The sequence below is a fragment of the Ambystoma mexicanum genome, chromosome 8, assembly GCF_040938575.1.
Source record: "Ambystoma mexicanum isolate Mex_15411 chromosome 8, UKY_AmexF1_1, whole genome shotgun sequence".
Lineage (NCBI taxonomy): Eukaryota > Metazoa > Chordata > Amphibia > Caudata > Ambystomatidae > Ambystoma > Ambystoma mexicanum.
Window position 1 is genome coordinate 1,552,015,210 of NC_090929.1, and position 144,179 is coordinate 1,552,159,388.

The window sequence follows — 144,179 nt, forward strand, 5'->3', positions numbered from 1 at the left end:
TAAAGGTTGTCCCCTGAGGAGGTCTAGTAGAGGTTCACTCTCCTACTCCTCCTGAGCAGAGGCTAGAAGCAAAGCTCCCAGTTCAGGTCTAGAGACATAGACCTTTAAGAAGTTGGTGTGAATGATCCTGGGGGGCTCCTTAGGATTGCCTAAGTCCACCAAAAAATTGACCTCACCAAGTTTTCCCACAACCTTGAAGGTTCCAAATCATTTGGCCTGTAAGGCCATCTGCCTTGTAGGTACCATAACTAGAACTAGCTGGTCTTGCGTAAACTCAACCATGTTGGCCTTCTGGTCATGCCAATGCTTCACCAGAGCCTGACCTGCTGTCAAGTTATCTGAAGCTTCTGTCATCATGTGTGTCATTCTCCTTCAGAGACCTAACACATAGTCAGTACCTTTCACTGGCTTGTGGGAAGGAGCACTCGCCAACCCCTCCATGATTAGCTTAAATGGACCTCTAACCGGATGACCATAGAGAAGTTCAAAGGGGCTGACGCCAACCCCTGCTTGAGGGACTTCTCTATAAGCAAAGAGAAGGGATGGCAGTAGAAGGTCCCACTTTCTTATAAGGGTTTCTTCTAAAGCACCTGTCATGCTTTTCATAGTTCTGGTAACCTTTCCACCAACCCATTGGTTTGGGGATGGCAGGCAGTTGAGGACTTGTAGGACACTCCACAGTTTTTCCATATGGCTTGCATGTAGTGGGACATAAAGTTGGATCCCCTGTCAAAGATAACCTCCTTAGGAAAACCTACTCTAGTAAACATACCAAGTAGGGCCTTAGCCACTGCATGAGCAGTAACAGTCCTCATAGATATGGCTTCAGAATACCTGGTAGCATGGTCTACCACAACCAATATAAATTGGTTGCATGGAGATAATGGATGGTCTAAGAGACCAACAATGTTGATTCCTACTCTTTCAACAGGGACACCCACCACTTGGTGAGGGACCAAAGGTGCCACATTCTTGGCTCCACTCTTGCCAGGAGCCTGACAAGTGTGACAGCTTTTACAGAATCAGACACCATCTTAGGCCAGTATAAATAAAGAGAAATCCGTTCCTTGGTCTTCTTAAAGCTTAAGTGACCAGCCAAAGGAATCACATGGGCTAACTGTAGAAACTGAGGTCTCACCTCCTGGGGCACTACAAGTCTTCTTTAATCTCCTGTGGTAGACTCAATAGGTTCACTGTAGAGGAGGCCATCCTCCCAGTACAAGCTGTGCGTCCCTGGCTCTTGCCCTTCCAGTTGCAATGCTGCCTGTTGGTGAAGTCCTTCAAGAGTAGGACAATCTCGTTGACCTCTGCTGAAGTCTGCCCTACAGGGGCCACCTTCTGCAAGCAAAGTCTGCAGCTCAGGATGGTCTTTAGGATCCAGATCTCCAACAGGTATTCTTCAAGCTCTGTGTCAACAGTAGCTGATTCACCATCTTCTGGTTCAACCTCACACTCAGCCTCAGCTGGTGGAGGAGTCACAGGTGTGACTTTGGACTGTGCCTTCGGGGATTTTTCCTGGTTTGATGCACAGGAGTGCTATATTTCTTGTTTCCTGGGACCTTGGGTTTCCCCTGTGTCTCTTACTTCCCGGAAATAGAAGGTTTTTCTTCCTGTGGACTGGGTTTTATAGGTTCTTCTGTAACAACCCATTGAGAGTCATTTAAAGTGAGCTCTATGGCCTTCCTAGTCTGCTCCTGCTTCCTTTTACTGGGAGGCCTGAGAGTGCTTGATACAACTCCAAGAGTTCTTAAATCAGTCCCCAGCAGGACTCTACTACGCACCGCACTTTGTACACTGACAGATATTCTTACAGTCATTTAGTTGCACTGGATGAGAGCTGGTCGTATTGGAACCATCTGGATAGGGCCTCCAGGAGGCTTAGTGGAGCCTATGGGTGCCTTAGCAACATCCTCAGGTTTGAAAAAGGTTTCTTCCACCACTGTAATGCTGGCCCCAGTGTCTCCAATGGCAGGGGTCTCCTGACCATTCACAAGTACTACTGTCCTTGTAGTATTTCTTTGTGTTATCTGGTATAAAGTTCTACTCATCTACATTCTGCTGTTCCCACAGACCCAGGGACACTAAAGTAACACTGGCAGAGACTCCAATGCGGTCTTCAGCCAATAGTTGAACATTTCCACTTGCAATATGTATATCTCCCTCAGGGATGAAGGCTAAGGAGGCAGTGTGGAACCCTGAAGGTTTACCTTTTCATCTGGTATCCCCTTTCACATGGTCAGTTGACCTTGTAGGATATTTTGTGTAAATTTGGGGTCTGGCGGTATTTTCTTACAGCCAAAAGAAGAGTGGTAGTTTAGAAATACGTATCCTCACGTTTAGATTGGGTTTGGCCTCACATCATCCTAGAGACCTTAACTTGTTATATTATATTGGTGAATCCAGTAATATGTATTGTTTGCCGTATTTGGTGGTAGTAAATTACTTGGTGGTGAGCATAATTTTCCTTCCCTACATTATAGCCACGTCATACACAAAACCTTCCTTATGCACATAATACTCTTAGTGATCTATAGAGAGCCTTGGACCTATATTCAGGGACACCAAACACTTTTACATAGAGTGCCACCTACAACCTGTGGCCGGTATCACTGATTTATTTACACCAGTGAACTATGTGCCCGTAGGCATCATTACTGGTTCATAGACCCCCAGCATCTATATGTTATGTTAGAATTCCCCAAACACCATGCAAGGGGACACACATGCATACACCTATTTATCACTGCTTAGTCTGTCTGTTATTCTATCTGCATGAGCAAATTGGAAAATGTATTACCAAAGAACACAAATCTTCCCCAACTGCTCATATGCAATTCCCACAACAATAAAACTCTGAACCATCTGTTTTTTTTAAATAAATTAGTTATATTGCAGACAATTACAATTCATGATACAACTCTTACCATGTACATTTCAGCATTACCTGTAATATAATAAGAAGAGAGAAAGAAAAAAAATACAGTGCAAATAAACTTCTTTTTTTTTAAATAGGCAACAAGACGAATGAAAATGCAGGAGATTTTCTTTTTCCTTGCTACTCTGACTGCCTGGTATTTTTAGAACAGACTCTCATCAAACCACAGGACACGATAACCTCACTTCAACTTTGGATGCTTACCAAAGATTTGTAGTTCTCTCTCCCAGATAACCTTCTTTCACTCACCTCAGAAAAGCAGGCCCAGTCAGCATGGATTGCCTCTGTAATCTTGGATGTTTGAAGTGTGCAGCGAGAACAGAAGGTTCTCTTAGTCAGCGCTGAGTGAGACCATGCACGTCTGTCTCAGAGCTCAGTCCACCCAAACTAACTCTCCCTCTGCCAGTTTTCCCCCAGCAGAGCTCGGCACCTTCCCATTTTGCCTACGTAGTATAACTGCAGATACTTTGCACCAATCAAGTTGAAATGCAGCATCACCATTCCTTCAGTACAATAGACCAGTTACACAGTGAACAACCGTATCTAATCTCATTCCCTGGTATGCAGGCGCTCTGCTTGCTGCAAACATAGGAATAGAATGAAGAAAAAAAAACTCCAGTGCACGTTTGAAAAACAAATCATTTTCACCTCATTTTTTACACAGAGATTACATTATAATGTTAAAGAGTTAGCTTTAGTAATTAGTAATTGATAATTAAGTCAGTTAGTTATATGAATAATGTAGTCTCCTATACATGAGGTATTCCAAAGAAGAGAAAATAAAAATCTGGTGCACTTTTAAACTTGCAGCTTCACATTGCTTTTTGCTGTATTATAAATCCTGTACCTTGCATGTCTCCAGCCACATACTCACATGTTATGCTGGCAACACAGACTGGCTATGTGTATGCCACATTATTGCTGGCAACAAAATGCCATCACATTCAGTGAGGTGATACACACTCCAAGGGGCTATATATTACTACAACCCACAAGCATAACATTTTCTGCTGACCTCCATCTGGTTTGGCACCAGAGATTTCACTAGATTGACCTGGTTCCCCATGGTATTTACCCCTCTTATGTTTGTGGCCCTCTTTTGGATGTGAGGTTTTCGAATTATCTTTGTCATCTTTCTTGTGCTGTTTCCCCTCATCCTTTTTGTGAGTGGCCCCAGAATCCTTGTGAGTATCCCTGTTGGCAACCCATAAGTCAGCAGCTTTTGCTATCTTATTGGGATCAATCTCCTTTGAGTCAGACAAGTGCTGTCTCAGCTCAGGGGAGCAGGCATCAAAAATTGATTCCAACAAAAATAGATGTCTCATTCCTTCAAAGGAGTTCACTCTGTACCCTTAACCCAACCATCTAAGTTTTTCAAACATTCACACCCCCAGGTAGCCCAAGGGGTACCAGCAGTCTTTTTGAGGGTCCTAAACCTCTTAAAGTACTGGGAAGGATTTTTCCCAAATCTAGCTATCAAAGCTATCATACTCCAATCTTTCAAGTTCCCCCACTTCCATTACAGCATCAGTTGCAACCCAGGGGAGCATAGACAAAAGCCAATGAATCATCTGATTTCCTGTGAAACCATCAATCCCATAGTTATTTTCAGAATCACCCAACCAATCCAAAATATCAAGTTTCATACATACTCAATGCTTCTTTAGGCATGCAACGTCTCTTTGGACTGGAAGTCCTAGAAGACTGCGATAGGAACATTTTCAAGAGACAATTTCTTCATTTCAAGAGCATGTTGCATTTCCATTTCCCTTAGTTTGATGTCCTGATGTTTGGTTTCAGCTTGGATTTGTAAACTTTTGAACTCTAACTCAAGTCTCATTTTCTCAAGTGACACAATTTCTGGACTCAGTGATGGACCTTGTGGATAGAGGTTGAGGCATAAGGGCCTGTTGAGGTAAAGAGGGACTCTCTTCCTAAAACTCATCTGACCCTTCTGACTATTGAACAATATTAGAATTAGACTCTGGATTATCATCCTAATGATCATTTTCCACATTTCCCGGGTTAGTAGGTGTGACAGGCCTACTACCCAGACTTTGATTATTCAACAATCTTGCAATTAGTACATTTGTCTTTCCTTTAGCAGGGAGATTCCTGATTTTACACATTTCTTTCAATTGCTCTATTGTAAAAAATGATCAGGGCTTCCTGCCTGAAGTTATCTATATATAGCATGTTACAATTGATTTTCTAGTGGAGCTCAGCCTTGTGAACGTTTTTAGTTGAATAAAATCAAAGTAAATTCCTAGTGTAACAATTCTACAATATATCCTCACCGCCTGCCACCAGTATTAGGCAAGATTGTATGCAGTACCCTTTGGGTGCACTCCATCAACCCTGACCTCCTGGCAATAGGAACCCAACCTTTTGTATAAGTCTGTACTACACAGGTTGGTATGTGTTGAGCAGCCAGGCCTATCTCAAGAGGGATCAATGTGAGCTGTAGGGGAGTTACAAAGAGATTCACAGTGACAAGTATTCAAAAACACTTACACACAAGCAGGCCGATTCATGGAATAATTAGCGCGGCGCAAGTGGCCAAAAACGTGCGATTCGCAGTGGAATAGCGAAAATCGCAGTGGAATAGCGAAAATCGCACGAAAAGCAGCGCACATCGATTCATGGAAGGCCGTGCGCGAGAAAACCATCGGACGTGCGATAAGAAAGTGCGCGGCGCACGTTGGCGCACAGGCCATCTAACGGCATGCGCCAGGTCACAGCGAAAATCGCACAGTCCACAGCGAAAATCGCACATAGCGCGGCGCACGCAACAAAAGTAGGCGGAACACGGGGCGTAACACTCGGAATGGGGAACAACTTGCCAAAATGTGGGCGTCACGGGGGAAGCACAGGGTAAAAGTGCGCAGAACGCCCACACGCTCGCCTACAACACGTATTCATGGAATAGAATAGGTCAAAAAAAGCGCACGCTCAAACCAGCGCACAGGCACAAACACGACCGCCACAAGAAAGCAGGCGGTAGCGTCTCAGCGGCTGTAAGAAATGTGCGCCAAAAGGTGCGCCAACAAATAGCACCCATATACTGCCTTTATGAATGTCCTATACTGTGGCCCTCCAGGACAAATGACGTGCAAAGGGGTACCCACAAACACGGACACGCTGACAAAAAATACGTGTGCGCGGGAAGTCTCACACGCGATTTGGCCGGGTACGTGGGTTTCAGGGGTGCGCGGGAAGGTCCACACGCGAATAGGCTGGGCGCGTGTATTTCAGGGGTGCGCGGGAAGTTCCACACGCGAATAGCCTGGGCGCGTGTATTTCAGGGGTGCGCGGGAATTTCCACACGCGAATAGGCTGGGCGCGTGTATTACAGGGGTGCGCGGGAAGTCCCACACGCGATTACAGCAGGGTACGTGTATTTCAGGGGTGCGCGGGAATTTCCACACGCGAATAGCCTGGGCGCGTGTATTTCAGGGGTGCGCGGGAAGTCCCACACGCGATTACAGCAGGGTACGTGTATTTCAGGGGTGCGCGGGAAGTTCCACACGCGAATAGCCTGGGCGCGTGAATTTCAGGGGTGCGCGGGAAGTTCCACACGCGAATAGGCTGGGCGCGTGTATTTCAGGGGTGCGCGGGAAGTTCCACACGCGAATAGCCTGGGCGCGTGTATTTCAGGGGTGCGCGGGAATTTCCACACGCGAATAGGCTGGGCGCGTGTATTACAGGGGTGCGCGGGAAGTCCCACACGCGATTACAGCAGGGTACGTGTATTTCAGGGGTGCGCGGGAATTTCAATACGTGAATAGCCTGGGCGCGTGTATTTCAGGGGTGCGCGGGAATTATCACACGCGATTTGGCTTGGTACGTGTATTACAGGGGTGCGTGCGAAGTTACACACGCGATTAGGCTGGGTGGGTCCTGTCACCCTCGACGGCCCCTGCAGGCAGCCCACAAAACAGGGGACTACCCTGCACACCTGCTCATGTCTCCCACCACCCCCACCCCCCCAGTCACCAGGGGCACCCTCCACCAGGCCCCCACTCATGTCTCCCACCACCCCCACCCCCCAGCAGTGCAGGGGCAGGCTCCACCAGGCCCCCACCCATGCCTCCCACCACCCCCACCCCCCTGCCACCAGGGGCACCCTCCACCAGGCCCCCACTCATGTCTCCCACCACCCCCACCCCCCAGCAGTGCAGGGCCAGCCTCCACCAGGCCCACACTCATGTCTCCCACCACCCCCACCCCCCCGCCACCAGGGGCACCCTCCACCAGGCCCCCACTCATGTCACCCACCACCCCCACCCCCCCAGTCACCAGGGGCACCCTCCACCAGGCCCCCACTCATGTCACCCACCACCCCCACCCCCCAGCAGTGCAGGGGCAGCCTCCACCAGGCCCACACTCATGTCTCCCACCACCCCCACCCCCCCCGCCACCAGGGGCACCCTCCACCAGGCCCCCACTCATGTCACCCACCACCCCCACCCCCCCAGTCACCAGGGGCACCCTCCACCAGGCCCCCAACCATGTCTCCCACCACCCCCACCCCCCAGCAGTGCAGGGGCAGCCTCCACCAGGCCCACACTCATGTCTCCCACCACCCCCACCCCCCCAGTCACCAGGGGCACCCTCCAGCAGGCCCCCAACCATGTCTCCCACCACCCCCACCCCCCACCATCCAGGGGCACCCTCCACCAGGCCCCCACTCATGTCACCCACCACCCCCACCCCCCCAGTCACCAGGGGCACCCTCCACCAGGCCCCCACTCATGTCACCCACTACCCCCACCCCCCCAGTCACCAGGGGCACCCTCCACCAGGCCCCCAACCATGTCTCCCACCACCCCCACCCCCCCAGTCACCAGGGGCACCCTCCACCAGGCCCCCAACCATGTCTCCCACCACCCCCACCCCCCACAATCCAGGGGCACCCTCCACCAGGCCCCCACTCATGTCTCCCACCACCCCCACCCCCCAGCAGTGCAGGGGCAGGCTCCACCAGGCCCCCACCCATGCCTCCCACCACCCCCACCCCCCCGCCACCAGGGGCACCCTCCACCAGGCCCCCACTCATGTCTTCCACCACCCCCACCCCCCAGCAGTGCAGGGCCAGCCTCCACCAGGCCCACACTCATGTCTCCCACCACCCCCACCCCCCCGCCACCAGGGGCACCCTCCACCAGGCCCCCACTCATGTCACCCACCACCCCCACCCCCCCAGTCACCAGGGGCACCCTCCACCAGGCCCCCACTCATGTCACCCACCACCCCCACCCCCCAGCAGTGCAGGGGCAGCCTCCACCAGGCCCACACTCATGTCTCCCACCACCCCCACCCCCCCGCCACCAGGGGCACCCTCCACCAGGCCCCCACTCATGTCACCCACCACCCCCACCCCCCCGCCACCAGGGGCACCCTCCACCAGGCCCCCACTCATGTCACCCACCACCCCCACCCCCCCAGTCACCAGGGGCACCCTCCACCAGGCCCCCAACCATGTCTCCCACCACCCCCACCCCCCAGCAGTGCAGGGGCAGCCTCCACCAGGCCCACACTCATGTCTCCCACCACCCCCACCACCCCAGTCACCAGGGGCACCCTCCACCAGGCCCCCAACCATGTCTCCCACCACCCCCACCCCCCACCATCCAGGGGCACCCTCCACCAGGCCCCCACTCATGTCTCCCACCACCCCCACCCCCCAGCAGTGCAGGGGCAGGCTCCACCAGGCCCCCACCCATGCCTCCCACCACCCCCACCCCCCCCCACCAGGGGCACCCTCCACCAGGCCCCCACTCATGTCTCCCACCACCCCCACCCCCCAGTAGTGCAGGGCCAGCCTCCACCAGGCCCACACTCATGTCTCCCACCACCCCCACCCCCCCGCAACCAGGGGCACCCTCCACCAGGCCCCCACTCATGTCACCCACCACCCCCACCCCCCCAGTCACCAGGGGCACCCTCCACCAGGCCCCCACTCATGTCACCCACCACCCCCACCCCCCAGCAGTGCAGGGGCAGCCTCCACCAGGCCCACACTCATGTCTCCCACCACCCCCACCCCCCCGCCACCAGGGGCAGCCTCCACCAGGCCCACACTCATGTCTCCCACCACCCCCACCCCCCAGCACTGTGGGGAACCTGCCAGCAGGCCCCCACACATGTCCCCCTGGCCCCAGGTCCTGACGATACACAATCATGGCAGTAATGGCCAGTATACCCAGCACAAACACCCAGGCAAGGATTGCATCCACCCACATAGTGAATGCAATCACATGACACAACCCCAATGCCAAGTATGCAAAAGAACACATGTCCGTCACACACACATACACAATGGGTGCAAGTGAATGTCAAAACCCATATCATGACATGTAACAAACCAATGAGAAAATAACACAAGTGTAAGAAAATATAAAAAATGTATTAAATACCAAAAATAAGTGAAATTTTCAAACATACAACGATGTGGCTAAGTAAATAAATGGTCCATGTCCGAGAACAAAAGTGATAAACAAAAAAACAAAGGAAAAAAAAATTAAAATGAATTTGTCCAAAGCAATATCATGTAATAGGAAATTAATGAAAAACCATTACGTCATGGTGAAAACAATAAGAAATTAAAAAAATGTATCTCCCAAAAAAACAAACTATATACAGGAATGTTCCAGGGTCCATGAGCCCAACACCAAAAATGAAACCTACCACTAACTAATGAAAAATATATGTACAAAAAAGTGGCCATTGTCCGAGCGGTCCAAAATAATAAAAATAAATAAAGGAAACCTAGCACTAACTAACTAAATAACTATATACAAAGGCAGCGGGCAAGTCCTGCGGCTCACTTGGTGATGTTGCTGGCCAGGGCATCATCGAACTCCATGTCGATGTCCTGGAGGCGGGACTCTGTCCTGGCCCTGAGGTCTCGCAGGGACAACCCCATGTCCACCTCAAACTCCCTGCGAGCTTCCTCGAGGCACTCAGCCCGCCTCAATGCCCGACGCATGGAGAACTCCGCCCTGACCATGGCGAGCCGCTCCTCTTCCGCCCGCTGCCGCTCCGCACCTATCCGCTGGCCAAACTCCTCCCACACGGAACACACCACCATCCCAGGGTTGCCCTGCCCTCCGGCCGATGCCTGCCCCTCTGATCTTGATGGCCCCGAGCCATGATGCCTCCCACGTCGAGCCCGCTGCTGCCTCCGACGCCACTGCCTCTGCCAGCACGACGGCATCCAGGCTGATGGAAACCACCAACGCCGTCGTGCACGTGCCCTGCCCGATGATGCCGTCACATCTTCCATCTGCTGGGGTCCACTTGCTGTGTTGTCCACCCCTGCTGGACCTCCGACTCCCAACTGTGGCAGGGATGGGATCCCCACCGAGCTGGCTGCATTGGTCGGGGCAGGTCCACAGGGGGCCCTGGTGGCATCTGGGCCGGAAGACGGCAAGGAGAACGACCGGTGGATAGCCTGCACAGAGGAGGAGAGGGCCGTCAGATTGGCCAACACATGCAGGAAACCCCCGGACATGGCCGATCCCATTTGGGCCACGTCGGCACGGTGCACTTCGTGATGACGTGCGTGCTCCTCCCGGGAAGCACGCACGTCATCACGAATCACAGCCGTGCGCATCGCGACCCCAATCAGGACCTTCTCCACGCGGCCAGGGGTTACCACGTCCGCAGGTGGAGGGGAGTCAGGTGACATGGACATCCCCTCTACCTGCGGACGGGCCTGGGACGGGGCATCCCTGCTGGTGCATGGTGGTGCACTCACAGGGTCAGGGACAGTGACCCTGGACTGCACCACTTGCACCAGCAGGGATGCTCCCACCAGGCCCCATGTGTGCACCAGTGTCGGCCTCCTCCTCCTCTGTGCAAACCACCAACCTGGATGGCTCCTCACCGTCTCCCGCCGTAGCAGGCCCCTGTGGGGGCTCACCCACCCCTTCCGCTGCAGCCGTGGGGGCATCCCCGCCGCCTTGCTCCACAGCGCCGTCTCCGCCCTCTTCTTCACTAGCCGCTGCGTAGAGGGAGACAAAGGACACAAGCATCAGGCTACTGTACAATGGTCCCCTAGACAGGAAGCAATAGCAGATGAGCACCACTGTCAAAGTACACTTCCATCATGTCCCTCCACAACACATGGGTCAGTCCAGGCAAAACACACACAGTAACAGGCATGGTGCATGCCATGGACATTTCCATGCATGTCCAATGGACTCTAGAAACATTCAATGATATGTAACTCACATGCATCATGGCTCATGCATATCACATGCACACACTTCACCTCAGTCACATCCATCTGGCCCCAAACACACCGAACACAGGCGAAACAAGGGTAAGTTGGGTGCGTCACTGAATCTGTGCATTGTCACACACATGTGTCATGCATCCATGGCATGCACAAGTCACAGACACGCAGGTCAGGCACACAGACATGGCTACCATATATGTACCTGGCATCAGCACCCATCCTTCACCCCCATCCATGTCCAGGTACAGAGACTGGCATGCTCTCATGTCCAAAATCGGCATAGGGCTCCCCATGCCGCATTTCAACACATGCAACAACCATGTGGGTCACACATCACTGGTCGCACATGCATTACCATGATGTCCCTGCACACATACATGCATACATGGCCCATGGCACACATACAGGCAAGTATCATAGAACCAGCACACCGCAACATGCCCTGTCTCACACAGTAATGCTTGGACACATACCGCTCAACTCCAGACGGGCCTCCCTCTCAAGGACCTGGGCGTGGAGCGCTGGGCGTACGCGTTCCAGGACCCTCTTCTGGATGGAACTCATGCGGCCCCGGCCCCCCTCCACGAGGCGCCGGGCCTTCACAAGGGTCCTGGACCTCAAGTCCTCCCAGCGCTTCTTGATCTTCTGGACGTTGCGGGTTGCCACCCCCTCCGCGTTGATGGCAACCACACAGTCGGCCCAGATCCTCTCCCGTCCTTCCTTGCTGGCGCGGGACGATCCAAAGAGGGCATCATACTGCCCCAGGACATGCTCCACCAGGACACCAACTTCGGTGGCAGTGAAGCTGGTGCCCCTCTGCCCCTCTGGCCTGGGGTTGCCACTGGTGCCAGATGTGGAAGTGCCCGACATGGTAACCCCAGAGGCAGGTGTGGGTGGGCAACTGGGTCCTGGGGCTGGGCTGTGGAGCGATGTAATCCCAGTTGGGAGTCTTCAGTTCCAGCAGGGGGGGACACAGCAACTGGACCCCTGCAGATGGCTGATGTGCAGGCACCAAATGGCAGGGCACGGTGGCAGCAGGCAGGCAGGCAGGCAGGCAGCAGCAGATAGCACGTGGGAGGCTGCTCGGGGCACTGGGGGGCAGTAACTCGGCCTTCTGGGCAGGAGCGTGGTGTTCCGTGTGTTTTCGGGTGGCCAGCTTGATACGGAGTGATTTGGCACGTGAAAATCCTGCACGTCAGCGTGAAATCCGAGGAAAGGCCCTTAGCGCGTAAGCGCGTCAGCACGCATACGCGATTCTATTGGACCAGAGTCCCTCAGCGCGTAAGCGCGTCTGACGTGACCCGCACGGGCGTTCCCCACTCAGCACGTGATGACGGAACACACGTGGAAATACTGCACGTCAGAGTGTCATCGCGTGATTGGCCTATGTACGTGTATTTCATTGCGTGTAATTGGACAAAAGTGCGCGTACACGCGATTGGCCTATGTACGTGTATTCAATGGGTGCGCGGCCACTTACACACGCAAGTACGTCAGCGAACCTGTATCCCGTGGTGCGTGTGAATTTCCACACGCTATTGGACTGGGAACTGGATTCCAGGGGTGCGCGGGTCACACGCTGTATCCCGTGGTGCGTGTGAATTTCCACACGCTATTGGACTGGGAACTGGATTCCAGGGGTGCGCGGGTCACACGCTGTATCCCGTGGTGCGTGTGAATTTCCACACGCTATTGGACTGGGAACTGGATTCCAGGGGTGCGCGGGTCACACGCTCGCCTAGAACACGCGCAAAGCATAAAATTGCGGACTTTAACAATAACAAGCTCAGACGCCAGGATGAACATACCGTTCCTAGCAGCAGTGGCAGTGGGCTACCAAAGGAGGAGGAGGAGGATAGTCAGGGCCAGAATATTCACACCCAGAACCAGCCTTTTCGGGATGCCTGATGACCAGGTGTATGGGAGGTACAGGTTTCCACCACACATCATACTGGACCTGGTGACTGAGTGGGAGGATGACCTCACATCACCCACCCTGTGCTCCCAAGCACTCAGCCCCCTGGAAAAGGTCCTCAATGTACTGCACTTCTTAGCCACTGGATCATTTCAGCGGACAAGTGCCATAGTGGGTGGGGTGTCACAGGCCACCCAGTCACGCTGCCTACACCAGGTCTTGAACATCATGACTGCACGCCCATCAGTCCGCAGGCACATATACCTGCCCAGAACACCTGCAGAAAGGCATGCTGCCGCCCTGGATTTTTACGGAGTGGCATGATTCCCCAAAGTGCTAGGTGCCATCGACTGCACCCATGTGGCTCTACGTCCCCCCAGGGCATCAGAGCACATCTATAGGAACCGCAAGCACTGGCATTCCATCAACGTGCAGGTAGTATGTAATGCCAAGGGAATCATCACCTCAGTATATGCCAACTATCCCGGGTCCACCCACGACAGCTTCATTTACCGAATGTCCACCCTATGCCGGGACATAGATACTGGGCGGCATGGCGATACATGGCTGCTTGGTGAGCATGTATGCCACTGCACATGCATGCATGTTGGATACTGAGCAAGGTCACAACCCCACCAATGATACCAATCACCACCTCCACAGGGGACAGTGCCTACCCTCTCAGCCCCCACATGATGACGCCAATTCGGAACCCCACCACGCCACCCCAGGTAAGATATAACACAGCCCACATTACAACCAGGGGCATAGTGGAGCGCACATTCGGAGTGCTAAAGTCACGCTTTCGCTCCCTTGACCGTTCTGGCGGGCAGCTGTTATACGCTCCCCCAGTAGTGTGCAGGATCATAGTGGCAGCATGTGTCCTGCACAACGTTGCAACACGCCGGGGCCTGGCCATGGACATGGTGGTGGCCCCACATCCCCAACCACATGCACAGCCGCTGCGCATGGGAGGGGAAAGGGCACGGGGGAGGCAGCCCGTACACAGCTAGTGGCTAATTACTTCACATAGAAATCACACCCCTGTGGAGTGCACACTGCCCTGGCACATTCCATCTGACAATCAATGATGACTCAACCTGACACTGATCCTGAATGTCTGGAGAATGAACCGGGAATACCATGTCAGCCTGAGATTGTTCACCTGGAAGTGTCACAATGTGTGCATCCCTACCCACACAGACACCACCAATGCAGTTTTGTGAAGTTACACATTGAAGCAGCTAAAATGAATACCCACTTGCAAAATGCAACAAGAGGACAGTGGCATGTCAGCCAACCCAACCCCAGCACCGCCACACGACACACCGTGCCATGTCATGCTAATTGCAGGTAAACAAAGTAATCCCCACAACATGACATCAGTCTCACTATGTACAGTGGCACTATTAGAAACCTGCAACACCTGAAATGCTCACAGCAATGCCGGACCAACAACATACTTGAGCACGTAGTACCATTAGCATGACATCACAAATGTTACATATTGGTAGTCTCACCACCTGGAAATGCCTGCACTCCCACCACTACCAACTGTGCAGTGTTGTCGCCATGTAGAGTTGTAGGTGCACTGCTGGCAACATGGTCCCCATCTCCAGACTAGAGGTCCTTGTGTGGACATGAGGAAGGGACCTGCAAATTGGGAGGTAGACACAGAAGAAGAGTTACACATCAATGCAACATGCAGTGTACAACACAACAGCAATATGCACTATGAATGTATACACAGTATTGACTACAGACTGGCCACACAGCTCATGGGAGTCCAACGTCACTGTGTAATTCACTGTCACTTGGGCACACCCTTTGCAAGCCCATGGAAACGGGAAGCAGGAGGGGTGTGTGTGACTCAAACCCAAGCATCTGAACCAAATACATTACAAGCCTGCATGTGCCCAGCCACAATGCAGCGTATGCCCACAGGAACCACGGAAGCCAACAGATCGAAGCCAACAGATCGAAGCCAACACATCGAAGCCAACAGATCGAAGCCAACAGATCGAAGCCAACAGATCGTCCCAAAAAAAATGGGAATAAAAGAAATCAAAATAAAAATAAAAATAAGAAACAATCAAAAATGGCCATTGATGGGCCCGGGGGGGTTGGGGAGGCCACCCAGGAGGTCCGAGGACAGGATGCACACCAGAACCCACCTGCGTGGATCCTGGGAAGATAAAACACCTCCATGGGCTCATGGCCCACACGGCTACCCTATTGTGGGAGTATCACTGCTGTCGCTATTATCACCCTGTGCAGCTGCATCCGGAGGTGGTTGCACTATGGGAGGCAGCCCACGCAAGGCCCTAGTCTGCTCCTCCATGGCTGCAAGCATGCGGGTGTGGTAGGTCTGGTTCTGGAGGATGAGTGTGCGGAGGTCCCCATGCAACAACTCACGGGATGCCCGGACCTCCGCCCTCGTTGCCTGCATCTCAGCTGAGAGCGTACGGGTGAGACGCTCCAGCTGCTGTTCTGTCCTTTGGTGTGTTGAAGCCTCAAGCTCAACAAGAGTCGTCCTGAGGTGAAGGAGCTCCTGCCTCAGGGCTTCCCTGTGGCCCTGGGACTCAATGGAGATGGCCTCCTGCAGAGTCGCCAGTGCCGCCCGCCTGTCCCTGTTGGACCCCAACATGTCCTCCCTGTGTGACTGGCAGATAGAGTCGGTTGCCTGCTCTAGTCGCTCCATCAGCCTTTCTGGGGGGACAATGGAAGTGGCCACCCTATCAATGGCCTGAGCCATCATCTCGGATGATGCAGCCTGTTGGGTAGCCATACCGTAAATGGATTGCTCCCATGCGGTATTGCCGGGTGGCGTACGGCCACCACGTCGGCGGGCACCACACCTGTCTGGGGCAAGGCGAACTGCGCCTTGCTGTGCCGGCACTGCCTGAGGCTGCAGGACTGCATTCCCCCTCTGATCTGCTGGCCCAGGAACAGGATCAGATGTCGCGGAGTGTGACCCTGCATCCGTAACCACCGAAGGCGTAGCTGCCAACACTGACATCCCCATGGAGGGTACTGACCCTGGTGCAGGTGGGTGAGACAGAACAGAATCCCTCCCTGGAACACTCACCTGCGACGGCACGTAGGTCTCATCCGAATCAACACCTGAGTACAGCTCGGGGGAGGTGCAGCCAGAGACACCCCTTGAGAGCACGACCTGCAGCACTTGTGGGTTCTCCCCCACCACCACACCACGTCCCTCACTGGTGGTTGGTCGGCCCTGGGACACCTCCTGGGTCTGCACCATCTCCACAACCCCAGCAGTATCAGGTGCGTCTTCCCCTGCAAAGACATGAAAACAAAGAAATGGAAACAGGCATTAGCACCATGGCACACATTGAGGGCTGAGAAGCAAGAGAACCAGTACTTGATTGACACATGTCCCACATGACTAAAACCCTCCCATGCATGCACCCTCACTGCGTATGAAGTGCAGGCAAATGGCACACACTGATGACACCAAGATGGAAGATGAACAAATTTTCTGCATGCTGCCTGGCAGTGGCATCACACATTGGCCTGTGATTGGCAGGTGAAACACACATGCCATCACACAGATGGCATGTACCATTGCTATTGAGTGAAGATGGAGAGGAGGGCAGCACCTATTCATTCAGTCCAGTTCCCGCATGTAATAGCTTTTCTAATTCTAACAGGTCAGATTTTTCACCTGGAGCTGCCAGTCTGAAATGGTCAAATTGCACAAGGACATGTGTGTACAAATGATATCCAGGTAACAAAGTCACTCCACTTTACCATACCCATGTCAGACATGTGACTAGTGGACAGCGACATGCCTAGTGAAAGTGGTGGAATGCAAACAAACTGACTGAATGAACTGTGAAAAAGAAGCAAATATGTTGTGTCAAGGTGACACTTCAAGGGCAACTGGCGTGCAGTTGTGCTAGATGTCTACTGTTGGCAGAAGGGATACTGCTATGGCCAAATGCAGCTGCGCAGGAAGGATTGCATGAAGCACATGGCTGACCCATACGACTCAGGCGCACACACTCTCACCTGGCACCCGAACAGAAGCCCTCACACACACACCATGCACATGGATGACACACACATGCATGTGCACTCACCGGACAATGCCTCGTAATCAGCCAGATCTCCCACGCCTTGGATCTGTTCCTCCGTGACGTAGGTCCCAGCGACTGACTCATGTGGAGTGAGTTCCATGTCTACTACTGGAGACCCACCTCCAGTCACTAGAGTTGCGGCATGACTTGAGGCCAGCTTACTCTTTGCCCTGCGCTTTAGGTCATTCCAGCGCTTATAGCAATCATTGGCTGTGCGCCTCACGATTCCAAGGGCACTTACGATGTCCGCAACGGTCTGCCAGTGTGCCTGGCGTTGTGCAGGTGTGGTCTTGGATCCTGCAACAATGACCATCTCGTTGTCATGTCCGGACACATACTCGACAAGTGCATTCAGTTCGTCATCCGTGAAGCTGGGCTTCCTGGACGGGCCGGACTGTGTAGCCGTGTCTGGGGCATCAGCCTGTGCCGGACGAGCACTCTTCCTCTTCCGCTTGGAAGGTGGTGGTGATCCTGAGTGTCCTGTGCCGCTCTGGACACTAGGGGCAGGAGCCCTGGTGGACTCTGTATCAGGAGTGTGGGATTGCACACTCAGCATGGGAGTTGGTGCAGGCATTGGCTCTAGTGTGATGGTGTCAGGGGGAATGTCAGCAGCATGGACTAGGACCGACACTGTCCTGGCTGGGTGTGTGAGGGCTGGGGTGGATGGAGCCGCAGCTGCCCATGCAGCCTCTCCGCCCTGCCTCCTTGGTGCAGCAGATGACCTTGCTGCCCCAGATCCACGTGGCATGATGGCATCAACGTGCACCAGCGCACGTGTCGTAGCCCTGCTGACCTGGAAGTCAGCCATGGAGTCAGCCAGGTCTGGTGCCACAATGGGCTGGTCCAACAAGGGCTGAGCATGGATGGTGTCAGCCACTTCAGCCTCAACGGGAGGGGGGAGGGGGGGAGGGGGGATGATGGGTGCCCTTGACTGGTCCTCCACACATGGGGGGACAGGCTCACCCTGCAAGTTACGACCACGTCCCCTACCGGATCCACCACGGCCACCACTTGTGGCTCTTCCACCTTTGCCACCCTTACGGAATCCTCGCCTCCCAGCCATGGCACTGATATTAATGTGCGTATGGGAGTGGCTGTAGACAATTGTCCTGGGCAATTGGGGGTCAAAGGGGTTGGGTACCAGATGGTAATTGTACCCTAGTGCTCTAGCACGGCTGATTGTAACCCCTGGGAAAAGATGACGGGTCACGCAACGCACAGGAGGCCCAAAAAAGGGAGATGACGTGCACGCAACCCCTCCTAGACCACGTGTGCAGAAAGAAAAACCTGCACTACGCTGTGGCACCCAGTAACACAAGAATGAACGTATGCGTGTCACATGCAGCCTAGAATGACCTCTGAAGGGGTAGGCTACACACGGGGCAAGCACAGAAGTTGGATACGTGCGTGACTCACCGTCTGCCAGGTAAAAGAGCGTGAAAAATGAGCGCGTTTGGCTGGCTAAACCCCCGCCAAAAGAAGATGTGTACGCTGTCTGAGAAGACAGGACAACAGTAGAAGGGGACACTGTTTGAGGGAACAGGCCCAGGTAAACCAGTAAAAGAGAAAAAAGAGAAAAAGCTGTCAGAGGTAACAGGGAATACGAACTGGAAACGCTGTGAAGTAAATCGCGTGTGAAACGACAAGAAGTACAGAATTCACCCACTCGCTCTCCACGAAAAGCACGTACAAGGAAATGGTGTTCTACATGTACCTTATATACAGGCCCACACGTACAGCGTCACTTACGCGGCGTGTACGTTCACCAATCACACGCTTTGTCACTCCTGCGTGTAGATCCATTTTCACCAATCACACGCTTTGTCACTTCTGCGTGTAGATCCATTTTCACCAATCACACGCTTTGTCACTTCTGCGTGTAGATCCATTTTCACCAATCACACGCTTTGTCACTTCTACGTGTAGATCCATTTTCGCCAATCACACGCTTTGACACTGGGACGTGTCACGCAACAATTTCCTGCACGTGCAGGTGACTATAGGCGCGCATATGCTGTTGACGGGTTTACGCGCTAAGGGCCTTTGCTGACGTGTGGGATTTCACTCCCTATCAGGCTGTCCACGCGTTCACACACGAGAGACCACGCTCCTGGCCAGGAGGCCAAATTACTGCCCCCCAGAGCCCTGAGCACGCTCCCACCTGCCATCTGCTGCTGCCTGACTGCCTGCTGGCCACGTGCCCCACAGTGCTGGTGGGTGGGGGTGTTGGGAGACATGGGTGGGGGCCTGGTGGAGGGTGCCCCTGCACTGGTGGGGGTGGTGGGAGACATGGGTGGGGGCCTGGTGGAGAGTGCCCCTGGTGGCGGGGGGTGGGGGTGGTGGGAGACATGGGTGGGGGCCTGGTGGAGGCTGCCCCTGCACTGCTGGGGGTTGGGGGTAGTGGGAGGCATGGGTGGGGGCCTGGTGGAGGCTGCCCCTGCACTGCTGGGGGTTGGGGGTGGTGGGAGGCATGGGTGGGGGCCTGGTGGAGGCTGCCCCTGGTGGCGGGGGGGTGGGGGTGGTGGGAGACATGGGTGGGGGCCTGGTGGAGGCTGCCCCTGCACTGCTGGGGGTTGGGGGTGGTGGGAGGCATGGGTGGGGGCCTGGTGGAGGCTGCCCCTGCACTGCTGGGGGTTGGGGGTGGTGGGAGGCATGGGTGGGGGCCTGGTGGAGGCTGCCCCTGGTGGCGGGAGGGTGGGAGTGGTGGGAGACATGGGTGGGGGCCTGGTGGAGGCTGCCCCTGGTGGCGGGGGGTGGGGGTGGTGGGAGACATGGGTGGGGGCCTGGTGGAGGCTGCCCGTGCACTGCTGGGGGTTGGGGGTGGTGGGAGACATGGGTGGGGGCCTGGTGGAGGGTGCCCCTGGTGGCGGGGGGGTGGGGGTGGTGGGAGACATGGGTGGGGGCCTGGTGGAGGCTGCCCCTGCACTGCTGGGGGTTGGGGGTGGTGGGAGGCATGGGTGGGGGCCTGGTGGAGGCTGCCCCTGCACTGCTGGGGGTTGGGGGTGGTGGGAGGCATGGGTGGGGGCCTGGTGGAGGCTGCCCCTGGTGGCGGGGGGGTGGGGGTGGTGGGAGACATGGGTGGGGGCCTGGTGGAGGCTGCCCCTGCACTGCTGGGGGTTGGGGGTGGTGGGAGGCATGGGTGGGGGCCTGGTGGAGGCTGCCCCTGCACTGCTGGGGGTTGGGGGTGGTGGGAGGCATGGGTGGGGGCCTGGTGGAGGCTGCCCCTGGTGGCGGGAGGGTGGGGGTGGTGGGAGACATGGGTGGGGGCCTGGTGGAGGCTGCCCCTGGTGGCGGGAGGGTGGGGGTGGTGGGAGACATGAGTGGGGGCCTGGTGGAGGCTGCCCCTGCACTGCTGGGGGGTGGGGGTGCAGGGGGACATGAGCAGGTGTGCAGGGTAGTCCCCTGTTTTGTAGGCTGCCTGCAGGGGCCGTGGAGGGTGTACAGGGAACACCTGTGAGGACCCACCCAGCCTAATCGCGTGTGACTTCCCACGCACCCCTGTAATACACGTACCCAGCCAAATCGCGTGTGATGATTCCCACGCACCCCTGTAATACACGTACCCAGCCAAATCGCGTGTGATAATTCCTGCGCACCCCTGTAATACACGTACCTGGCCAAATCGCATCCCTGTAATACACGTACCCAGCCGAATCGCGTGTAAAACTTCCCGTGTACCCCTGTAATACACGTACCCTGGCCAATCGCGTGTTAAACTTCCCGCGTACCCCTGTAATACACGTACCCTGGCCAATCGCGTGTTAAACTTCCCGCGTACCCCTGTAATACACGTACCCTGGCTAATCGCGTGTTAAACTTCCCGCGTACCCCTGTAATACACCTACCCTGGCTAATCGCGTGTTAAACTTCCCGCGTACCCCTGTAATACACGTACCCTGGCCAATCGCGTGTTAAACTTCCCGCGTACCCCTGTAATACACGTACCCTGGCTAATCGCGTGTTAAACTTCCCGCGTACCCCTGTAATACACGTACCCTGGCCAATCGCGTGTTAAACTTCCCGCGTACCCCTGTAATACACGTACCCTGGCTAATCGCGTGTTAAACTTCCCGCGTACCCCTGTAATACACGTACCCTGGCCAATCGCGTGTTAAACTTCCCGCGTACCCCTGTAATACACGTACCCTGGCTAATCGCGTGTATAACTTCACGCGTACCCCTGATATGCACGTTACCCGCTTTGCGTTCCTTGTTTGGCAGCCCTGTAAACTGGTCCAGGGTTAGCGCAGCCCTTTGCGATGATTTAGCGATTTTGATGGCTTTTCCTTGCGCGAGGGCGTTCTTGGGGGCGTTACTGGCGCTGCTGCAGGGTCGCTGCGATACTCTGCGCCACGGCTGGTTTGGGAGCCTAAAATCCATGAATACGCTGTGCGCGGAAATCGGTTTTAGCGCACGTGCCTGGCGCAGTCAATCGCACGCGGACACTCTGCGCCAGCCGCTTGCGACACTTTTCTGCGAAATTCTATGAATTACCCTGAAGGTTTCTTGAAAAAGCAATTATTAATTTATGTATCAGTCAGTTAGAATAAGCCTTCTTCAGAAGGGAGCAATCTAAAAGCAACACACAAATACACTTCAAAACTACACACTCTTAGTTTCTAAATCAGTAAAGACCCTTTTGGGATTGTCCACAGTCACAACCTACACCCTCATGTGACTTCAATAATTAGGGTGCTGGGGGCATTAATATCTTACTGTTGTATTTAGAATACTCTTAGATCTTGGTCAAAGGAAAAGGTTATTAGAACAAACAAGAGACCAAAAATGTTCTTAAGCAGGCAAATACTTTTGGATCCCCTAAGCAGAGTCATTCGGTATAACAGGTTAAGCCAAAGTCAATTGGCAAAAGTCTTATATGAACTGAAGCACATCTGGTAGGTAAGTAAGACAAGTCTTTGCACAATGTTTTCGAAGTCTTTGAAAAAAAGAAGAATCAATGTAGGGCCAGAAGCTGTTTAGGCTTGTGAATAGTAGAAGATTCAAGCAACTTTACAATAAGAGGTACGTTCTCTCAGACTTTATAGTACATTTGGATTGACGATAAAGTGCAGCAGATGACTTCTGTTCCTGTGCAGCTCTGCAGATCTCACTGTTCCTGGGCCTCAGTCATGGGGACAAAAGGGAGGACTTCTGGGGACTCCTGCACTGCAATGGAACTGTCACCTCTCACAACCGGCAATCTTTAAACAAGTGGCACTTCAGTGTTTCAGCTCCTCGCAACGACCGCAAGTAGCAACACTGTGGTTTCTGGCTGCTTCTGGGGTCCTGCACTCTGTTGAGGTGGCTCAGGCTCGGTCAGTACTGCTTCCTGGGAGTCCGGAGGACATTCCTGGAGCTCTTGGCCAACTTAAAAGCAATGCGCACAATCTGGTGTTCTTCTCCCTGGTGTTTCGGTTTCCAGCAGTAACTCTGTGGAAATGCAACCATCTCTGAGAGAATGTCCAGGTGGCTTACTTTGGAGTTGATTGGTCCCACCGACTCAAAGGGAGAAGTCACAATAGCACAATAGCAGGGCTGCATCATGCAAACCAACGGCCCAGGAGTTGCAGCAGTCGTCCTCTTCAAGCTCTTATTCAGTTCCTTCATCCAGTGGTCAACTATGCCTTCCGAGCCAAAAGCCCAGCCTTTTATTCAGTTTTCTCCCATTCATTCCAGTCCAGCTGTCAGTCACCCAGCAGGGTAGCTGTCCTTGCCGGATAGTCATCCAGCCAATCACTACAGAATGCATTTGGGTCTCCTAGGAGACTAAGCACAGGGAGTTTCGGGCACCTCCCTCACTTCCTGCCCCCATCAGACACCCTAGAGCCGGAGGTGGGGTTTACTCATGAATCCTGCCAAAGGCAAAGTGAACAAAGGGACCAAACCTGGTTTAGCATGCAGAGTAAAGCTCAAGAAGGACCTTTCCATAAAGAAATGGCAAAAAAGAAGACTGGGGCCATTTTGATAATAATGGCACTCTTGAGTGCTTTACTGCAGCTGCAAACTCAGCCTGCGGTAAATGCACACCACGGTATTTCAAAGTAAACCACTGCCACCAGCCAGTCATCGAGGAAAGGGTAACTTAAAATGTTTTACATGAGAAGCTAGATAAAGGCGATACTGAGTAACCCCTCCAGCACCCTATTGTAAGATATGACATGATATATGATATGATAGGTTATTTATAATGTGATTAATACCCAGAGGTTTCAAAGCACGAACCCAGGGTTCGAACCTGTGTTGCTCTGTGTCGTCTTGCTTCCAAGGCAAGTACGTTGCCGCTGAGCTATCCTCCCGAGTCAAAAAGATAGTGTGTGCTGGGTCTAGAATAGTTATAAATGTAAGTAAAGCCAATTTCACTTTACTGCTCTTGGAAACAGTAATATATCCAAGAGAAGGTATTTAAAACTTTGAGAAATCTGGAAGACTTCCCTGGGCCAATGCACTGAAGGTGCTGTGTTACACAATGTAAGAGATGATGCCTATGGAGTTTGTCAGACTCCATAACCAAAATAAAGTCCTCAAAATCCAGCAGCAAAGTATCTAGGAGTCTCTAAGGTGGAGGGAATTAGCACATTTCTGAGAATTCTCCCGAACACTGTCCCCTACACTTCCTTTAGCACAAAACACATTGGTTATGATGTAAGAAAACAAGGAGCACTTGGTGGTCACAAGGACATGGATTGGACCCCTTAAAGCAGGATTTAATTTGTCCAAACTCCCGTGGTCACTTCTACCCCTTCTCTGATTCACTTTTAGGCCATCCAGAACAAAAGAAAGCTTTAATTTGGACCTCGTTTGGGACATTTGATCTTTTCAAAGCCCTCAGACATTGAGGTGAAGAAGGAATGTTCCAAGGAAGAGGCAATCTCTGCTCTTGACCCGCTCCCAGGGCAAATTGGAGGTGTCTTGCTGAGGATCAGGATCTTCTGTGTGCCAAATCTCTAAAGGCTATGAGAGCAGAACCTGAAAGGACACACCCTGTGCCAGAGTCGGTGAAATGGGTCTCACAGGATCTGGTGAGCCATAACAGCGAGGAACACTGTTCTACCACATCAAATGGATTAAGCTGCATTCAAACCATGTTAATCACACACAAACTAGAGGGAACCATCAATGCTGCTTTCAGAAATCTACCTAACTTTGTCCCACTGCTGTTTTGCATCCATCAAACCAGCTTGCAGCCACATCATACCAAGCTGAACACATAACCTGTTTGGCTGGAACAATGAGCTCACCCCTACAGACAAAACTAAACCACTGCATCTTCAAACCCTGCATAAGATCACCAAGACAGCTGCATCGAATCCACATACCTCAATTTGAACTCTGGTAGCCTTGTGAGTCATTTGAACTGCACAACCCTTATTGCAAACTTGAACCACACCAAGCTCCTGCTTCGAACCAAGAAGACTCCAGATCGCTGAGTGAAGCAGCAGAACTCGCTGCACCTGGTTTGACCTGCACAAAAGTACTGATCAAAGCCTAGTTTGACACTGGTTTCAAACTGCTGAACATTGCAATAAGGTATTTTAACCAAACCCTGTCTCCTGGTCCACTTTCTGGAGGCCCTATAGACGGGTTAATTCCCTTGTGCACCTTCTTTCAACTCAGAATATATCCTTTTTGAATTCCTTGTTGCATTTCTTGCCTGGCTTTCCTCCCTGCGAAATAGCCAGAGTAATATATCATTACATTCTTTATTTCACTGTTTTTCATTCACAGGAATGGGTTTTGTATAGTGCTGAGAGCAGCCAGCGAGTGGTATGGCTTGACAATCAAATTGTGCAAACTGTGCATGTGAGGTCAAGTCCTCTAGCTTTTTTGTTGCTGCCCTGATTCAACCATGCATGTTTTTTTTTTATGAGCAAGCAACGACAAGCACTTAATATTTTGATTGAGTGGTTTTTGAAACCTGAACCACCTCCCACTCCCCCAGCCCCGGTAAGTTCTGCAGTCTTTAAGTCTCCGATTCTCGTTCTACAGACCTCCTTGTGGTTCTCCTTGTGGGTGTAGTCAGCGAGAGGCTAGAGACCAGTGGGGTATACAGGCCGAGGAGGGCTTGTGTTTACTTTCTTATGGGCTGGGTTTGAAGCTTGTAGGTGAACAGAGGCTGAGTAGCAGGAATATGAGCCACGAATGAAGTAAAATGGAGTGGGCGAGTAGAGGCAGTTAGGTGACTGTCCGTGCACCCCTGCTACACCCCCGAGAGCAACCCTGGAGGCACAGTGGGAGGTCCACAGACTACAGTACAGTAGTGTTCTGAAGTGGGTGCTTATGCCTGGGCTTGTTTTGCTGTGGGTGATTGAATGAAGCTCACTAAAGAGCAAGTACAGAGGAAAAGCTGCAACATGAATCACAGTTTAGAGCAGCTCCTGGTCCCTTCACGTTATTTTCAACACATACTGTTGCTGTTTGTGCTGGGCGTGAGATTTTATTCAGCTGTTAGCCATAAAAGAAGCTAGAAAAGAAGCCATAAATGAAGCGAAGAGCAAGTCGTGATACAAGTTGCAGTTTGGCAGTTTGACTGCAGTGACTACTGTGACTGTATGCCCCTGGCCAGGGCCTGGTAATAAGATATAACTAACATCTTACATTGACTTTCATTGTGCTGAAGCCACTAAGTTGCTCCCTCCTTAATCAAGCATTATGTTATTTTGCTGCTGCAAAGCTCTGTCTATTTGCTGGGCTTTAAAGTGTTGATGAGTTAATTCAATCACGTTAACTATGCTGGGCAAAGCGGTAGCGAAGAATAAATATAACTGACACAAAATAAAACTTGTGTAAACACTGCTAAAACTTCAAAAGCATCTACGACTTCCCGAACCGTATTAAATATTTCACACATAATGCTCAATGAAAGACAGCTGTGGTAGCAAGCCTAAAGATATTGAGCGAGGGAAAATCACATCTTTCTTTACCATAGACCAAACAGTTGAAGAATTTCACCCATCCCCATTAGTACAAACTGATGTGATGCACTTGGTGGGGGAAGTGGGGGCAACGGTGAGCAAAAATCAATCATTGCCTATTGATAATAACTCTTTATTAGAGCTCTGCTACTCATTACAGTGCTTGCTGGCAAATAGAGAAGCTGTTCAAATCATAATCAGTGAGCCTCTTGTTGCTAAAAGGGGGAGCAACGTGGTTATATCTGGGGAGGATTCCAAAGAGCGTCTATCAACAACACTGACTTTATTCCCAGCTTCTCCCTCCACAGAGAGTGCACAGTCTATGGATGTGGACTCACCAGCTAGCGTTGTTAGTTTGCAATTTGCAGTTAAAATACAGCTGAAACTCTGTGGCCAGATACAAGAAGCACAGGAGGGACAAGAGGATATTTTCCTACATTTTGAGAAAACAATGGAAGAGCATATTCATTTGGCAATATGTCAAATGCCGCCATCTTTGCAGCCAACCTTAACAGGGTCTCCACAAGAGATCCATTTTATTGAGGTTGATTCTGAAATCTCAGGTCAGAGTGTGGATGTTAACAATTCAGTGAATAGTTATACAATGTATTTCACTTGCAAGCAGCGTAGATTGGCAAAACGGAAACGAGATTGGGAGGCCAAGCATAAGAAAGTTATGGTTTTGCCACCTGGGGACCCTCTAAATTCTACAGTGATTACCAAGCCCATTAACCTTTTGAAGAAGAGAAGACAACGTGATACACGACACAAGCTTTTGGCCCAGGAGATAAAAGGAATATTGGCCAGTTTGCTTGTAAAGGATAGTAAAATGTCTGGACAGCCTCCTTCTGAATTTAGGAAAAATGTGGAAAATAAAAACAAAATAAATTCTAGAGTTCACTTCAATCATTGAAATTGAACATGATTTATCCTTTTCTTCTGATGTGTCAAAGAGTATGTCTTCCAGTTGTTCTGGGCCACCGAAACAATCACTGTTGAAGGCAGACAATATACAAGAGAGCGTGACCCCATTGGCAAGCAACATTTTTACAATTGCATGCAAAACCTCTAAAAAATCAAAGTGGTTCAATTGTTCTGGTCTGCAGCTTAACCACTGGATATTACAAATAAGGATTCTTATTTCCGAAGATTTCGATTTCGTATCGCCTCCTTCAACAAGTGATTAACTCTCCTATCTCCACATTCATTACGCTATGTATGAAGCTTGTTCATTGATCCATTCGAAATCAGCTATTGATCACCTGCACTTTGTTTTGGATGAATGGCCATTACAAATCAGTAAACAAGCCTTGCTGTACTTGTGCTAAAGGCTCTAAGGAAAGACCTATTGCTAAAGGCATGAGGGCTGTTGGAGACATTGCTACTTTGCAGGGCTGGGTATGGCTCTTGAGATATCTCTGGTCAGACCACTCAACAAGGCCTGATCTCTTAGACTTATGACATAGAACACGCATGGCCATCAATACTTCTTGGGAAAATTGGGTTCTATTGGTGAACTGTAAGTTAATGATCTGTTTCTGCTTTAAGAGACATGGTTGGTTGCCCCTTTTCAAATTAACGTTTATTTAATATACCAAATGTTGGCAAAAAAAAGGCTTAATTGGGAGACCCTATGGCAGTGTAATCATGGGAATAAAAACACATGGTTGGGCAGACAAGTGGAAACCAAAAGTGACTTCATCTTGGCTATTGATGTGGTCTTCCCTTCTACTCCCATTATGCATGTACTTATCCTCATTATTTATGACCCTATGTGTTCTCAGCATACAGAGAACATTTTTAGAAGAATTAACCAACCTATTACTTAAATGGTTGGATGTTAACAAAAGTGAATGTATACTGATAGGTGGGGATTTCAATGCCAGATGTGTTGACAGAAGGACTGTTGTTAATCACCCTCATCTTTCTGATACATGTATAATGCCTCATTTGGTTTCTAATACTCGGGGAGACCATTGGTTAGAATTTCAACAGGTTTGGGAACTTTGCATCTTGAATGGGAAACTGTGGGAGATTCCCTTGGGGTAATCTCATGGTCCAATGGTAAAGCCCAGGCTACACTGGACTATTGGTTTGCCTCAGAAGACATGTTGTGTCAAATTGAGTCCCTGAAAGTGAGTACCATTAATTGGAGTGATCACGCTGGGGTTTCCCTTACTTTATTACAAGGTACTGACGGCCAGACTTTGCCAAAAATTGGTGACCTTCAAATTGATGATTCGGGAAAACTAATTTCGTGGACTACAGCAAATTTGGTTACAATGACCAACTATTGGTGCAATGTCCAGATGGTTCCTCTTTCTGAGCTACTTCCTCTCTCCCCCGATGAAATAGAGAAATGGCTTTCCTCTCTGTCCACCAAGTTTGGTCCAGGTCCTGGTGTTTATGCAATCCCTCCTTGAAGCAAGAAGGGTAAAGTGTTTGATGAAGATAAACGGGACACCAAGAGGCAGAAACGCAGTGAACTTCAAAAGGTTCTCAGTGGAAATTTAACTAAGCTTCAAGTGGCATTCCTTATAAAAAAAGATCAAACTACAGTATAGGAATTGGGTGAGATGATGGTGTTGCTTCAAAAGAAATAGGCAATGGCAAAATATGTATAGGTTACTGAAGACTGGTTCTTTGATGTCCATTTGGCAGATTCCTAGGGTGGGAAAGGGCAGACAGACCTGCAAATGCTTATTATCATTATTATTATCATGGTATTTATTGAGCACAGACCTAGCTTTGAGAAGCAATGGAGCGCTTCTTACCCTATCAGCTCAGCCTGGTGCTAAATCATATTCGCTCTACTTACAGGGGTATGAGTGACCTGGTTAAAAACCCAGTCATGCCCAGTGTAGCATGGGAGTTGGTGTGGGATCGTGATGACATCATGGTTGCTATTGGCAGGATATAAGGTTCCAATGCTCTGGGACCAAATGGCCTGGCCAATAATGGCCTTTCAAAGAAGGATCCCAAAATGTGGACCTCAGTTTTGGGGATACTTTTTAGTAAGGCCTGTAACTTTTGTACCATCCCGGGGTCTTGGTATAAGGCAATTATGATTCCCCGTATATAAGAAAGACTTACGGTCTATTGCATCTAATTACCCTCTTCTATCCATGCTGGGTGTGACCGGGAAGAATTTTGCTTCTCTTGTTGTCTGTGCTCTCCAGCAGTGGGTGGATTTGTCTCATATATTGAATGATGCCCAAATGGGGTTTCATCCTGGCAGTTCCTCCTCTTACAATCTGAGGTTAGTCGATCGCCTGATTAGTAGAGCCAATAGTAGTGGTGGTGCAGGTTTATATGTTAGCTATATAGACTTTTGCACAGCTTTTGACAGGGTCCATCGTCCTACACTATGGCATAAGCTGGAGCTGTTGGGCTTCCCTCCATATCTTCTCCAGATTATTAGATTGTTCCATGCCGCCACCAAGGTACAGGTCAGACTTGATGGTGTGGGTCAATTTACTGATTAGGTCGCCACCATGCAGGGGGTTAAGCAGGGTTGTTTATTAGCCCCTCCTTTGTGCAACCTATACATTTTTTATCTCCCTCAAAAGTTGAGGGCAGTTGCCCCTGCAACCGCCAGAGTGGGAAAGAACTTGATCTCCTCCATTATTTATGCAGATGATGTGGTCATATTTGACCATACCTATATGGGCATGCTCAGTGCTCTCAATGCTCTCCACAAACATGCTAGTGAGAACTATCTCGAGATCAATTATTCTTTTTTTTTAAACTTCTCTTTATTGGCAAGGAGCAGTAGCAGGCACATTCACAAAAACAGTTCAAGCCCAGTGCGGCGAGTCACAGTTCAGCCTACACCCCTGTCTGATCTGGCGATGGGGGCGAGGATAAGAGCTCCAAATCAGCTTTGCTGTTCAAATAGGTACAGAACTCTGTCCACACATTTTTGGGGCAAGCATTCACAGGTAATGTATTGATATAGTCCTCCTCACACACCTGTGTCCAAGTGAGAGCCTTAAGCCACATTTCTAGCGTGGGGGGGGATCGCCGCTTCCAACACTGCAGAATACATCTCTTGGGCAAAATGGCTCCCACGTTCAAAAATTTAGCAACCCGTCTAGCCCCCTCTCCCTCCCACCGCCCGAACAACACAGCCAGGGGGTCAGGATCAATCCGGCACCCCACCATCTCCGAGAGGGCCTCGAGTACAGCTTGCCAGAATGGGGCCAGCGCCCCACAGGACCAGAACATGTGTGCGTGATCCGCCTCGTTGGATTTCGTTGGATTTGTGCGAACTTCCCAACCACATGAGGAGTGTAATACAGGCGATTAAGGAGTTTGAATTGCACACATCTAAATCTGGAGTTGAGGAATCCTTACGTGTGTGTGTACACATTTTCACCCACATCTCATCAGTGATTGTCAACCCCAGTTCCTGGCTCCATGCATCACAAATCTTATAGGATGGTTCTGCAGTACGTTCTATCAACATTTTGTAAAGGACGGATATCATGCCCCTGCCCCTTGCAGAGTTAGCAATGTAGCAGATTTCGGTGGACTCTGGGGGTTCGTCCGGGTATGAGGGTCACATGTCCTGCACTGCCGCTCTGAGTCTAAAGTATTGCAGTGTATTAAACTCCTCATGTGGTTGGGAAGTGGTGAGCCAGAGTGCCCTGGCCTCCATGTCTGCGGGGTGATGAATTTCCCTTCGGGGAATAGATCGGAAAGCGCCCGATACCCCAGGTCGAGCCAGTGTCGCATGAGGAGTTTATCCTGCGTGGGGGCGAGGCCTGGGAATGACCATATGGGCAGCCATTTATAGTACGGACGTAGGTTAGAGTGGGGTTGCAGCATCTGTTTCCATGCCCTGATTGTGGTGGACACTGGGTCAGCCGGGGTGTCGGAATGATACCAGTGGAAGAGGATCAGGGACATAACATTTATCTCCTCGGTTGCCAGGATCTCGAGTTTGACATGAGGAGGTGGGTCTTGGTGTTTATACCAGTGAGTTGCGTGTTGGGCTTGTGCGGCAATCCAGTATGGAGCTATATCCGGCACGTTGAGACCCCCCTTCTCGTATGGTAAAGTCATATGCTGCCATTTACTGCAGACGGCCCCAGCGTGCCACAGGAACCTGGCAAGCCCAGCGTGTAAGTCTGTGAAATAGTGTTTCCCGGGCCAGAGTGGGACGTTGGCGAATATGTATAAGAGCTTTGGAACTATAATCATTTTAATTAGCAACAGTCTTCCCGCTAGGGACAGGGGGAGACTACTCCACCTCTTCATTCTAGCTTCCGCGTACTGCGCAGCAGCACCATAGTTGTCAGCCAATAGACAGAGAGACAGCGAGACCTGGACCCCAAGATATTTAATGCCTTCTGGGGCCCACCTGAGTGGGAATTCGCATGATGGTTGAGGGGTTGCAGGTGTGAGAGGGAAGATATCTGATTTGGTGTAATTTATAATGAAGCCCGAAAATGTACCTATTTTGATTATCTCACGGATGATTGGGTCTAAGTGGACCGAGGGGTCCCTGATATACAGAAGCACATCATCCACGTACAATGATATAATTTCGGGTGTGTCGCGCAGGCGTATCCCCTTATGAGTATGTTTGTCTCTTACACTGTCCACAATTGGCTCGATAGCCATCGCAAATAGGAGGGGGAGAATGGGCACCCCTGGTGCGTCCCTCTGTGGAGAGTGAAGGGAGCTGAAAGATGAGAATTAACCAGGACTCTGGCCACTGGGTTTGTGTAAAGCAGTTTGATATAGGAGAGCATGCGTGGGCCGATTCCCATCTTTTCCAGCACCGCCCACAAGTACTGCCATGAAACCATATTGAACGCCTTTTGGGCGTCTAGTGTCACAGCAACCGCGTTAGCTTTAGGATCAATTCTAGAGATGACATTGAATAGGCACCGAATATTTAAAGCAGTGGAGCGGGCAGGGACAAAGCCGCTTTGATCTGGGTGGATTAGGTACATAATGATGGGGAGGAACTTGTTCGCAATGATCTTGGCGAAAATGTTGGTGTCTGTATTCATAAGAGAAAGAGGTCTGTAGGAGCCACACTCCTCTGGGGGTTTGCCTGGCTTCGGGAGTACATTGATAATCGCCTCATGCAGGGACTGGGGGAGAGTGGCGAGGCGGAGGGACTCGTCCCACACTTCATGCAAGCGCGGGGCCAGTAGAGCAACATGCTCTTGATAAAATTCAGCGGTCAGGCCATCCGGGCCGGGGGCCTTGCCTTTGCGGAGGGCAGAAATAGCCTCAGTGATCTCGTCAAGAGAGATGGGAGCGTCCAGCTGCTCTTTAGTGGCGTGGGATATGTAGGACATGGGGATACTGTCAAGGAGATGATCCAGGTCCTGAGGGCTATGCTCACTCTGCGGGGCATAGAGGGCAGCATAGAATTCCGAAAAGGTCTCAAGAATGGGTTGGTCAGCCCAGTGTCGGACACGTCCTTGCTCCTAATACTGTCAATACGGGTTCTGCCCCCCTCGATCCGGGCCAGCCTGGCCAGGGTTCGACCGGGTCTTTCCTCCTCGCCATACTTACGAGCCGCAATGGGTCATGCATAATATCATATCTCCCTGAGGGCATGCGCCTCAAAGGTCTCCAATTCGCACGTATCTGTGCCAGCTTGGGCGGGGAGGGAGCAGAGGCGTATTCACGCTGTAGTTCCTTGAGCTTTGACTCGGAGCATTGTAAAGAGTTCCTAATGTCTTTCAGGACCCCTGCTTCCCTAGAGATACACATCCCTCTGATGAACACCTTGAAAGCCTCCCACCGGACCCCATCAGTTGTGTCATGATGTTTATTGTTGTCAAAGAACGAATTGATATCCGCAAGGATGTCGGCCTTAAAAACTATGTCATGTAGTGCCTCAGATTTAAAGCGCCAGTTGGAGTGACGAGGTAGTACAGGCTGCAGGGTAATGTCGAGTGTCACTGGGGAGTGGTCTGAGAGTGTGCGCGGTAATATCTGCATGCTGAGGTTCTTCCCCATCAGCCCGGCCGACAGGAGGAAGAGATCGATTCTGGAATGACTGTCGTGTGCAGACAAGTAAAACGTGTACTCCCTAGCCAGTGACTTGAGAGCTCTCCAGGCGTCAATTAGGCCAGCTACCCATGTGTGCCTGGAGCCAACGAGCGGCTCTGGACATCGTCCTGTGTGCAGTGCCCGATCTGTCAAGCTCAGTGTTTAATATGAGATTCATGCCCCCCCCCCCAAATAACCGGGATCCCAATGTATCTCAGAAGTAGGATATTGATATCATCGAAGAAGTCAGGGGTGTCTGTGATCGGGGCATATGTGTTGACCAGCAGGCACTCAGTGTTAGTTAATAGACAATGGAGGATCACGTATCTACCCTCTCTATCTATCTGGCTAGTGCGTAACGAAAAATCCACTGATTTGTGAATCAAGGTTAGAACTCCCCTTGACTGAGAGGAATATGTGGTGTAGAATGTATTGGCGCCCCATGCCGGCGCCAGAGAGGAGGAGAGATCCGCAAGTGCGTGAGCCCCCGAACATTCCATGACATTAGCCTAATAGCCATGTTACGTCTTTATGGGACATCCCAGCATCGCGTGGCTTTGATTGTTGACCATGTGGTGATTATCAATGCAGTGATACACCCTTCCACCCTCCAAGCCACACTCTCCTTGCCATTTTTAAGATAACATCCCTCAACCTTGCCACCCCCCACCCTTACTGCCCTCCCCAACCAAGCAGTGCACAAGAACCCGCCCCAAGACCCAACAAAGGCGCGCCCAGCAGAACAGGGGCACACCTGCTTGCACCCCCAACTGAGGTGCAAACAACGGTCATAACATGCCAAACTCAGCATTGCAGCTGCAGCGGGGGTCGCTGTTGCCGTTAACCCAACTTGAGGGTGAGATTGGTGCAACTCACCGTGTATCATGCAGCGGTATCAATTAGTACAATACAGGGAGCCTTAACAACAGGTTACAGTTAGCAGAGGATATAGAGGATGCAAGGTTCATGAGTACAACAAGGGAATTATGATGACGCATGTGTTAACAGAGCCCAAGGCGGACTGCCTGTGCGGGTCAGCGTTCGCCTCCTAAGCCATCAGCTATTGGCTCCACGACCAAGTTGGGAAGCGGGATGTGGGCCTCGATGAATTTCACTGCCTCCTCCGGCACCGTGAAAAAGTATAACTTATTGCGATGAGTAAGCTTCAGGCATGCCGGGAACAGCATGGCATACTCAATTTTCCTCTCCCTGAGCAACTTCTTCATGCCATTGAACGGCCTGAGCTCCATTTGCACACTGGTGGAAAAGTCTGGAAAAACTCTAACAGTCTGAGATTCAAATTTCAGTTCCCCCTTCTCCCGGGCCAAGCGTAGTATATGGTCTCTGTCCCGAAAACTCAAAACCTTGGCAATGATCGGCCTGGGGAAGTCCCCCGGCTTGGGACAGGGCGTCAGTGCCCGATGAGCGCGCTCAATCATGAAGAACGGGGAGAGTTGGGGATTACCCAGGAGGTCTCTCAGTAAGTTTTCAACAGCCTGCTCCATCTTGCCCTTGAGGGCGGATTCCGGGACCCCCACGATGTAGAGATTATTCCGACAGGACCTGGACTCCAAATCATCGCATTTTGCCTTGATTTGCTTCAAATAACGCACCAGTTCAGAAATAGTATTTTGGAGAGTGTGCACTTCATCCTCATTGGCCCCGATTCATGTCTCGGCCTCCGCCAGCCTGGTACTATGTTGATCCAGTTTGGCCCGCATAGAGGCAACACTTGCATTAATGTCATCCAGCTTCTCGTGGAATGATGCAAAGTTTTTTGCCATGGTTTCCATCAAGGTGGTGAGGTCAGGCTGAGGGGGGCACGAGGGTGCCTCAGAATCGTCCTAGTTCAGTGGTGACCCTCCCCGCTCCTGTCTGGCACGCGATTTAGCGTATTTGTCCATTGCTCCCGCCTTATTGGTCCCGCATGATTTACTTGGCATGCTACGGGAGAGCACAGGAGCACCACAGGGCAGCCCTTGCAGGGTGTTAGGTCCGAGGTCCTTGGGCCCCTTGGGTACAGTAGTATCGTGACAAGAAGGGGTCCTCAATCTCCCGTTACCAGGAATACAAATTCGGGGTAGTGGTAGGGCTGAGCTGCTCACTGGGCAACAACGTTCCAGAGCGGGGCCACAGGCCTCGTTAGTAGTAGCAGCGGCGGGAAGAGGGCGTAGACAGAGGCCGCAGGGTAAGCACAGCGTGTGGGTGGCCAGATGCGGCCAGGGAGGCCGTTGGGTCCATAGGAGGTGGGCTCGATCCGCAGCGGTGTCGAAGGTTATGGTTATGCAGGGGGGGGCGGCGTCGTGCCAAGTCGCTGGCCAGAAGGGCTCCACAGTCCAGTTTATCACCCCGGGCCTTCAGTTCCACAGCAGTTTGATTAGTATAGGGACCCCAGATCTAGTGGGACTCACGTTGCAGGCCAGCCCAGCGCAGGTTAAACACACCAACCGCAGCCCCCCACTTCCTCACCTGCTGGCACGCAGTTCAAGTCTTTCAGCCGCAGCCGAGGCCTCGGCCGCCTGGGACCGCTCTCAGGGGATTGAGAAGAAGATATGCGGATGGGCCCAGTGCCCAATTTCATGGTGGGTGGCAGCAGTCAGCATCGCACCATAGGCGCCTCGTGGGGGGGCGGACGGCGGGCTGGGCACAGACGGGGAGGCTGTCTTATCTCCGGGGGAGTGGTATCGCCTCGGCAGCCCCAGAGGGGCTGGATGGATGGATGAGTCAATGGGGCGGCCACCAGCTGGAGTCACCACCACGTCACCGGTCGCATCCACTGCGCCAGTCTGTCCTCTGGGCCAGCCAGCAACAAGGAGCAGCCCAGGACAGCAGCAACTTTAGGCGCTCCCAGGCCCAGGGGGGACAGGACCGAGAGGGAAGTGCCATCCAAGCGACGCGCAGAGGGTCAGGTGCGCAGGCGGCCAGGCAATGAGGAAATATAGTCCACCGCTCCAGCGGCCTCAAGCGGGCCGACCCCGCGGCGATAGTGTGTGGCTCTTCAGGGCACCAAAGGCAGACAAGCGCTCCGCTAGGTCCAGGAAGTCAAAATCGCAGTAGGATACAGGGACCGGGCCCGCAGCAACAACACGCGGCCCGGTAGGCCTCAATGAAGGGGGGGCAAGGTCCGGAGAAAAAAGAGGTCCTGCTCGGTGATAAAGTTACATTTTCCAACCCGACATGGGTCAATATGTCGCTCCGAGGACGGCAACCACGATGCACTCACTCCCAGCGTCGGATGTTGCAGGGAACCGCTGATGCGGGCGGATATGCAGCAGTCTGGCACAGAGCTTGAAAGCTAGGCAGCCATCTTGCAGGCTGCTCAACAGCCCCCCCACGAGATCAATTATTCTAAATCCAAAGCAATGCTTCATAATGCCCGGAAGATTTAGAAAGTTACTGTTGGTTTTAGACTCACAAGTCATTGAGTATGTGCCTAGTTATAGCCACTTGGGAATGGAACTGGGTTTCACAATTTGTTATATTGAATTGTTCTCTATAAAATCTAGTAAAGCGGAACAGTTGACTACTCTGTTCTACAACTTTGCTGGGCGGATGGCTTGATACACCTTGGTCAGCATCAGAAAGCTGTATATACAATGCTTCTGTCCGGCCATACTTTATGGCTAGAAGCAATAGTACTCCTTGATTATGACTGGCTAAATGTGCTTGAGGGTCGCTTTTGAAAGCGATTACTCAAGCTCTGCCAGTTGTTGACTATGAAGGCATGAAGATTGGAGATATGTTTGACCTCGCTCAAGACCATGGCCTTAGAATGTAGGGGTGATCTTTATTTCTTTTTTATTTTATATAATTATAAAGTGCTGCAGCCCACAGGCATCAGAGTGCTACAACAGGATATTTAAAACCACAATTCTTCCCATCTTGTCCTGGCCTGAATACCTTAGCAAGGAAATGATATAAAAATAAAGGGGGCAAACCTTGTAACACTGAATGAAACATTATTTTGAGTTATGAATTGGTCTCCTGAGGCTTGCTCCAGTGAAGAAAAGTAGGATTATCATTTGCTTAAAAAATCATCTTATTTTGGGATTAGAATCTCAACTTTTTCCATCTTGAAAATGTAAAATACTACTCTATGGTTGGGCGAATCTCCTACTTATTTTGGTCACCTCAAAAATATTTAATGGAATGACCAGATATAAAAGTTAGACAATTGATTTTAAAATTATGCAGAAACCAGCTTCGGGTGTTATCTATCAGAGGCCCTCGATTGGGCCTGGATTATAGCCAGAGATTGTGGTGAATGTGTACATTCTCACATATTCCTGGGACCCCTAGACATGTGATGACTAGGTGTCTGTTATTAGGAAATGTGTATATGTCCAACTTCGGGAAAAGTGTAATTAACTATACTAAATTAAGAGCAAACATTTGTGGTTCTACTGCTTGAACTCTGGCTAATTACAATTACAGATTGCTTTATACCAAATCCATCCGGGTAAAAGTTGAAAAATCTCTGAATTTAGGATCTGCTTGAGTTTATTTGGTGTATTTGTTGTATATTTTTGAAGGAAATGCATTATTAATACTATTCTATTTGTATATGTTCACTTGTATATGTTTTAATGTGGGGGATATGTGAAAAGTTTGATATGAGCTAAATACATTAAAATTAAATTAAAATAGTGCTTTTGATAGTTGAGTGTATAAGTGATTTATGTAATTAAAGTATACAAGTTTATAGAACCTTAATTGGACATTTTATTATTTTTATTTTGGAACTCACCTTTCTGCTTGGGTTGCAGCGGGCTCACATTCAGACCACTTCTGAGAGTATAGACTACCCTTAATGCCGTAGGAGGTATAACTCTTAGCTGTTCCTGTTTTACCTTTATGATTGGGATCACGTTTGGTTTGTAGAAGTGTGTGGGTTGAGTGGGAGGTTTAGCCACTACTCATCATTATAGTCCTAGAGAGCAGTAGTAATATTGTCACAGTTACAGATGCAGGATAGTACAGGCCTCAGCATTCACAGAAGACATGCACTAGGAAGGGAGAATTTATCTGCACACCCTCTCCATCCATCAGGCTCTTTTCAACTCTCATTTCAGATACACTTTGCAGGTCACACACACACACACACATGCACACTGTTAGGGAGAATTCTCAGAAATGTGCTAATTCCTCTCTGCATTAGAGACCCCCAGCTCTTTTGCTGGACTCTAGGACTTAACATTTTTTCTGGGAGACAGTGAGACCCTTTTTTTTCCCACTCTCTCGTGTATTTTAATGTGATTTTGAACACTGTGTTTCTTTTGGTTGTGTAGTCTGACAAACTCCATCGGCATCCTCCTTTACATTGTCTGACACACTACCTTCAGTGCAGTGGCAAGGGAAGTATTTCAGATTTCCCAAAGGTTTAAATATATTCTCTTGGATAAACTACTGTTTCCAAGAGCAATGAAGTGAAATTGACTTTACTTACCTTTGTAACTTTCTAGACGCTGCACACACTATCTTACAATAGGGTGCAGGAGGGGCTACTTAGTATCCCCTTTGTCTAGCTTCTCATGTAACAGTTTTATGTTACCCTTTCCTCGATGAATGGCTGGTGGCAGTGGTTTACTTTTAACTACTGTGGAGTGCATTTACCGTGGACTGCGTTCACAGCGACAGTAAAGCCCCCAAGGGTGCCATGTTTGCAAAAAATGGCTCTGGTTTTCTTTTTTTGCCATGTCTTTGTGGAAAGGTCCTTCTTGAGATTTACTCTGGGCGACAAACCAGGTTTGGTACGTTTGTTCATTTTGTCTTTGGCTCCAGGGTGTCTGGCAGGGGCAGGAAGCAAGGGAGGTGCTGAAACCCCCTGTGCTTAGTCTCCTAGGAGACAGGAATGCACTCTTAGGTGATTGGCTGGCTGGATGTCGGGCAAGGACAGCCACTCTGCTGGGTGACTGACAGCTAGGCTGCAATGAATGGGAGAAGCCTGCATCAAAGGCGAGGCTTTTTGGCTTGGAAGGAAGAGTTGACCACTTGACGAAGGAATCCGAAGAAGAACTTGAAGAGGACACCTGCTGCAACTCCTGGACCATAGGTTTGCCCGTTGAAGCCCTGCTGCTGTGCTGAAACTCCAAATTCGTATCGACAGAGAAGACCCTGCAAGGATGACTTCTCACTTTGAGTTGGTGGGACCAATCAACTCCAAAGTAAGCCACCTGGACATCCTCTTGGAGCTGGTTGAAATTCCATTGCAGTTGCTGCTGGAACTGAATAGCCAGGGAGAGGAACTCCGGATTGTGTGCATTGCTTTTAAGTTGGCCAAGAGCTGCAGGAAGATCCTTGGGACTCCCTGGAAGCAGGACTGACCAAGCCTGAGCCACCTCAACAGAGTGCTGGACATGAGATGCACGGAAAGTCCATCTAAACAGCCAGGAACTGCAGTGTTGCTATTTGTGTTGGACGCGAGGAGCTGAAACACGAAAGTGCCACCTGTTTGAAGATTGCCGGTTGCGGTCGGTGACCATCCCATTGCAGTGCATGAGTCCCGAGACGTCCTCCCTTTTGTCCCCATGACTGAGGCCCAGGAACAACAGGATCTGCAGAGCTGCAGAGGAACTGAAGTCATCTGTTGCACTCTTTTTCAACCTAAACGTACTATGCAGTCTAAGAGAACTTACCTATTGTTCTGTAACTGCACTTTTTCTCTGTTGGTTAGACTTGTTGTGGTTGCTCTTCAGAGTTGCTTATAGCTTCTTTACTTCACAAGTCTAAACAGATTGTGGCCCTACTTTGAATTCTTCTTTTCTACAAAGACTTCTAAAACATTGTGCAAGAAATTTACTTACCTGCAAGAAGTGCTTCAGCTGACCTAGACTTTTGCCCAATTGACTTTGCCTGGCCTGGCTCCCTGAATAACTCTTCTGCCCTCTGACATTGTGTTTTGTCCTCCTTCCTGGAAGGGATTAACTATCTTTGCATTAGCGGTTACCAAAGGTACTTACCTGCATCAGAATATTTGTGTGATCTCTTGTTCGGTTCTAATAACCTTTTTCTTTGCCAAACTCTTGAATGTGATTCTAAATGCAAACAGTAGCACATTAATGTCCACAGTGTCCTAGTTAGTGAAGTCACCTGACGGTGTAGGAAGTGTCTGTGTGCCATCCCAAAAGGGTACTTACTGATTTAGAAAAATTAAGAGTGTGGATTTTAGAGTGTATTTGTGTGTTACTATCATATTGCCCCCTTCTGAAGAAGGCTTGCTCTAACTAACTGTTAAGTGAATTAATATTTTTTTTTGTATTGAGTCAGCTGAAATCAATCAACTTTTCAATATATAATCATTTACAAAATGTTTTTATCTTGAAGATATGTGATGTAGAACATATGTTAACGTAGTGTGGGTTTCTCTCTATTTATTGTAAATATTGTGTTTTCTATGTATTCTGCAAACTGTTTTGAAATTGCTTTATACTGTAAATTTATTGTCATGTGTAAAGTCTATTTATAGACTATGGGCCTCATTACACGGTAGGCGCTAAAAAACGGGATTTACCGGCATGGCGCTATTAGCGTGTCCGCCCTCACAGGAGACCGCCAATAGCGCACCATTACGAGTAAGCGGACACGCGCATAGCGCCATGCCGGAAAATGACCCTACCGCCATGGCGCAAAAGCACCTTACCGTGCCCGCCCAAAGTGCTGATAGCACCTCCGCCCTCACTGTACATGCTATTTGCGGTCACCGCTATTAGCGATGACCGCTATTAGCGGTGACCGCTATTAGCATCGACCGTTAAATAGCGGAAGCGGAAATAGCGTCATCGCACCGGAACGGGAAAGAGCACGGCGGCCATCTTTAAAAACACAATCCATTGCCATCCTCTGCCCCCTGGACCATATTGGAGTAGTGAGCTGTGTGAAATCGACCGTGACACCTGCATCATGCCCAAGGCTCTGAAGAAAACATGTGACAGGCAGCGGAAGGAAAAGTACACCAACGAGGAACTGGTCATGTTGACGCAGACCCTTGCAGAGCATGCAGAGGTCGTCTTTGCAAATGATATGCGCCGTGCCACCTTGCTCAAGAAGAAAGCCATCTGGGAGGAGGTGGCGGTCAAAGTCAGTGCCGTGGGCACCAGCACGCGCACTGTGCGTGAATGCAGGAAGAGGTGGGACGACCTCAGGCTGCGGGTGAGGGGCATCCTGGCGGAGAACCAACGCATTGCCACTGCTGGCGGAGATGGCTCCCCAATACACCTGAAGGAATGGGAGGAGACATGCGCCAACATGATAGCCACCGAGAGCATTGAGGGAGTGGGCAGCATGGAGGTCGGCGTGGCTACCACTTCTGATGCAGGTGAGTGTACACATGACAGGATGTGGTGTGAATGCACAGTCACCCCCATATGTGAGCCCAGACCCCACTCATGCATGGACACACATCCACACATGCACCCATCCATCACCATGTCAGTGTCAGACCCAAACACACACACATGCACACATCACCAGAGACAAGTCCCAAACTCAAACATGCATGGATGAGGCACTGAACTGGCACATCACCTGCATCCATAACTGCTAAGTCCCAATGTCCACAACTGCATGAACCCTGTGATTTACATTGAGTATATTGAAACGCAACCAATGCCATCCCCCTTCTCGTCCCTGACAGGCTCACATACAGATGGGGAGGATGCTGCTGATGCATCAAAGGCACCACCTACATCAAAGAGGCCAAGGGCACAGGAGCCAGAGGAAACCCCTGCAACATCCAGGGGCAAGGGTGGAAGGCCACACCTGAAGAGTGGCAGCCTACGTCACAGTGCCACTGCCAGGGCAGCAGTAGCTGCACCACCAACTGTGGGCCCACCACCGGAGGCAAACACACTGGCAACAATGCCAGACACCCAGGGCCCACCATCAGCTGCGGTAAGCTCTGCTGGTGAGGCAGCCACCACTGGCCCCCAGTCCGATCCAGAGGACACCCTACTCCAGCAAATGGAGATGCACACCCGAAGCCCCCCAGGAAGCCCAGAGCCCATGGCATCCCAGACCCCTGGTTCTGATGGGACTTACGAGGACACCAACCCTGCAATAATGTCACCCATGCTACCATCACCAGTTGCATTGGAGCCATCTGTGGGCACGGCATCCAATGCACGGTCACCCGGCACTGATCAGCAATTCACCGCCATCCTGCAGCGCCAACAGGAGCTGACCGTGCTGGTTGGGCAGCATGTCGCTGAGGCAGCAAATCTCACCGAGAAGATAGTCCAGACGGCGAGGCACTCCACTGAGCGCATGGACGCCAACACGGACAGGATCTGCAATGAAATTGCAAGTCTTAGGGAGGTGCTTGTCCGCATGGCAGACACAATGGACCGCCACTTTCACCCACAAGGCCAGTCTGCCCTATCCTCGACTTCCGGGTCGACTCAAACAAGCCCCCTCAGGCGCTCGAGGAGAACCACCAGGCGCACGTCTGGCAACCCTCAAGACCCTTCCAAGGACAATTGCAATTAGGGGGCTAATGGGGATACCCCGGTGTGCATTGGCCATGGCAGAAATGGCAGAGACATGAGGGACTGTTGTGGGGGGTGGTGGGAAGGGTGTTATGGGTCTGTTGGGGGGGAGGGTGTTATGGGTCTGTTTGGGGGGAAGGGTGTTGGGATGTTGTGGGGGGGTGGGAAGGGTGTTATGGGTCTGTTGGGGGGGAAGGGTGGTGGGATGTGTTTGGGCTTGCACTACTACACCTTCATGTCACTCAATACACTGGTTTCTGAACAAAACATAGGCTTGGACATCTTCATTGTGTGTGTGTACTTTATTGGCAACAGGGTCCATTGCGTGCTTCAAAACATACACCAGTGCATTACCCCCCATATCCATGTGACAGTACGGAAACATGTTTCTCAGAATATTTGGTGGATCAGATGCCGTCTCACAGCACATCCATCCTGGCCAGGGGCGTTGCTAGGGGGGGCTAAGGGGGCTATAGCCCCTGATCTTTTGGTTGTAGCCCCGGATACAATCTCAGGAGCTACAGCCAAAAGACTAGCTAGCCCCCAGTCCCAACAGTTCCAACATCAACTTAGCCCCGGGTCTTTTCCAGACCTAGCAACTCCCCTGCTCCTGGGCATCCCCTCTTGCAACACCTGCATCCCCTTCACCTCCGTCCTCATCACCATCATCATCCTCATCAGGTACTTCTATTTCTACGTCAGGGGGCAGTGGCACATTCCGTCTGATACACATATTGTGCAGCATGACACATGCCATGGTGATCTTGGACACCTTCTCATGTCCATACAGGAGAGCACCACCAGACCTGCTAATGCACCTGAAACGTGACTTCAATAGTCCAAAAGTCTGCTCGATCACGATGCGGGTACGGGTATGTGCACGATTGTATTCCTCCTCGTGCCTGTTCTGTGGGTTCCGTACAGGTGTGAGGAGCCAGGGCTTCAGGGGATAGCCCTCATCACCTGTATGGGGGAATGAACGGGGTCCTGTTACTGTTCACCTCAAAATCGGCCTGTTCACATCACACAAATTGACATTGCATTGTGATTCAGGTACTAAATTGACAGCATTCATGCAGATGGTCTGTGTGACAGCAACGTGCAAGGGGGAGGTCGACCCTGCAAGTAGAAATGCCACATTCATGCCTCCAACAGTAATTGACATGTCATGGGTGAGGCCAGGTCTTAGGTGTCCCTGGCCCATACAAATTAGGTAACAAACTGCTAGTGTACTGACATCCTGACACCGATGTTGCCATGCTGTGAAGCATCACTTCAGTGGTGCCATAGGTGTGTGGTTCAGTGCTATGTCTAGGGGTGATCCCTTTGCATGCATTCAAGGGCGCGCTGCTGGATTGATGTTGTGCTGCACTGATTCTGTATTACGGTCTTGACACCATGTTGCAGGTTTGTGTAATATGTGGCGTGGCATGATGTGCAATGTGGATGGATGTGTGATATTTTGCAACCTGCATTGTTCTCAATGTTCTGCACCTTCGAATTGCATGTGGGTTCCTCTCAAGTACATCGTGGCCTTCCCTGAAGGACATTGGCGTACATCTGTATGTCCATTTCCCCTACGGACGCCAGTCAACACCCAGTTGGAGTATGTATCTCCCCCCCCCCATTCCCCCCATTCACACCCAGTTGGAGTATGTATCCCCCCCCCAAATCACGCAGCCATGTGCTTGCCCTGCTACTCACCAAGTAGCCACGAACGTTGTCCGGTGTGTCGCTCCATGTAGCGTGGGATAGTTGAGTTCCGCAGAACCATGGAATCATGTGTTGATCCTGGGAATCTGGCACAGCAATGTGTGATTATCTTGTTGGCGTCACATACCATTTGGACATTGATAGAGTGGAATTGCTTCCTGTTTCGGTACACTACTTCATTGTGATGTGGGACCACCAATTCCACATGGGTACAGTCGATGGCCCCGATGCAACTTGGAATGCCTGCCAGTGAATAGAAGCCAACTTTTGTGTTTGCAATCTCCTGGGCAGTCTGTGGCATGGATATGTGTTCAGGTGCATGCTTCAGGAGTGCATCGAGTACCTGGTTCAGCGTGCGTGAGAATACTGGTTGTGAGATGCCATGCATCTGTCCCACTGTATGCTGATAGGTCCCTGTGGCCAGGAAGTGGAGCACACTCACCACCTTCAGTAGCGGGGGGATGGCAGTTCTGATGTCTATGAGGCTCACAATGTCGTCGTGGATCATGTCCACGATGCTGGTGATGGTAGCCCTGTCCAGACGGTACAGGGTGTGTATCTGCTCAGGGGTCAGGTTGAATGGACTGGCTCTGATCCTGGGTATTGGTGGGTGCCTCTGTGGTATGATTAGGTGGCGTTGTGGTGCCTGCTGTGCCTGTCTTGCCCTCCTCCTCCTCCTCCTGCGTCTCCTTTGTGCTGCCTGTTGTTGTAGCAGCTGCGCTGCAATGAGGTCCTCCAGGCCATGTAATGCTGCCAGTATTGGAACCATCTTGGTGTGGGGAGGGGTGTGGGAAGGGGTGTGGTGTGCTCCTTTTGAGCTGCCACAGTCTCCATTGCCTTCACCTGTGCTGATTTGGTGCACCTGTGGCAGGTGGGAACACTGCTCATTTCCCTTAACGGGTGGTCCGCGATGCCGGTATTTGCACCATGGCGGTAAGGGGTTTGGGGGGATTTACCATGCCGCTATTAGCATGTGCACTGGCCTTGTGATGCTGTGCTAATAGCGGCATGGCGTAATTAACGGGATGGAGGGTCGCGCGCACGCGGACTGCCCGCTATTAGTGGCACCGTAATTAGCGGTGCCGCTAATAGCGGTGTGCCGGGTCGTGATCCACATGGGGATTTAACGTTACCGGTAATACATTACCGGTAACGTTAAATCCCTACCGCCATCCGTGTAATGAGGCCCTATATCACATTAATAATAAACAAAAATGTTTTTCTTTTTTTTGTTTCTATCTCTGACATCTTAATATATCTTTCTATATACAATAACAATTAAACATTCAAATGTGTAAAAACAAAAGAAAAACATCTTCAAACTTTATAACATATTTAACAGAAAATATAACTTCGTAAACAAAACAAATCTATTACACTATGTGATTCAAGACATTCAAGAAATTCACAGTAACAATTTGAAGAGGAATATAAGAAGTACTAAAAATAAGAGACCAACATTCCAACATTGATGTTCATCCATTGCTCCCCAATAGCGACAGTGTTTCATACAATAGCGTTGTCTTATATCAGTCAGAGCTGGACATTGTACAATTAGATGTTCAACAGTTTCAGTGGTGGCTGGGTTGTTACAAATCCGACAGATATTCTGGGTTTCTGATATGATTTTATGAGAACATAATAAATCTCTAGTTGGCCACAGCTGAAAGCAGAAACGCAAAATGGAATGTCTCTAGGTTACAGAAGGACTTTTATACAGGTACTTCTCCATAGTGCCCATTGTTTTGGGTAAAAAGCGATGAGTGGAGGAACACTTTTTAGACAAAGAGCACAGTTATCAATCCAGTCCATGCGATAAATCTTAAGCCTTGCCTTCATGGATTGGTTACCAATAATTCAATATTCACATCAGCATGAGTCAGAATTCGATAAGTTGCATTGAGCCATGTTTGCAAAAAAGAGTGTTGAGTAACAAATAGATATTCCGATAAGGTTTTAAGACTGACATCCATTTCAGTAGAAATCAATTGTTTTTTTCGCAGTAGAGCACATAATCTCCAATGATAAATAGAAGTGAGGGAAGTTAGGTGAAGCTCATATCGAAGCCATGCAACAGGAATAAATTGCGGGAGTTGCAACATTCACCTCCAAAATGTTGTTTCCCATTTATCTAGTATATGGGTTGCAGGAGGAGGTCCAGTTGCGAGCCCGTACAAAATTGATGGTATGACTTTCATTTTCCAGAAAATTTGAGCTGGAGCAAGAGAGAATTTCCCATAGCGATATAATATAATTCTTGCTTGCGACATGGCTGAGTTCAGCTTAAGCTCAATGCTAGATAAATGCTTTGTTGAATTAGGTGTTCCTTCAAAAATAATTCCTAAGTAGCTCTAACTTGGAACAACTGACAGACTAACATGGTTAATGGACCAATTCCTCAAGGTACGGCCTTGTTTTTAGGTGTATATAATACTATTTGTGTTTTAGATGTATTTACTTTAAGTTTATTTGTTAAAATATAGGCTTCAAATGCTTCCAAAGTCTCTGAAGACCAATTGGAGTCTTTGATATTAAAACTAAATTGTCAGCATACATAAGTGCCTTAAATGCATTACCATTGATTCGGGGAGAGTCAGACTGCACTAGGTCAAAAGCATTCTTGACATCCTGAATGTAATAATTGAATATAACAGAGGCCAGCAAACAGCCCTGCTTGAGTCCATGAGAAGTAGGAACGGAGGCAGATAGAAGACCTTCAAGATTGAGGGCCTCATCACGAGTTGGGCGGTAACGCCGGCGGATTTCCCGCCAGCAGTAATAGCACGAATTTTCAGAGGATTTCCCCCCAGCTCAGAACTGGGGAGAAATCCGCCGAAGCCCTGATTTGGCAGACCCTTAAATCCGGCGGTAATAGCGCAACCGCCGGATTTAAGGGTTACCGCCAAACGCGTGATGAGGACCTGAGTCAGACAGAATGGACGTGTTTGACTGAAAACTGTAAATGATATCGCATAATGATGACGGGAAATGATCTCTAGATAGCTTTGGCATAAGAACTATTCTTGATATTGAGTCAAAAGCAGAGTGTAAATCCACAAATGCAAAGAATACCTGTTGTTTCATAATTTGGCATTGATATTTCAGTACATTTAAAGAGAACAAATTTACACTAGTGCCCATTCCTGCTACGGAGCCAGATTGTTGAAGATCGCAATGTTTTTTGAGACATTGTCCAACTATTAAATTCTCTCAGAACAAACTTTGCAAAGATTTTTCCTGCTTTGTCCAGCAAAGCTATCGGTCTATAGTTGGTAGGCAGTAGCCAGTCACCCTTTTTAAAGATGAGGACCATTAACAAGGTTTGCCATGACATTGGTAAGGCCTTAGAGCATAGAATTTGTTGAAAAAGATTAAATAAGATGATAGACCATAGCTCTGAGTTTACCTTTAGCATATTATTATTTAAACCGTTAGGATCAGCAGCCCTGGAGCTATTTGCTTTTTTAATATAATGTTCAATGGTTTCTAATGAGCAATCAAGTGTCCATCTACACTCTGTTTTCATAGTGTATATGAAGTTATCAAACTGTTTATCCATATACAATTCCGTAAAATCGTCTGACCACTGTTGTTCCTGCACACCATTTGCTTGGGCTTCAATTTGGTGCATAGAGTTTTGAGTATTAAATAACCTCCATATATATGCAGAGTTTTTTGACGCTAAAGTCCCAAGCATTTGTTCCCCATCATGTTCGAATATAAGTGATCACCAAGCTCGTGTCCAATTTCTATATTTACATTTTGCAGAGCGGAGTGCTGACTGAGGGTGATGGGAGGAGAGAATAGGAAACTTTGACTCTTTTCGGTACTCTGCCCTTCTTTTTCTCAACTCTGAATCAAGTACATGTCTATGAGTAATTGACTGCCATCTTATGATTAGAATGTTATCTTTAAATTGATTCAAAACATTAGTATATTGAAATGTTGGATTATAAAGTGAGTGCCATGTCATGACCTTATCAAGATCATTAATCTTGTAAGGAGACCAAGAAAAGCATGTTTTAGCACCATCTACTGCTAACAGTTGTGTGGACCATTGTCTAGGTGAACATTTCTGAACGCTCATGTACTGCACTTTCAGATTAAGCAAATTGTGATCACTTGATTGCTTGTTTATAATCACAAAAGATTGAAATTCACATAAACAGATTTAAATCCACACAGATATAATCTATAGTGCTAGTAAGGGTCTCCCTATGCCATGTTGTTCGTGCCGGAATATCGCCAAAAACAGCTACGTTGACTATCCTAAAACCTCTTTCTGTCATGAATTCAGACCACCTGCGGGCCTCTTGGTAGCCATGTCCTTTTCTCACAACCAAACAATCAATATTAATATCACCTGCCGATATGGTCGCTGTGATGTCCGGGGATATCGCTATGATGTCTACTATATTTTTTAATTTGTGATAGAAAGTGGATTCAGAAATCCCAATAGAATTACGATATATATTCAATAAAGCTATATTACCATGAGGACACACCATTCTTACCAATTGTAAGAAAATACTGTATGTTACCCAGGGTTCTAATTTAAAGCCACATGTCAGTTTAACCACTACCAATAGACCTGAAAATGGTTGTCCCTTAAGGCCTGTAAGTGCCGGAACCAAGGAGATCTCATAATTGTCCCAAACAAAAGGTGATAATAACCATATCTCCTGAAAAACCAGGAGGTCAAAAGATTCTGATAAAACATGAATCGAGGATTGGAGGTGGGCATGGTCTCTAGTATTACAGCAACATAAAGAAAAGGTATAACACATTTGTAAATTTGTCAATTATGCTTTAGAAGGGACAATGCTAGTGGGCTGATAATTTTGTACTTGAACAGAGGCTGTAGAAGATAGAGCAACAGGGCCCAATGATTTATCTGAGTATTTTTGGAAACGTTCAGGAACTTGTGCGACCAACATCCCATTCTAAGTAGGTACATCTTCACCTTCCATATAGATTTTAAAACAACTCCAGAGGGAATCCAGAAACTGACTATTGTCAAATCTCTCCCTGCTATAAATTCGACTAGTTCAATGTTGCAGAAGTGACATCCTCTAGATCCACAATATCATTGAAGATATCGAGGCGGCTACTTCTATTAAGATCGTACGTGTTGGACTGGCCACCTCTACATTTCTTTATTAGAGAGTGGCACTTGGGAGTAGCCTTGACAGATAGGATGTTTTTTTCTCATTATTAATGTTCCCAGTCGTAGTAGTGAAACAAAACCTAGATGAAGCTAGATTCATATATCGCAGCAAGTGTAAGGATACCTTTGAGGATTGTATTGATGGTATGCAGTATGCAATATCTAAATGCAGCCATTTCAAAATAGGTGCAAAATAGTTGCAAAGCAGTTTTCAGTATCAGCCAGCAGGCAATTTTTCAGAGCATTTAGTAAAATGTGTTAGCACAGTGTGCTGTCATTTTAAGATGAAGAGGTGCATATTTTTACAAATTGTGTGTTTTCATGTGTGCGAACTGCATTACAAATACATAATTAATTAAACATTATACTAACTGTCTTACTAATATATTAACCTTGACCTCAACCCCTCCAAAATTATTATGCAGATGTTATACACAATGAAATGCATTCTATGTTTTTACATGCATGGTTTAAAATCCACTCTATTTTCCATGAAGAGATGGACACTCTGAAATTCAGTCCATGTGAGTGTTTTTCCGTGGAGAGCAGAACTATGCCACTGGCAGGAAGGCAAAACAGAAACAGTAGCTTTGCAGAGCTAAAATCGTCATTGTCTTGAATAACAAGGGCTGGTACAGGACACATTATTTTATTCCGATTGGTAGAGATTGGAGGTGGATGGGCCATCTCAATAGAGGATTGACCTATGGGTGATAGGCAGGAGGAGTTTTCTTAAGGAATAACCAGGGGGAAGAGTTATGTTTGAGCCGGGACAGAGGTACAGACGGTGCTTCAAAAGAAATGCTACCGCACTCCATGTGGGTGTGAGCACTGGCTACAAACCTAAACAGCCGGGAGCTCCCCACACATGCAAAGGAGTTCTTAGCACTGGGTCTGCAAAGCAGCGAGGTCGTACAGATAAGATCCTGACAACGAGAGTTTCAGACTTCACTGGCCTGGGTGAGTTAGTGCCAAGTGAGGAAAAAGAATGAATGGAAGATGACAGGGAATTAGAAAAAATAAATAATACATGTTCATGTCACTCTCTCCATGTTTAAAAGTGCTGAACATCAAATTATTTTTTTTGCAATGTGCCTGTTGTTTTCTGTTCTCTCTTATATATTGTAGGTCTGATGCTGTGATATCATGTGGTAAAATGGAACTATGTTAATAATGATTGTATAATACATAGTTTACAAAAAAACAAAGGCTGTGATTTTGGTGTCATTCCATTTCTGTGAATCATTTCTGTACAAGGGAATCATAAAGGTTGTTGTTCATGCTGAGGCGATAAAACATTTACAATTTTATCACCAGTGCTTAAAGTAGTAAAAAAAACTATCTGCCAGACAGAAGATTGTGTGGGTGTGAATGAGTCCTTCTTTGCAGGTGGAAAAGAAAGCACTGTCAGATAAGACACATAGATTAATGGATGTAAATAAGCCAGTAATACCAGCCACATACAATAGGTGGCATTCTGAATTAACTCACTGGGTTCTCTAAGGATGTGATAGGTATGGGGGGTTCTCTATAGGTGACCAAGAGATATTCTAATAGAGAGGAAACATTTGTTTTATGATGGGGCTGTAGTACAAAAAGCCATGCTCACCACTATACCACAAAAATAAGGTCATTCTGAAAAGTAAGATACCACTAAACATTACCACCAACATGAGCTAACACTATATTATCACCAACATAGGGTAACACTAAACTATCTCTAAATGAAAGGCCAGTTTACTGCCAGTGTACCACCAAAATATCACGGTAAGAAAATACCGCCAAATCCCGAATTTGCCCCAATAAGACAAAATCTCCTACATAATAAATGGAGCGTTGGCCAGGAACAGACTGTAGAGCAACTACTGGGTATGGCAAGTGTGTTCCACACCGCTATTTGTGCATTAAAGTGAACTCATTTTGTGAGAGCAGTGTGACACTGAAAGTGAATCTCAGAATGTCTCAAATTGATGCCACATTCCCAGAATTGGTGAAATATTTAGAGACAAAATGATATGCACATGGAACATGGTCATCAAATATTGCCACAGAATGGCATGACCATATCGATGGGGAAGTTCAGAAAGAACCACTGGACAACATTTTTGAAGAGGGTAGCATAATTCAGGTCTGTCTTCTGAGATTATTAAATGCTTCTGACAAACCTGCAGAGAAAGACGTTTTGATACAGCTATGTGCCAAAACATGGTTCATTTTAAATAGGTCTCTGCGAATGTAAGAAAATGATACCAAGCAAATTAGCAGACTAAAAGTGGAATTAGATGGAGCTAGTGAACAAGAGAAAAAGTTAAGAGCAGAACTGGAGGTATGTCAAAAGGACATGCAATCAAAGTGTAAAGAATTCAACACTCAATTGTCACAAAGGAGAAAACAGTTGGAGGACAGTGAGCAAGAATTGAAACACTTGAAATAATTGGTAGGTCACATTAGACAAGATAAAGAGGAGGCTATTTTAGAGATGCAAGTTTTACAAAGAGAGAATCTAGAAAAAGAAGGTGAGCTCCAGACTGTTGAACAAGAGATAGCTAAAATGTTTCAAGAAACGGACAAGCGGGAACAAAATGTTTAATGAATGTCAAATGCAGATGAGTGATATGCAAAATGTGGTAAATAATATGGGTGATGAAAACACATACTTGCATAAGGAGGCAAACCGACTCCTTAAAAAGTGCAGGGATTTGGAAAAGCAGATATACAATTTCAGGTCCCAGGAAAAGCAACAGGGCAACATATTCAATGAGATTGAGGTGAATCCCTTTTCTACATGGGGGGATAGCGCACCAGTGGCTGTGCCATTGTCTGGGCTTGGTTGCAGTGCCTTTGGGGGGATTGACACACCCATTGGGGGTTGCCACCGATCACACACACCTGAAACAAGGGTTGAACCACAAAGTAATGCAATTCCAAATATAGCGCCAAGTAGCCCTATCAAGATAATGAAGTCAACCAGACCCTGATCAAACCTTTCAAAAAAGGAGGGGAGTGCTGTATAGAGGACCACTTAGAAGCGGTGCACAATATATTTAAAGCCCTACACATACCCAAGGAACAATACAGACAATACTTTCACTTAACTCTGGATGCTCCCACAGCGAGCATCATCAGGGGATTGAATGAACAGGAGAACATGTCATGGGCAGAATTTGAAAAAGAGGTTAGGCGTCATTTTTCTCCATTCCAGTCAGTACAGGAGGCGAAGAAAGTTGCATACACGATCACAGCTGGGTGAAATACATCACCTCGTCAATTTCTTAAAGACTTAAAAAGAGCTTTTTTCTCGTTTTGATGTATCTTTTAATCCCAATTCCAATGAGTTTTAAACTGCATATTTTTATGGTTTGCAGAAAGACATTATATCACAATTAGTCGGCGAGTTTGATCGTGAGAAATCCTTTGAATGGATTTTGCACCAAAGTACAAAACTGTATGAAGTGCTATACTGTCAGGGTAGAGAGGGCGATAATATGAAAGAAATAAGATAAAAATCCAAAAAACCTCGGCAACAGTAATGGAGATCAGGTCGGCTAAAATGTCACTTGAGTCCGCTCAAAGTCCAGGCACAAATAATATGACACCCGAACAGAGGGGTACTCCACAGAGGTTACCGTCCTCTGCATCAATGTTTCAGTCACATGATCCTAGTAATAGGGAGAGTTACATTAACCCTAGGTACTTAGGAGACAGACCCTGGGCAGAATGTCAGCCCGATATGTCAGGCATGAACAACAATCAGAGACAAAATCAAGATCAAAGAAGTAATAGTCCCTGCCAGACATTGGGGACACAGAGCAAATTTGACCCCAACACCATGATATATGGTAACCAGGACAGACCACGGTACGTGGATCGGTTTACTGAAAATGGGAATCAGCATAGGGGACAGTACTCACAAAACGAGAGACAGGACACGAGGCAGAATATGAACTATGCTCCACGTCAATACAATCAATCACTGCCACCAGGGGATTACAACCAAAGAATAGGTACACCCCACTCGAATCAAGAGTTCAGAAACAATTCAAATAGGAATCACTCTCCTGAGAGATACCAGAATAGATTTAACTAGGGGGAGAACAACCAATCTCGGCATAGGCCACAAACAGAAGATTCTAGAGAAATGGAAAGATTCCAGTGTCTCAAGGCCCAACTAAAAATGTTGGCTGAACAAATAGGAAAACTCTGTAGAGCTCAAAAACAGTAATCAAATGAAGGGGCAGAAGGTCATAGAAGTAACCTGGAGGCTTCTGAGAATAAGTGACTAAATATTCATGACACCTGCAAGGATAAAAAGACAGAATCCCCTTAGCCGGTTTTGCATAATGACCCTGAGCTGTTTAATGATTTCAAAACAAAAATACCTGCAAATGAACAAGAGGCAGAAAATTGCAAACACATCTAAAAAAGAGGTTTGGTTTAACCTAGCGTTGAATCAAACGTTGGAAATTTGTACAAAAGGAAAAGGAGAAGAACATGAAATTCCAAAGGAACAACGAGACAGATTTAAGAAAGACAACTCATGCACTGATAAAATAATTGATGAGGGAGTAGATGTGAATGTTAGAACACCACCCTCCCTGGACAATCAAGATGCTAATAAAATACAGGCAGGAAGAATAACTTCTAAAAAGGAGGGTACAGATCCGTCACCTGAAGAGTTCTTTGAGCCACAGATTTCTGAAGAAATTAAAAAGACTGGTATCATGCCAATACCCACAAATGCCCAGAATTTGAAAATGACAACTTATCAGGTGATGTTTATACGCATATTCAGTTGGAGAATTGCAGTGTGAACTCTGATGACCCCAGGATGGAAGGGCGAACAGTGGCCACTCCCCAAATGACCTCTGAACATGGGGAAATGGGTAAGGTTTCTGAAATGGAAATGGACAGAAAGGAGGGAAAAATGTCCTTTCATTTACCAATGTGCTTAGCCAAGAGTGAGAAGGGTCTGAGAAAAGTAAATCCTGAAATCAGTATAAATTTGCCCTTTTTTGTGTATTAGAGGAAGTTGAAGACAGATATTATGCTCCCATTACTGTGGAAGAGAAGTGCTATACATTTGCAATGATTGACACAGGTGCACATGCCACAATTATGTCCAATGAATTGGTAAAAAGTATCAATGAAGGGAGATCTCCACAAAATCAGATCAAAGTGAGACAGAGTGAAGGCCCAATACATAACTTTAACGGTGAGGTAGTGCCTATTGAAGGTGTCACTGAAGTTGACATAAAGACAGGAAAACACAGAATGAAACAGGAAGTTGTGGGATGTATTTACCCATGCATCCGAGCCGTACCTCAAAACTGTGCAGTACTGACATGGAAAACATCATGATGGCCAGAGCTTCCCAGAAAATGCACAGGGAAATGCATGAAGAATAGGCTGCCACCCATTTTTGCCGATGTTATGGGCACAGAAGGACACTGCCTAAAACCACCATTGGACTACCCGCACAGTAGTCTGAAACCATTGGGAATGGCAATGCTGATTGCCAAATGCAACCTAGAATTGTGGGGAATTCATTTTCTTAAATCCCAAAAATGGGTGCAGTACCAGTACTCACCACTATCCAAAAGCCGGCAGTTTAAAACCACCCTGTGTTTCTCTGAAGGCAAGCCAAAGTGCCTATTTCAAACATTGCAATATGTGCAAAATATTCACTGAACACCAGCAGACATTTGGTAGAATGGAGTTTTGTGTGCCTACAAAATCTGGGAAATGAAGAGCCCAGAACAATGCTTATAACAAAACTGGCTGAGCTATGGAGTCAGCAGTTTAAGTTGCACTGGATTTAAAGACACTAAAATCGAAAATGTTTAGATTAAATGAGTGACCTATGTTTGGTGTCACATGCCTTTGTAACTGTTGAAATGTCATAGTTTTGCACTTAGAATCAGCATTCTAGCTGCATATGTACAAATGTTTAGTTTTATTTGAATGCAGAAACTGGGGAACAGAAATGACAGCTTAAAGAGATTCCAATTTGCCTGGCAACTACCCCCATCAGGAGTGAAACTTGAGTCACAGCTGTGTTCCCAGGCCTAGCTGCCCTTTTGCTGCTCACACTAAGGATATGCCATCTATCTGATAATTGAATTACCTGTGCTCTGCAGGAAAGTGAACAAAGCCCTGTCCTGGCTCAGGCAAAGGTTTTATTGGCAGGAGTCGTAAATGGTCGTAAAAAGTGGCTTCCTCCTGAGGAAAGGGGAGGGGCACTGCCTGTGAGAGCAAGCTGGCTTGGCAGAACTGGAAAAACCAGAAATGCAACCTTGTGCTGAGGGTAAACCACACCCCTTTGGAGCCAGAACATAACTTTAAAAAGATGAATAACTCATAGAGCGGACATGTGAAAATGTTATAAATGATACCATAATTCTTGTGATTTTTCTGCCCACATTTTAAGAGGTTTTTCGACCCGGTGGCGTGTTCAGGGGGGTTTTAGCGGAAAAGTGGGGATAACTCTAAATGTATGCATGTCAAAAATCTGAAACTTCATCAGTGAATGTCCGTACTCCCTGCGCACATGTATGTAAAGTTGGGTCAATGTCAGAAATTGCAAAATCAGTTAAAAAGTGAAATATGTGCCATTTCTGAATGCAAGCTCCCAGGAAGAGCAGAGTTTGAACAGGGGATACCTCCTGTAATGCATGATGGGTGCATATGATTTTAAAACAATATGTACCTCTGCAAATATGTATTTGTTTCAAATCTAGATTTGTGTGTAAGTTGACAGGAGGAGTGGACTTTCTGCAGGCTGTAAAATGACATCACTCTGACTCACAGTTCATTCCCCAATCAAATGATAAATGGAAGTTTGACCAATTAGAAGCTGAGAGAGAGGTAGGGTCAGTGATGCTAGAACACACCCACATTCTAAACACATAAAAGCAGACAGACAGGACAGATAGGGACCTTCAAATTCCATCTGCAGCGGGACGCTCTGCCGGAAAAATCCATACTTTACCTCCATCAAACCTCCAGAGAGCCAAACTAGAGACTTCAATCTATCCAGAACTAAGAGACCAGACCAGAGAGAAAGCAGTGCTGTACCCAGAGAGACCCAGACCAGCAGAGAGAGCTGACCCAGATCACTGTGAAGTGCAGAGGCCAGACCAGACCAGACCGGAGTCCAGTTTAAAACCCTGACCAGATCCGTGACGAGGCCCATTTAATTCAAGAATATAGTGTGAGTACATAGTAAAACTGTGTAGAACCCATCTCTTAGTTAAAATAATATAATTCAATCCATTTTAACCTAAGTAGAACTGCAGCTTAGCAATTGTGTTATCCTGCCATCATTTTTAAAGCTGAAAAAGTGTGCGTTTAAAATTTCAAATCTGAAAAACGACCTTTATTAAATCGTTCATATCTCCGCAACCGTTTGTGCTAGAGACTTGCAGTAACTTTCATTTTGAAGCTGAGATCCTAGGCTTCCCTAGGACCCCAAAACGATAGAGATAGTCCTTGTGGTTCCTCTGTAATAGCGCTCGGCGCATCCGCGAATTTTACCGCGATTTTCAATTTCTTCACGTGTAAAAAGACAGCAGTTTTGCTTTTCCATTTGCCAGAAATTCGTTTAACCTGTTAACTATCCCTGCATCATTGCTAGTGTGAGCCTGGACTAATATTAACTAGATACCACTCACCCTGAACCTCTGAAAGGGAATTAAAAGCAATTTAGCATATTTTTTAATTCATTGCCAGCACATATCAAAGCAATTTGGGCCTGTGTTTTTAAACTTCTGTTGTCTAAGCTTGCCGGGGTGAACTGAATCACATTTGAGTGCATTTCTGAGAACTGTGTGTTTTCCTTCCATTTCCTTGCCTTGCACCAAGGGGGGGAGGGGATTGCCAGAGAAAAGTGATTACATTGTTTTGTTGAAATCATATTGAGTATTTCTATACTGCATTTCATTCATTCAACCTTGCATCCATTTGAACTCTATAAGCATTTTGTACCACCTTCTTCTTTTGTTCCTATTCACCTGTGTGCTACCTTATCCATTTCATGTCAACTCATTAGTGATTATAAGAAGTGTGCTACTGCCAGATTCTCCGTTGTTGATCTTTATCATATCAGATTAAGTGTGCTATTCAATTATTAATTTATTATAAAGTGTGATATATATATATTTTAAATTATCAAATAAACCTTTTAAACTTGCAAAACAGAACTACTTCTTGGCTCAGTGGGGTCAGGGGGATTCCAAGAGAGGGGTGTTATATAGGGGTAGTCATCCAGAACGCATGAACTGGACCTAAAGATATATCAATAAGGGTTTTCATTCAGTATTCTAGACTAGGCGTTGACTTAGCTGTAGTGCTGAATTGAATCCTCTTACAAATTGGGGGCTCGAGCCGGACGTTTGGGTTAGAATACCACTTGTGCAGCTTAATACAGTGTGCTAACTGACGGGATACATACATCCGGTCGGATCACCACGCTGCATTACGCTGTGAAGCATTCCTCAAAAGGGACACTCCAAGAAAAGTTCTGTTCTGCAAAAATAAAATACTAACTTCTGTAAGTCAGGACAGAGACCAATCTCTAGAATGACGACCTTAGTAGACATGAAAATAGCCAGAGAGCACCTCTTACATAAACTATTTGTGAGAGGTGAATGGACTGAACAGGGCCAGGATGCCTGGTTGCAGGCCATCACGCGACAGGTCACTGAAACAGGGTCAGACTAATGGAGAGATCAGGGTCCATTACATGTGGCCCTGAGTGAACTATATATGGCTCCTAAAGCCAAAGAGGAACACAATAAGATTGCCAGGATAGCAGCATACCTGTACCTATATATGGGAGACATGCAGGATAGATGTGCTGAAAGCCAAAATCTGGCAAATAGGCAACAGATGGTGTTAGAGAAGGTCCAATCTGACCTGGTCTCTTCTGAGCAGAGGCTGCAGAGGAGCCAGGAGTCAGAAAATGACAGCAGACTGTGCATCACTAAAATGAAGGAGGATATGGATGTGCTGCAAAAGGAAAAGTCAGAACAGGATACCAGATTTCTTGTCTTGCAGAAGGAACACCAAGAAGGTTTGGACTCCCTACTGCAAAGCCAGAAAAAGCTGGAGCAACAACTGGACTTCAACAGGGTATGTGCTGAGCAGGTAGTCACCCTGCAAGGCCACCTAGATAGAGTGAAGGCAGAGAGCAACAAACTAATTCTGAAAGACCTGGATACCCAGGCAGAGTTTGATCAGGAGCGCCAGAATGCTGGTGCCTTCCAAAGGCAAAGGGACGACCTGGCGGCACAAATGCAGGCTCTTAGTCAGGAAAGAGACGCCTTAGGCCAGGAAGTCTGCCATTTAAAAAGAAAAATGGAAGAAAATCACCTGGCCCACCAGGGACTGGGTGATCTCCAAAAAGAACACCAGAACTTGTTAGAGCACACCAGGAGGGTGGAGGATGCTCTAGCAAGAAAGGAGCAGGCCAATAGGGACACAGCTCAGGAGGTAACCCTCCTGCAGCAAAGACTGGCCCAGTTCTCCAGGACCAACCAGGAAGCACAGAGGGAAAATGAGGCTCTCTGCCAGCACAATGAGAGGCTCCAGCAACAGGTAGCGATGCAGGAGAGACTGATAGAGTCGAGTAAGGCCGTAACAGAGGAACTGAAAGCACAAATGCAGGCTCTTGCATTGCAACAGGGAGCAGGGGCGGATAGAGATGAGGTCCGCTGGGAAAGAGAGACTCCTGACCATAACCGCAGGAGCCCTAACACCAGGGGCCTTCATCTCCCCCAGTCCCTGGACTCTACCACCCCCATGTCCCCTGGCGCACATGAGCACAGGGCCGCAGGGATGGCAGATTACTATCCAGCTAAGAGTATGGGGCTCATAGGCCAGTACCACTCAGGAATGGAGGGGTGGGCATCCGGGTATGGGCACCCAAGTACAGTACAGTTCAATGGGGAACCCCAGGAGAGTAGGCCCATTAAGGGCATCCTGAAAACCTCTGCCCAGTTAGGTCAGTGGAGGGGGTACCCATCAAATCCTGGCAGCAAGGAGGAATCGGAAGACTCCTCTGAACTGCGCAGGACACAGGAGACCAGGTCCCCACATTCTGCCAGCCATTCCCATGCTCGCAGAATCCGGGAAAACCTGTAAGAACAGACGGGAACCTCTGGGAGCAGTGCCTCTGAGTCCGAGGATGAATGGACAAGGGTTACTCGAACCAAAAAGGCCAACAAGGCAAAAAGGGCCTTGCTTAAGGACCCCTTAAAGCAGATTAAGGCGATCAGGAGCGTCATCACGCCTTACCATAAGAACGCTAAGTATTCTGTTTGGGAGCACTTAGAGTTGTTTGAACAAATGATGGAGACTTTCCATTTGAAGGACAGCCAAAGCTGTATTCAATATGTAAAGTGGACCTTCTCCCCGGAATACTCCATTTTCTTTGCGGGGCTGGAGGACCAAAATCATTCAAGATGGTCCACCTATAAGGCGGCCATCTTGAAACATTTTTCTGTTCACAGAAATCCTCAAGAGGCTCGCAAGGCAGCCTACAATTTGCAATGTGGGGAGGATCAGGCCCCACAAGAATTTGTGCAAGAACTGAAACGTGCTTTTGCGCAAACCACCAGAAGGGTGCGCACAGATAGTAGAGAGTTTATTAATACGTTTTTCCATGCCTTGCCCAAATATATCATGACCCAGCTCGTGAGGGATTTTCACGAGAAAAGATCTTTAGACTGGGTCATTGAACAGGCTACCCGGATCTATGAGGTGCAGAAACCGGTAGATAGCAAAAGTAATGCCCAGAAAAACCCCAAAGCCAACAGCACCCCTGCTGCTGCCAAGGTGGCAGAGGTAAAGGTCACCCCCGTTTTGGATTTGGAGATGGGGGGGCCTAAAAACCTGCCTGCACCTAATAATGCTAAGCCCAGGAGGTCCTCGGGTCAGTCACAGACAGGGAGCCAAGGAGGCAGCCCCACAAATGGGGTCCCTCGCTCTCCTGATTATGTAAGTCCCCGTTACAAGGGAAATCGACCCATCCTGGGTTATGTGTGGACTCCTCCAGCCCAAGGGGGGGGATCCAGACAAGCACCTAACCCAGGGAACTTCCCTCCAAACTTCCCACAGGAGGGCAGAAATTTACCAAACCCTGGGCAGAACTTTTTCCCCAGATATCCACCCGACTTCCAGCCCCAAAACCATCCATCCTTCTTTCCCCAATTCCCTGAGCCCAGACCACTGAATCTGGGAGAGGGGAGGCCAATGGTGGAGGGGTACCCAAATCTTCCCAACCCGGGGTATTACCAGAGGAGGGACAGCTACCCTTCCCGGGATCAGCCCAGGGGAGAAAACAGGGCCCCGTATCAGCCTGAGCGGGTTTCCCAGTTAGAGCGCCAGGTTCAAAACATGGCGCGGGACCTGGGTCACATACTGAGGGCTCAGCAGAACCCTCAGATGGGCGTGCCGGCGCAGAACGCACCCAACTCTGGACCTGGTGCTCCAGAACAATGACGGGGGCAGCACCCCGATAACACACCGGTTCCCAGGGAGGAGGCACAAAGGGAAGGGGGGTGTAAAGCCTTGGAGGAAGCTTCCTTCCTCACTTGTAAACAGCCCCTGGAAACCCAGGAACCGGAAACAAAATCTCTTGCCCCTGAAAGTCTGCCTCCTAAGGAGCAGAGGGGGGGTAGGAGAAACAAAAGACCCAAACAGACTCAGTTTGAGGAGGAGGTACAGATCTTCCAATTTGAGGGAGAGGGATCCTCAGAGGATCCTCGGAAAAGGATCTTCTCCTTCAGAGAGGGGGGAACTCCTCCCAAAGAAAAATGGGTCCCTAGGGATGCAAATCCAGACTGGGGAGATGTGGAGACTGAGCTACCGCCGCCCACTATCTCATCCCAGAACCAACAGCAAGAAAATCCCCTGGTTCAAACCCATCCTGGTGACTGCCTCCAAAAAGGGGGGGGCGGCCCAGAACCAGAACCAGGGGAACCCACAATGGCTCTGATCTCCAGTTGCCAATTTTTTCTCTCAGATTCCCAAGACTCTCCACAGAATTCTGCCCAAAATTCTTCTCTCGCGATGTCCAAAACCAGAAAATTAGCCCACCAGTTGTCCAAAAATGTACATTACCTGTGCCCCCTTGAGGAGAAGGAGGGAAGATATTATGCCCCGGTACAAGTACAGGGGCAGGGTACAATTTGGGCACTGGTGGACACTGGATCTCAAGCTACCCTTCTGTCTAGAAGGGCCTTTGATGAACTGAATGCAGGAAGGGGAGAGAAGTACCAAATTCCTCTCACCTCTCTTCCGGGACAACTACAGAACTTTGACGGGAAGGAAATTCCCGTTGAGGGGACTGCAGACTTGGACATTAAAATTGGGCGACATAAGTTGAAACACCCGGTCATAGTTGTGACCCCAGAGGGCACCCCTTGTTTACTAGGGAATGACCTCCTGAGAAGGTTGTCACCCCTAATAGATTGCGTAAACAAGGTCCTCTGGACCCAGACTAGCCGACCGATAAAATTAAAACAGAGTGTCAACCATGTTAGTTTAAACGGCACATGCCACATGGTTGAACAAAAATCTGACCAAGTAGAATTTCACTTCCAGAATAGCCAAATTCCAGACGTGACAGTAATAGCAGTAGGACAACAGACTGGTGATGGGGGGTCCTCTCTGTTTCTGAAAATCAACCTTCCTTCCAGTTTAAGGTGGTATTCCACGCTGGAAGGAAACACTCTGAAATTCTTTACCAATCCACAATCTGAAACTCCCACTCCTATAGTCCAGAAAGATGTGAAATCAGCTCAGAGCCTGGCTGATATTCAGCAAATTGGAGAGCAGTTGTTCATCCCTGTTCAGTTAAATGATGGGAAGGACTCTGTTCTCGCTCGAGTGTGTGTGAACAACGGTAAGAGCTTCATCAGCGAAGCCATGTTTCGCCAACTTCCAAAAGATCCAGCCATTCCCACCTTCAAACTGATAGACAAATGGGAGATGGACCTGGAAGCACCCAATTCAAAACATCTCCTGCCAAGCAGGTGTATGCTCAAAATCTCCATTGGCAACAAGAGCATAGTCCACAATTGTTGGGTCGTGCGAGACGTCCCTGCCGCCTTTTACTTAGGCAGTGACATTCTCAATCGCTTTGCCATTAGTTTGGACCTAATAAACTTCAAAGCTTGGTCCCGATTAGCGGATAATCCCATGGGCTTTGATGATCCAGAAAAAGCATTTAGGTCAGCTCAATTGCTACCTTATGCAGTTGAAATTCAGGTTAAAGGAGAAGTCACCATCCCAGAAAGGACCCGACAATTCTCCCTGGAAGTGAAAGTTAAAAGGGGACAAGAGTTGAAAAACCCTGATGCTTACATACATCTAAATGCTTCTCTCCAACAGCAAGGGTTGGGGGTAAACCCAACACCATTAGTCAACATAGAACATGACACCATTCCAATAGAGGTGGATAACAGCGACTTAAAGAGTATTACTCTAGCCGCAGGCACCATTATTGGAATGGCGGTTGATGACCGACATTTCTCCATTGATCTTAGAAATGAACTGTTAGGACCAATCCCCAAGGACTGTTTTGACAGTGACAGTGAGGACAATACAACACCAGACAGGATTTTTACCCGGCATGGGGGGAACTTCCTGGTGTACACTTCCTGCCCTTATGGTAAGGAAGATGTGACTTGTGAATTCAGGAGGGATGAGGTGATTTTCCAGGTTCATGAAGGCTGCCTTGCCCACCTGAAGCCTCCGGTCCAAATCAGCACTCTGACCAGGGACTTCTCCAGCCAGCTGGAGGAGGCCGCGGAGATAGCCAAACCAGAAGTCTTTCCAGGCTTCAGGCAGATGGTGGAAGAGAGAGTCAACCTAGCTGATGCCTGTGTGACTCTGGAACAAAAGCAAAAGTTGAAACAAGTTTTCTTGGATTTCCAAGATCTCTTTGCGGTAGACTCATATGATTGTGGTCGCACTGACATCCACACAACCACAATCCCCACAGACCCTGGCATGACTCCTGTGTTTGTGAAGCAATATCGCTTGCCTCTCGCATCAATGGAGTCCCTTACTGAAATAATTAAGAACCTTGAGTCCCGGGGAATAATCCGTCCAGTCCACAGCACCTTCAATAATCCGGTGCTGGGAATATTGAAGCCAAACGGCCAGTGGAGACTCTGCGCCGACCTTAGGGAGCTCAACAAACGGGTCCATACTTCCCGATGGCCTCTGCCCTACATTGACCAAGGTCTGGCCCAGATTCAGGGGTCACAGGTATTCACTGCAATAGACCTGACCAATGGATACTGGACCGTGCCTGTCAGTAGGGAGGACCAATACAAGCTGGCTTTTACCTTTGGGGGCCAGCAGTACACATGGACCCGGACTCCCTTCGGATACCTCAACTCCGGCAATGAATTCAACATTTTTCTACACAAGGCCATGCCCGACTTGGGTGCAAGGGGTAACCTGGCTTATGTAGATGATGTCCTCATCAAAAGCTCAACTGTTGAGGAACACATAGCGGAGATCCGTTATGTTCTGACACAGTTGAGGGCCGCCGGAGCAAAACTTTCCTTTCAGAAAGCACAGTGGTGTAAAACCCGTGTTAACTTCTTGGGGCATGAGATTACTCCTCAGGGTCTTTGTCCCCAGGAAAAGAAAGTGGAAGCCCTCCAAAAATTGAAAGACCCCACAACTCTGCGGGAACTAAGGAGCCTCCTTGGACTGACTAATTACAGCAGAAAGTTCATTGAGGGCTACGCAGAGATCACCAGACCCCTGATTCATCTCCTAAAGGGGGGGGTCAAGTGGGAATGGGGTCCAGAACAAGCCGAGGCAGTAAAACAACTCAAAAGAAGCCTCTCACAAGCGCCTTGCCTAGCTTACCCGGTCAGAAACAAGGAGTTCTTCCTGGAGACCGGGTTCTCTAGTACGTGCTTGACGGCAGTATTATATCAAAAGCATGACAAGGTCAATAAAGTAATCTCCTATGCGAGCAAAACTTTATCCTCTGTGGAGGAAAAATTCAACGATTGTGAGAAGGCACTCCTGGCAACGGTGTGGGCATTGAAGAATTACCGCCCGTTTATCCAGGGGGAACACATTATAGTGGAGACTCCACACCAGCCTCTTCAATATCTCCAAAGTGACAGAATCCGGGCTGGAAATGTGAGTAATTCCCGAATTACTTCCTGGATTCTGTCAATGCAAGGCTTTCCTGTGGAGGTCAGATATGGCCAAAACAAGAAGAGTCCCCTCGCGCAAGGTCTGGCTGACTTGCATGATTGTGCCAGAGAAAACTGTCTCGAGGACGAAAGTCTAAAAATAAAGGACAACATGGAGGCATACCTTAATTCCCCCCACAAAGTCTTTGAAGAAGACAAGTGTGAGGGAATGCCCACTGTCTATGTGGATGGATGCTCTTACCATGTTGACAACAACGGGGAGAAAGAACTGGTGGCCGGCGTAGGGAATGCATGGGTGAATGAGTCCCCAGAACCCTCCGCTGGATACAAAATTGGTCCCCGAAGTAGTCAGGTGGCAGAATTGATGGCTGTGCATCAGGCCATCCTCACTGCTGTCCAGCATCAACTCCACGAACTGGTCATAATCACAGATTCGGATTATGTACGGAACGGGTTCGTGGAGCACCTGGTTAATTGGAAAACCAGAGGCATGTTATGTGCTAACAACAAACCCTTGAAACATGGGAAGTTGATCCAAAACATTGATGATCTGGTCACATCGAATGGGATGACCATCTATTGGAAAAAGATCAAGGGTCATTCCAAAGTAGAGGGACCAGACAAAACTGGAAATGACTTAGCTGATCAGTTGGCCAAAACCGGGGCCATCCAAGGGGATCTAATTGAGATTGAGTCCCTGTTGGGGGAAATCCAGGTCACTGCTATCACTAGGTCCCAGACAAATGCTCACAACGACCTTTCAATTGCACAATGGAGTAAGGAGACCCCTGATGCTGATTTGATTACAGCTCAGAAGGGGGATCCAATTATTGGTAAATTTTACCAGCACCTTGAGGACCCTGAGAACTTTCCCCTGACGGATACCGATTACAATGGGAAAGAGGACCTAAGAGTGTTGATGAAATGTCCAAAAATGTTCCGAATCCAAGACGGTTTGTTGGTAAGGAAATCCAAAGCTGGCCACGATCAGTGGGTGGTTCCTACCTCATTCCGAAGCCTGATGTTAAGTCACGCCCATGATGCGGCCACCGCCGGTCATAGGGGGTTTCACACAACATTGGAAATCTTAAGAGAGGTTGCATACTGGCCACACATGGGGCAGGACCTCGACCAATACTTGAAGGGGTGTCTTGTGTGTGCACAGTTTCAGCCATCATCCCTCACACACCGTGCGCCTCTCCAAAAGAGGGGGATGACACTGCCATGGTCAGATTTACAAATCGACTTTGTAGGCCCTGTGATTCGCTCGGCTAGGGGGAATAAGTACATGTTGACTGTGACATGCTTGTTTACCAAGTGGGTGGAATGTCTCCCAGCCCCAAACTGCAAGGCAGAAACTGCAGCTGCCTTGATGATTAACCACATCTTTTCCCGTTTTGGTCTACCTCAAAGGATTGAGTCAGACAGAGGTAGCCACTTCACTAGTGAAGTAATGACAAAGATGTGGGAGATACTGGGGGTCAAAAGGAAGTTGCATCTTGCTTATCGGACAGCTTCTTCTGGGGCAGTAGAGAGATATAACCGAACCATTGTGAGCATATTAAAGAAGTTTGTGGCAGATTCTGGGCCAAGTTGGGATATCCGATTACCTCTGGTCCTAATGGCTATCAGATCTACCCCTTCATCTGCAACCAAAATGTCACCATTTGAGTTGATGACTGGGCGCAAGATGGTGCTTCCTCAGCATTTGCTCTATAGGACCCAAGAGCAGACACTGATAAATGCCTCCACTACTCATGAGTATGTAGAGAATTTAAGGAAACACCTCCAACATGCTTTTGCTTATGCGCAGCGGAATCTAGAAAGATCAGCTGATAGCATGAAGACCCACTATGACCTGAAAACTTCCAGGAAGGAATATCAGGTGGGGGACCGGGTCTATCTATACAACTTCCAAAGGAACCAGGCCAAGCAGCGCAAATTTTTGCCTACATGGAAAGGACCCTTTGAGATCATCGACAAGATCTCACCTGTGGCCTACAAAATCCACATCCCCAAAGGTCCTTTGGCAGCGGGGGAAGACAAGTGGGTTCACATAAACCAGTTGAAGTGTTGCCATCCCAGGCACGCTCTGCAACAACTGGAGGAATCCTCTGGAATCCTAGCGGGTACTGTCTCAGACTAATTCTGTTCCAACCATAAAACATACCACATCTAGTCTCTAAAATATTGTGATTTGCATGAAACTGTCTCTTAGTTATACTGTTCTTTTTTCAAAATAAGAATGTAATGTTTCATTATGATGAAATGCATATGCTGCCCCACTATCTCAACAGTGGTGGAAAAACGTCTATGAGTAGGTACTGCCGCTCTTCCTTTGTCGTCCTAGGAGAAAGAAAACCTGAAGACGGGCCAAGGAGGGCGATCCGGAGACCAGGAACGAAGATCCAATGGGCCCGGGGTACCGCCCAATCTTCCCATCAGGACCGGCGAGGAGAACCGATCGATCAGTACCTGATGGAGGAAAAGATGCTGAACTGTGCCATCTATTGGAAGAAGATGAGGAAACATCCCAGGTCTTGCGAGTCCCATTCGTGAAATAGAATGGCCATCGCAAGAGGGGGGCTTGTGGGATATATTTACCCATGCATCCGAGCCGTACCTCAAAACTGTGCAGTACTGACATGGAAAACATCATGATGGCCAGAGCTTCCCAGAAAATGCACAGGGAAATGCATGAAGAATAGGCTGCCACCCATTTTTGCCGATGTTATGGGCACAGAAGGACACTGCCTAAAACCACCATTGGACTACCCGCACAGTAGTCTGAAACCATTGGGAATGGCAATGCTGATTGCCAAATGCAACCTAGAATTGTGGGGAATTCATTTTCTTAAATCCCAAAAATGGGTGCAGTACCAGTACTCACCACTATCCAAAAGCCGGCAGTTTAAAACCACCCTGTGTTTCTCTGAAGGCAAGCCAAAGTGCCTATTTCAAACATTGCAATATGTGCAAAATATTCACTGAACACCAGCAGACATTTGGTAGAATGGAGTTTTGTGTGCCTACAAAATCTGGGAAATGAAGAGCCCAGAACAATGCTTATAACAAAACTGGCTGAGCTATGGAGTCAGCAGGTTAAGTTGCACTGGATTTAAAGACACTAAAATCGAAAATGTTTAGATTAAATGAGTGACCTATGTTTGGTGTCACATGCCTTTGTAACTGTTGAAATGTCATAGTTTTGCACTTAGAATCAGCATTCTAGCTGCATATGTAAAACTGTTTAGTTTTATTTGAATGCAGAAACTGGGGAACAGAAATGACAGCTTAAAGAGATTCCAATTTGCCTGGCAACTACCCCCATCAGGAGTGAAACTTGAGTCACAGCTGTGTTCCCAGGCCTAGCTGCCCTTTTGCTGCTCACACTAAGGATATGCCATCTATCTGATAATTGAATTACCTGTGCTCTGCAGGAAAGTGAACAAAGCCCTGTCCTGGCTCAGGCAAAGGTTTTATTGGCAGGAGTCGTAAATGGTCGTAAAAAGTGGCTTCCTCCTGAGGAAAGGGGAGGGGCACTGCCTGTGAGAGCAAGCTGGCTTGGCAGAACTGGAAAAACCAGAAATGCAACCTTGTGCTGAGGGTAAACCACACCCCTTTGGAGCCAGAACATAACTTTAAAAAGATGAATAACTCATAGAGCGGACATGTGAAAATGTTATAAATGATACCATAATTCTTGTGATTTTTCTGCCCACATTTTAAGAGGTTTTTCGACCCGGTGGCGTGTTCAGGGGGGTTTTAGCGGAAAAGTGGGGATAACTCTAAATGTATGCATGTTAAAAATCTGAAACTTCATCAGTGAATGTCCGTACTCCCTGCGCACATGTATGTAAAGTTGGGTCAATGTCAGAAATTGCAAAATCAGTTAAAAAGTGAAATATGTGCCATTTCTGAATGCAAGCTCCCAGGAAGAGCAGAGTTTGAACAGGGGATACCTCCTGTAATGCATGATGGGTGCATATGATTTTAAAACAATATGTACCTCTGCAAATATGTATTTGTTTCAAATCTAGATTTGTGTGTAAGTTGACAGGAGGAGTGGACTTTCTGCAGGCTGTAAAATGACATCACTCTGACTCACAGTTCATTCCCCAATCAAATGATAAATGGAAGTTTGACCAATTAGAAGCTGAGAGAGAGGTAGGGTCAGTGATGCTAGAACACACCCACATTCTAAACACATAAAAGCAGACAGACAGGACAGATAGGGACCTTCAAATTCCATCTGCAGCGGGACGCTCTGCCGGAAAAATCCATACTTTACCTCCATCAAACCTCCAGAGAGCCAAACTAGAGACTTCAATCTATCCAGAACTAAGAGACCAGACCAGAGAGAAAGCAGTGCTGTACCCAGAGAGACCCAGACCAGCAGAGAGAGCTGACCCAGATCACTGTGAAGTGCAGAGGCCAGACCAGACCAGACCGGAGTCCAGTTTAAAACCCTGACCAGATCCGTGACGAGGCCCATTTAATTCAAGAATATAGTGTGAGTACATAGTAAAACTGTGTAGAACCCATCTCTTAGTTAAAATAATATAATTCAATCCATTTTAACCTAAGTAGAACTGCAGCTTAGCAATTGTGTTATCCTGCCATCATTTTTAAAGCTGAAAAAGTGTGCGTTTAAAATTTCAAATCTGAAAAACGACCTTTATTCAATCGTTCATATCTCCGCAACCGTTTGTGCTAGAGACTTGCAGTAACTTTCATTTTGAAGCTGAGATCCTAGGCTTTCCTAGGACCCCAAAACGATAGAGATAATCCTTGTGGTTCCTCTGTAATAGCGCTCGGCGCATCCGCGAATTTTACCGCGATTTTCAATTTCTTCACGTGTAAAAAGACAGCAGTTTTGCTTTTCCATTTGCCAGAAATTCGTTTAACCTGTTAACTATCCCTGCATCATTGCTAGTGTGAGCCTGGACTAATATTAACTAGATACCACTCACCCTGAACCTCTGAAAGGGAATTAAAAGCAATTTAGCATATTTTTTAATTCATTGCCAGCACATATCAAAGCAATTTGGGCCTGTGTTTTTAAACTTCTGTTGTCTAAGCTTGCCGGGGTGAACTGAATCACATTTGAGTGCATTTCTGAGAACTGTGTGTTTTCCTTCCATTTCCTTGCCTTGCACCAAGGGGGGGAGGGGATTGCCAGAGAAAAGTGATTACATTGTTTTGTTGAAATCATATTGAGTATTTCTATACTGCATTTCATTCATTCAACCTTGCATCCATTTGAACTCTATAAGCATTTTGTACCACCTTCTTCTTTTGTTCCTATTCACCTGTGTGCTACCTTATCCATTTCATGTCAACTCATTAGTGATTATAAGAAGTGTGCTAGTGCCAGATTCTCCGTTGTTGATCTTTATCATATCAGATTAAGTGTGCTATTCAATTATTAATTTATTATAAAGTGTGATATATATATATTTTAAATTATCAAATAAACCTTTTAAACTTGCAAAACAGAACTACTTCTTGGCTCAGTGGGGTCAGGGGGATTCCAAGAGAGGGGTGTTATATAGGGGTAGTCATCCAGAACGCATGAACTGGACCTAAAGATATATCAATAAGGGTTTTCATTCAGTATTCTAGACTAGGCGTTGACTTAGCTGTAGTGCTGAATTGAATCCTCTTACAAAGTATTGATCACATCTATTTGTGAAATTCCATTCTTGAGGCGAACAGATTGTCTGAAAAGAGTGTCTCCTCTCATTGATGGGGTAAATGGAGTTCTGTAGTCTTTAACCAAAAACCATTAAGGTCTAAGAAAATAAAGTCACAAAACAGCAGCGTAAATGAATGCCATACTGTTGCCAAATAGAACGATGGAGTGGAGGTGTACCTCCAGAATAGCTGTGTGCCTAGTGTCACCGTTATTTTGATGTGTCAGGACAAAATGCAAAATGAAAAAGAAAAACAATCTGTGCAGATTTAAATGGATCCTAGGAAGAAATGGCAAACTGAAATATATGAACACACATCATGCTTCTATTTAAAAGAGAAGAAGTGCAAACAGAGCACCATCCCAAAAGCAGACACAGAAAAACACATCACCACTCTTGCTGAAATACATATGGAAGATGAGCATCCATGGATTCATGTTGGTATAAATGGCCATTCTAAAATGATAAAAGCCACTTTGGCACTTGAACGGGAAAGGAGTTTTGTTAACGAGACACTACTGCAGAGAATAATGGAAAGGGAGGAGATCCCGAAGTTTAGAATTAAAAACCAATACATCTCTGGATTGGACAATCCAGATTTTGAAAATCGAATTGCAGGACGATGCATGCTAAAGATTAATGTTGGACAAAAAACCATCTACCATAATGTGTAGAAAGTGAGTGGAACACAAAATGATTTTTTATCTGGGCAATTATATCATGCGCAGGATGTGCATGGTGTTAGTTTTCCATAACCAAAAAGTATGGTCCCGGCTAGGTAGACCTGTGCCCGAATTTGAAGACAAAAGAAAGTCTTATCATTGTGCACAATTGGTGCCATATGTAATTGAACTCCAGGTGAAGAAGGATATTACTATTCCTGCATTCACCAAGCAGGTTGCTATATCACTAAAGTGCAAGAATGGACAGCAAATTAAGGTTTCTGATACATTTGTGTGCTTGAATGAATCCATGAATCAGCAAGGGCTGAATTATGAATATACCCCATTGGTAGATATTGGGGAGGGGTCCTTCAAAATTATGGTGGATAATAAAGGATGTCAAGATGTTCATTTAGAAGAGATTTGCCTGCTAGGAATGGCAATACAAAAATCACATTATACTGCAGATTTCAACTATATGGTGATTGGAAATATCACCGAGAGATCTGCAGATGCACAGGGTGTATTGCCATAGTCCCTGGATTTTCAACCCAAAGGGATGTTCAAAATTCAATTTGTGTACCCTTGTAATTCCAAAGAGACAGTGTGCTGTCATTAAGAGAATTGTATATTATTTGATTTAAATGAAAATGAAACAGGAAACCAGCACATTGAAATGGAGGCTGATATGCCAAAATATTTAAAACTGGCAACTCTGAAGAGAGATACAGCCACACAGTTTGAAGGAAGCACAGAGGTTCCTCCATTGGAGGATTTCCCAGAATTTTCAAAAATGGCAAAGGAGCAGATTCTATTAGCAGATGCCTGTGGTAGTGAAAAGGATAAGAATTAATTGAGAAAAATATTTATGGAATTTAAGGAAGTTTTTGCCAAGGACGCATATGATTGCCGCCTAACTGATTTGCATGTTTCCACATTACCAGAGGGGTGTGGTAGAAATCCAGTATTTGTGCGAAATATCGATTACCACTGGCATGCTTAGAGCCATTGGCAGAGATAATTAAAAACTTGTAGTCTAGGGGAATTATCAGAACCATTCATAGTACCTCCAACACTCCCATGTTGGGTGTATTAAAGCCATATGTTCAATGGAGTCTGTGTGCAGACTTGAGGGGATTAAATAAAAGAGTGCCAGTGTCTAGATGGCCGCTGCCATTTATTGATCAAGGCCTTGCTCAGGTGCATGGGTCAAAGATATTTACCACATTAGATCTTACATCTTGGTACTGTTGTGTGCCATTGGCAGAAGACATTCAGAATTTATTTGCATTTTCATTTGACAAAACGCAACATGCTTGGTCAAGAACACCATTTGGGTATGTCAATAGTGGGAGCGAATTTGGCATATTTTTGAGAAAAGCTATGCCAGATGCAGCGGAAAGAGGGACCATAGTTTATGTAGATGATGTCCTGATAAAAAATTTAAAAAGTCATTTTGATGAAATTTGACATGTACTGGACCAATTGCAAAAGGCGGGTGCCAAAGTATCTTTGCAGAAAGTCCAATGGTGCATAATAAATCCACAAAAGAAATGGGTGGAGGCCATACAGAAGTTAAAAGATCCTAGAAATATGAAAGGTTAAAAAATTATATTAAAAATGACAGGATATAACAGGAAATGTATTGAAAATGATGCTGAAATCCCTCAAACATTGACTAAACTATTGAAGTTAAATACACCCTGGAAATGGGAAAAGGAACAATCTGGGGCAGTTGCTAAATTGAAGGAATGTCTCATAAAGGCACCATGCTTGGCCTTTCCCATAAAGAATAAATATTTCTTTATAGAAATAGGATTCACTGAGCAGTGCATGTCAGCAGTGTTATCTCAAAAACATGATTTGAACCATAAAACTATTGCTTATGCAAGTAAGGCATTTTTTCAGGTTGAGACTAAATTCAGTGAATGTGAAAAGGCTCTTTTGACCACTGTATGGGCATTGCAACATTTTCGTCCCATTGTTCAAGGGAAAAGGTGATCATTGAGACAATTCATCAACCATTGCAGTTTTTACAGAGTAAATGATTAGATCAGGCAATCTAGCACAGTCCAGAATTACTTAATGGACATTGGCATTATAGTTCTTTCCTGTAGAAGTGAGATATGGCCAGAATAAAAAGAGCCCAATTGTTCAAGGGTTGGCAGATCTACATGACTGTGCAGCTGGATGTGTATCAGATGAGGTAGAGGTGGAGTCCGGTTTGCAGGAGTTTGAACAATCAACACACAAAGCTTTTGATGAAAATACATGCAAGGAATTGCCAATTGTGTATGTTGATGGATGTGTTTTTCACAATGAAAATGACAGCAATAAACAGTTGGTGTCAGGGATAGAAAATGTCTCGTTGAGATGTGAGGACATTCATAGTATAGGAATGAGTATTGGGGTTAGGAGTAGCCAGGTATCAGAGTTAGTAGCGATTTATAAAGAAATTACTACTGTAGTTGATAAAAAATTCAGTGAAATTGTCCTGGTGACTGTTTCTGATTATTCAGAAAATAGCTTTGTAGAATACTTGCCTGGCTGGAAAGCAAGAGGCATGCTCACATATAACAAAAAGCCCCTTAAACATGGGAACATGATTCAAGCTATAGACAAATTAGTGTCAGAGAATGATTTAACAGTATACTGGAGGAAAATTCGTGGACATTTGAAAACACCAGGAGAGGGTAAGGAGGGAAATGATAGAGCAGATCAATTGGCCAAAATTGAGGCTGTTATGGGAGAATAGTTACCCATTGAACACTTAATTGGTGAAATACAAATAGATGCAGTTACATGCTCTAAAGCTCCAAAAGAAGTTGAACAGCCCGTAGTGCAATGGAGTTATGATACACCAGATCAGGATCTGATTAAGGCACAAAAAGATTACCCTGTATTGGGGTCTATTATAATCATTTGATGGACCCCGAACAAAATCCTTTAACTGAAAATGATTGTACAGGAAAAGAAGAGTTGACAGTGTTATTAAAGAACAGAAAACAAATTAAAGTACAGGATGGTCTGATGATCAGGGAATCCATAACAGGGCAGATACAGTTTGTGGTACCTCTTTCATTCAGAGGGCTAATGTTACACCATGCACATGATGCGATAACGGCAGGACACAGAGGTTCACAAAAAACTATAGAGATACAGAAAGATTATGCTTACTGGCCACACATGTCCCAAGATGTGGAATTATATACCAGGAGGTGTCTGGTAGGTACACAATTTAAACCTGCTACACCAATGCATAGAGCTCCATTAATGAAAAGAGGTTTAACTTTTCCATGGTCAGATTTACAAATCGACTATGTAGGGCCTGTAATGAGATCGAGTAGGGCAAACCGTTATCTTTTGACGGTGGTATGTTTAATGTTGAAGTGGGTAGAATGTATTCCTGCAACAGATTGTAGTGCGCAAACAGCAGCTACATTGCTGGTAAATGACATATTTTCAAGATTTGGGTTACCACAAAGAATAGAGTCAGACAGAGGAACTCATTTCACGAGCGCCTCAGTGAGCAAGGTGTGGCAAATATTGGAGTTGAAAAGGAAATTGCACATCGCATATCAGCCCACCTCTTCTGAGAATGTTGAATGTTGCAATAGATCTGTAGTAGAAATACTAAAGAAGTTTGTAGCGGAGGCAGGTTCTAGTTGGGATTTGCGATTACCTTTAGTATTGATGGCCATTAGGTTGACTCCTGCTAAAGCGACAGGTATCAGTCCTCATGAGGTGTTGACAGGAAGGAAAATGGCACTGCCACAACATTTATTATACAGGAGTTATGAGTAAACACTTGTGAGTGCATCTACAGTTCACGAGTATATGGAAGAACTGAGAAAGCATTTACAACATGCATTTGCATTTGTGGAGCGAAATTTGGAAAGAGCTGCTGATAGTGCAAAGCCTTACTATGATAAAAAGACATCTGTGAAAGAGTATAAAATAGGTGATCGAGTATATAGGTTTAATTTTGGAAAAGGTAAACATAAAAACTCAAAATATCTTGCATTATGGCAAGGACCATTTGAAATAATAGATCCATGGGGCTGATTCATGGAATTTGTGCACTGAAAAACAGGGACTTGTGTGCCATTCGACCCACAAATCCCTGTTTAACAAATGGAGATTCACATGCAGAATGGCGCACAAATCCCAATTATTCGGCACACGAATTCCATGAATCAGCCCCAAAGTGTCCCCGGTAGTGTATAAAATCTTGAAGACATAGGGTGAAATAGCAACAGAGATATTTGTCCACGTTAATCAAATTAAGCCCTGTCATCCAAAGCATGAAATAAAGAGACTTGAGCAGGTGGAGATGAGTTAGGTGTACTAACTGTATGGGAAAGAAAGCGAGCAGTGAGATAACTGATAAAAACACAGTAAGTTTGTATGTTAATGAATGAGTGGAGAACTGTTGACCATATAATGTATGCATAATGAAAATAACGAGGTGGTGTTTTATTTCATGAGAAACGTAAAAAATAGTAGTATAGCAATAAAGTTAAAAAAAGTAAAAACATCATGGATTATTTGCACCGAAAAAAACAGCATTTGTGTGCCATTCTGGCCGCAAATCCCCATTTGTTAAACAGGGATTTGCGGGCAGAATGGCGCACAAATCCCATTTTTTTCAGTGCAAATAACCCATGAATCAAGCCCTATGTGTTTATGAAAAATGCTGAGTCAAATTAATCTATTCTAGCACAATGTAAAAAAAGTTATTATACATGCAGGTCTTTGGAAATTTGTAATAAGGTGGAATATTTATGTTGCTTGTTTCTCTATAACATGAGTTTAATTGCAGGTATTCGAAAGTAAAGGATCATATTTTTTGGGCCACATTTTTGTTTTTGGCCAAGTAGTACAAAGGGTAAAATTGGTATTGTGCTATGTACTTAATCTGTTCCTTTTCTATTTGATTTAGATACGATTGACTATCATTTTGGCAGGGGTTGGAGGACGCAGGACCGGCAGACGCGAGAGATGATGAATTCTTAGTGTCCACCCGATGAAGCCCCAGGAAAGCGTCCGGACCGAAATGTGGAGGTGAATACAAATAATCTGGCATGCTAATAGAGATGATTTCTGTGGAGAGACGTCCAAGAGTGCCAAACTGGGAGAATTCCACTGAAGAGATGATGTAATGGAAGTTCGGTGATCAGGACATCTCAGAGGTGCGGTCATGAAGATGGTGAACGCCACCAATGAAGCAGTAGTCAGTTGAATTTAATTTTGCAGCGTTGCTGATAGAGCATAGTATTGTCCTATGCTTTACCAATAGTGGCTGAAGATGGGAATAATGGAGATCCACAAGTTTGTTATTTTATTTAATTGTTTTAGTTAGTTATGTTAGTTATTTGTTTTTTATTTATTTTATGTTATTGTTTTGTTATCATACATATAAACTAATGAGAAATATTTATTTCACACATATTTAAAAGCCTATGGGCCTCATTATGACGCAGGCGCTAAGTGGTTAACGGTGCCGAAAAGGCTGCAGCGCCATTAACCACTTAGCGCCTTACTACGAGGTCCTTTTGCGGGACCCGACCTGAACGGCTGGTCTGGACCAGCCGTTAAAGTAGGGACCCGCAAAGGGACCTCGCCATCAATTACGGTACCGCAATTTGTGGTACCGTAATTGCCACCTTCCCCATTCCCATTGAGCCCTATGGGGCAAAAATGGGAACAGGGAAGGGTCATGGTGAAATGGGGAAATACCGCCCCGCCAACCTTGGAATGGGGCGGTATTCCCCCATTTCACCATGGCAGACTCATTACAACACCGGCACCAACCATGGTGCTAATAGTGCCATGGTTTAGCGCCGGTGTTGTAATGAGGGCCTATGATTGAAAAAGACATTCAAACATATGTGAACACTTCTGTTGGAAATATATGTGTACAATGTTTCATTATACATGCACATGTGTGTGAGGACTGATGGGCCCCTTTGGCATCTGCTTCACTTTTGTTATGATTGAGCAATGGTTTGTTATGAAATATTTAAATATTCATTTTATTAAGATGCTATTATTTCAACCGTGATTCATCTAACAACAATGGAAAAAGAGAGGTTCCTCCAATTATCGGTTTATTATCCAGAGTTGTCGGAAAAAGGAGGGTATGTAGGGATGTATTTGGGGATCTTATTGATAGTATGCAGTATGCAATATCTAAAATCAGCCATTTCAAAATAGGTGCACAATAAGTGCACAATAGGTGAAAAGCAGTTTTCAGTAACAGCCAGCAGGCAATTTTTCAGAGCATTTAGTAAAATGTTTTAGCACAGTGTGCTGTCATTTTAAAATGAGGAGGTGCACATTTTTACAAATTGGATGTTTTCATGTGTGCAAACTGCATTACAAATACATAATTAATTAACCATTATACCAATTGTATTACTAATATATTAACCTTAACCTCAACCCCTCCAACATTATTATGCAGTTTTTGTGCACAATGAAATGCATTCTATGTTTTTACATGCACGGTTTAAAATTCACTTTATTTTCCATGAAGAGATGCACACTCTGAAATTCATTCCATGTGAGTGTTTTCCGTGGAGAGCAGAAATACGCCACTGGCAGGAAAGCAAAACAGAAACAGTTGCTTTGCAGAGCTGAAATCTTCATTGTCTTGAAAAATGAGGGCTGGTACAGGACACATTCTTTTATTCTGATTGGTAGTAATTGGAGGTGGATGGGCCAGGTCAATAGAGGGCTGACCTAGGGGTGATATGCAGGAGGAGGTTTTTTAAGAAATAACCAAGGGGAACAGTTCATTTCGAGCTGGGACAGAGGTACAGACGGTGCTGGCTACAAACTTAAACAGCCGGGAGCTTCCCACACATGCGAAGGAGTTCTTAGCACTGGGTTTGCAAAGTGGCGAGGTCATACAGATAAGATCCTGACAACAAGAGTTTCAGACTTCACTGGCCTGGGTGAGTGAGTGCCAAGTGAGGAAAACAAATGAATGGGAGATGACATAATTTGTTGGCAGTGCAGGGAATTAGAAAAAAAAAAATGCATGTTCATGTCTCTCTCTCCACGTCTAAAAGTGCTGAACACCAAATTCATTTTTTTGCAATGTGCCTGTTATTTTCTGTTCTCTCTTATATATTGTAGGTCTGATGCTGTGATATCATGTGGTAAGATTTAACTATTTTTATAATGGTTGTATAATACATAGTTTACAAAAAACAAAGGCTGGGATTTTGGTGTCACTTCATTTCTGTGAATCATTTCTGTACAAGGGAATCATAAAGGTTGTTGTTCATGCTGAGACGATAAAACATTTACCATTTTATCACCAGTGCTTAAAGTAGTAAACAAAACAATCTGCCAGACAGAAGATTGTGTGGGTGTGAATGAGTCCTCCTTTGTATGCGGAAAAGATGGCAGTGTCCGATAAGACGCATAGATTACTGGATGTAAATAAGCCTGTAATGCCAGCCACATAGAATAGATGGTGTTCTGAATAAGCTCACTGGGTTCTCTAAGGGTGTGATAGGTCTGGGGGGGTTCTCTACAGGTGACAAAGAGATATTCTAATAGAGAGGAAAGATTTGTTTTATGATGGGGCTATAATACAAAAAGCCATGCTCACCACTATACCACAAAAATAAGATAATTCTGAATATACCACAAAGTAAGATACCACTAAAATTTACCACCAACATGAGCTAACACTATATTATCACCAAAATAGGGTAATACTAAACTATCTCTAAATGTAAGGCCAGTTTACTGCCAGTGTACCACCAAAATAACAAAATAAGAAAATACCGAATTTGCCCCAAAAAGACAAAACCTGTTACAGGAGTACATGAGGCGTACGCACGCCGGCCTTTTTTCGCTGGAACACAACGCCTCGCCCCGTCGACATGGTGAACTTAAATAGAGAATGAGACCGTGCACACCCGCGACAATGCGGCTTTGCTCGCCTTCACTCTCTGTAAGAGAGATCGATGAGAGGTGAGTGCCTCCTAATCTTTTGCTTATGCCAGATACACATAGAGCATTCAGGAACTAAATAGATTGTGTATTTTCAAATAGATGCTGCTCCACTCTCAGTGTTTACACTGATCACGCAAGAGGAAACCATTAACAGGGTAGATGAAGGTACGATTTACTTCTACTATTGACAGCATCATGAGGCTAATATAGAAATTGCATTTAGTTGACACAAACTTTCTCTTGTTTTCTCTATCTTGTGATTTTTGATCACATCAATCAACTATACAATTGGCACACATTGGTATGTCTTTTTGAATTTTATACTTTACAATACATAATGTTTTGGTTACTATATATTTAATTTGAAATTATTGAGAATGTGGTTTGTTGAATTTAAAAGGTTCAAAATTATAGTTTGATAAATAATACGAATGTGTACAGCCCTGAAGATGGTTTTTATCGAAATGCATTGGCATATGTACATATAATGGCTCTTTGTCAAAATCATTTTTTTGCCTCACTACTCGTCATCAGTTAAAAGGCGCACACATGAATATGCATTAAACCGTTCCTGATTTAAAAACAAGAGTTTTGGCATTTTTGTTCACAAAACTGTTTACTAATTAAAGAACCAAGAACCACCAGAGGAATTTTGAAACAACGTATGTTTGAATTTCTTTTAGCTCCTGATAGGGCGTTCTTCCCACAATAGTCAGGTCACAATCAGACTGCACAATTCTGCCAATTTCCACCTGGAATGGGATGTCCACAGCACCAAAGCACAAAAGAAAGCGTCCCAGTGGGTCAAGCAGTACTTTGGCGAGGTACTTTGCTTGCAGGGTGCGTACGCACAGGTGCACGGGCGAGCAAGTATTATAGGAAAGCAAAAGTTCCAGCCTCTCTGTGGGCGTGTCACAAGATGTAGGAAACGTTACTTTCTGGAAAGGGAAGTCCACAAAACCAAAGCACGAAAGAAAGCGTCCCAGCGGGTCATGCAGTACTTTAGCAAAGTACTTTGCTTGCAGGGTGTGCATAATTGTTTAATCAAGAAAACTTGTGTGTAAGAGTTTATTTGAATACTTGTCACTGTGAACCTCTGTGTAACTCCCCTACAGCTCACATTGAATGCTCTTGAGATAAGCCTGTCTGCTCAACACGCTACCTACGTGTGAAGTACAGACTTATACCAAAGGTTGGGTTCCTATTGCTACGAGGTCAGGGTTGTTGTAGTGCACCCAAAGGGTACTGCATACAATCTTGCCTAAAACACACAAACACTCATGCCATTTCCCACATTAATGTCATCACAGCATGTGAGCAGGGAAGACAGAGTATAAAGAAAGCACATCACAACACCAACCTTCTTTGATTTTTAAAACTTAAATGATGCAGGTAATTTTGTTTTGGAAAGGGAGGTCTGCTAATCGGTCCCCTCTTTCATAAGTGTCCCATGCCAAAATTATAGTGTGCACATGTGCTGTACAATTTAGTCAATCTGTTGGGATGTAAACCTGTAAATATAAGCAGTGCCTGTTTGTGGCATGGTGACTGCTAAGAGTACACAATTTTGCAACCACTGCACTTTGTTATCACATTAGTGTCAGCTGTGTATACAGGGCTCATCTATGACTGGACTGATTTATATTGCTGTCTGGATTGACTACCCACCCCCAAATGCCATGTGAAACATTGGCCAGGGTGCTGTCTATGTGATCCATGTGCGGGCAGAGCCGCACTTTCCCTCAGGACACAGTAACCTTCCCCAGGAGGGCTCCTGGGAACCAGTGCTTCAAAAGTAGCACCACGTATATATAAAGAAAATAAATTAAATATATGTCTACAAAGCCATGCTGGGTGAAACTATAGTAAGAAAAAGAATTTTGCTAGAGTATGGTCATAGAAACGGTGAACTTCACTCAAGCATTAGCTGCCTAACTGGAATCCAACCTTACTTGCTTTGGAGTACGTTAAAAAAGGACAGGTGGTTGATTACGAGGGCACGGTTTGATTGCCTTTGGCTGCAAGGCAACACTCATAAGTGGAAGGGTTTTCCCGACTCAGCGGGCTGCCCGGTTTGTGGACACAGTAGAGAGGATCTCTCTCATTTGCTATTCTTCTGTACAGGGTATGCAGGTATACGTAAAGCGACCCTGATTCCTGCCCTTAAGAAGTCGATGATCCGCACACACAGGGCTGCTCTTGTGTTTCTTTTGAGTGCCGAAACAGTTTACACCACATGGGCTCTTTTGACGTTCTTCAAAAGAGCAATGTATTTCAGAAATCGCATTCTGAAACTGCAAGGTGGTGAAGGTCTGTAATAAAACATAATAGCACTCGTAATGGGTTAAAGTATTCTGCACTGCTTTTTGTATGACCCATCACTAAACTATCCTTTAATGTAGCCCATGATGAGGTAACCATTCGATTGTTAATTGTATTTGTATGCTGCCTTTGGAAATGTTTATCGATCCTATTTTTATGGAATTGCAATTTTAAGATTTTGTAATTTGGATCAGTGTAATAATTGTGTTTACTTGTCGTTTAATGGTTGTTTTTACACAACCGAATAAACTTGTTTGACTGACTGACTGAAATATATTGAACACCCACATGTCTATGTCTTTTTCCCCCTAGAGGTTGAAACACACTAGTCCTGAAAAAAATAGCAAAATAGCATGTGTCATACTCAATATACACACAATCTTGTATTTAAATTACTTGCTCATGGCAAGAAACATATTAAAAACCAAATGAATAGACATCAAAGTGAACAAGTCCCCAAAAGTCAAAAAATCACATAACAAACAATAAAAATAGCGCTCCTTCTCATTTATAAAACAACTAATGCAACAACACAATCGAGCATAAAGCAAATATACAGATTTATTTACTAGGACTCCAAATTTCTTAGCCTCAACTGTCCACACACTGCAATACAAAGAACCCTGTAGGGCAATGCTATAATGATCACGAACTGTGCTAGCACCACCATGCCTGGATATTACAACAGCCTTGTGGTCACTTATTCACTGTGGGAACCTCAACCACTCAAATCCACACAAAAATATCTGGCTGGCACTGCTTGTGATAGTGATAGTGTGTAGGGGACTCCAACTAAGTCTTTCCATAGCTGTCCCATCGTATTGTGATCCAGAGTTCATGAACCACAGGTAGTAACATATCTAAAAGTCAAATCCCAAAAACTAGGCTTGTGTAAAAAAACCTACTTGTTCTTCTCCCCTTAATTAAACAATGTGTTCACAAGTCAACAATGTGCTATCCCATAACATTCAGCTAATGCTCTGTCTGTACCATATTCAGTGGGCAAAGGCACATTGGCAGCACTGACATAACAAAGATACTGGGCTTCATTCCAATTTCGGAGGTAACCACGGCGCTATTTGCGGCATGGCTGCCTCCGAACTCGTCCAAACTCCGGCCTGGTGAATGGACCATTCCCCATACCCGTTTGAGCCCCCATAGGGCTCAATGGGAAGGGGGAAGGCGGCAATAACGGTACCGTAAATTACGGTACCGTTATTGACCCCGGAGTCCCTTTGCGGGTCCCGTGCTAAAAGCAGGCATTAAGGAAGGACCCGCAAAGGGAACTCGTAGTAGGGCAGTAAAGGTTTAACGGCACCAGTCTCGTTACCGATGACCGTTAACCCTTACCGCCCTACTCGGAATGAGGCCCACTCTCACACCAGAGTGCTTACCATTGCAATCCCACTGAAGTCAGCAGGCAGTCCAAGGGGCTGGAGTTACAGTAGCCAGAAAGGTGAAGTGTGCTGAGAGTCGTGTCCACCATATTGGTATTTGTTAGGGTTCTCTTCCATTTCCTGTCACCTCCATTTTCAGCAGGCAATATTCACTGAGTGTGATGTAATTAGGTAAAGGGCACTTGTTACAACAACCTGGATGGGACACGTTAATGCAGGATTGCATTGGAGCAATTCATTGTGCCATTTTCCCTTTTTAACGGGAGGGGCAACCCCTCATTCTTTGATTTATCTGTTGACCTGTACAAGGACAAGAAGGATTCATCACTGGACCTGCATTGGAAGTACTGGCAACTTCAAAGACCTATTCCATAGAGGTAAAGAAAGAAGGCAACCAAGGTAGAGACAAGCTCTGTACACTAGCCATCCCCAGGGAATAGTGAGGGTGATTGCTTTTGCACCAAAGCCTCAATGTTGGCTGTATTCGACCCAGGACCGAGTAAACATGAGTTGAGGATCCACTGTAGGTGCCAACCAAGCTCCCTGGAGTTAAAGTAAAGGACAGTAGGACTCACCTTATGCTGGAGTACCCTGGATTGAAGCTTTCAGCAAATCAGAGGTGTAGAGTAGCTGGACTTCTGTTTTGCTGCTTTGAGACACCGTTTAGCTGGATTGAAAATGCTCAACACAGTTCAGAAATCACAGGACCTGTGGTGCTGCTTTTGGTACCTTTGAGCCATTCAGACACTGGCCCGACCCATTGAAGTGGGCAGACTCCTTTCAACCTGATTGCAGGCTCAACATTGTGGAAGTAAGTGACTCTGCTGCCTATTTATTTGCTGGAAAGCACAAAACTCACCATCTCAGACACCGACTAGACCCACAAAATCAATGCAGAGTGGCGGAGAGTGACAGTCCTGCAGTCTACTTTCTGTTGGTCTGTTTTCCCTGGCCACCCTTACCTGAAGGAGGAGTCAAACCTACCCTGCTCACCATAAAGACTCAGACCTACCGCGGAGTGGCGGAGAGTGGCAGTCCTGCAGTCTACTTTCTGTTGGTCTGTTTTCCCTGGCCACCCTTACCTGAAGGAGGAGTCACACCTACCCTGCTCACCATAAAGACTCAGACCTACCGCGGAGCGGACGTGGAGTGGCGGAGAGAGGCAGTCCTGCAGTCATGGCTGGCATGACTGGTCTGACTGCCCCCCCAAACACTCCTCTAGAAGAAGAAAACGGGCACTTAAAAACTCTGTGACCCCGTCCACCCTTCGGAAAACTGCCTCTAGAAGACCTGCAAAACTCACCAAATACTTCAGCACCAACCACCAAACTTTCCAAAATTGCAGGAAACAAAGTGGGAAAAAAAGTATTCAAATTACCCACAAGGACTCTAACCAAAAGCCTGTGGCCGACGCCGAATGATCCCCAACTTTCAACTGAGCCTCTCTTGAAACCACCAGAGGAGCTCGAGGAGCGTGAGACATATTGTCCAATGTCAACATTCAAATTCTGACATCGCTTCAAGTTCACCAAACACGATCCCTCCCACCATGCCTCCCCTCGCTCGCTTACCGGCTTGCCCCGGAGGGGGTGCTGTGTCTGCAGTTGAGAGGAGGACCTCTGGTGAGTCCGGATTCATGTGCTGGTCCATGCGGGCGGTGGTGGAGAGTCTGGAGACCCACCCAACCTCGTGGGTCCCCCCCGCCTTCCAGGACGTGGAGGCGCCGTTGGATCCAGCAAGGAAGCGATTGGGAGCTCTGATGTTTCCCTGGCCGCCGCTGACTCTGCGGCCGACGATGCTCCCGCAGCCCCGCATTCGATTCTTGCACTCGTCCATGCTGAAGGTGGGAGCCGGGAGCTGCGAGAACGCTGTGATGAAGACGCGGAGGCAGCTGGACCTGGCCCTGCTATGGCTGCAAGCCGCCGACTGCATGCCCTGACAGCCACGTCATCAGAGCAGGAGCTCTGTGAGACCTATGACGATCTTGAGCCACACCCCCAGCGACTCAGCCTACTGAGAAAAACAGAACAAGCCCAACCAACCCAAAAAAACATCCGCGCCAAGCGCGAACGATGACAAAAAGAAAAGGAAACCGGCAATACAAAGCCATATCTACTCGTGAAAACAATACAACAACACAAAAAAACATCATCAAAACGAAAGCGGAGAAAGTAAAAACTAAAATCCTAAACACAAGATCAAAACTTTCGCCATTGTCAACATTGACAAAGTTCTTTAAAAAAAAAAACAAAATGGGAGAAAGCACACAGACACGCGTTATGAGCTCACAGATGCTGAATTACTGGATGCAGTGCACGACCTACAACCTCTCAGCAAGCATAGAAAAATTGAAGGAAGCGAAAAGGATACACCAATTCCTCCAAAAGCAAAGTCACTCCACACAGGACAAAAAGATATTCAACCTGTCAATCCAGAAGGCGATTCTACGCCAGACAAAACAATCACCATAGTGATTCCTGACAATTTCACCTTTGCTCAAACCCCGCTCATACTACAAACTTCAGCCTCTTCATCTTCTCCAGTGATCATTCCTTCAAGCCCAATACCAAATGAACTTCAAGCGGATACAGACTCTGAGATCATCCCAGCTGCTGCCGTAAACAAGAAGCAAACAACTATCCCTCCATCTCCTCCAATGTCAACACTACTCTTCCCAGTCTTACAGGATATAACTACCCCCCTATCCTCGCTACCAATTGAACAAAAAGACTCAAGTCATCAAGAACCAGAAGACCAAAACAAACTCAAAAAAATCGACCACACAAACCGACCACCTCAGGAACCCAGAGACAAAAGGAAATCACATCCACTCCCACACATGGACGAGGTAGAAAATCGTGTGCTTTGACAAATGAAACACCCTCAAAGAAACCGGACCTACTATCATATATGTCGGCATTATCAATTGCCCTTATTCCCTTCACCAAACTCTATGAATCGCTAAATGAAACACTAAAAGATCATGCAGTACTTCAAGCCATGATCCACACGAAACTCACCTTCCTCGAAGGTCACTTCACAGCTCAAAAAGACATAAAGAATACTCCCTGGACAAACCTGGCAGAAATCAACGCATGCCTACAGACAATAGTATCAACTCTGAATCTCCTAGAAAAACGATCAACACCAGATACGACAGCAATTCAACTTAAAACACCTGCCTTACCTATTGATCTCACAGCTGAAAACTTACACAAAAATATTGCAGCTAAACAAACAAATCCGATCTCCAAAAAAACGCTACAACATCCCCCCACTTCCACAAACGGATCTATCACCAACATCGTCCTAGTAATCGACGACAAAGAAAACAGAAGCAAAGCGGCCAAAGACCAAATGGAGCAACCCTATTCAATCTTTCACGCAACCAGATCCAAAAACTCAAATAACCCTACAGCCTCAGACGCTACTAACAAAACGCCTCTTCCAACAAAAAAAATCACAAATTAAAGATCCAACCCCGATACACCACCCAGGAGGCAGCATTCTTCCCAAAAAAAACGCATCCCAACAATCGAACAACTCACTGTGCTCTCAACCTTCTCTTACTACTCAACTTACTAGGGGCTCACGACAACAACGGACGACTTCCTACAAAACTCAGACCTAATGAATCTTTCAGAACACCTAGATCCAACACACGATACGAGCAATACACCTCACCAACAAGAAGAAAATATCAACCCTTCCAAACCGAACAAGGAAAATAATACTCCCAGGATCAGCAACAATCATGAAGAACAAGAAAGCCTGCTGACCTTCCTAACCCTAGAAGAACGTCGACAAAAGATAGAACGGTCTGCAGAAATCAAACAAAGAACAGATTCAAACAAAACGAATACGCATCTAAGATTCGTCAGCACGAAGGTTGATAAAAAAAAGAAAAAACACCTGCTGAAAAAGATAACAACACTCAGCCAAAAAATCTAAACGAACCCGACCGATCGTCTGCTCCAAAATATTCGCCCAAATCATCGTGAAGAAATCGAGAACGAAGCAATAGTCAAAAACAAAATACTGTCTATTCGACTCAACAACAAAACTCCAAAACAAACACACAATATAATTCCAACCACTCCGAACGTCAGACGGAGAAGTGGATTCTGAAAGTTGAACAAACGAAAGACAACAGAGACGAAGTCACACTAAACAGAAGAGGAGTCCTGACGCTGATACATCTTGTTCCAAAATTGTCCCAAATAACGTCAGACGATCTAAGAATTGTTGAACCAAGTCACTATCACGGAAGAGCTACATGCTACCTTCACATCATCTCGAGAAGAATCAAAAACAAACTGCTAGACCGAGAAAGGGACTTCCGCAGTTTGGGATATCATCTCTCTCAACAACAAAGCAACTACGAGAACCCAAACTCCAAACACACAATACCCTCAGCAAAGAAATCACATAACAGCGAAAACACCTGTGATCCAAGACCCAAACATAACATAAATGGTAGCGCACATGAACGGAGACCTTCAAACCGAAACACCACTACGACCGCTCAACAAAACTCAGATAAGATACCATCAACTCAGTCTCAACCTCCACCTCAAATTGCCCGAACTCCATCCATATCAGACTCTGCTGCTAAAGACAACCAAAAAGCGAAAATAGCCTTCCGAAAAGGAACGACACGACCAACACAAGAATCTTACCAAAACCGTCCACTTACCACAAAACTTGCCCTCTACACCAAAAACCAAAAATTCGACCTCATCGAGCTTCTGGGCTTGGCTCCCAAAAGCACTGGCAACGCATCGTTCGAAATAGCAACTCATGGACAGAACCAGCCTACAAGAATCAACAACTACTCAAGAAAGACTCCCCCGTGACTTGAAACAACAATCATGGAACACCAGAGGATTCAAACACCTCACCTCACCTAGTGACGTCAACCTAGGATCAGCAGATCTGTGGTGCCTCCAGGAAACCTGGTTGACCAAAACTCCATCACTCGACGACTTTGACGTTCGTTTGGCACCAGCGTCAAAACGATCACTTGGCCGATCATCCTCAGGCCTCATAACTGCATGCCGAATCAACAGTGGCCTGGCAGTAACAGACATTATCATCTCAAACTTTTCACTGCAGGCATTACTGCTAACATGGGAACTCCCTCTTAACGCGGAAGCACTCCACCAGACGATCCCGGTGGCAATACTAAACGTCTACTGGAATCCCGCGGCAATTGATGAAAAAAACTTTTTGGCCTTCATTGAATCCACTGTGGACGAGGTACACACCACCTACAACACATACCACATTATAATATGTGGCGACCTAAACGCCCAATGCAAACAAACTTCCACTAAAGCCAACACACAGAGTGAACGACGAGGCGAAGCTTGGACCAAACTGATGAACTCTAGACACATTCACAATTTGGATACAGTGTATAAAAGCAACACCCGTCATCCAATATGGACAAACAACAACTCGGCATCCACCATTGACTATACTTTTGTATCTGAACCCATGATATCCTTAGCAACTTCTTTCGATGTCCAGCTAACGTCATCCAGTGACCACAGCATCCTGGTAACCACCACTCATCACCCGAGATAAAATGGAGAATGGACTTGAACAAAACAATCAAAAAAATAGACTGCGTCTCACAGCTCAAAGCATAAGAGACTTGACAAATCGTTACACAAAAACTAACCTGAACACGAAACCATGGCTTATGCTCCCCTGCTTATCTCATACATGACAAAGCGAACCAACCCAAGCAAAACCACTCAAACACCCATCCATACATACGACAAACTCTTGGTTCTCAGACGCCGTGCCTACAGGAAAGCAAAAAAATCAGCAGCAACACTTCCCCCGTCCAAAAGAGAACTAACCATCAAAGAACTAACGAGAGAATATAAATCTTGGGTGAGAAGACACAGATGGACATTACATCAACAAGATGCCGAAACCATGCTAAAAGCCATATGCACCAATAACGCGAAAGAATTCTGGTCTCTACTCAATAAAACATCTTTGTTTACCGGACCAGAAATTACCAATTCAATCGATGAAGCAACTTGGGCCACTCACTCTGGATCACTCTTCGAGCTGCCAAAGACTCTATCCAAATACGAGCGTCTGAAACCATTGTCGACTGACCTGAATCGCCTAAACCAAACTAACACCTGGACAAAGCTGGACGATTTAGATGACATTTGTAACATCATTAAAAAATTGAATAAATCCAGAGCTCCGGGACCTGACAGTATCACCAACTTTGACCTGAAATGACATCCAATCGAATGGGCCAAATTCATAAGATCCGTGTTCACACTATGCGTGGCTGCACAATCGATACCTCCAACATGGCTGTCCGCAATAGTGGTCCCGATTTATAAGAAAGGGGACAAGCAAGACCCTACAAACTACCGCCCTATCGCGCTACTAGACCCTATAGGGAAAGTTTTCGGGTCCCTTCTCCTAAAAAAATTCCAATCTTGGGCCACAGAAGCTCCGTGCAATGACAACTTCCAAGCCGGATTCAAAAAAACACTGGGAACCACGATCAACATCTTCCTCCTAACCATCTTGAAAAGCAAAATAAAAGAGGGCCACCCAAAAGTGTACTCAGCCTTCATAGACTTCTCCAAAGCCTTTGATAGGGTCGATCACAACAGACTCTGGCAGAAACTATCTTTCTGGGGCTGCCCAAGCGACATTCTAAATCTGATTAAGGCACTACACACGGATACCAACATTAAAGTACGACTAAATCAGCAAGGCAACTTATCCACTCAGATCAACACGCATAGGGGAGTCAAACAGGGCTGCCCTTTGGCCCTGTCCCTCTTTATCGCTTACATGGGAAATTAGCAACATTCCGAAACCTCAATCAGATCCTTCCCACCAAAAATAGCACAAACACCCATCAGTAGACTGCTCTACGCGAATTACCTTATTTTGCTGGATTTAACGCCCATAGGCCTCCAGCGCCAACTCACCAATCTACAACTATTTTGTAATGAGAACAATTTGGAAATCAACACCGACAAAATCAAAATCATGGTGATGGAGCGCAAAACCAGAGCGCGGGACAAATACAACTGGTTCCTGGAAAAAACGAAAATTGAAAGAGTAAACAGCTTCAAATATCTTGGCGTAACTCTGGACAATTCAGCAAAAGAAACGTCTATGCAAGAATCCCTGTTCGATAAGATCCGAAACCTGGCAACAAAAGGCAAGGCAATGGACAGAAAATTTGGTAAATTCACCACCATCCCGCTACTGAACTTCTACAAGCAAAAAGTGGTCCCCATGGTTACATATGGATCAGAAGCGTTGCCGTGCTTACCCAAGACTCTTTGGCCCAAATTGGAAGCCTATTTTTGGAGGACGACCCTTGCCCTTCCGGACTCAACGCCAATCACACTGATCCAGCGAGAACTCAGTCTGCTTTCTCTTCAAGGCACTGTAGACTGCAACACTCTGATGCTATATAGGAAATGCATTCTACCAAACGGTTCCTTTCTCCACAGCCTGGTGTCCAAAGAAATTCTAGAGGGAAGCTGCATCATGCTAAGTCAATGGAAAAACGAAAACCAAGCTCTACTGAAAATCATCGAATGTACAGAAGAAGATCTGATTAACAATATTACAAGAATAATAAAAAAAACTAAAGACATGGACTGGATTCGCACTTTAGATGCAGCCTCAGAATACAAGCTTGTCTCTCACTTACCACCGCTATGGAAAAAACGTGACGATCTACAGAACTACATCAAAAGATTCCCTAGCCGAGTGGCACGCAATCTTATAATCAGAGCAAGACTGAATCTTGTGGACACCAACAAAATCCGCCACATAAGGAAGCAATCGCTGACTAGCACCTGCAGATTCTGTGGCAACGAGAAAGAGACCATTCGCCACCTTATACCGTCCTGCCCAAGCTTGACAAATATCTGCCGCCCCTATATGAAATATATCTGCCAACACTCCACAGTAACTGATGAAGATACATGGTGGAAAAGGATGATAAGTGGTGACCGCACATCGTGGCAACTAGCGACATACAAAATCCTTGACGCTTTAACAGAAAAACTCACTGCGAAACGAAATGAAAACTAAGACTCTCCTTGTAAAGCGACCAGAAATTTTAACCTACAGAATCAAATGATTAAGATGTCCAAATTCGGACAAAAGAAAGAGAAAAGAAACGATGTTGTAAAAATCAAACTTTTGATTAAATACTCAAAAAAACAAAAAAGAATCATTGTCTCGCCACTGCCCCAACCCCTACCCAGAACCCCTGGAAGCCATCAATTCACCATTTCAAATACTGAGTTGACCCAATGGGAGGCTGTAGCTTTAAACTGATTTGATGCTGACCACCAGTGGGATCTCATTGACTTGAACATCATAACGCCTGCTTAACTGTAAACAACACCTAGAAGTCCAGCTTTATGGTGTTATGTGCCTTAGACAAAAATAAAAGTACTGTAAAGAGGCCCTGTAAAATTGTGCTACCTTTTGAGACTGTGGTGACTTTGAAGCCCCTCTTCTCTACCTTTTTCTTCCAAGACATAGGGCCTCATTAGGACCCTGGTGGCCACGGAATGAACGCTGTCGGTAAGGGACCGGCACTATTCATTCCGGGCAGCCGCATTACGAGGTCTGCTGCGGGTCCCGCTCAGGACTCCTAGCGGGACCTGCTAGATGACCACGATGCTAACAACGGGCCCGTCATTAACAGGCCCATTGTTAGCATCCTCCCATTCCCATTTGAGCTCTATGGGGCTCAAATGGGAATGGGGATACATTTTACTGGAGCTCAGAAAAGGGCAGTTACTGGGTCTGCCAAGGTCGGCATGACCCGGTTATTGCCCTTTTCTGGGCTCCGGTAAAAAATCATTGCCGCGGCAGCTGTGCCCTTAATAAGGGCACAGCTACCGCCAGGATCGTAATGAGGCCCATAATCTTGAACAGTGGCATTGTTGTAAATTCATTGTGTGAAAACCGCTGGCTATCTACCCAGAGTGCCATTAACAAAAGTATGCATTCTTTCTGTGTTCTCTTATGTGGGTGGGGTTTTCCAGTATTTTCAGTTTAGTTGGTTTCATTTTTATTGTTAAACTAACTGGGGTGTCCATTGTTGCCCATGTCCTGATCGAATGGTGTCTCGTGTGCCCTGGAGGATGTTGCTCTTGTCCTCATGTCAGCAAGTCTTGCTTCAGTTTGATCTGGCATCTCATTTTTTTTTTGCCCTGGACAAAGTAGCTCTTGTCCTCAGGTCGGCAAGTCGTGCTGCTGTTTGTTGTTCTGTTTCAGAAGCTCTCGATATTGATTTTCACTTTGTGTCAGATGGAGCTTTTCCAAGTGATGTTCGTTTTTTGTGTGGCATGTTTCAGTCACTCAGTGGCTTCTGCACACTTGAGAAAACGTCCAAGAAAGATTGATTGATTGTGCTCTATTCTTGTGAATGAACTTAACTTTCCCATATTTGCAGTGGCGTAATAAAAGAAAATATATATTATTTTTGAATTCCCTTTAAAAACGTCTATGGAGTGAATTATTTGCATCCAAACATAGACTTCAATCTTGCCCCAGATAAATGAGGAATCCATGCAACAGTTGTTAGACGTGCGGTCAACAGTGTGGATTTGTATAGCTTGACAAACATACACACACACACACACACACACACACACATACATTCAGCTTTATATGTAAATATTAAAAGTCTCTAATTGAATAGACCCTTGATTGTACATTCTTGTATTGTGCAACAATGGTAATTAAGTTGTTTGAGTTGCCCTGTTATCAGCTCAGACCCCCTGCTGAAATGTATAGCCTGCCCTTGACCCCAATTATCAAAACAGGCAAAGGAGATATCCAACTGGACCGGGCCTGTTTCACCTGGGATCATTGCTGTTTAGTAATAGTGTGGATCCGAGTAGGCAGTTTAGCTACTATTCATTCCTGTTCTCGTACAGAGCATTAATCAATGTCTCAAATTTATCTGCTCCCAGGACAACAGGAACATCCCACAGGGGAGCCATGGAGAGGTCTGTTGCTACTATGAGCAGACTCTGCCAAGCCAACTGAAATCATCACAAGATGTTAAAAAACAGAGACTCTTTGATGTAGGCAGACAGAAGAAGGGTCACAGTAGGGTAACCCAGGAGTTGACTTTCGAGTTGGTAAAGGTTCCACCATTTTGCATTTTCTAAGGGTTACCGATCTTTCCAGTCCCTACCCCTAATGACTGCAATCAATGCATTCTGGGCATTACATAATTATGCAAGTAGGCTTTGAGACAGCAGTGAGGAATGGGCCTCTTACAGAAGGGAAGAAATCTGTTATGGCCTTTTTTCACATATATAAGGAGGTATGACCCTCCCCCTAAGGAATTCATTTTCAGACACATGAAGAACAAGGATTCATCTGGAACTTGGTTGTGAGTGCAATCTGCTCCAAGGTTCACTGGCATAGAGATGATAACCAAGATTTTGAAGCATAAGGCAAGCTCATCTTCCCATTTTAAGGGAATATTTGGATTCACCTGTTGGCTAGACAAGGACCACTGAAGCTGAGATCAGAGGTACCCAGGAACTTGCTTTCTGGAGGTGATAGAACTCTGCAAGTACTCTCTAAAACATTCCTATCTAGGAAGTGCAGGGGAAAGGACTTATCTCAACCCTAGAGACCCTGGAGAGGGTTTCCCAGCAAACAAAGATCAAAGGAAGCGACCCCTGCACTGCTTCCATCTATCTTCAAACTGCTTCAATGCCAGTTTGGGCACCTTCAAAGCCATCCAAGGTGATGCCATGAAATCACAGGAGTCATTTTAAACCTCCACACTGAACCACCTCACACATCTTTGAGTTCAGCTCGATGCCAATGGCAAAGCTCTGCTGTCTCCAAATCCGGGACCTGCCATGTCTTCTAGCATCCCTATCTAGACTGTGCCTGCCTGGTTACCAGATTCTTCTAACGCCAAGCTGTTGATGCTGCCATGCTATGATCCCGTGTTGAGCCAGTTGAACCTGCTTGCCGCTGAAGGCAAGTCTTTGCTGCCCTACATTAGAGGCCCAACAAGTCTTCATGAGTCACCAAACCAAGATTGCCTGCAGTATAATAATAATAATAATAATAATAATAATAATAATAATAATAATAATAATAATAATAATAATAATTAGGCATTTATATAGCGCTACGAACCCTCAGGTATCTGAGCGCTGCTTATTATTACCCACGGTGTGTGGTGCTCATTTATCGACCTCGGAAAGATGAAAGGCTGAGTTTGGCCCCGCCGGGATTCAAACCTGCGTTAACAGGCTCTGCACGGATGTCAAAGCGAGCGCTCTACTCGTATCACAGCGATTTTGACCCACAAGCAATCGCCACTGCCGAACTGCATTGCATTTTTGGATCCTGGTGACGCCACCCTCGACTTGACCCTGACTCAGTGCTGAAAGCACCCAGATTAATGGATCCATGACAGCAAGCCTGCAAAGCATGAATAAAGGAGCTGATAGTGCTTTTGTCCGTCTGGCCTACTGAAAAGGACCATAGTGAGTTGTAAAACCCCACACTCTATCATTTTTAAGTCTTTTCAGTAACGTTGACAATGACTACCGAAATCACTGCTTCTGCACCCCATTTTCAAACTCAGCGTTCCCTTTTATCTGAATTCTATGTGTTTTCTCATAGATGGGTGGGTCATTGGTGATTGTATTCATTTTTTGTATTTTCTAGTTGAAGTTTGTTTGTTTGTTTGTTTGTTTATTTATATAGCGTTATAAACCCGGAGGTATCTAGGCACATTGCAGGTTACTTATGATTACATGTTGCAAGTCATTTATAATCAGATACATGAAGAAGAAGTTACAAGACATTACTTACATACTGTTTTTAACATTATTTTAAACCAAAATGTACAAACAAATGAAAGATGTATGCAAACCACGTATTGATCTGGACAAAAAAGCGAGTGACCGACTTATGCTGGTTATGAATCGTGATCCAAGAGCCAGCTTTTATTTTTTCTGATACTGAAGAAGGAAGGATTTGATCTTAAGGCTGTGGTAGGGAGTACCACAACTGAGCTGCCATGACAGGAAAACTACTTCCCCCGCTACTTTCTTAAGCTTGTATCTGGGGAGCTTGAGGCAATACGAATGCAAAGTCCTGGAGGGACGTGCAGAAGTGTTTAAGCAAATTTATCCACTAGGTATTTGGGGGCCTTATTCGATAGACATTTGCGGGTAAGGGTTAAAGATTTGAACGGTATTCTATCCTTAACTGAGAGCCAATTAATGTTACGTCTAGCCTCAGAGATTTGTTGGATTCACGGAATACTTAGCACAGTTCCTAACGCATAATTTTGTAATATTTGAAGATTGTTGACATTTTGTTTTCTAGATCCATGATAGAGTGCTTTACAATAGTCTAATTCTGACAGAATTAGTGCTCTGGCTAGGGTAATGCAACTCGATGTAGAGAGGAATGGTTTGCAGGTGCGGATTAACTCACATGTACATGCTGTTGCCGACGATGTAGCCTTGACTTGCTTGTGTAAATTCAGAGCTGAGTCTAGGTAGAAACCCAGCGTTTTTAACTCCTTGCAACTTTAATATCTATACAGTCAATATTAAATGATCGCAACAGGTTGCTTAGTTTGTTAAGTCTAACTGGTGCTCCAATGAGCAGGAGTTCTGTCTTTTTCATCATCTAGACAGTGGCCTTGAGAGGCCATCCAAGTTTGAATGATAAGGTAAATGTTGTTCACCAGTGCAGAATCAGTGTCATAATCGCCACACATAGGTATGCAAATCTGGGTGTCATCTGCATAGTTAGTGTAGGTGACCCCCAGATTGTCTAGGTCATCAAAAAGAGGCTTTGTGAAAATATTATACATTGTGGTCGAAACGCATGAACCTTGTGGTACTCCACAAGTTAATTGGACTGGCTCAACAGATGCAGTGGCTGAGAAGACTCTCATGGACCAATTATCCAGAAAGGATTGAATTCAGGCCGTCGCTTCCAGGGAGAAGTGGGCGGCTGTAGACAAGTGCTTGCAAAGCACTTTATGGACCACTAAATCAAAAGCAGCTGAGAGGTCGAGTAGAAGGAGGAGAGCCAATTTCCCCGTGTCCTTTAGCTCATCTATTTGGTTTTTCAGATCGATCAAGGCTGTTTCCGTGCCATGTTTGGGTCTAAAGCCCGACTGGTGGAGCTCCAAAAGATTGTTGGTCTCTAGGTGAGTCTGAATCAGAAGGCAGGCCACCTTGTCAATGATTTTTAACAGAAATGGGACAGTTGTTATAGGTCTGTAATTGGTCGGGATGTTAGGTTCAACAGTGGGTTTCTTTAAAATCAGGAGGACCCAAGCGTGCGTGAGGTTGGTAGGGACAGTACACGAGTCAAATGACGAGTTGATTAGAGCAGTGATGAACGGGGCTAAGCCCCTTGCTACTTCCTTGATTATTGTTGCCAGGCAGATGTTTTCCTGGCATTTGGAAGGTTTGAGGGAAGCTATTATATCTTCCACTTCCTGGATGGAAACCGGTGGAAATTTGAATCGTTTGGGTACAGTAGTAGGGTCTGACTGAGAGCCCTGTGGTGGAAGGGAGTTAGGAAGGTTTAGTTTTTTGCTTCAATCTTTTCTTGTAAAAGAGATATTTTGTTAGACAATTCAATTTGGATATTGGTAAAGCAAGTCTTGTCCTCATTGCACGTGCCAGTTGTAGGAGTAGAGGATTCAAGTTCTCTTAAGATGACAAAGAGTTCTCTAGTACTAGAGCTAGCTTTTTTAATCCTGTCATTGTATGTGTCACATTTGGTTTGGAGAATCTCAGATTTATATTTTGCTGCCATTTTCAAGAGATTATCCTTGTTTAATACTGTTGGGTTATTCTTCCAAAGGAAATCAGCTTTCCTTTTTTCTGCCCGTATGGCTTTGAGATTTGGTATGAACCACGAGTTGATGTGAGCTCTAGGTTTGCCTTTGCACATTTTTAAAGGTGCAATATTTTCTATAGCTTGATTAATGGTGGAGTTGTATAGATCAGCTAGTGTTGGCGGGTCTGAGTTGGTAGGCAGATGACTATTGATGGAATAGAGAAACGGAAGTAGGTTCTCCACAGTTATGTTCCATTTATTTCTAGTGAGTAGAGGAGGTGCCAAGAGGTTTGTCCGCGTAGGTAGTGGGCTATCTTGGATAATGAATGATAGTAGGTGGTAATCAGTCCAGGTGCAGGGTTTGTTGGACATTATCGTGGTCTCACAGTTGAGGTCAGCCACTCACTGTAATGTTCTGCCTTTAGAGTGTGTTGGCATGTTGACCCTTTGAGTAAAGCCTATTTCCGCAATAGTGTTGGCCAGTGCCGAGGCATTCAAATCATTCAGGTCATTCAGACCCAGATTGAAATCTCCAAGTAGTATGATTTGAGAATTAGGTTTAGTGTTGGTGGAGAGAAGTGTTGTGATGTCTTCCTCCAATGATGCAATGGGGCCAGGTGGTCTGTATAAAAGGTGCATAGTTATAGTGCGCGTGGCTGAGAGTGGCAATTTTTCATAGAACTTGGGGTATTCTTTTATTTTGGTAATTTCTATTTAATGTATTGGACATTTGTTTGGCACCGGTAAACAGCTGTTTTCAGGCATCACAAGACACGATTGAGGTTAGGGGGATCACATGGGAATCAAAAAAGTATAACAATAAAAATTGTTATATTGGCCTTGTGGCAATCCTATAGTGCAGGTGCATAACAAGGTGGTAGGTGCAAGGGGGATGGGGTAGAGGGAGAAGTGCAGGAGTGGGGTACCCAGAAATGTGGGGCGGGCAAGTGCTGGGCAGGCCACAGTGGCAAATGCCAGGGGAAGGTGGACAAGGAAGGACGTGTTGGGTGGGTTAGGGGGACCAAGTTGGGCTAGTGCTGGAAAGGGATGCTGGAGAGACTGATAGGGGGTGGTCTGGCCCCTGTATGACTCTGAAGGAACCAGGCCCCAGTCGCAGCACCAGATGGAGAATTAGCAAGGGAGTGGGAGGGCGGAGGAAGAGGAGAAAGGGTAAATCTTCAGAAGTTTCTGGAACTTAAGAAGATCCAGCTCAAGTCTGGGGGCGGGGGGCATTCCAGAGCGAGGAGCAAGCCGAGGAAAGGGATCTACCTCCCACTCTCTGCTTAGAGAAGCGTTTGACCTGCAGAGAGCTGGAGCCAGAAAACCAAAGGACTCTGACCGGTAGGTATTTAGGGAGGAAAAGCTGGATGTAAAGTACTATTGCAGTACTATTTTTGTTTGCTTTGATTCTGTGCCAGCTCACACCCCTCCTGAAATGTATAGGCGGCCCTTTGCCCACTGCTACCCTAAAAGGTAAAGGTAAGTAAACTTGCATTGCTGTGTCTGTTTCTCCTTTATGATTGGGATACTTGTTGGTTTAGTAGTAGTTTGGGCCTGAGTATCAGTTTTACTCAAAACACATAACTGCATCCTTGCAGAGCAAAAGCAATTTGGTCACATCCGCAACACCACAGTATATTAAGCAGACACTAAAGTCAGTTTGCAAGAAACCGCTACATAACTGAGAGAAGAGGGTCCAACAAGGGCAGGTTTTGGTTGTTCAGCTATATGCTACTGCAATATGGCAAGGATATGACATGGTTATCATTAGTATATTTTTTTATGAGTTTTTCGTCAAAACGTTTTCAATGAAAACACTTATTGAAATATATATTGAGGTGGGTAAGGAGAGATATAAGGGGAATAGGGAGTAAATAATAGGAACAGGGACTAGGGAGAACGACCCCAAATATAAAAATAAATGTTTGATGAGTTTTTTCACCCAAAAAAAAATGTTGGCAAAAAGAATAACTGGCGATGTAACAGCACAGAATCAATGCAGGATGCACACATGTATATGGTGAAGTTCCCTGAGGTCTAAAACTGCACAGATGTGAGAGGATCACAGCGACTACACTTAACAAAGTACAGTAGTTCACCTTGGCACATGTGCCTCCAGCAATTTCCAAAACCCACCAGATAGCCCTGAGCCTTACAGAGCTACTGGCATCGCAATGCAATCCTCACCCTTCTGGTCAACAGCTGGCCAAGGACCCCAACCATGCATGTTCAGCACTTCACCCATTCCTTCACCAATTTATACTTTCTGCTTCAAACTTTCTGTTGTAGCCATACGTTTGTAAATCCCAGAGCACGAGTAGGATAGAGTGGAACACTGTGCATTACACTATAGTTTCGCTCAAGGGCTATAGCATGCAGCATGCATCACATTGTAATCAAGGTCTGGCACCAGAAGTGCCCACAGGAGCCCATACTCACAGAGGCTTCCACATGCGTCTGCGCGTCTTTGCTCACAGCACCTGCCCCTATGTACTGAATACCGCCAGGTCAGCAACACAATCCTGAAATGAAGAGCAGCAAGATGTGGAGGCGCCAATGCTGCAAAAAAGTCCTCAATCCAAGGTCTACAGCGCCCCTGGAATTGTACCTGTTCCGTTAATGTTCGCTAACGCCTGAGGCAAGCTATACACAGGAGAACAATAGTAGTTTGTAACTCAGGGAGGGCATTCCATTTCCAGAATCAGGAGCAGGTGCATCCCCTCAGAAGACTGTGTCAAATACATGTATCTATTTTGTAGGAATAGAAACACATTCTTCAAAATGTGTCATTACATTGGTGCTTTAAGACGCCACCTTTGGAATCTTATTTTAGCATGAGGGAAACAAGGGTACTTGCAGAGTCCCTAACGCAGTCTCTCCAGGCCATCCTGGAGCGCACGGAGGCCCAGGGATATGACCTCCCGTCCAGTGTGAACACCCCAGCAAGCTCACTCCAGAGCAGTCCAAGGTTCCACTCCCAGAGGCTTACGGGCATACTCGCCCATTGCAAGGTCTGTGCCATCAAGAAGCACAGCCAGTGACAATGTTGAAGTGCACATGATACACTTTGGTTTTGGGGTTGTGTGGGGACAGTGTGTGTGGAGAGGGAGAGGTGGTTGTGTGGGGAGGGGGAGGTGACTGTGTGTGGCGGGGGAGGTGGCTGTATGGTGAGGGGGTGGAGGGCATGGGTGTTCTCTATAGATTGTAGATTTGAATCAATACATTTCATTCAACATTTGCAGCATTGAGTGAACAGTCCTTAGTAATGTGTCAGAATTTATTTAGGGAGTGCATCAGATGCAGTAATGGGGCATGTGTAGTGCACAGTGTAGGGAGCATCAGAAGCAGTTGTCAATTAGTTATATTCGGACAATACAACCATCGCTGGCATCCATGTGCACGTGCCTGTGCCTGGCTGGTGCTGCCTCACTATCATCATCATCATCTCCACCCTCTGGTGGTGAGATGTCCAGGTCTGGGGCAGGGGTATGTTGCGTCTGATGCAGATGTAATACAGCATTGCACAGGCCAGGACTATCTGCCCCACCTTCTCTGGCCTTTACATAAGTATACCCCTGACCGGTATAGGCATCTGAAACATGCCTTCAATAGTCCAAATATCTACTATATGGTTGCCTTGGTTTGCACAAGTGCACAATTGTATGCCATCCCGTCCTGCTTCTGAGGATCTCTCAGAGGGGTCATCTGACAAAGCAGCAGCGTATATTCAGAATCACCTGCAAGGGGCTAGAACACAAGGTGAGCCATGTCATGCATGTTGCAGGATTGTCTTACTATTAGCCCATCTATCTCTGTTTACTACATCATGCATCTTGGACTGTGGTATGTACGTGTGTCATGCACCCTGCTGCGCCCTGTGATGTCCGAGGTGTATCATTCATACTGTGCTGTGTCCTAATCCCTGGGATGGATTGCCAGGGGTGGGACATGACTTGCCACTGACTGGCCCTGCATGTGTATCCCGGTGGTCTGGTGTGGACATCGTTATGCCTCTGCCACAACAGTGTCTGCACACATTACATGACACCTGCACGGCGGTCTGGACATTCACTGACATGCATTGATGCTGCATGATGCCTTACATACACAGGAGGCCCGGACAGCCAATGACAAGTTTGGCATCACTGAAGCGGGCAACGCAGTACATCAAAGTCTTGGACACCTCCCTTTCAATCCCACCGATTTACAACCCCTACGCTAATCACATTGCAGTCCCGCTTGAGCCTCGAGCGTCTATGCAAGTTGAAATAGTGCGCTACTTGAGACCCTTTGACCTTCACATTAACATTGATATGCATGGAAGAAGGCGCACAGCAGTTATGTTGCCTGTGACAACGGGTTCTACACAGTCAGCGTATGCATGCATGCACTAGGTCTCGCAAGGACAACGCTCTCATGGCCCTGGGTGGAACAGTCTACTGGTCCACTTGATTTGGTAGATGGCGGTGTTGCATTTTGGTACCTTGAGTGTGTTGTCTGTTTTTGTCCTCATGGGTTGGGTATGGATTGTTCATTGTCATTCTCGTGATACTCACCCAACATCCATGTCCTTTGTCCTCTGTGATGCGCCATGTATGTCGGCAGGCTGCTGTTTCCGCAGGACCATGGGGTCATGGGTAGATCCTGGGAAGCGTGCACAGCAGTGCGTGTTGGTCAGGTCAGCGTTGCAGGTCACCTGGACAGTATTTGATTTTTTGCATTTATAGCAGAACACAAAGCTCTCAGGCATCTAGGTGCTAGTAACAGTCAGTGTGAAATACATTCTACAGGGTGTGAGACCCCACCTAGGGTTACAGCATACCAATGGTTCTTGAAAGCATAATCTGGAAAAGCTGTGCCTCATGTTACGGGTGCTACATTAGAAATTCAAATACGTAACGGGCAAAATGGAGGTAGGTGCATAGTTTAGGAATGCCATGCCTCCAGTTACAGGGTGCTGCATCGGTATGGTATGATCTGATATAATATGGCATTTATAACACGCCTATACACAAGTGTTTCAAGGCGGGAAATACAAAAACGAGTAGGACAGGCCCAGCCTACATGTCTAGGTCAAGGTACAGTGGTTTTGTAATGTGTCCAGCCGGCATGAGGAACAGTAATATCATTACAGGTTACAACACGATGCAGACAAATACAGCATAGGCTTAGTAAGTTAAGTCAGGTAGTTGCTGAGAGAGTGGCATACCCTGAGTATTGGGTCCAGCCCGGTGGCACGGCAGGGACATAGCAAGTAAATGAATGGCACAGAGGTAGGGGTGCATGCTGGGAGGGATTCACCTGGTGACCTGGTGGGCGAAGGTTGCAGCGGTGCTGCAGACTGAGGTATCAAGTATCAAGGCATAGCAGCATGCTGGAGGTATCGGGGCAAGTGTTGAGGAGTAGATCTGGGTCCGGGCCTGGTGAGGATAAGAAAAAGCAGTGTTGCTTCCAGTAGTGTGGCAGCAGATCGAGGAAAGTTATCACCCCATTTTAGGAGCGTAGGTCTTGCGGTAGAGACCAGGCACAGGCGGCATGTTTGCTGCAGATAGGCTTGTGTAGGAGGTAACGTGTTCTGTGAGTGGAATCTTCAATGTAATAAACATCAGAAGGCACTGAAAAGGTGAGAAGGGAGAGTGGAGTGGGGTGAGGCAGTGTAGGAACTGTAGACAATGAATGGGGGGTCCGAAGAGGTGAGTTGTGGGTGTATGACAGGCCAATGTGGGCACTAGATGTGCAGACAGGCATTCCTTTCTGTGGTTTCACGAGATACAGCTGTAACTGGGGAACACACAGGACAGCAAGGTCTCTGGCAGAGACTGGCATAGACCCAATGTGGCGCTGGCCTTAACATCAGCCCTTAATCAAGGGCCAGCTGCTCCACCGGCTGAAATGGACTGGTATACATGTGCCCAGTCTCATCCAATCGAATTCCTGCACGCTTGTAGTGATGTCCTATGCACAGCAGCGTGGTGGCCATGTTGGAGAGGCCTTGATTGTCAATTTTTGTAAAGCAAATGTAATGGAGGTCGAGTAGAGTTGCATTACACAGGCGGCTTCACAATGCTCATCCCTGCAAGTAGAGACCCAATATGGGACATCGAGGGAATGGAACTGCTTCCGGTTCCTGTACACCTCCTCTAAGGCATGGGGGTCACCAGATCTATATGTTTGCAGTCCAATGCTAACAACACATTTGGCATACATGCAAGCATGTGGAAATGATTGTATGTGATTTTACCGAAAATTCAGAGTGGTACATTTCATTGTGACCAAAATACAGAAAACACTGAATATTGTTTTTTTATTTTTATTTGGGGGGTTCCCCCTCCAAGGCCCCTGATTATTTATCCCTATAACACCACCCCAGCCCCACCCCAAGCCATTTTAACCCCTTGCCCCACTACCCTATATATATATTTATTTCATACTTTTGGTGTTTTTCAGTATTATTGTTCCCAATGAAATGTACCAGTCTGAAATGTTTTCGGTAAATTGACTGGGTACCCGTGGAAATGGTTCTTGGTGACATTTACCTTTACCAGGGTGATTCATGGGGCTATGTGCTGGCACAGATGGCGCAGGAGGGCCTCCAGTACCTGCAACAGCACTCTGGAGAAGGCAGGCTGTGATATGTCATGCAGTTGGCTAACAGAGTGCTGGAATGTGCCTGTGGTGAGGAAGTGCAGGGCTGACACCAGCTTCAACAGCGGTGATATGGCTGTCCTGAAGCTGATCCTGCTCCCAATGTCACTCTGTTAGGGAGAAGTCTCCAGAATGGCTAATTTCCCTTACCTTTTGAGTCCCTCAGCAGCTTTGCTGGATTTCTAGGGTTTCATTGTTTTACCTGGTAAGAGTGTGAGCCTTGTTTTCCCACTCTTACATGTGTTTTGCTGTGTGTTGTACATTTTTGTGTTCATGGATATGGGGTCTCACCAACTCCATAGGCATCATCTTTTTACTGTGTGTCACACAGCACCTTTAGTGCAGTGACACAGGGTTGTCTTTTTCAGACTTCCCACTTTAAACTCAATTTTCTGGGACTGACTACTGTCTCCCAGAACATGTAAAGTTGCCATTGACTTTACTAGCCTTTTTAAATGTACAGACCCAGTGCAACCTATCTTCCCATAGAGTACTGGAGGGGTTAATAGTTATCCCCTTTTGTCTGATTCTCATTGGACATTATTTTGTTCCCCTTTCTCTAAGATTTGGTTGGTGGCAGTGGTATCTACCCTTTTCGTTCTATCACGGGCTATGAAAATAGCCTCGGTACCGTTAGAGGCTGTGGTGGTAGCCTCAAACTCAAACCTGCTGGACCCCTTTTATTGTTATTTGGTTTCGGTTGTGGCCCTTGTGCAGGGAATCACAGCACACCCATACCTCGCCACTTGAATCCCGGCCATCATCCTCCTCCTCCTCCTCCTCCTACTCTCCCTGGCCTTCTGCACCTCAATGTCTATTGTAACTACTATATGTGGCAGCATGGTGGTGTTGGGAGAGTGTTCTGGGTGTGGGTGTGGGGCTTTTGTTCTGGATGTATTGGGTGCATCTGGGAGGATTTGGTGCACCTGTGGCCTCATTTACCCCACCGGGGCACATTTACCGGCTCATCCACGGTGCCAGTGTTGCTGGCATGAATTTTCCGGTACCACTGGCATTTTTTTGCCAGTAGTACCAGAAGATCCATGCTCGTAATGTGCCTGTGTTTCCTTGATGCTGGTGTTGCCGGCAGGTGCCAGGGGTTTTGCCGCTGCCTATCTTACTTGTGTTAGCAGTGCCGGTTGCACAGGGTGTGGTGTTACTGGTGCCAGTGTTTACTGCAGAGATGCTTGGAATGTGGCGGTCCAGTAATAGTGCCTGTATGCAGTGTTACAGGCACTTTATTATCAGACCGCAGCACTCGTAATGAGGGCAAAAATCTGTAAAGGAACATACTAAGGAAGGTAAAAATGGATCCCTGCGGTCGTCGTATTTCAAGCAGCCCTTTCTCTGAACTAAATGTGTTTGCACCCCATACCCTTAGCATGTAGCTTTCTGTAATGGGTGGAGGGTCCAGACTGTGACTAAGGTGATCTGTGGATTGCCCAATTTCACAACAAAACAAACAAATCATACATGGTGTGTGCTCCACGTGGTATCCCGTAGTTACAACACCGGTAATTACTTCCGAAATACTTCGAAAATACATAGCGGCTTATGCATAAAGTGGCAAAAAGGGATTGGGGACTGGGGCTAGGGGTAGTAGTGTAGGGGAATTGAAGTTGGTGGGACCCAATTAAAACAAATCAGAGTAAAATGTTGAAGTAATTACTTCGTAGTCAATTACTTCAAATTAATGACTGGCGTTGAAATGACATGGAACCTTCAACATAGCTGGGCAATGCTTTGTGAATTGGGTCCATTGTGTGAACCTTGGGAAATCGATGTATCAACAAGTGCCTGAGCTTTCTTAGATGCCCAAAACATGGCAGCGCATAAAGATCATCCAAATGCAGAAATCAAGCAATTTAAGTATATGTTTTTTAAAAGAACTGACCCATGAGATGTTGCTGAGTGCATTGCATACAAACACGTTCTGAGATCGGGAGTCTTGAAACGAAGAATACATGAAATTAAAAGCATATTGTAATTGTGCAAAAATAACTAGTTAACAAGCAATTAAGAAAGTGCACTTTTTAATGACTGACAGTGTAATATGTAATATTACACTGACATACCCACAGCTTTCAACCTTTAATTTATAATCCCCAATAATATGCTAAATATCATCGCTCGGAATCACAAAAGGTATTCCATTTAAATTAAAAATAAAGCATGTGCTTTGCATTTTATTTTCTTGGGAGGTTCCATTGTCTTGTGAGCTTTTAGGTTCACTTTGGTTTTCAGGCTTCTGCCAGTTTACGCAGAGCTTTTAAAGTGATATGATACATGACAGATTACCTGGAAAGCAATACAAGAGTAGAAAAAGCATGGAAAAGGCAAAAGACAAACAGGCTTTGGATTTGTTTTTAACCAACAAAGCATGGCTACCCTGGCTGTCAGTCAACTTGGAAAAACTGTAGGCTAAGCTGGGGCAAGCCTGTATTTAGAGTGTTCAACCTGCAATTGTTGAAAAGCATGGGAAAGTATATAAGCACAGTGATTCAGCCTGGGATTACATTTTATCCACCCACTTCACCAGAGATGGGCTCATAGAGGTAAAATCGGCCATTTTGTTTTCACAGCTCTTCTTTAGAATACAAAGGGAATAAGGGAGGTGCGTAGGGGTCATTGTAGAACTGCATTACCATAAACGCCACTACTCATTACAACAAAAAAACACTATGATATCTAGTTTCATGAGCAACAAGCATCAGAGCAGCACAAATACTACAAAAAATTCTCGTTGTCACATGCTAACACTGCACCATCTAAACTAACATAAGGCTGTTTTTATTTTTTATTTTTTAAAGGTTTTTGTATTATTAAGGACAATTCATGTTCCTGTTTAGTGCTTTAAAAATGGCGGGTGTAATGGTTTGCTTGCCTGAGGTTTTGACATCTGTACAGTCAAATGTGAGTCCTTGACATTCAGTCCTGCAATTTAGTGGCCTTCAAGCATCCAGCAGAATGTTGGCTACATTTCTAGCTATTGAATACACTCCAAACTTTCAAGAATCAATCAGAAATGCGCAGGACAGGGTTCACCATCGTGAAGCTGGAATTATAGATCATCTTAAACTCAGATCAAGACAAGGGGCCTCCTTACGAGTTTGGCGGTGTAGTGAAAAACTGTGGTAATGCAGTGGTAACTGAGCTACCACTGCATTACCGCACCGACGAACTACAGGTTTGGAGGTAAGGCCAGGGAAACATGAAATTGGTGATATTACTGCCAGAGGTAATACCACAGATGGTAATAAAACCCGACCAAGTGGTGGTAACTGTAAAACCATTTGTTGGTATCTTGGTGGTATTACTGTTGAAATACCACAACACTCGTAATGAGGCTGAACTAGCCCTATTTCTTTTAAAAACGCACAAAGGAAGCAAAATGGAACCCCTTCCTTTTACAGGCAGTGTATTTTAACGCAGCCCGGCCGTTTGACTGGGTGCCTGATTTCATTTTCTGTTGCAATTAGCTTAAGTTTTGGTTGCTTTCTTGTTAATATTTAAATTTATTTCCATGAACTTACTTTGTCTCCTTGTATGACATGTTACTGCGGCAGAGGTTGCCTGGCCTCATTCGGCTATCAAGTATCCCTCATCCGGCTTGCCTGCCCTCGTGTTCTTTTCTTTAGAACCCACCTGCACAGTGAGTCCTTCATCACGAACTATCAGGAGATCAGAGCCGATTGGCTGCTGCCCATATCATGTGCCATTTTAAAGATGTCCTTTCTTGGCAGCGCAGAGAACGAGTACACTGGAAGCGCCTCCTCTGTGCCGAAGTCTCGCCAAAGTCTGGCCCGTCTGTGTTCAGCAGTGCTCCAGATGGCCTCTGGACAGATCACTCTATGGGTAAACGTGTGAACTTTCATGTGAATCCATTATATAGCTTGTGCCTATTGCTTCTTCCTGGCTCCCTGGTTGGCCCACCATGTTGTCTCCATCTAGAACGGCCCCTATGGAATCGATCGCTTATGTGAAATGTCTCCTGCTTAATGCCTGTTCACTAATGGCACATGTGGTACCATTTGTTAAGGATTTCAATCAGGCACAAACCCAGGTCTCGCCTAGCATGTAGAGCGCAATTAAATACTTATTTTATTTATGTCTATAAGTTCAATATTCTAAATGATATGCCACTCAGATCACACCCATCTCAAAATACACCCTAGGTCACACTGGAGCAGGAATCAGGCTAGTTTGTAAAGGTAAATATGTATTTATTTAATATTCAAATCACACATAAATGTTAATAAATGTTAATGCATCTATATATATATATGCATTAACATTTATGTGTGATTTGAATATTAAATAAATAAATACATATTTAGCCTGATTCCTGCTCCAGTGTGACCTAGGGGGGTATTTTGAGATGGGTGTGATATTTATTTATTTAATATTCAAATCACACATAAATGTTAATGCATACATATATATACATTAACATTTATGTGTGACTTGAATATTAAATAAATAAATACATATTTACCTTTACAAACTAGGCTGATTGCTATGGATTTGTGAAATAATGCAAAAGTGTGCAAAAATGCTTAAATGGAGAACAATTCTTAGGAAAGCAACTCTTAACAAGTCCTATCACACATACGCTACAATATAAACAAAAGTACACACTTTAGACCAGTCTGGGATTTGTAGAACACTTTGGATGGAACAAGACAGGTGTAACCTTTGGAAAACTGCAAATTTGCGGCACCATTTCACTATGCGATATTTGCGAAAAATGGGTCAAATACACTGTTCCACGATTTGTTTGTGGATGTAGCTAAGGGTCTTAGGTATCAAAAAATGAAAACAGCAATTTGGTTTTAAAAATGATAGATTGGGTTCATTACACTATATTAATGACTATGGAAAAGAGGATGTCACCCCAGAATCTTCACAGTTACGTGCCCAGCTTAACCCTTCATGTGGTGCATACTCGATTCCTTTCTGGGATCTACTTTAGTTACTCAAAATCACTAGTGACTTATGGTTTTGTAAAAAATAATGAGAGAAAAATCAGCGCAAGAATGATTCTGACAATACTAGGGTTCTGAAATTAAAGATGGGATGGGTTGAGATTGGAATAAGACAATGCAAATTTACTATGGGTCACTGTTCTTCCTATTAATACTTACAGTCCCTTGTGCTTAAAATTGTACCATCAAGATTCTGGTCATGGGATCGGGTAAGGTCTAACAGCAGCACAGCACTTCTGGTGGGATTGGTTCAGCAAGGCGGTTCTGGTCAATTGTGGACTGCACCTCAGACTGGATTTGGATGGGCCCTTCTGGTCACTGGACAAGGTAGATAGCAGGATGCGAGTTTCAGCAAGCAAGCCTTTGTGGTAGCAAGCCAAACTGGATCAATATTAAATCTATTCAAGTTTCTGAAAGAGTTCCGCAATGCTAAAGTCTGGAATCTGCAAGGAAATCTGGAGTCAGCTGAAAGGTGAAGAGTTCTGGATAAAATCAAGAAGTTAGGAACAAGACGCTGCGCGGGAATCTGGATGTGTTCTGGAAGCAGTGTGTCCTATGTGTTGTGTAGTTGCTATATTTATACTACCAAATTACATCACCAAGTTTATGCTGTGGGCCGAATTTCTAAAACACACCCCCACGGCTGTGAGTGTCCACAGGCACTTTCTTTGTTTTGGTTGGAAGTCAGAACAGAGCTGTCATCTTTACGATGGCATTTAGGAACTCCCACATTGATTTTGACCACAATTTAGCTTTCTCATAAATACACATTTTTACAATTATGCCCTCTACTAAAATCAGACACATGCATTACATTTTTATGGTTTATCCTGGTGTCCAATTCCCATCTGTCTGAGAGCAGTCTTTCTCATTCTATGGGATTTCATCAATTTTAATCATAACAGTTTGGATTAATAATTTCTAATTCGGTACTTCTCTGGGCGCTTATCAGTGAATCATGTATATGCAATCCTAAGCTTGCAACATTAATAGTTCTGCTACAATTAGAGGTTTTTTTGTAACTTTGGTTCCTTAAGTGATACAGATTTCATCAATGTCTTCAATGCAAAAGCCTAAAATTAGGTTAACATCTACCAATTTTTAGACTTATCCTTCTTTAGGTTACACAGTTAAAGAGGTCCAAACTTGAGAAATCCGGGGGTGAGCCACTTCACACAGTACTCTGCACCGCATGGCTCGGCCGCTAGGTTAGATTATTTCCTGGTGTCTCATGAGATTATGGGCCGGTCTGCGGGGGTGGATATTCTGGCCCGGACTCTTTTGGATCATGCACCCGTTCTTTTGTCTATCCCGTTGGGGGGTCAGTGGAGGGCAAGACCCCCGTGGCAATTTAAGAGTGATGAGCTCATGGATGTGGTCTTCAGGGAGGAATTGGCAAAGGCCATAGATGGATATTTCGAGGTGAATGATGGGTCAGTGGCATCAGCAGGCATTTTATAGGAAGGATTTAAATGCGTGATAAGGGGGGAATGTATAGCTAAGGAGCTGGGGATCTTGAAGAAGATACAAAGGGACCTGGCGGCTGTAGAAGAGGAGTTACGTGTCTTGCAGGGGGAGGGCCTTGCCCTGACGAAAACCCAGCAAGGGAACATCATACGGAAATTACAGGAATTTCATGCTTTGGCCCAGTGGGAGGTGAAGTATATGTGGGATAGGGCAGCCCCTCGCAAGTATGGAGAAGGTCAAGCCCCGGGGAGGTCGCTTGCTAAAGCCACCCAGATACGTGGCCAAGAGAACAGGGTAGCAGTGATCACAGATGAGTGAGGGGTAGATCACTTTGAAGATGAGGGGATACTTCATGAGTTCCAGGAATTCTCTAGTCACCTGTATGCGTACCAGCTGCAGACCGCACAGGCCGATATTGAGGCGTATCTGGACCAGGTGGGCCTGTATTGGTGTTCAGAGGAGCAAAGAGAGTGGTTGAACAGGCCAGTGATACTAGAGGAGGTGGAGGGGGCCATTAAATCGTTACCGGGTGGGAAGTCCCCATGCCCAGACAGCTTTATTGCTGAATTTTATAAATGCTTTGCCGACAAATTATTACCATATCTTCTGCGAGTGTATCAGGAGTCAGAGTCTGTGGGCCGGCTGCTGGACTCTCTTAAAGAGGCGGTAGTGGTGACCATGTTTCTTGCCCCCAGAAGATAATGTCTCCATGTTTTGAAGGCGCCCTTTATCACTAACAATTCCTTGTCAGTGATTGCATAGTTTAATTCTAGTGCTGAAAACTTACGGGACCAAAATGCTATGGGATGTAATTGTCCTGTGTCAGGGTCCTTTTGCGATATTACCGCTCTCATGGCTACGTTGGAGGCATCTGTTTCGGCCACGTATGGCAGGTCTGGTTGAGGGTGTCGAAGAACTGGTGCCATAGTGAAAACAAGTTTCAGCTCCTGGAAGGCGTTATCTGCTTCGGGAGACCAGAAGAATGTCTTATTTTCCTCAGTAGTGAGGTAATTGGATGAACTACCTGCAAAAACCTTGGAATAAACCGAAGATAAAAATTGGCGAATCCGAGCACACTCTCCACTCCTTTTGTGGATGTTGGTGATGGCCATTGAAGGATAGCCTCCATCTTGCGTGTGTCCATTTGTACCCCTCATGGTGTGAGCATGAACCCCAAGAATTCAACTTCTGTAACATGGAAGAAACCCTTTTCTAATTTGACAAACAGCCAATGCTGTTGAAGTTTTTCCAAAACTGCTCTTACATGGCTGACGTGGTCCTCCTTGGAAGCCGAGTAAATAAGAATGTCATCTATGTAGACAAGTGCGCAAACGTCCAATAATTCATGTAGCACATCGTTCATAAAGAATTGAAACACCACCGGGGCATTACATAACCCAAAAGGCATACCTGGTACTCGAAAAGCCCATATTTCGTTCGGAATGCCGTCTTCCACTTGTCTCCCTTTTTAACTCTCACAAGGGGATAGAATCCTTATAGGTCCAGTTTTGTGTACATTTGAGCATTCTTCCCCTGATCTAGAAGCTCTGGGATAAGTGGCAGGGGGTATCTGTTTTTTACCGTGATTTGGTTAAGCACTCTATAATCTATACAAGTTCTTAAATCGCCCTCTTTCTTTGGTACAAAAAAGAGAGCCGTGGAGGCAGGGGACCTAGATGGGTGGATGAAGCTGTTAGCTAGGTACTGATCCAGGTAAGATTTTAGATGCTGGTTTTCTTGCTCCGTAGAACGTAAATTCGACTGCAGGGAATTTGGGCTCCGGACACAAGATCAATTTGGCAGTCGTAAGGCCTATGTGGAGGCAGAGTGTTTGCTTGCTCCATCTGGAAGACATCCTGGTAATCCAAATATTCAGGGGATAGAGAACCAGAGATCCCTAGAATAGGTTTCGCCTTGAGTTCCCAGCACTTCACATTTTTGTTGTAGCAGATGTTAACACATTCTTGAGGGAAGGTCAGCTCTCGTTTTTGCCTGTCGATCCCAGGGTTGTGGTTTTCGAGCCAAGGCATTCCTATATCATCTGGAACTGGGGAGCTCCAATGAGATCAAAGAAGATGTCTTCTTGATGACCATCCTGACACATAAGCATGACTTTTTCGGTATGTTGTGTCACTGGGCTCAATGACAATTGAGAATCATCCACTGCTGTGACGTTTTCCGATTTTAGCTTTTGCCGGAGAGGAAGGCCCATTCGTGCAGCCAGTTCTTGATCAATATAATTTTCCACCGCTCGGCTATCAATATATGCCTCCAAGGCCTGCACCTTTGACGGTTGTTGATGGTTGACCAAAAGTACCCGGATAACCAGATGTGAGGTATGTGCAGATTCCTTCTTTTCGCTCGACAAGTGGACCCCTACACTTGTCGGGCTTTGGAGTAATCCAGATTTTGTTCCTTTTCATCATTGCCATTGTCCGTTGCACCAACTATCTTCTTGGGGGGTTTTACCGGGCATTCCCAGAGGAAATGTCCTGCTCTCCTGCAGTATAAACAGAGCTGTTGTTGACTTCTTTTCTCTCTCTCTGCATTGTAGATACGGCTCTGTAACCCCCCAATCTGCACTGGTTCAGTTTGTTCGTGGGTTTTGGTTTGGTTGTCCCGGGGTCGCATACAGAACGACCTCCCTTCAGTTCTTGTGCGATCCATTTTTTGATTCTGCAACCTATAGTCAAGCTGCACAGTCAGGTTGATGAATTCCGCACAATCCTCAGGGGGATTGACCACTTGGCTAAAACATCCTTAAGTTCCCCATGCAACCCCTGATAAAAGAGTGTGGTCCTCTTTTCTTCTGGCCTGTTTGTCTGTGCTCTGAGACAATTAAAGATAGTGATGTAGGTCAGCAGGTCTTGATTAACCTGCCTGAGTGACAATAGTTCATTGTCCAGAGCTTGTCCTTGAGTATGCCTAGCAAATATTTTTCCATCTCCCGCTGAAATTCCCCAAAGTCTCGGAGTAGAGGGTCATCCTGGTTTACTAATGGTACTGACCAGTCTGCTGCACTGCCTCCTAAATATGAGAGAACAAAGACAACCCTTCCGCCATCGATAGGAAAACCCCCAGGCCGGCACAAAAAATGGAGGCGACATTGGTTCATGAATATAGCGTACTTACAGGGGTCGCTGGTAAAGCGTTCGGGTGGGGCCAGTGGCACTGCACCTGGAAGAACCACTTGAACTGGTGATGATGGCTGTGGCATGGGAGGATGGGCAAGCCCAGGTAATGGAACCTGACCTGCGTGAGTCTGAAGCATTTGTCTTGCAAAGTCGTCTGTTTGTTCTCAAGCTATGATAAGGTCCCTTCTTAAGACATTGGTTTCTTGTCTGGAGGCATGGACTTCTGCCCGTAATTCGCCCAGTAGCCGGGCCAACTAGTCTGTTTCTGAGGTTTCCATAACGCCCAGGCAGAGATTCATAGAGGCTTTGCGTTCTGTTATGCTCACTGCGTCTCTGCGGGGACTTTGGGGCACGGTTGCAGCCCTCCCTGGAAATGGCTTACCTTTGTCAGGCTTCTTCCCCTGCCCATGTGTTTTGGACTGCGCTGGTTGTTGGCACTGCCACTGCGAGGATATGAGAGGTTGTGAGAATGCTGTGATACGATTGCTGTGTCACTCAAACCCTTCTTCCTAGAATGTGGTGAGCATGAGCCGTCCCATATAGTCTCACCTGTTTAATGATGATGGCGAGCTCTTTGACCTGCTTCTCACTGCAGGGGCGCTTTAAATGGACTGAGTTTCTTCGCTGGTTCATGTGCATGGCAGCCCAGACCAGCTGTGGCTGAACCACTCAGAAGGTAGGTGTCTTTTCAATAGTGTCTTTCCTTGATTATTGTCCATATCCTTTTATAATGTCTTTCCTTTGCTTTCTCCCAATATGTGATATGCGGCCCAGCCGTAGTTGCGAGAAGTGAGCCCCAATGGAAGAGAAGAGAGTTCACGATGTTCCAATAGATGGTAAGGTTGGTTTTAATGTCAAGCACAAGGATTTGTCTGAGCACGACCTTAGCGTAATGTCTTTAGTATTTTAATAACCTTGTTTGTCTTTTTCTCTTGCAGGAATTGTTTGCTGATGTCAGTTCTGCAGTGCTGCTAGCTGGAGATCTGTGGTGAATGATGCATGCCTGGATCCGCGGTGATGCTGATTAAAAGTGGACTCCCGGGTAAGTGTTGTGGCTGGTAGCTGGAATCAGGTAAGGATGCACTCCGACTGCAGTTGCTGCTGGAATCAGGTAAGGATGGCTCCGGCTGTGGTTGCTGCTGGAATCAGGTAAGGATGTGCTCTGACTGCAGTTGCTGCGGGAATCAGGTAAGGATGCGCTCCGACTGCAGATGCTGCTGGAATCAGGTAAGGATGCGCTCTGACTGCAGTTGCTGCTGGAATCAGATAAGGATTCGCTGCAGGCGGCTGTGAGTGTTACGCTGCCATAAGCAGATTAACGCAAAGCGTTTACATGCAGGTGGGGCAGGCTTAAATAGCCTGGCTCCAGCCACACCCATTAGTTCTGACTCATGGCCCCACCCTGCCACTCCTTGAGAATGCTGCACATGCAGCCCAACTCACTCCTATGGCCACCCCCGACTTGGAGGCACGTGGAGGCCCTGCAGGGGAAAACCAGCACTTGCACCAGAATAAAAGTGTGCAGGGCACACTTACTCATGAGCTTGGTGCCAAAGGCGACAGGACTGGGTCCAACTGGACCCTTTAAGTTGTGGAGTCAGTGGTTCTTGCCCAGTGGCCATGACAGTCATGCTCCTAAGTGACTTGGCCATGTTGTGTCCATAAAATATTTTCAACCTCAGAGGCTTCCCAAAGTTTAGATTATGATGCTACACCAGTCTATGAATCAATGTAGCAGAGTAACCCAGGAATCCACTGTGAACCCCCAACAACAACCCCCACATTAGCCCACTTTCGCTCCCACCTGTAACCCCAACCTGCCAGTTATCCTCCACCCTTGTAACCATAGCAACCACCATATGCTCATGCTTGGGTGCTCGCCAGGGCCCATTCATCCAAGAAAGCCTTGTCTGTAGCTGACGCCCTATCTGCCAATTAAATTGCATACCTATACTGCTGCGTCATTCATGATACATGATGCACTTTTTATGGGGCATTCCCCATGGGTTTGTTATTCCCTCAACGACGTGGTGCTCTAGGTAAGGTTTCAAGAAATGTGTTTGCCTCTTCCGGAGTATAAAAAAAAAGAGCACCAGTTTATCATGTTCCACTCTAAGTATGGCTGGGAAGAGCATGGCGTATTTCAGTTTCCTCTCTCTGAGCATCTACTTGAAGTCGATGAATGGTTTCCGGGATGTCTGTACTTTATCCGAGAAGTCCAGAAACAAGCAGACCAGTGCATCTTGATACGTCAGGAGTCTCTTTTCTCTGGCCCTACGCAGCACCAAGTCTCTGTCTTGATAACTGAACAATCGGGTAATTAGTGGCTGAGCTGGAGTGCCAAGCACCGGTTTACTGCCACTAGGTATACCATGGGCTCTCTCCACAATGAACACCGCTGAGAACTCCCTCTTTCAGCAGATTCTCCACCATCCCTTCCATGTTGCGCTGGTCCACCGCCTCACTCCTACAATTCAGAGATTATTCAGCCAAGATCTAGATTCAAGGTCATCTTGCTTACCTGACAGTTCCATAATTGCCTTCTTAATTGTAGCCAGTTCTCTCACAGCTGTGATGGTTTCATCCTTAACTGTGAACACTCAGCCCTCCACCTTGTTCAGGAGATCTCTATGCTTATCCAGGCAGACTTGCACGTGATCCACTTCACAAGCCAGGGTGTCCATTTTGCCATCTAGTGATTGAATGCTTGCTTGTACTTGTACAAAAATCTTTTTAATATCAACGTGTGCACTGCCTGGGTCCACCATCAAGGTTTGTGAGGCCTTGCCTGGGGAGCACTCCCCCATTGCCATTGATTTGGCCGGGGTTGGGGCTTCAAAGTGCAGATTTGGCTGCTGCTTGCCCAATTACTGAGACATTGACATGATGCAATCCCACGGTCCTGACCAGCTCCGAGGCTGTAACTGATCAGCTGTCCACACCTAGAGACGTTCCTCAATGCTCACCCCTGAAGCGTTGTCAGTTATTGTTCCCTTTTGTGGCGTGACAAGGTATCTTTGGCAGCTACGTTCCACTTTACACTGTACGTGGGTTTTAGTAGACTGGGGTTGAATTTACTCACAGAGCCCAATGTGTGACGCACCGGGAAGGTCGGGGACGGTGCTGCCAGGCGTATAGGTGCCAACTGTTGTATACATCTCCAGGTTTTCATTCACCCTCTGCAGATGGCTCTTTCCATTAGAAGTCTGCTTAGGCAGCAACCCTGTCACAAATCCACCAGGCAGGCTGGCAGCGCTCTGCCAGATGTCTCCCCCTCCTCTCCTCTGCACTCCAGGCTCCTGCAGGGCTGCCCCGTTAGTTGGGGCAAAGCTTCCTCTCGGGTGCGCCACCCACAATGCAGTTGAATTGCTGGGGGTTGCCGGTGCAGCTTGCCAGGACTGTGGTCCCTCACCCGGTGCTGACACACTGTGCTTAACACCCCTTGGCCGCAGGGCACTGGGGCCCCCTTCTGTGTGTCTGGCGATGAGTGGGAATCCAGTCAAAGTAGGAGCTTCCCAACCGCTTCACTGTGTAGCAGCATAGGAGAGCCGCCACAGGGGGAGGCACAGCCCCCGCCACTCGCTACCCTCCCAGGGATGGCTGAAGTCAGCAGTGCGATTCACTAGTGTCCATGCCTGTTTGTTGGCGGAGAGGGGATGCACAGTCGCTGCACCTTCACCGCCTTCAGCTGACCATGGAGATCTGGCCCGCCTCATGTAGCAGGCAGCTGTTCTCATAAATTACAGTGACCAACAACCCCACCTCTGTATTAGGCTCCAATTGTAGTCCCACGCAAGGCCACAGCAGTGGATTTTTGTTGAATATGGGATGCAGGGCTCCCCACATGCCCAGGCCTTGTCTCAGTCACTTCCGGGCTAACCTCTGTGTTCTCTGCTATAGCCGCACCAGTGCCTCACACAGGCGCACCGTGTTGCTGCATTGCGAATGCCACAGGCGTGGATATCTTTGCAAGCAGAGCACGCCAGACTGTCAAAGTTTCCATAAACGTTTGCCAATATTATTTATACATATGAAAACCAAATGAGGGTCTCAGCAGTTCGAGTCGAGTAGGATGTAGACTGGATAGTTTACGTTGCCTTGGAGGTCACGGCCTGCAGCCATCTTGACAGGGCTCTCTAGCGCACCCTGTTTCTATTTTCTTGTTGAATTCAATTGCAAGGACATGGCATGTCTTCACATATGACAGTTTCTGTACTGCTTACATTTCTGCCCTTCCATCAAGTACAGCTGCTGAATATGTTTGCTCTGGTACAGATAAGGTATAGATAATCTGTCCTCAGTAACAAATGAAGAGACCTCTGTCATGTAGTTTCACTAACTTCATCAGCTTGCTTTGGTTTGCAGCTAAAATCATTGTACCATCTAATTGAACATTGAAAGAGGTACTGCAGAAAATGTGTAATTACTCAAGCATTCCTGTAGATCAATGTCAGTTCGACTTCATGAAGCAATCAGCAAACGTGTGAACGAAGGACGATCTGCCTTCAGCTGCACTATGGTGTCTGATACTTATGTCTTAACAAGTGTATGTGCACCTTTACACAACTGAAGGTTCTCTTTCTTCACTGGTGCCCACACGTCACAACTGTCTGATTCAATCTGGTCTTCTTTAAAGTTGTTGTACATTTGGCAACCTTTTACTGTCAGTCTTGATGTGTCTTTCTGAATTTTTTCATCCAGAAACACAATTTCCATGATTAGTCAATCTAATGATCGATCTGTAGATCTGTTGAACATCTACCTTTTGACATGTTGCTTTGGATTTCTGTTAGGTGGTTATGGTTTGACTGTTTGTAATCTGTGATTCCTACATTTCTTTTTTGCTTATGTAAACCGCCTTGACAGCTCAGGAGAGGCTAAAAAGAAATACGCTGGAGCCTGTTTATTTTGAGTAATGTTAACCACACCAACAATTACTTTCATTGCCCTGTTTTGATGTTCTAGAGCTTCATCCGAACCTAAAGCACAAAAGGGTACTACCCAATTGCCTTTCTGAAACTCATTCCACAAGTCCGGGTGATTGCTTTCAAGCTGTTTCATTTCTGCTAAATGCCATGCTATCATACTTGCATAGTTTATCAAATAAAGGGCACAACAGTAATTAACAAACTCTTTAAGTGATACAAGGTGTAAATCCTAATTTGCAGTTTTGACGGATCTCATAAATAAAAGCATTGTGTCCACCATAGGAATGTACTGAAGACATACTCTGAGCGTTGGTTTTTCTTGAGATTCTTTAGCCTCAAATGCTTCCATTTTGGCCACCACATTCAAATTTGTCAGAAATGTCATAATGTAATTATGGACTGATTTTCTTTCTTGGGAATTATGCACTTGCAATCTTTTAAGTAATTTCTTAAGCTCAGGTTCCATTCTTTCCATGATTTCAACATGTTCGTTGTAAAATTAATCGATGATGCATTTGAAAAGTGCAAGCCTTAGTGACATGTGTGGTTCAACTGCTCTCCTTACGCACTTCCCTGATAGAATCTTCGACACAACATTTGCACCATATAGTACAGTTAAGGTGGCCTCAGTGTGTGTACCATCCAAGAAAGATCCAATAGCTCGAAGCATCACCATTATTTTATGTAGCTCACCTGGCCTTAGGATCCAGTTCATTAACAAGTATTTTTTAACCATAGCTAATTTTAAAACAGGCTTGTAACAGACAATATCCAATGTTACAACTTTCTTTGATTTTAGGGTGACAATAGATGTTGTTTTCCCCAACTCCTTCATGAATGTGAGCTGTTTGCTTGTTGGGCTGTCTTATATGAGTGGCAGTACGCACACTCTAGTCTTTTCAGCTGGAGGCTCAAGATGATGGTACTGTAGTGAGTGGTTCTGACTCTGTCTCAGATTCATCAGTCTCGGTTTCTTAAGTGAGATTACAATGTGTATCAAGCAACTCATCATCGAAACATTCTTGAAAATCACTCAACGGCATTACTTACACCATCATCCAAAGTAGGTCCTAATGCATGCAGGAATCTAGAATACCCTTGTTCCTCTCTGCATAATCAGTGATTTGACTGCTTACAGGATTCTGTTGTCTACACCCTTTGGGAATGTTGCACGATATGACCTCAGACAGCGATTGAGGAATCTTCTGCAGTGATCGTAGTGATGATGGTCCTGGTTTTTCTTTTGGGCTAAGGACATCTGACTCCTCCTTTTCCTGATAGACAACCATAAGTGTACTGTGCAAAGTTCCTTTACCATACAGAGTATCCTCGAGGAAGAAAATGTTGTCAGAAGTACAATAGACAAATCTGCTTCTGACCAACTCTGAGGGAACGTAAGATCCTCCACATTCTTCCATGCATTTTATTACCTATGTGGCTATCAGTGTCTCAAACCAAAAGACTCTGTTGTAATCTATAGAAGCTCCTATGACATGCAGAAATTGAATGATGAATTTGCTGCCTGTAATTGTGTGCATTTTGAGCCCAACTGCCACTTGCAAGGGCGTTTTGCAGCTATGCTGTGTGGTAGAAGTGGTTGTCTAAGAGGCTTTTCATGGTGATAAAATTTCAGATATAAACACTAGCAGGTGTACCTGTGCTTTGCACTGTAATTCCTAAGGCTGCAGCGTGTAAGCTTGAAGTGCCATACCCGTACGTGTACGTCTAAAGCATTTAAGCTTTGTACTGTTGAGATGAAATACATTCATCAACTTCAGTGGCAAATGAAGTTTCTGTTAATATCATGAGAGATTTGCCATGATGTGATGGACAATGTCATTGCAGACACTACTGAAGAGACATGCACCATTTCCTGTCACCCACATTACTACAAAAGCACTGTTTTGTATCACCATCATGACTTCAAAAGTGACTGTCACTAATGTCAGCTATAATGCTGATAGTATGGAAAGTTTAGGAACAATGAATAATGAACTTTAGGAACAATGAATGAAGAACTACGTCAGAACTATGGTATGAAGAGCCATATGGCAGGGGTAAGCATTGCAGACCACGTACCAAAAAGAAATCTGCAAACGGTATATTGTTACTTTGTCTACACCATGAAAGCTACCCACATGCCAAATTTCAGGTGTGTAGCATGTTGGGAAGTATGCTGACCATTTTGCACAGACACACACACATATCCAAGCATTGCAGACTGCGTAAAGAAAAAAGGAAAACACGTATATTTTGTACTTTTTACATTGTCTAAACCATGGAACCTATCTATATGCCGAATTTCAGGTATGTAGCATGTTGGGAAGTATGCTGAACATTAAGAACAGACACACACACACATGTCCGATCATTGCAGACCACATAAATTAGAACATTTCATGTATATCATATGTTGGACATTTGTATGGCATCTATACACAAGTGTTTCTAGGCGCCACAAGACAAAAGAGTAGGGGGAGGGCATAGGAGAAAAAACAACAGTAACGGTCGTACTAGGTCTTGTGACATTCTTATTGTGCAAATGCAAAGCCAAAACAGTGCAGGGGAGGTATATAGGAGGGCACATAGGTGGAGGGGCAGGGAATGTAAGGGGGAAGGGAGGGAGAGGTCGAAGTGCAAGAGTGGGGGGTGCATGTGGGGGAAGAGCAAATGCTAAGGGGAACCACTAAGGGCAAAGTGCCTGGGGAAGGGGGGAAAAGGAAAACAAGTGCAGTGGACGGGGGAGACAAGATTCAGGCTAGTCCAGGAAGGGCAAATACTGAAGGGGTACTGGGGGTAACTGGTCAAGGGTGGGTCTGGCCCCAGTAAACTCAGAAGTGACAAGACACCAGTCACAGTGGCAGAGGGACATTAGCATGAGAGGGGGAGAGGGAAGGAGGAGGAGAAAAGGAAAGGCTTGAGGAGTTTACAGAATTTGAGAAGATCCAGCTCAAGTCTGAGGGGGGCAGAAAGTGGGAGGAACGCAGGGAGCAGGCATTCCAATGAGAAGGATCTCTGTTTTACTAGCATTAGTCAGAGATCATTAGCAGAGCACCATGCCTGGATAGCAGTCAGGCAATCAGGAATGAGGGGGAAAAGAGGAGGTAGAGGAGGGAAGCATAAAGGAAAGCTGTGTGTTGTCAGCAAAGCGCTGGAAGTGACGAGAGAAGGAGGCGATCAAGCAGGCGAGTGGACATGGTAGATGTTGAAGATCCATAGTGATTGGATAGAACCCTGGGGGATGCCACAAGTAGAGCGTGAGGTGGAGGAGAGAAAAGGGCCCAGCTGTACTTGGGGATGTCAATTTGAAAGAAAGGACGTCAGCCATGCCACTGCCCGGTCTGTGGTGCCTAGGGTATCATGGAGATGATTTATGAGGATGGCATGATTGAAAGTATCACAGGCAGAAGAAAGATAAAGGAAGATCAGAACTGAGGGGTTTGAGTCCAGGTTAGAGAGCAAGTCTTCAAGGGGGTTCAGCAGAGCAGTTTCCATTCCTCTGGATGCTCGGAAACAGACTGGTGTTTGTGGAGGAAGCCAGCTGATTCAGTGTGGCGGGTCAATTGAGGGATGGCCAGCTTCTCAATGAGTTTGCCCAATAAAGGGGTGATAGAGATAGGGTGATACTTAGCCGGGCCTGAAGGGTCTACAGATGGCTTTTTAGGAGAGGGTGCACCATATAATGCTTGAGTATTTGAGCGAAAGAGCCAGTTGTGAAGGAGCGGTTACCGAGGTCTGCCATGAAGGGGCAAGAGTGGAGATGTTGTCATTGATAGTTCTGGAAGAGCAGGCAGCACCTATTTGGAGGAGACTTGCATAGAGCGGACTACTCTAGAGAACACATCCAGTGCAATGGGAGAAAGGAGGACAGTAAAGGGAAGGGCAGAGGGGGACAATGGAGGCAAGAGAGGAGGGGGTGAAAAGAGGGGAGGTGATGACAATGAGGCCAAGTTTTTGTGGAGAAGTGGGTGGCCAGTGCAGTAGTGAGGCCTGGGAGGGTAGAGGAGAGGAGGAGACTGCAGTAGAATTGGGAAGTTCCTTGAAGATTTTTAAGAGTTTTGCTGTATTGTTGATGGCCCCAGTGAGGCGGGTTTGGACATAAACCCTCTTCTTGGAGCAGATGGTGAGACAATATTGCCTATGGAGCAGCCGGCATGCCAGTTTATTAGAGGTTTTACTTGATGCCGGACACTTGCATTTCAAAGCTGCCAAGTCAGAATCATATCAATAGTTGCATCTGGAGGCAGGCCTCATGCGGATACTCATGACAGGAGCAAGGATGTCCAGAGTGTTGGAGGTGGAGTGATGGAGGTTATCCAATGCAGAGTTAGTAGAAGTGTCAGCGGTAGGGCAGGAGGGAGGGTTGAAGGTGGCGGCAAATGCAGCAACTGATACACACTTCATCAGTCGAATGACAGAGACGGAGACTGGCAGTGTGGGCAGAGACATTTTCAGTGGGCCAGTGAGCTCAATGTGGGCAGAGAGGAGAAAGTGGTCAGACCATGAGAGAGGAGTAGTTAGAGGGTTGGAGAGAGGGATGTCTGATGAGATGAGGGCATCCAAGGTGGGTCAGCAGTGTGGGTTGGACCAGAAGGAAGAATTGTGAGGGAAAGAGTCGCAAAGGTCATGAAAGAGAACATTGGCCAAGTAAGGGGAGTCCAGATAGATGTTGCAGTCCCCAAGGAAGAGATGCTTGGGGAAGAGGCCAGGAGAGAGGAAGAGTGGTACACCCATTCCGAGAGGAGGAGCGGGTTAGGTCCAGGGTGCCTGTAGATAGCGGCGAGAGTGAGGGAGAGGGATGGAGAGACAGAGAGTCTACAGAGGAGGCATTCAAAGGAGGAGTAGGAATGAGTGGGAATGATGGTGACAGGAACCCACTTAGGGAACATTAGGGCTACTCCACCCCAAGTCTGGATGTCTCTGGGGTTGGACAGGATCTTGTAGCATTCAGGGAGAAGTGTGTTGAAATCAGTGACAGGGCTAGCCTTGAACAACGTCTCAATGAGAGCAAGGATGTCAAGGTCAAGGTCTTCAAGGAGGAGAGAGATGTCAGAGGAGTGACAGCGGGTGAGAAGTGAGGGTAGCTCAGTGTTACTTGTTGCCCCCTTTAAAAGTCTTCTGAGTGGGGTACAGGGGTGGGGTACCACCAACAAAGGGGGTGGGGATTGAAGGTGGATAGAAGAAGGTAGCATGGTAGGAGGGTTTGGGAAGTTGAAAAGATATGGTAGGTGCCTGTCAAGAAGGAGGAGGTTGGGTTGAGAAGCATGTGCCATGATAGTGCCATTTTGATAAACATGATGATGCACCTGGATGATGAGAAGTGTGCCAAGAGCACTTCCCATCTGGTACCACCATTAATGGATGAGGAGGAGAAAGGAGATAGGATGGAGACCATATGGGGAATCCATAGGTTAGGAGAAGGAACGGTAAAGAGAATGTCTGTGACAGTCTGTCTGGAGGTAGGTATTGGCAATGGGCAGACCAGGGTTGGAGACCAGCAGAGCCTTCTTAAGTTTTTTCCTTCCAGATTTCGTGAGAGAGGGAGGATATTTGATGGAGAAGTAGCAAGAATGGATAGGCGAGATGGAGAGTGCCATGGGTCAAAGAGGGGGATGGTGGAATAAGGAGATCTGTAGTGGAGGAAAAGGGAAAGAGGTTTTAAGAGCACGGCTGAACTCACCAGGCGGCATAGCAGCAAAAAGTAGCAGAGGAGACCAGCAATATAAACAGCAAGGGCCCAAAGAGGGAAGCTATTTCAGGTTGTAGGGGTTATTAAACAATTCAGAAAGCAGAGTCCTAAAATGCAGTACAAGCAAATACAGTGTAGGTTCCAAGGCACATCTATATTTGAATTTCAAAGCAGAGCCCTAAAATACAGTAAACACAAGTACAGTGCAGGTTCCAAGGCACACCTAGATTTGAATTTCTAAGCAGAGCCATAAAATGCAGTACAGGCAAATACAGTGTAGGTTCAATGGACATTTAGTAGCACAACTTAACCATAATATCCCTGACTTTAAATACATGGAAAATAGAACATACTGAACCCCTAGCTAGTGATTTCGATGTCTGCGAACTACTGCCATGTCCGCGGACATATCGAAAATCTGAGCGAAGTGAATGTAAATTTAAATAGTGTGCCCCATTTCCCCTTTGAGGTTGGATCTGAAAAGAGCCGTTTTTTTTGTTTTTTTTGCAGATGCATGACAGACACCTGTTATTTTGTATTTTTTCTTCTTTTTTTCTTACTTTACTCCTAAAATCTTCACATACCCTTCTCCAAAGCAACCCTTACATTCCAAAACAACATGGCATTTCCTATAAAAGATAAGGAAATGCCATCTTCTTTAAAATAAACAGCATTACTGGAATCAATATTATCATTATTACAGAAGAACATATCAGCTCTAAGCGTGAAGGCACACATGCCTCGGTTGATTACACACCTAGCATTGTTTTGCTGAGGACAAAAAACTGAACTATTGTCCCATATTGCCCTAGGTAGTAATCCAGAAAAAATTACTTTGGCATTTGGAAGGATGTTCATTACTGCTTGAACCAAGTGTTCCAAATCTGGCAACAAAGTAGGGGCACTCACATAGCCCAAACGGAAAGCACCATAGTGCAAAACTACCACATGGGGACTGTTGATCCTGCCCATATCTTCACAAACTTGTACAATTCCCTGTACATTGCAATCAGGCACAGTGCTCCACACGACCTCCACTCCTTTAACATCAACATTCTTTGCAACATGCCTGCATTGAGCATACTGTTGTAAACCATGCACAAACATATCTCCGAGCACCAACACCCTGACTTTCGAAACTTCTGCCATCTTCACTACACACAGACTCTTTCAACACAAATCCACAAAATCAACATCTGATTGGCTGATCCCTACAGTCTTCTTTCCATGCTGGATTTGCTGGAAAACCCCGGATGTAGCACGCCCTGTCCACGGACAGCCGTGGTGTCCGCGGACCGCATAACTCTTGGACAGCCTTTCTACCATTTCCACTTCACTCTCTGTGCTATTCCTTCATTGCATACAGCTAAGCAGTCACACAATACGGAGAACGTCCTCAGAACACCCCCATTTTGTTTATTTTCGAACATTTCAGGACATTGCGAGTGTTCTTATAACACATGCAACATGCCAGCGAACAATACAGACAACATCCTCAGAACACCCCCATTTTCTTTATGTACGAACATTTCAGGACACCGCAAGTGTTTTTCTGGCTCACTCTTTTTTCTTTTGCTGACATATCTAGGCCACATGGTTTTCTTCAGTAACAGTCAGAAACTAAAAATTGTATTTTATCTGTAGACGTATCCTACAAGTAGGTTCTTATAGTAAGTCCCTTAGAGTCCAGTCACATCATATGAAACATATACATAGGGGAAGGCACAAGCTTTAAAGACAGCATTATTTTCAAGCAAATAAATGATGATTTCTCTGTTTCAAAGCTGCTATTTACCCTATGTATATGTATATTGGTATGTGTTCTTGTCTCTTTCTGTTTTCTCTATAGTAATGCAATTATGTAATACATGGGTTTTATTAACTACTTATTACATATTTCACAGTACACAAAAATCTATTAAGAAAACAATTATCATTTCATTATTCAACATATTAACATTACGAATATTATACCTCCATCTTGTACGCTGCACACAATGCTATGTTTCTGCATTAGTAGCTTAGTATACTAGATAGAACCCCATAATAGAATGCTATTTATATCAATTCATCGTTCAAAGCACTAATTAGGGTATGATATTTATTGCAATGATCCTTGACACTTTTTTCACAACATTATAATAAGAATCCCTTGTACACATATTTCATGAAAAGTACATACACATGTGATGTCATCAGTGATGTCATCAATGGCATTTGTGATGTCATCTTTGATGTCCTGGGTGTTACTCTTAGCAGTGCACGGTGGTGCCGCAAGTTATGGTTGCTTAGCTTACTATAACTGGCAAATTTCAGGGGTTTTTTGGTTTTACTTGGAACCATAACGTCCCTTTAACAAAGTTTTTTTATTAGCACGCAAAAAATATACAAAGATGGAGTGTAAAAAGCAATTTCTCAGAGATGGATGTACACAGAATGTTACAAACTAAGATTTTATGGTCATTTACAGTGAAGGTCAGCTGCTTCCATCTTTTGCTCGCGTGCCGGAGAGGCCCACGACTCGCACTATAAGGTTCTATTGCTTTTTACCTTGACAGACAGGGATCGTGCTAAAAGACTTCTTTTGAAGGAGTGTTGCAAAAACGTAAGACACGATAAGGATGAAATTTCTGAAACGAAACCACTTTTATATATAATATCACTATGAGAAAGATGGTTGGCACAGACGGAGTCGTATTTTGGGACAGCACTACGCTTACACAATGGAAAATGCCAATATAATGTAAGTAACCCTTTAGATTATGTTATACCGGAATATAATAACAATAGCATGGCGTTAAAGCCCGGTTACGTTGTACTTGTTCGTTCAATGTGGCATAGTGTTTTCTACCGCGCACTATCACCGCCGAATTGGTCCCCTGTCGCTTAGAGGGCTCTGAAAAAGGCAGTGGACAGAGGGTGGGTTAATGGGAATAAGTTAGCATACTCCATTGCACTATCCTCGCTAGCAAATAGTTTCACGCCCTAATAAATAAAATGAATATTTTTAATGAAGATCGGCTGGTGAGACTAATTTATGTTTTTTAAAAAAGGTATGTCCTTCCGTACTGTCCATGCCACGATTTTCAGACCCCGGCCGACGGATTTTTTAACTGCCAGGTGCAGCTACTTTTAAACAACTTCATGACCCTTACCATTTTATGGGACAATAGCCAAGGACCAATATGCCCTTACGCGGTACTAGCGGCTGGAAGCAACATACCAACCATTATGGTGGTCTAATGCCTCGTTGTTGGAACAGCCTTCCAATTATCAGTGCGACCATTTGCTTCTTTTATCATAAACCAACACCCTGTGTACCGCAAAGGAATAGCGCGTGACTCAAGATGAACTTTTCCGGATCGACAGCAAAGACAAATGCAAATCGCTGAATATTCTCTAAACATTTGATGTCAAATAAAAGTACTTACGAAATGTACAATCTTGCTGTTTACTTTTAAATCACAGTTTCATATTCCGAATTGTGGCGCGCTGTGTTGTGAGATGATTTGTGTTGTTTTCCGGGTTCTGTGTAAAGTCACGTAGGACTGGAGAGGACTGGGCCTTACGCGGTACTAGCGGCTAGAAGCAACATACCAACCATTATGGTGGTCTAATGCCTCGTTGTTGGAACAGCCTTCCGATTATCAGTGCGACCATAGTGCTTCTTTTATCATAAACCAACACCCTGTGTACCGCAAAGGAACAGCGCGTGACTCAAGATGAACTTTTCCGGATCGACAGCAAAGACAAATGCAAATCGCTGAATATTCTCTAAACATTTGATGTCAAATAAAAGTACTTTACGAAATGTACAATCTTGCTGTTTGCTTTTAAATCACTGTTTCATATTCCGAATTGTTGCGCGATGTGTTGTGAGATGATCTGTGTTGTTTTCCAGGTTCTGTGTAAAGTCGCGTAGGACTGGAGATGACTGGGCGCGTTTGGCTACGCACCCTGTACCGTCACGGAGAGACACGGGGAATATGAATGCTTTGATAATGTCAGGCTTAGGGGCGGGAGATATGATTTAGTGTCGCAAAAGCAGGTCAGCCAGGTCGATGGGGCAAGTGATAGGATTATCACATAATGTCGACGCACAGCAGCCTGATTTATTGTTTGTTTAGTGGACAAAAAGTCGGGTAAGGGCTATAAGAAATTGTAATGTCAACAGACATGTGGAGGGTTCTTAGAACACTTTCAACCTGACAATGAACAATACGAATAGCGTTCTCAGGACACACCCATTTTGTTTAATTGCAAACATTACCTCCACGTCCACTCTTCCTCGTCCCAGTACTTACTTCATGATGCCCCTGCCTCTGACACATGACCTTCTTCTATTTCTTTAAATTCCTATAACTCCTCCCCCACATCCACATCACTCAGTTTCATATTACCAAGCCGGAGCATGGGACCTTCCCCGCAGGGAGGGTGAGGATGGTCGTCAGTACTGTGACGAGGAAGAGAACCGGTAAGTAATCAGAGCATTTCAGGACACTGCAAGTGTTCTTAGAACACATTCAACTTGCCAGAGTACAATACGACAGCGTCCTCAGGACACCCCATTTTGTTTATGTATGAACATTTAAGGACACCGCGAGTGTTCTTAGGTCAATTTTAGCTTGCTTGCGTACAAAACAGACACATACTCCGTCCTCAGAACACCCCACCATTTAGTTTATGTAGAACATTTCAGAACAGCAGTGTTGTCGGCAGACAAATCGAACACAACAAAAGCTTCTAGCATATAAAAAAAACAGAACATTGAACCTATCTCATACTGCCCCACCCTCCCCAAACACTCTTACACACCAACACACTCCACTAAATACAATTTTTAATCCAAGTTCCACCGCGTTGTCCGCGGTCGTCCGCGAATGCAAGATTGTGGGCGCCACAGAAAATCTGACACGCTCCACGCACCACGCAGTCCAATCAGCAAACACGTTGGATGTCCGCGGACATCGCGCAAGCCGCTCGGCCAATCAGGGCACTGTCCGCGGAGCGAACAGGGAAGTCCGTCCGCGAAGCAAACGGAGATATCACTAATTTTTTTGCCTTACATTTTGGTCATTTATAAAAAAAAACTACTGGACGGATTTACACCAAATTTGCAAAAGCACGCTTTCGGGACCAAGCCCCCGCTCCTGCCACAAATTTGGTGTAAATCCGTCCAGCTATCTATGGGAAAAAACAAAAGTTTTGGCACCCCCCTATAACTTTGCCCTCCCTGGAACAAACCTGGGCCATATACTTTTTTTGCAAAGTTTGGTGAGGATTCGTCCAGAGGGAGCGAAGTTATAAGCCACCCAAAAAATGCTCTTCCTATGGAAACACCAACTTAACCATAACTACATGGACGCTACCGCGTCCATGTAATATATATATATATATATATATATATATATATATATATATATATATATATATATATATATATATATTCAGTAAAAAAAACGTTGATAAAGGGACGTTATGGTTAAGTTGCACTACTAAAAATCTATGAAATTCAGTAAAAAACTTTGCTAAAGAAATTCCAAGTAAAACCGACATTTGTGATGTCATCTTTGATGTCCTGGGTGTTAGTCTTAGCAGTGCACTGTGGTGGCGCGAGTTATGGTTGTTTAACTTACCATAACTGGTGAATTTCAGGGGTTTTTCAGTTTTACTTGGAACCCTAACATCCCTTTAGCAAAGTTTTTTTTTACTGAATTTCATAGGTTTTTAGTAACACAACTTAACCATAACGTCACTTTAACAACATTTTTTTTACTGAATTTCATAGGTTTTTAGTAGCACAACTTAACCATAACGTCCCTTTAACAAAGTTTTTTTACTGAATTCCACAGGTTTTTAGTAGCACAGCTTAACAATATCCCTGACTTTATATACATGTAACATAGAGCATACTGAACCCCCGCTACTGAATTTGATGTATGCGGACTCTTCGTATGTTCGCAGACAGATGCGGACAGACGCGGATAACAGCAGCACTACTCAAAAAGTCAGGGGGTATCTTAAATTGTTATATCATAACTTATAAACACTGCACAAGTTCACAAACCAGCAAACATACACATTATATTTAGTAATAAATAAGAAGTGTAACCCATATATGTAACACATCAACCATTCATTTAAATACAATATGTTCTAAAATGGAATATACCAAAAGAAGAACGATAGGCTTCCAACATAATTACCTCACAGAAACTCCACAACTAGGAGCAACAGCAAGGCTACAAACCAGTAAGAACACAATTTACCAGAAGCTAGTAAGTGTACTTCATTTTACTCATATATTTCTAAAATTTCTGTATTAGATACAAAAAAAGTGATATAATTTTCTTTTCTCACAGAAATGTCCAGTACTTAGGAGTGGCTTGAGGAGAATTTCCCACATGAGGAAATGTCGGAAGATAGTGAACCTAATGGTAGACACTTTTCTATATAAACCAATTAATAAGTATTACTTTATATACACTTAACATATACATTTGGTTTTTGTACAGACCATACAAACATTGAAAATATTACACCAAAAGAAATATTAGATAAGACTCTCCAGCGCATGAAGAAAAAATGGACATGCTCATGGCAAATTTGAACAATTTGAAAAGCTTTATGGAGGATCCTTGAAAGAACTCGAAAGAAAATACTAGATACTATTGTCCCACATGTACCTGTCCCCCCTAACCATATCCCAGTCAATTATCCCCAAACCCTCTCCATGAACAAAAATGTTTTGATGATCCTTCTTCACCTCATATGAATCCTCTTGAAACCCTCAATTCTCCTGTGTTTTTCTCAGTTTCTGCTTCACCGTCTCTTTCATAAATTTTACACCCACATATAATAAAGTAAAATTATAATATGTGTCCTAATTCATTTCTTGCTTTTTTGTTTTTTTAAAAGCAGTTGAGGTGTCCGTGGACAGCGCGGGTGTCTGGAATGTCTGTAATGAAACGAAAATGGGGGCGTCCTATGGACACTATTCCTGTCCGTACTGTTCGCAGGCAAGTTGAAATTGTTATAAGAACAAACGAGAACCAACAAAGTGTCCGGGATGTCCGCAATTAACCAAAATGGAGATGTTCTAAGAACATTATGCCTGTCCGTAATGTTCACAAGCAAGTCCAAACTGTTCTAAGAACACATTCGGTGTCGGGGATGTCCGCAATCAAATGAAAATGGCGGTGTCCTGAGGACAATATACCTGTCCGTACTGTTCGCAGGCAAGTTGAAACTGTTCTTAGAACACACGAGATGTCTGCGATGTCCGTAATTAATCAAAATGGAGGTGTCCTAAGGACACTATACCTGTCCGTACTGTTCGCAAGCAAGTTGAAACTATTCTAAGAACACAAGAGGTGTCCGGGATGTCTGCAATTAACCAAAATGGAGGTGTCCTAAGGACACTATACCTGTCCGTAATGTTCGCAAGCAAGTCGAAACTGTTCTAAGAACACTCTCGATGTCCGCGATGTCCGTAATTAATCAAAATGGAGGTGTCCTAAGGACACTATACCTGTCCGTACTGTACGCTGGCAAATAATTGAAACTGTTCTAAGAACACACTCAGTGTCTGGGATGTCTGCAATTAATCAAAATGGAGGTGTCCTAGGGACACTACACCTGTCCGTACTGTTCGCAGGCAAGTTGAAACTGTTCTGAGAAAACACTCGGTGTCCGGGATGTCCAATTAACCAAATTGTAGGTGTTCGTACTGCCTAAAGAATATCTACGCACATGCGCACCACACCCGTAAGTTCTACGAACATTGCGCCTGTCCGTTAGTGTTCGCGTCGCTTGTGTCACATTTTAAATAATTTCAGGACCCGAACACTGTCCGGAGAACACCCGCGCGCATGCGCACAACCGTTCCCGTGCATCTGATGTCCTGCGAACACCTCTTCCTTTCGCGGACATGTTCGCGACACCATCATGTGACCGCACCCACGCTGAGCGTGTGTCCTGAATTGCGGACACTGTCCGGGTCCCCGAACATTTTAAAAGTACCTTTTCAGACAATCCACAGTATGTTATACTAAAAATGCACCATAGCACATGTCCCAGACAATAACCCTGACTTTCCACATATTTTTTAGAACTTTTTGAGCCCTTTTGGGGTGTTCGTTCAGTCTGCGGACAGCACGGCTGTCCGCGAACCGTGCACCAGCACCCCTATAAAAGGCCACACCCCAGAGCTCATCCTCATTGTATTTCTTGCTACCTTACAGAACACAGTGCATTTTGCTGCCAATTTGTGAAGATTTTGAAGATTTTCTTCTGAATCCTGATGGCATTCATGGCTCCTCTACTGCCACCTGGTGCTACATCTGCCTCAACACCACCCGCACCCCCTCCACCACCACCACCTCCCCATGGGCGTGAGGAGGGGAACAGGCGTGAGGATGCAGAGGATGATGACGAGGATGATGAGGATGAGGTGGTGGAAGTCCCTACTACCAGCACTTGCCGTGATTCTTGGGTGTGGCGGTTATTTACCATTCATGGTAACGTATCCAAGGCGCGTGCAAACAAAGTCACCTGCAACGAGTGCAAAATGGTACTGAGTCGCGGGAGGCCTGGTTCGTACAGCTTTTGGTACTATGAAGCGTCACCTAAAGTCATTCCACGGTAGAGCTGTTCGTAAGTTTGTACCTTGCAACGAGCATAGTAGGTTGAGTTCCTCTACTTCATTCTCTGTTTCTGCTGCTCTCACCACAAGAGACACTCCTGTGGGAGAGCGCTTCCCTCCAGGTGTCTCACAGGCCATTCACAATGCTGATGACCCTTACCTTTCGAGGGTCACAGTTTTGTGTATGTACTCCGATGAAGTACTCTGCAAGGGGGAGAGACTTCGTAGTGCTTTTGAGACTCTGGTCTCAGAGCACGAGAAGACCTGCTCACTACCTAAGTAAGGCCCACCCTACATCTTCCTCTCTCCACCCGCCCTTTCTTATCCCTCTGGTTGGTGTCCCCCCTTACCCTCCTTTCCCCTCCTCTCCTAGTGTGTCGTGTGTAAAAAAACAAAAAAAATACAAAACAACAAAAAATAAAAAAAGGCTCTTTTCAGAGCCGCCTTTTACAGTCAAAAATTAGAAGTGGGAAATAAATTTTGCAGGCTACTGATTTTTTTTCTAGAAGTCTGAGGACAGTTTGCGAACATCAAAAAAATGTGGAGTGTTGCCCTATCAAAATTATTGCACTTTTATCTGGGAGGAAGAGGTGGCTCTGAAAAGAGCCTTTTGTGGTATTTTTTTGTATTTAAAAAACTTTAAAAAATCAACACCTACTGCAAAAAAGCTGGCTGTAATTTCACAAAAGGACGCAATGCATCTTGTACATTTCTCAGAAAAATCTGATTACCAGCATAAGTAAGATGGACTCCATCTCTACCAAAAATGTTTGTGCTACAAAACATAATATTTTCATTGTGAAAAGAGGACATGCCAACATCTCTTAGAAAGGCACAAACAGCCTTATTGACATTACACCTTGCTTTCTCCTTTTGTGGACCAAATGAAGAAGAACGCAGCCACATTTGCCTTTGCGCAATACAAGAAAAAATTACTTGGGAATTTGGAAACATATCCATGACTTTCCCAAGTCCTTCTTTCATTGCAAATTGCAAAGAAATTCCTGAAACATGTCCCAACTTGTTCCCTCCACAATGAATTATAATTATGTCTGGATGATGCTCTGTCTGCAAGCTAGCACAGAGAGGGAGCAAGTCTAGCCACTTCATTCCACATACTCCATGCCAGTGCACTTCCACATGAGGGAATCCAAGATCTACAGTTACTCCACAGCGTTGTGCATGCACCTCCAACCAGTGTATCCATGACTCTCCCAAAATCCAGACAATCTGTTTTCTGAAACACACAGCCATAGCTAACTGTTCTTCTCTCAGGAAAAAGACCTTCTGAAAAACTGTCTTCTTACACAACACACCCACCAAACTTTACTGACCAATCAATTCCTCTGCTCATTCTCATTTGCAAGCCTCTCCACCCCAAAATCCCTGTATGTAATTCACGGTGTCCGCAGACTTCCGTTATGTCCGTGTAGACATATTGTAACCTAGACAGTCCTTCTACCATTTCCACTTCACTCTCTGTGCCATTCCCTCATTGGATACAGGTAAACAGTCACACAACCATTCACCAATCACATTCAAGACCTTGGTTGTAGATCATTTGGTCGAAAACCAAATGATCGAATGCCATTTGATCGAGAGTCAAATGGTCGAAAAAATTGTCCATTTTTTTTTTTTTATGGGGGGTTTCACCCCCCAACCCCCTTTTTCTATATACATTTTTTTACCAAACAAAACTAAAAAAATATATAAATAAATAAATAAAAAAATTCGACCATTTTTTTTCCGACCATTTGACTTTCGATCAAATGGTCATTCGATCTTTTATTTTCGACCATTTGACCGGACAGCAAGACCTCTACATCTAACTGCATCATCAGAGATCAGCACTTCAAATGTACTGTAGATTGCTCTGAGTACAAGTCTCATATCATTGGAAAGCACCTACTACAAAAACTACTGTACAAGTCTCCAAGATTTCTACTTGCAGCTGCATGCATATCCACATGCATGAATACAAACTACAGGTATGCATTTTTTCTGCACAGTACAAATACAAATCTTATGAATGCATATAAACAGAGTAACTGTCACTTAATCTGTATAACCTATAAAATAAACTTACTGTCATTTTCCCATCTACCATAATCAAATGTCACTTCCAAACCTGTCTGCTATCTAAACACATTTTTACACATACAGCTATCGAAAAACTACACACAGTCAGTATAAGGTCAAGCACCTTCAAACACTCACACAGATAAACACTAACATTGAAAAACTCCCAACTGAAATAACACCACTACCAGTACATCATATCCTTCTGATTTATTACCCACACATTCACAAATGCATACATTCTATGTTTTTCTATAAAGTATCTGCCATTTACCTTATAAAAATTGCAAAAGAAGTATATCATTATTTCTTCTGTCGCCTAACATCCAATAACAGAGCCTTAAGAAACCAAGCATGTTTCATACAATTTCTATTCTATTTGTTTGCATAGCATGTTGAACTAACATAATGTAAATAAAATATGAAGGCTGCACATAGTCAAAGGAAACTACATGCTAAATACACACAAAATTACTAACTTCTTTCCTTTACAATTACAGTGAAGAGCACTCTCCTGAAAAGCAGCAGAATCTGAAGTACAAACAACAACTCAGAAGAAACCTAATCTTTCCACACAAAAAAGTAAGTACAATATTACCATAATATTCTTACTGTTACTCAAACACACTGTGCGGTTGATTCATGGTATTTGTGCATCAAAAAAAAAAGATTAGTGCACCATTCTGCCCACAAATATCCATTTGTTAAACAGGAATTTGCAGGCAGAATGCTGCACAAATCCCTGTTTTTCGGCACACAAATGACATAACTCAGCCTCTAGAATGTTATTATTGCAGAACAAAGAACTGTTTTAATTCTGTACCATTAGATTTAGTATTTGTGTTTCTCCTCACCGCTAGCTTACTTTCTACTGTCATCTACCCCAGTATAGTAACACACAAATAGAAGAACAGCCTCCACACACCATCACATACATCTCTACCATCATAATCAGACACTCAGGCACACAGCACACAAGTATCGCAGAACAACCCAACCCATACATTCTTTCTTTTTTCAACAGACCCCAAAGAATGCCTACCAAAAAGCAAGTCCGTAGAAAACAACGTAGAAGTAGAGCAAATGAAAAAAGAAGTATCCAAAATAAGAATCCATCTCGAGCAGAATTTGTACAAAAAGTTCAAACAAAACAGCTAATACAGTCATTTAGCAAAACTAAACATTTTTCAAGTACAGAAACTTTGCCTCCTCTATCGAAATGTAAAACGAAACAGAAAACGATTATCAAGAATTCAGCTACCACTACTGCTAAAACTACTCCTATAAATCTTGATATGATGGCAAGTACAAATACCCCAAATAATATTCCGCCACAGAGTCCTTCAAAATCTTATAAAAACAGGAGAGAAATCATACACAACCCTTAAAACCTAGCATAGAAAATTAAAATTAGAAGCCTTGATAGACAGTGCAATCCTACTCAAAAGATTTATTTTAGTGTTAAAAAGAATGAAACCACTATCAAAACTAATTAATACATTTAATAAAATACTTCTCAATAAATGGAATGTCAACAAAAATAACTTCTTAAATATCTGTGGAGGTGAATGGAGCCAGACCACAAACACAGAACCATATTTTAATGAAGAAGCAAACAAACAAAAGCAAACAAATACGATTGCTATACATAGCAGTGGACGAGGTTATGAAAAAATTAATAATACCATTATGGAACTAGAAATACTGCTTACAAAAATATCTTCTGAAAACTCAGAATTACCTCTCCATTCGACTGGACGAAAACATCCAGTATACAAATGATCATGCACGTCAATGTGTAACATTCCCAAAAAATCTTACAAATCTTTACGCCAATTTCTCAATCAATATGTGAAAAGCAAAGACAAAGTCAAAATGAAACTGCTGCAAAATATGGATACCTGTCCAGTGCGTAAATACACAGGGCTACAAGGACATTCATTAGCCTGCATTTCAGGACCACTTTGCAAAAGCACCTTCCATCGTATCAAAATTATATCAATTCATCTTCCAACTATAAGAAATCTAGTCTATAAACTGTGCTATGCTAAAAGTCCAGCATTAGCACTAGCCAATGTAAATAACAATTTTCTACATGGTACAGCCAAAGAACTACTTGAAGAAATTGACTATATCCAGAAAAAAATATTTTGGAAGTGAAAGCCACTTACAAAACGCAATACCTTTACAACAAACTAGCAACAATTGTACACATGGCAACCTTCTACTACACACATACATAAAAGAAATACTAAAATTCAAAAGTACATCCGCTGAAATACCAAACCATGTGTGTGTGTGTTGCCGCAGAACCTTTTATAAAAACTATAAAACTAACACAAAAACTATAGACATGACATACAAAATAGACGACAATGAAGATGCTAAATGGTTTGAATTAGCTCTCTTATAGCAGAAAACAAATATGAAATAACTGACCCTTTAATACTTTGCAGTTACTGAACTACAAAACATGACAACAACCAAACTCCTTCACGTGCTATCCCAAATAATTTGGAATTATTGTCACTACCAAAACCCATGCAACAACTCAATTTATATGAGAGCATCATAATTCAAACAGTACACCCATTCAAGCAATAATACGTCTTCAACCAAAAACTGCAAAATTACCTCACTCTGAATTGGTGAAAGGTATTTGTGGCAAAGTAGTTTATTTACCATTAAATCTGACAGAAAATGTACACACTCTAGGAGTGCAAAGTCCAATAGAACAATCTTTAATTATATTAGTAAATGGTGTACCAACAAAAGACAAAAATATTTGGCAACAACTCGTCGATTTACATAAAGTTAGACAAACCTTCCAATATTTAAAAAACAATAATGAGTACTACAAAGAAATGTATATTGAAGAAAGATTAAGGGGAACAACTGAAATAATTCAAGAGTCATGAGAAACTGGTCAATATGAATTTCTGGATACAGATGCAGTATTCAATATTTTAGACCATTATACAATTCATCCATTGCACTCTAAAGACAGCATAGATGATGCACTAGAAACATACCAAATGCGACAAACCAAAGGATCACCAATGAGCATATTGAAAAAAGTATAGAAGCATGTGCATTTCCTCTACTATTTCCTACTGGCAAAGGAGGAAGATACGATGACAGACCCACTCAAATAACAGCATCAGAATACCGTTCATTACGAATGTATTCTGAAGATCCACATTTTGTCTAAATGTGGGAATACATATTCCACCTACTCTTTGAAAGTGAACTAGCAACTCTATGTTAAGGAGTTGCACACATATTGAAATCGGGAACACAGTTTCAAAATATGTCGGCTACACAATTAATACAAAAAGTGCAAGAAAAAGATGAGGTTTTACAATCAAGTATTTCAAATCTATTTGCATAAATGTGTGGTACATAAGAATACTGGTTTCGACATCACGGAGATGTACGTTATATGATCAGAAACCTTGGACCACCCACTTGGTTTGTTACATTAAGTTGTGCAGAATATGCATGGGTAGATTTACATGATTTCCTACACATATCAAACAAAAACAAAACAAACATAGATATACTAACACCTGGATAACTTTGCACTCTAGATCCTGTTAATGTTTCAAGATATTTCCATCATCGTTTCATTGCTATGCTACACTTTATTTGTAATATAACTGTTCCTCCACTCGGAGAAGTGGAACACTTCTTTCGGAGAATAGAATATCAAGCCAGAGGAGCACCACATATCTACATGCTTTTATGGATTAAAGATGCTCCTAAATTTGTTCAGGACAGTGATGCCACTGTTTGGCAGTTCATCCAAAAATATGTCACTTGTGGAATCCCTTCACAAACGACAAATAGTGACCTTCATGCACATATTGTACAATTTCAAAGACACAAATGTGGCCAATATTGTCATCGCAAATACAAAAAGAAAGGGAAATACTACACCAAATGCTGGTTTGGTTTCCCTAGACCAGTTACAGAAACAGGTGAAGTAAACAACTTCATGTCTTCAGTTAGACATAAAGTTAAAGGTAAATCACCTAAGAACACATAGTACATAATAAGAACACATGAATCACAATATATCAATGATTACAATGCAATCATTGCACACTTATGGAATGCAAACATAGATGTGCAGTACATTGCAGACAATTCCACTGCAGTTGCACGATATGTTACAGCATACTTAACAAAAGCAGAAAAAACAGGGCTTCAAGACCTCTGGAATGACCTATCATCACACAAAACACTATCTCAGAAATTGTACAGTTTAGGCATAAAAATGCTCTCACCTAGGGAATGTGGCGCCTACGAAGCTGCAGATCGTTTAACCGGTACTGCTTTGTATGGAAAATCTGAAAATATAGAATGGCTACGTCTTGGTCCTGCTAAATATAGAAAAAGAGTTCTCAAATCATATGACGACATAGAAACAATAGCCAAAAATAATTCAAACAACCAAGACATTTTGAAAAACTATTTACTAGACACATACTACCCGAACAGGAGTACCACTTTGGAAAACATGTGTCTATACCACATAGCCCAAAACTTTGCATACGAAAATAATATAAAACCTGATGAAAGCAAAGGTAGATACAGAGTGACAGATTGTGAAGGCTGCTTAGTAAAACTTACCAAACCAAGTTTAATTAATCATATCAAATTGTCAATAAAAACTCCTCAAAAGAAAGAACTATATTACATGTCCCTCCTACAACTTTTTAAACCATGGAGAAAGGAAGAAGAGTTACTAGATAACTATGACTGCTATGAAGATGCTTTCAAAGCAAATGAAAGCACTATCACCGATGTGAACTTTATGCAGTACAAAACAATGTTGCAAAATGAACAGCAACATGAAGAAGAACTCCAGGCCCAACTAGATAAGAACACTCCTGACAGTAGTCAACCTTCTATAACAGGAAGCCAAGAACCACCGGGACAGCCACTAATAGCAAATGAGGCAGAATTAGCTATGACAGAAGTAGAAAACACCATGTGTCACTTTGTAAAAGATACAGAAGACTTAACTGCACTACAATCAAAACTAAACAAAGAGCAGCGCACCATTTTTGAAGAAGTAACAAAACATGAAAATAAAGAATGTACCTGCCAAAATTACAAACCTATACTACTATACGTCAGTGGTGAAGCTGGTTCAGGTAAAACATTCTTAATCAAAACCATCAGCAAGTTCCTTCAACAATTGACAAACAACAAACTGTCAGCTGTTGTAACTGCCCCCACAGGTTTAGCTGCCTATAACATAGGTGGTGTCACTTTACACCGATTACTACTCCTTCCTGTAGAACACCAAAACAAATTAGATTATTACAAACTTTCTACAGAAACTGCAATGGAACTACGCAGAGTTTTGAAACAAATGAAAATGCTACTAATAGATGAAGTGTGCATGGTCTCCAACATAATGTTGGCTTTGATTCATCTCAGATTGCAAGAAGTACTTAAAGCAAACTACAAAGAACTCTTTGGAGGAAAACACATTATTGTTTTCGGAGATCTTCTTCAATTGACACCAGTGAAAGGTGAACCTATTTTTAAAACCTTAGGACACAAACTCTGCCGTAAAACTATTGGCAGCATAGGAAATGTCAACCTTTGGCAACATTTCCAATACACAGAATTAACAGAAAACACACGCCATTCTACAGACCTTACCTACGCCAACATTTTAAAAAGTATTAGAGTTGGTTTACTATCTCAAGAAGCACAAACAATATTAAAAACCCGGCACATCCATGCACTTTATGGTGAAAACCCATGTGCTACTGATGTTATGGAACAATTAGCACAAAAAATGTCGATTGTATGGCCTTAATGCCAACTCTTGCAAGCTGTTCCAAATACAATGAAACAATATTAAAAAAAGAAATGCAACCAATAGTTGAAATTTGCTCCACAGACAAACTGGACGTACATGCTATTACACTACCTATGTGTCAGCAAGCCACCACAAGACTAAATACCTTAGAAAATTCAATCTCCAACACAGCTGGCTTGGAAAAAATATTAAAATTATCCTTAAACTGTAGAGTAATGCTTAAACGTAACCTGGATGTGGAGTAAGGACTAGTTAATTGAGCACTGGGTACAGTTGTTGGCTTTCGAACAAACCCACGTGACAACATTCATTTTGTCAATATACTCTTTGACAAACTTTCAGAAGTAAAAAGGATAGGGTGCTCAACAGCTTGATTCCTTCTCTTCAAAGACATGTATGTACGTAGAGAACAATTTTCTCTAACTCTTGCATATGCAGTCACCATTCATAAATCCCAAGGTCTTACCCTAGACAAAGCATTGATAGATATTGGTAACACAGTCTTTAAAGAATGAATTAGCTACGTAGCACTATCACGCTTAAATACATTTGAAGGTCTATTTCTAATCAACTTTGATGCAAGAAAAGTCAATGCTGATATTCCTTGCATTCTAGAATACAATATACTACGTTCACTATACACCCCCAATCTAAAAGCATATCCTGTTCCACAAAAAATAAAATGTTGTAAAAGAAAACTAATTCAAACAGAAATGCAACAAAATCTGACTGCAAATCCTCCAAAGAGAGTAAAAGAAGCTAATACTTCATCATTCACAATAAGTAAAGAAGAACCTACTAGTCAAAGTAACTTAGGTACTTCTTCAGAGAGGCAACATACACTCCGAAAAAATGACTTCGACACAGAACTGCCTGGTCCAATAAAATGTTCAAATGTAACTGGTGTAAGTTGTTACGCAAATGTAGCAATTAATATTCTATTTCAATTGTCACCAATTGTTGACAACATTAACTTACACAGTACAGACCAATTGTGTTTGCAAATGTTAGTCCTTCATAGAAACGCAAAAAACAATCCTGACAGCACGTATAGTGTTCACGGAATAAGACAAAAATTGGACTACTGTGCTGGAATGGTAAAATTCACTATAAACTCACAAGAAGATCCACAAGAATGTCTAATGTACTTACTACAAGTACTGGAAAACAAAAACATACCTATAAATGAGATCTTCCAGATTTCATACATGTGGAAACATACCTGCACTCTCTGTAACAATGTGGCACAGGAACAAATCCCTAATGAGCGCTTCGTGTATGTATCCATACCTGATTGTGAATCCATTCTATTTCAGCAACTTGTACTACATACAAACCATGGCAGATTATGTACTACCTGCAATTCAGATAATCGCTCCACCTTACTAATACAAACACATAGTAAATACTTAATACTAATGCTTCTACTTTATAATGCAGATGGTACCAAAAACAACTGCAAGCTGACTTGATTCACACCTGGTCAAGTATCACTTGGTAGAAAAACCTTCACAACAATAGGTATAATCTACCACGCAGGAGCCACAACCAATGCAGGTCACTACAGTGCATATATAAAAAAGAAATGTGGATGGTTTGAATGTAATGATAGTACAATTACTCTAACGCAGAGATTACCAGCAAATCTTACAAATGCTTATTTAATATTTTTAAAGCCAAAATTTAATAACTCATCTGAACTTAAACATTAACAAACTGTTAGGATACACCAACAGGTATCCTAATATCCAAAGAGATAAATGAATACCACTAAATTATAACAAGAAACAAACAGTTAGAATGCGCCAACAGGTATCTAACTGCTTCAGAAATCTGCAACAAAAATATGGATGGTTACTCTAAAGCAGAGATTACCAGCAAATCTTACAAACGCTTTTTTAATCTTCTTAAAACCAAAATGTAATAACTAATCTGTACTTCAACATTAAAAAAAATTCAATGAAAAAACTATAAACTGTTAGAATACACCAATAGGTATCTAACTAGCCCAAGATTGTGTAACAACCAAAAAGATAAACAAATACCAATAAATTGTAACAAAAAATAGACAGTTACAATACGCCATCAGGTATGTAACTGCTTCAGAAATCTGCACCAATCCAACAGATAGAACATTAACCAAGAAGTAAACACTGAAAGGAAACAAATAGACTGTAGCAAAACAAAAAAGGGTTTTTTGAATCCGACAAGGATTTTTTTTTTCCACAGACCCAATGATTTCAAAAACAAACACAGAAACTGAGCAAAATGCACAGTACATTGGTTTTTAAACCAAATATGAGGGTACAAAAAGCCTTTATAAAATAGATACACTAACATGCTCTTTTCTTTTATCACAGAACTTGAAAAAGAATACTTCCTCAGCTACCAAACTCATGTAAAAAATGTATCGAATGTCAACAAATCATGCAGTAGGTATAATTGAAACCATTTGAAAGATAATCAAATCTATAGGTATGATCTATGGCTGTGATATGGTGCAGTGGTTGTGGTCAGGACCTATAGTATTGAGTATACAGCCTACAGCCTTCACCCAGGCACCCTGCCACAACCACCACAACATATCACACCCATAGCAGCTTATAACTTCAGTACTTATAACTTCGGTCTTCGGTACAGTCTGGCCACAACTCCAAAACATATCACACCCATACATCACACCCATGTTTGATTCTATGGGTGTGGTTGATAGGTGTGATATGCTGCGGTGGTTGCCGCCAGGGCCTAGAGTCTTGGGAGCTGCAGCATATCACACCCATAGATCACACCCATAGAATCAAACATTTTTAACTATGATCACACCCATAGAATCAAACATTTTTAACTAGGCCTCATGACATTTTTAATGTCCGCAGACACCTTGGATGTCCTTAGAACAGTTTCTACTTGCCTGCGAACAATACGGACAGGTATAGTGTCCTCAGGACACCTCCATTTACATTTATTTGCGGACATCCCGAACACTGCGTGTGTTCTTAGAACAATTTCAACTTGCCTGCGAACAGTACGGACATCCCGAACACCACGTGTGTTCTTAGAACAATTTCAACTTGCATGCGAACAGTATGGACAGGTATAGTGCCCATAGGACACCTCCATTTTGATTAATGGTGGACATCCCAAACACCAGGTGTGTTCTTAGAACAGTTTCAACTTGCCTGCGAACAGTACGGACAGGTATAGTGTCCTCAGGACACCTCCATTTTCATTTATTTGCGGACATCCCGGACACGGCGCGTGTTCTTAGAACAGTTTCGACTTGCCTGCGAACAGTACAGACAGGTATAGTGTCCTTAGGACATTCCCATATGGAACAATTACGGACATCAAGGACAGCGCTACTGTCCGCGGACACAACAAACACAACAGCAGTGCCTACCACCTAAATAGATACAATATTCGAACCATCTCTTACCCCCCACTATCCCTAAACAGTCTTGCAGACCAACACATTTGCCAAAATTGTATTTCCCCACCATTTGACACCGCGCTGTCCGCGGACGTCCGTGAATACAAGATGGCGGGCGTTTCCAAAAATCTAACGCACTTCACGCTCTTCACCATCCAATCACGGAACACGTCACATGTCCGCGGACATGACGCAAGCCGAATAGCCAATCAGGACACTGTCCACGGACTGAACAGGGAAGTGTGTCCGCGGACCAGACATAGATATCACTAATATTTTGTGACCTACTTTTTGGTCATTTAAAAAAAAAATACTGGACTGATTTTCACCAAATTTACAAAAGCACACTTTCGTGACCAAGCCGCTGCTCCTGGTCCAAATTTGGTGAAATTCCATCCAGCAGTTTGGGCTGTAGGCGTGAGCAAAGTTTTTTCCCCATTCAGTCTATGGGAAAAAAAGACATTTTGAGACCCCCCCTATAATTTTGCCCCCCCCTGCACCAAACCTCACAAAATATTGTAAACGCATATACATGTGGTGTCATTTGCCAAATCTGCACAACATTTGGTAAAACGATTTTGGATTTAGATATAAATGGTTTTCTAAAGTTTGGTGGGATTTTCTCAAGAGGGGCAAACTTAGAGGGGGGTCTCAACATTTTTTGATGGCTTATAACTTTGTTGCTATTTGACGAATGTGGACAAAAGTTCTGAGAAAGATCATA